The sequence below is a fragment of the Rattus norvegicus genome, chromosome 9 (assembly GCF_021556685.1).
Source record: "Rattus norvegicus strain SHRSP/BbbUtx chromosome 9, alternate assembly SHRSP_T2T, whole genome shotgun sequence".
Lineage (NCBI taxonomy): Eukaryota > Metazoa > Chordata > Mammalia > Rodentia > Muridae > Rattus > Rattus norvegicus.
In genome coordinates this window covers 37,104,773-37,248,951 of record NC_141542.1, presented here as the reverse complement: position 1 = coordinate 37,248,951, position 144,179 = coordinate 37,104,773, and positions in this window count along the sequence as shown.

Genomic DNA, 144,179 nt, shown 5'->3' with positions numbered 1-144,179 from the left:
CCAGCTACAGTTACTCTTAGTTGGGGTGTCTTCATATGTATATGTTTTTGGACTTAAGAGAAATAAGGTCAATGTTCCTTATAAAGGAATTTGAGACTCTAAACTCACTGGCAAATATTCCAGCTACCCAATTCTGAAAAGAAACATGCAAAGAAATATAGTCTCCAAGTGTTTAAGACAAATTAAGAATCTGTGTTCACATTACCAAAAACACAGAAAGCTTCTAACCTCCATCCTTCATGAGCCTGTCCCTTTTATGGTTGTTCACGGACAATTTAGATCTGGAAGTTTTAACCATTTAACTTCCTGAGAAAGGAAATTAAAATGACAAATGCAAATGTGTCCCCAACTCTCACGTATGGAAGTAGTTATTTCTGGTTAATTATTACCAAGAACTGTGCAAGACCAAGAATGAGATTAAACATTAGCCTGTGAGATATTTAACAGTGGGGTTCTACAATAAAAACAGAATATTATCCTTTCTATGTTCTTTCCTAAGTGCTCCCAAACTACACATGTGAATGAAGCTAATGCCTAAATAATTAAATGATAATGTCATTATTATTCAATGTAGGAATACACTCGAGAATCCAATTGAATCAGTTTTCCCCCCTTGTGGCACAATAACAATTCATGTTCAACCTTACTTAATATATTCCTTGGTTAAAAGAAAAAAATCCTTCTGTATACTCCTTGGCTCATGGAAAAGAGTACTATGCCTGTTCAACTGAAGGACAGACCTGTGCAAAAGGAAAAATCACAGTAGCCTTGAGAAGTTGGCTAAGAACAGCCCCACTGTAGGTTTGTCCTAAGATGCTCTACCATTCCCAACTCTTAGTAACTGTGTGCCTATCCCTAGAGCCCTTTACCCTCTGAAACTTCTCAGCTCAGGACCATGATGATTATATTTCATTCACCCTTCATTGTGTAATTTCACTCACCCTCCAAAGGATGTGAAATATTCACACCCTTTAAACATTCATCTAGTTTTCACCAACTGTGGGGCTTAGTTCTAGGAGCATTTCTTATGCTGAGTCATTTAACCTTCACAATGCTATGGTAGATGGTTTTATTAGTCCTATGTGACAAACGGGGAAGCTGAGCCATGGAGTGAATAGATAATTCTCATAAAGTGAGCTCAGACAGTCCTGACTATTTGTATCTTACCAGCAGAGCCATGGAAGAGTCTCTCATAGCCACAGTCATTGAGTTATTGGTCATTAGTCTAACTTTGAAGAATTGTTTGGTTGTGAAAATTCCTTGTCTTCTACCTCTCATCTCCTCTCTTCCTTTCTTTCCTTCCTTCCTTCCTTCCTTCCTTCCTTCCGACATTCTCTCCTATATATTTTTCAGACTAATCATCTTATATCTGGCTACAAAAATGCTAGAATCACAAATGTGCACCATCATAACCAACTGGTTGTACACTTTATAAATGTAATTTTCAACACCAAAACTCAAGATAAAGGATAAATTTTTTTCAAAAATTCATAAAAAATTTACTTTAAAAGGGACTCTACCACTCTGAGAAGGGATTGAAGGTAGAAGATATGGGCCTAGAAAGAGGTATGTTCACACCTCTGTCCAAGAACAGCTATGCCTCTCTAGTCTATAATCCCATTGCTGAAATTAAAGAGGCGATTAAGCCACACTTTTCAATACTCTTCCATTCCTTTCACTATATTGTTTTGATATCATGTTCCCATCTATAATTCTTTAAGGCAAATCCTTGAACTAATTAACAGCCAGCCTCTGACACTTATCCTTTATGTTGCTTCCAACAGGGCTAATAGTAGAAATCAGCATAGTTCACAGCTATAAGACATGATGTTAAAATAAAAAGGGGGCAGAAGAGATGGCTCAGCCATTAAGAGCACCATACTGTTTTATTCTCCAAGACCTGGTTTCAATCCCCAGAACCCATGTATTGGGCTTACAACCCTCTGTGAAGCCAGTTTCAAGAGTCTAAGAGTCCTTTCTGGACATTGAAGATGAAGATGAACACACGTGGTACACAGTCACAGCTATACAAAAAAATCTGTACATACAAAATAAAATAATTACAGCGCCAAATAATCTGCTGAATACTAGGCAATGTTTTCTTCCATCTGTTAAAAATAAACATATGCCCATTAATCAAATGAATAAGATGTTTATCAGCCAGACCCAACTAAGTACAACTACTCTGTATTCACTCTGAACAAATGACCACACCCAAACAAAGCATGAATACAAATTGTTAATCAGAAGATAGCAGTTCCAAACCTTCAGAGAGGCAGACATGCCTGGGAAACCAGAACAGTCTACACTCGGCCCATATCTCTGACTCCAGAGGAAAACACCAAACACCATCTGGAACCCTGGTGTACTGAAGCTCTCGGAAAGGGCGGCGCAGTTCTTCCTGGTTACTGCTGCTGCGGAGAGCTCATAAGCAACACCCCACGAGCAAACTTGAGCCTCGGGACCGCAGGAAAGACCAACTTTTCTGCTGCAAGCGACCTGCCTGGTGAACTCAGGACACACAGAGGCAAAATTCCTCTAGGACCGGACACTTCCGGTTTTTAGCAGGAGTCCCAATCTCGCGCTCCCTGCCGCCAGCTCACTGCTCCCAGACCCCGTGGGAGAGAGACCTCACCACCCAGACAGGTGGGCACTCCTGAGACTGCAGAGCGGAGGAGACCACCAACACTGCCCACACCTGCCCACATCCCTGGCCCAGGAGGAAATTGTATACGGCCTCCGGGTTCCCTTGGATAAGGGCACAGGAGCAGGAAATCCTCTGCGTCTGAGACACTGCTGGAACCTGAAGAGACCAACCAGATAAACAGTTCTCTGCACCCAAATCCCGTGGGAGGGAGAGGCAGACATGACTGGGAAACCAGAAGAGTCTACACTCGGCCCACATCTTTGACTCCAGAGGAAAACACCAAACGCCATCTGGAACCCTAGTGCACAGAGGCTCCGGAAAGGGTGGCACAGATCTTCCTGGTTGCTGCCACCACGGAGAGCTCATAAGCAACACCACACGAGCAAACTTGAGCCTCGGCACCATGGGTAAGACCAACTTTTCTGCTGTAAGCAACCTGCCTGGTGAACTCAAGACACAGGCCCACAGGAACAGATGAAGACCTGTAGATAGGAAAAACTACACGCCCAAAAGCAGAACACTCTGTCCCCATAACTGGCTGAAAGAAAACAGGAAAAAAGGTCTACAGCACTCCTGACACACAGGCTTATAGGACAGTCTAGCAACTGTCAGAAATGGCAGAACAAAGTAACACTAGAGATAATCTGATGGTGAGAGGCAAGCGCAGGAACCCAAGCAACAGAAATCAAGACTACATGGCATCATCGGAGCCCAATTCTCCCACCAAAGCAAACACGGAATATCCAAACACACCAGAAAAGCAAGATCTAGTTTCAAAATCATATTTGATCATGATGCTAGAGGATTTAAGAAAGACATGAAGAACTTCTTTAGAGAAACACAGGAAAACATTAATAAACAAGTAGAAGCCTACAGAGAGGAATCGCAAAAATCCCTGAAAGAATTACAGGAAAAAAAAATAAACAAGTAGAAGCCTATAGAGAGGAATTACAAAAACCCTGAAAGAATTCCAAGAAAACACAATCAAACAATTGAAGGATTTAAAAATGGAAATAGAAGCAATCAAGAAAGAACACATGGAAAAAACACTGGATATAGAAAACCAAAGGAAGAGACAAGGAGCCGTAGATACAAGCATCACAAAGAGAATACAAGAGATAGAAGAGAGAATGTCAGGAGCAGAAGATTCCATAGAAATCATCGACTCAACATTCAAAGATAATGTAAAGCGGAAAAAGCTACTGGTCCAAAATATACAGGAAATCCAGGACTCAATGAGAAGATCAAACCTAAGGATAAGAGGTATAGAAGAGAGTGAAGACTCCCAGCTCAAAGGACCAGTAAATATCTTCAACAAAATCATAGAAGAAAACTTCCCTAATCTAAAGAAAGAGATACCCATAGGCATACAAGAAGCCTACAGAACTCAAAAAGGATTGGACCAGAAAAGAAACACCTCCCGACACATAATAGTCAAAACACCAAATGCACAAAATAAAGAAAGAATATTAAAAGCAGTAAGGGAAAAAGGTCAAGTAACATATAAAGGCAGAACTATCAGAATCACACCAGACTTTTCGCCAGAGACTATGAAAGCCAGAAGATACTGGACAGATGTCATACAGACCCTAAGAGAACACGAATGCCAGCCCAGGTTACTGTATCCTGCAAAACTCTCAATTAACATAGATGGAGAAACCAGGATATTCCATGACAAAACCAAATTTACACAATATCTTTCTACAAATCCAGCACTACAAAGAATAATGAATGGTAAAGCCCAAAATAAGGAGGCAAGCTACACCCTAGAAAAAGCAAGAAACTAATAGTCTTGGCAACAAAACAAAGAGAAGAAAAGCACACAAACATAACCTCACATCCAAATATGAATATAACAGGAAGCAATAATCGCTATTCCTTAATATCTCTCAACATCAATGGCCTCAACTCCCCAATAAAAAGACATAGATTAACAAACTGGGACCTGCAACAAGGACCCTGCATTCTGCTGCCTACAGGAAACACATCTAAGAGACAAAGACAGACACTACCTCAGAGTGAAAGGCTGGAAATCAACTTTCCAAGCAAATGGTCGGAAGAAACAAGCTGGAATAGCCATTCTAATATCAAATAAAATCAATTTTCAACTAAAAGTCATCAAAAAAGATAAGGAAGGACACTTCATATTCATCAAAAGAAAAATCCACCAAGATGAACTCTCAATCCTAAATATCTATGCCCCAAATACAAGGGCACCTACATACGTAAAAGAAACCTTACTAAAGCTCAAAACACACATTGCACCTCACACAATAATAGTAGGAGATTTCAACACCCCACTCTCATCAATGGACAGATCATGGAAACAGAAATTAAACAGAGACGTAAACAGACTAAGAGAAGTCATGAACCAAATGGACTTAACAGATATTTATAGAACATTCTATCCTAAAGCAAAAGGATATACATTCTTCTCAGCTCCTCATGGTACTTTCTCCAAAATTGACCATATAATTGGTCAAAAAATGGGCCTCAACAGGTACAGAAAGATAGAAATAATCCCATGCGTGCTATCAGACCACCACGGCCTAAAGCTGGTCTTCAATAACAATAAGGGAAGAACGCGCACATATACGTGGAAGTTGAACAATGCTCTCTCTACTCAACGATAACCTGGTTAAGGAAGAAATAACGAAAGAAATTAAAGACTTCCTAGAATTTAATGAAAATGAAGGTACAACCTACCCAAACTTATGGGACACAATGAAAGCTGTGCTAAGAGGAAAACTCATAGCTCTGAGTGCCTGGAGAAAGAAACAGGAGAGAGCATATGTCAGCAGCTTAACAGCACACCTAAAAGCTCTAGAACAAAAAGAGGCAAATATACCCAGGAGGAGTAGAAGACACGAAATAATCAAACTCAGAGCTGAAATCAGCCAAGTAGAAACAAAAAGGACCATAGAAAGAATCAACAGAACCAAAAGTTGGTTCTTTAAGAAAATCAACAAGATAGATAAACCCTTAGCCAGACTAACCAGAAGACACAGAGTGTGTTTCCAAATTAACAAAATCAGAAATGAAAAGGGAGATATAACTACAGATTCAAGGAAATTCAAAAAATCATCAGATCTTACTATAAAAGCCTATATTCAAAAAATTTGAAAATCTGCAGGAAATGGACAATTTCCTAGACAGATACCAGGTACCGAAGTTAAATCAGGAACAGATAAACCAGTTAAACAACCCCATAACTCCTAAGGAAATAGAAGCAGTCATGAAAGGTCTCCCAACCAAAAAGAGCCCAGGTCCAGATGGGTTTCGTGCAGAATTCTATCAGACCTTCATAGAAGACCTCATACCAATATTATCCAAACTATTCCACAAAATTGAAACAGATGGATCACTACCGAATTCCTTCTATGAAGCCACAATTGCTCTTATACCTAAACCACACAAAGACCCAACAAAGAAAGAGAACTTCAGACCAATTTCCCTTATGAATATCAACGCAAAAATACTCAATAAAATTCTGGCAAACCGAATCCAAGAGCACATCAAAACAATCATCTACCAAGATCAAGTAGGCTTGATCCCAGGCATGCAGGGATGGTTTAATATACGGAAAACCATCAATGTGATCCATTATATAAACAAACTGAAAGAACAAAAACACGTGATCATTTCATTAGACGCTGAGAAAGCATTTGACAAAATTCAACATCCCTTCATGATAAAAGTCCTGGAAAGAATAGGAATTCAAGGCCCATACCTAAACATAGTAAAAGCCATATACAGCAAACCAGTTGTTAACATTAAACTAAATGGACAGAAACTTGAAGCAATCCCACTAAAATCAGGGACTAAACAAGGCTGCCCACTCTCTCCCTACTTACTCAATATAGTTCTTGAAGTTCTAGCCAGAGCAATCAGACAACAAAAGGAGATCAAGTGGATTCACATTGGTAAAGAGGAAGTCAAAATATCACTATTTGCAGATGATATGATAGTATATTTAAGTGATCCCAAAAGTTCCACCAGAGAACTACTAAACCTGATAAACAACTTCAGCAAAGTGGCTGGGTATAAAATTAACTCAAATAAATCAGTAGCCTTCCTCTACACAAAAGAGAAACAAGCCGAGAAAGAAATTAGGGAAACGACACCCTTCATAATAGACCCAAACAATATAAAGTACCTCGGTGTGTCTTTAACCAAGCAAGTAAAAGATCTGTTCAATAAGAACTTCAAGACTCTGAAGAAAGAAATTGAAGAAGTCCTCAGAAGATGGAAAGATCTCCCATGCTCATGGATTGGCAGGATTAATATAGTAAAAATGGCCATTTTACCAAAAGCGATCTACAGATTCAATGCAATCCCCATCAAAATACCAATCCAATTCTTTAAAGACTTAGACAGAACAATTTGCAAATTCATCTGGAATAACAAAAAACCCAGGATAGCTAAAACTATTCTCAACAATAAAAGAACTTCAGTGGGAATCACTATCCCTGAACTCAAGCAGTATTACAGAGCAATAGTGATAAAAACTGCATGGTATTGGTACAGAGACAGAAAGATAGACGAATGGAACAGAATTGAAGACCCAGAAATGAACCCACACACGTATGGGCACCTGATCTTTGACAAAGGAGCCAAAACCATTCAATGGAAAAAAGGTAGCATTTACAGCAAATGGTGCTGGTTCAACTGGAGTTCAACATGTAGAAGAATGCAAATCGATCCATGCTTATCACCCTGTACAAAGCTTAAGTCCATGTGGATCAAGGACCTCCAAATCAAGCCAGATACACTGCAACTAATATAAGAAAAACTAGGGCAGCATCTGGAACACATGGGCACTGGAAAAAATTTCCTGAACAAAACACCAATGGCTTATGCTCTAAGATCAAGAATCGACAAATGGGATCTCATAAAACTGCAAAGCTTTTGTAAGGCAAAGGACACTTTGGTTAGGACATAACGACAACCAACAGATTAGGAAAAGACCTTTACCAATCCTACAACAAATAGAGGGCTTATATCCAAAATATACAAAGAACTCAAGTAGTTAGACCTCAGGGAGACAAATAACCCTATTAAAAATGGGGTTCAGAGCTAAACAAAGAATTCACAGCTGAGGAATGCTGAATGGCTGAGAAACACCTAAAGAAATGTTCAACATCTTTAGTCATAAGGGAAGTGCAAATCAAAACAACCCTGAGATTTCACCTCACACCAGTGAGACTGGCTAAGATCAAAAACTCAGGTGACAGCAGATTTTGGCGAGGATGTGGAGAAAGAGGAACACTCCTCCATTGTTGGTGGGATTGCAGACTGGTAAAACCATTCTGGAAATCAGTCTGGAGGTTCCTCAGAAAATTGGACATTGAACTACCTGAGGATCCAGCTATACCCTTCTTGGACATATACCCAAAAGATGCCAACATATAAAAAAGACACGTGCTCCACTATGTTCATACCAGCCTTATTTATAATAGCCAGAAGCTGGAAAGAACCCAGATGCCCTTCAACAGTGGAATGTATACAGAAAATGCGGTACATCTACACAATGGAATATTACTCAGCTATCAAAAGCAATGACTTTATGAAATTTATAGACAAATGGTTGGAACTGGAAAATATCATCCTGAGTGAGGTAACCCAATCACAGAAAAACACACAAGGTATGCACTCATTGATAAGTGGCTATTCGCCCAAATGCTTGAATTACCCTAGATGCAAAGAACACATGAAACTCAAGATGGATGATCAAAATGTGAATGCTTCACTCCTTCTTTAAAAGGGGAACAAGAATACCCTTGGCAGGGAAGAGAGAGGCAAAGATTAAAACAGAGACAGAAGGAACACCCATTCAGAGCCTGCCCCACATGTGGCCCATACATATACAGCCACCCAATTAGACAAGATGGATGAAGCAAAGAAGTGCAGGCCGACAGGAGCCGGATGGAGACCTCTCCTGAGAGACACAACCATAATACAGCAAATACCGAGGTGAATGCCAGCAGCAAACCACTGAACTGAGAATAGGACCCCCGTTGAAGGAACAAGAGAAAGAACTGGAAGAGCTTGAAGGGGCTCGAGACCTCTTATGAACAACAATGCCAAGCAACCAGAGTTTCCAGGGACTAAGCCACTACCTAAAGACTATAAATGGACTGACCCTGGACTCTGACCTCATAGGTAGCAATGAATAGCCTAGTAAGATCACCAGTGGAAGGGGAAGCCCTTGGTCCTGCTAAGACTGAACCCCCAGTGAACGTGATTGTTGGGGGGAGGGCAGCAATGGGGGGAGGGTGGGTAGGGGAACACCCATCAAGAACGGGATGGGGAGGGATTAGGGGGATGTTTGCCCGGAAACCGGGAAAGGGAATAACATTCGAAATGTAAATAAGAAATACTCAAGTTAATAAAAAAAAATAAAATTAAAAAAAGAGATAGCAGTTCCTAGAATATGTTGGGCAAACTTATAAATGCTATTACATTGGTTCTTCCTTTAAAGAAACAACTATATGTGACCATAAAACAATAATATATTTCCCAATCTTCTTAAAGGCATCAAAGCTTATTATTAAATTAGCACTTAAATCTGAGTAAAGCTATTCATCCAGAGAATTGAGGAGTATGATCTTGGCCTTGAGGCATTGGCTGGACTAGGGTTAAGTTGCTTGGGTCTCTAAAGGGTGGTTGACATGTAGGGTTACTTTAAAGTGAGGACGCAAACTAGAGAGTCTTACCCATAGTCTGTCATAGGCTACTTCCTTGGAGTAATTGGGGTCCCACCTTCTCACTTAAGTTTATGTGATTCTATTGGAGGAGAGCAATCATGACTGACCATAACCTTAGTATCAGTGGACAGTGGGACACTGGAACATAAAATCTCACCTCAAAAAACAAAAAAAAACAAAAGAAAAAGGAAAAAAGAAAAAATAATTTCATATGCCATGAATTAAATTAGTGTAAATTTACAACTCAATAGTACTATTAGCCCAATAACTAACTTTGCATTATGTTGCATAAGTAACTTCATGCACAATATTATAAGTAAATGATGCAAGGAGACAGCATGAGAACATCAGCCAGAGAAAATAAACAGAAACATCAAAACACCAGAATTGCCATAAAGAAACACTGGTTTTAAGAGCGATTTAACTAAGTATTGAAGAAGTTTTTGCACTTAAATATACAAAATATATGTCTTCTGTGCTCTAGCAAGTATTTAAAAAAATACATGTATTTTCTTAAGTGCATATTTGCATATACATATATAAACTCATATTTACATATATTTATGAATATATGCATACAAATACATGGAAAAGAACAAAATGAAATTTACAATACAAAATTAAATTTTACTTTTTCTTAGAACTAAGAGACAATTCGAAAACTAGAACAGTTGTCTAAAACCTAGGGGTAAGGGGATTGAAACTGAAAAAAGAAGACGGGTAAAAGTGGATTTTTAAAATACTCAACAGGTTAACCAGAATCCAGAATGCACTAGCCAGACAAGGAAGCAAAGGCAACCTCTGAAGAAGCAACGGTCAGAATTTTGCAGAAATGACAGGTCAAAATTAACAGATTTAGAAACACGGGGTTCCAGAAGGTACTTCAGTAAAACAAATCACAGGCAGTCAAGTAATAAAGCTGACTGAAAGAGAAACACACAAAAACATTAGCAGCATTCTGTAACAAACAAAAATTAAATGCATAGAGATCACTTTAAAACAAGGGAGAAACCAGTTATTTTTCTGGGAAGGAACAAAGTTGCCAGAAATCATTGGAAGGGCTTCTTTACAATATGCTTGAAGAATAATCAACGAATCATAATCACTAACCACCAAAATACCAGAAGAATGAGACAGACGGACGAAGCCGTTTCATCTCTCTCCTCCCCCAAAATGCAGCGTTCAGTGCTAGCAGGGCTCAGGAAGGACACCAAGTATGTGTATTTAAGGCGAAAGGAGGGTGATTTGTAGATGAAAAGTGATAAAAGAGCAACAGAGGAGGCAGGAACAAGTGAGGACAATTAAATAAATACTAAGTAAATAAAAACAACAGTGGTTTGCAGCTTGACCAACTCAAACACAGAAGTAAAAGACATAAAACTAACAGTCTGAGCCCTGGGAGGCAGAAGAGTAGTTAAACGCCCTTGTGTTGTTAGCATAGAAGGTCAAAGCAATGATTAACTTTTAGCTTTAACAGGTTAAATATCCATGCTGTAATTTCCAGAATGGGCATAGAAAGAGTAGTATAACCTTTAAACCAAGACATACTTAAATTCAATGAAACGTTAAAAAAAAAAAAAAAAACAAGAAAAGAAAAACTAAGTTATCCCACATGAAGGCAAGAATAGAAAAAAATATAAGAAATGAGTAAAATAAAAGATGTAAATTATAGATTTGAACCAAAATATATAAGTAATAAATAGTATTAGATATAAATAAGCTGATATCATAGGACTCAAAATGAAATGTGTGTAATCCAAATGTACATAAAATTCTATGGACAAGACTTGTAAAAACTTGTTCTCTTATATATATATATATATATATATATATATTTTAAAAAATATATAAACATTGAACATCCCTATGACCATTAAGCAAAACAAAAATGATTTCACACACATTGACATCAAACAGTATATAAATTCCAGCTACTGCCCCATAAAGTCACAGTTTAATGACACTTACAAGTAAGAGCTTCTGTAGATTTGGAAAGCAAAAAGGACATGCCCAATAAGACATAGATCAAAGAAGGGTTCCCAGTGTACATTAGAATATATTTTAATGACATAATGATGTTATTACACATCCAACCAAGCAAACTGCGGCTTCAACAATGTGAAAGAGAAAGCTAGAGCAGGCCACGTGGATGTTGTAAAGGAAGAAGGTCTGGCAAATAATGAATTAAAAATATTCTCAAGATACTGCATAAGAAGAGAAAGAGAAGACAAGAGAAAAACACCTAAAGACATAAACATAAAACACATACAACAGAATTCAACACACACTAAAACATCGGTTCTTTCAAGGGTGTAACAAAAGCATAAATATTTGTCAAGATTGAGAAGAAAAAGAAGTCCCTGACAACCAATATCAAGTCCTAGCAGTGAGGTCCAGTAAAAACTGATGCATGTTAGAATGCTAAAAAGAAAAGAAGAAATCTTTAATGGCAAGGATTTTGAAAATGTAGACTCATAGACAAATTCCTTACATATTTATTAGTTTGCGTATATATGTAACATCAATGGTTGAAGAAGAGACCAGGAAGTTAGGAGGAACCTAGTTCTGGAGGCAGACATGGGTGGGGTTGAAGGAAGAGGGAAGTGGGAAATAATGTATTATATTTTAATTAAATAAAATGATTTTAATATAAACTACTTAATAATAGGAGTGAGGATCTAGCTCCCTGAAAGATTTCCTAGTATTTACATGGCTCTGAGTTCAAACCTCAGCATAATCAAAAGAGAAAAATAGTATTAAGGAAAAGATTTTTTAAAAACTGCATATTTAATAGTACTATACTACTTCAACTTCATTTTAAAAAAAATCTAATAAAAGCATTGTGACAATACTCTATCTAGGCCATACTGTTAAGCAGTCACTAATACCTCATAGCCTCTAATTTGGCATTACAGGACAGTCACAGACTGTAACATTTGCAAATTGCTTCCTGCTGAAGCAATATTAATTTTCAGGATAAACCATGACTCCCTGTATTATTTACTAAGACCATCCTCTTGACTCTGATTTATATTCTGGAAGACAATATTGGCAAAACTCTGCCCAGGAATATGTCTTATCTCCCGGAGTTACATAATAGAAATCAGACCATCAAGATTAATGCACCTTTTTCTCTCATCTCCCAGATCTCTCAGTAAGAAATTATCTGCCATCTTTGAACTATTACATAGTACTTTTTCCATCTCTTATTATTTATAATAGGTCTTGGCAACCTGTTTCTATAAAGTGCCAGACCTTTGAACTTTTACACAGTACTTTTCCCAACTCTTATTATGATTTATAATAGGGCTTGTCAACCTGTTTCTGTAAAGTGCCAGATAGGAAATATTTTAAGCCCTTCAGGTCACGTGGTCTCTGTTGCAACTACTCAACTGTGTCGTTTTAGTGCAAATGGCACCCATACGTAATATGCAAACAAATGTGTGGCTGTGCTCCAACAAAACTTTATTTTTAAAAAATGCAGCCAGATAGGATTTGGCCCAGAGCCTTGCCAATTCTGATTTATAGTAATGCTGTGAGCTGTAATTAATTGTCTAATATTAGATTATGCTCTCATTGAAAGTAAGATATATATTTTATTAATTTTAAAATTATATTCAACATTTTGAACACTTTCTTTTCCAGGGCCAATATGAAATATTTTAGATGAATTAATTCACTTAATGCTCACATAAAGTGGGTTTTTTTTACAAGAATTTGTAAGATAAAAGGAAGTGTTACAAATGCAGAAGGAAGATCAGCCAATACCCAATTAAGTGATCAAGTCAGGACTGAATCTCATAGTGTCTAACCATAAAATTCAATCCCTATTGACTGCCCTCTGCTTTCTCTTATGTTCACATATTCCAAAGGAATGACTGGAACAATGAAACAATTTCTGTTTAAATCATCTCTTTAAAAATGAGTACTACTGTCTGGGAGTGGTGGTGCACACCTCTAATCACAGCACGCTGAAGTCAGAAACAGGCAGATGTCTATGAATTCAAGGCTAACCTTTTGGGCTATACAGCAAGTTCAGCCGAGGCTACATAAAGAGACACTGTCTCAAAAGAAACATCATTTGGTTACTTGGTGGGAGAGATGGATAAGCAATGCAAAGCACTCGTTGCTCTTGCAGAGAACTTAGAATTTATGAACAGGCTCCATGTGCTATCTCACAATTGCACCTCCAGTTCCCAGGAATCCAATGTCCTCTTCTGATTGTCATAGGCAATAGTCATGCACATGGTGCATACATACATACATGCAGACAAATACCTACATGTAAAGTAAAAGAAATACATCTAAAAAGAATTTTAAATCTTATATTACTCAAATATAACCTTGATAAAGAAATCTAAAATCTACTTAGACACTGTTCTATAACTGTTCAAATATTTCCCAAGTTGAAATCGATCAAATGGAATCTGGAGTAGCTACTTCACAAAGGAACAGGTCTAGATATGAATTGGAATAATAATTTCGAAGAGTCTGAGGAGGAGACTTTTTTGTCAAATGAATTGGCCTGTTGCAGAGATGAAAATAACTATGGTTATTGACAGGAATCACAGAACTCCATTTCATTCAACCATTAGAAACAACTCTGGGGCAAGAGGGTTAGTCAAAGAAGTGAAGCAAAACAGTAAGCAAGCAGAGTACTCCAGGTCACAAAGAACAAATGGTTCAGGACCAGGGTTCTATTTGCCCAAATACAAAGGAGAGATTAGACTTCTTTAATCAAGAAATTGGAATAGTTTTTATATTAGTGGCCTAAGAATTTAGGAATAGAGAGAGGGGAAACTGTATGTTAAAATGAAGCTAGACAGTGAGGCAGAAGCTGACCAGTAAGCTGGGAAATAGTTAAGTCGTAGAAAGAAAAGCAGGTTGCACTGTAGATGTATCCATTGCAGTTAAGATCCAACACTCTGAATGTTGATGGTTGTTTTCTGAGACAGTCTACTGTGTAAAGTGAACTCTTCTTTTTGAGAAATGAAAAGCACACTTATCCGTGTGTGTAAAGACAAATATTTATAGTGTAGTTAGGGATCATACTGGTTTACTAAGGCACTGGTTGGAGGATCTCCTTAAAGGTCCATAACTTCACTAGCCCTGGGTAAGGACAACTAGGGAATCCTGACAGTGGGAGGAACAGCCTTTCCTAGGGAAGAACACACAAATCCATTATCCAATATTCAATAATTACATCATATATATATACACACACATACCTGTGTATATATGTATGTATGTAACAACTTATGTATATATCATATGGTATATATTATATAGTATATTATGTTATATATTATATTCATAAAAACAAGGAAGGTAGAGGCATTGATTTTTGAGAGGGAGCAAGGAGGAGCTTAATGAGGGTTTGGAGGGATAGAAAGAATGGGAGAAATAATTTAATTACATTAAATTTTCAAAAAAATAATTAAAATTACATTTAGTTCATTTAGATAAAATAAAATAACCCAAACTAGTATGTTTTTAAGCTTGAGCAAAATCAGTCTGCTAGAGTAGCAATAAAGATTTATCAAGTTATTCTGTAACTTGTTCTTTGTAACTTCTTTATTTCGTTTTACAAAAGAGTTTCAATTTTCCCCTTTAATTAAAAACTGGTTCTATTCTCATACCATATACTCTAATTACTTTTTCTCCTCCCTGTCCTCCTTCCAATTCCTCTTTACCTCCCCACTCTTCCAGGTCCATTCCCTTACTACCTTTTATTTAAAAAGAAAAGACTTCTAAGCGATAAGAACAAAACATAAAATATAAGATAAAACAAAAACTACCACATCAAAGTTGGACAGAAAGAAAAAATTTCCTAAGATAAGAACAGGAATCAGAAACCCACTGATTTACACATTCAGGAATCCCATAAAAATGCTATACTAAAACCTATAATATACATTAATTTAACCTGGTGCAGATCCCTGTCAGTCCTGTTCATGTGTCTGCAAGCTCATGTAAAATTGATTTAGAAGGCCCTATTCTCCTGGTGTCCTCTAACCCCTGTGTCTCTTACCCTCTTTCTACCTCCTTTTCCAGTCTTTTCTTCTGTGGGGTTGCCTGAGCTTTGAGGGGTGGGATTTGATGGAGACATCCCATTAGAATTGAATATTCCAAGGACTCTCTCCATATCATGTCTGGCTGTGGGTCTCTGTATCTGTTCCTGTGTGGTGCATGAAAAAGCTTCTTTGATCATGACTGAATTAGTCACTGAGCTATGAATATTGCAGACTCATTCAATATTGGGACTCATTCAATTGATACGTTTTTCTTAGTATTTGGTTTTACCCTAAGTCTCTGGGTTCTCTCATCTCTGATTCTTGGTCACTCAAGCAGTGTCAGGAATAAGCTCCATCTCATGGAGTGGGCCTTAAGTTAAATCAGACAAAGTTTGTACCACTATTGCTCTAGCATATTTTGCAGGCAGAAGAGATTGTAGATCATAAGATTCCAAAAAACATTTGAAAACATGAATATGTCATCACCCTAGCTAGCAAAACAATAAATGGTAAAAAATAAAAATCAAGCTTGATGTGTTACTATTTATTTACTTACTTACAGGAGCAAGGGCAACCTAAAGGTTGTTATACCATTGTAAAAGAGAATTGCTCTCCTGAATTATTGTTAATTGCTTGATTATCTTCAGTGAGAAATCAGGTCTTGTGCTTGGCCTTTCAAGAAGCCTTATGACCCAACTAATGAATCATCTCCTGAGCCAATTTCCCTGAAGAAATGTTAAATGTGCCCAATGTTGTGACCGACTCATATAGCTAAGCATAGATACTCTGATTTTAAGATAGTAATAACCATGCATGCCCAGAGGACAGAGTATTATACACATGTCCGTAATACTATGCAAATGTAGTCATTTTCAATACATGAACAAGGCCTACCTACTTATACCTACTAATCATTCATCATTTTCTGAATATCTTCAATACTGATGCTAATAAAGAGAATACCTTTCCACATATGCATTTTCACAAAGTCTTTGTTTGGGGACCAGTGCATTTTTCTCCCAAGTGCTCTCTTCTTGACAAAATAACAATACAATTGAAGAAGGGAACATCTGAGCTACTGATTCAACTAGGAATTTTGATTTGGAACCCCTGAAATTTTTCTGGAAGTATTTGGACATGGTGAGAAAATCAACTACTGCTTGTGATTTTTTTTTTGTATGATTAAGAAATCTAAGTGAATAGGAACTAAAAAATCATAGTCCCTTGTAGTGTTAGAGAACAATGCATGGTTCAACCTGTGATCCTGGTTGTAAACTCATCTTTCTCTATAAAGCCAAGGAAACTCTAAATGGTAAAGAAAGAGCTGCAGGGTGGGCCTTGGGGGCCAAACAGGATGATATGAATCTAAAGTTTAGGTTAGTCAAGGAGTCAGGCATCAGAATATGAATAACATGAGACTAAAAATTTGTCTATGTGTATGTTTGAAGAGGGTGGAATAAATCCCAGGAAGAGAAATTGTGTACACTACAAAAACTCTTCATAGAACACCAGTTGATGGGCTACATCTTCATTTAGGAAGCAAAATATTACCTAAAAGGAATTGGAATTTCAAATCCCATAAGTAATCTACTGCTTGGAGGTATGTTCTTGTCCTCCCATACTTATATTCTGAGGGAGTCCCATGATGCCAATTAACTCATCATACACAGAAAGCCTATTAATATGACATTCTGGAAAATCAATAAGAACAACAGTTCCAGAGCTCTATTGCCCAGAAGAAGATTATTGACAGCATTGAGGTACAGCTAAGGACTGAGAAAGCCATGAGCTCAATAAGTAACACGTGAATAAGAAAATCATAGAAGAAGAATAGAGCTCCCATACAGTCTTAGAAGATTAGTTGTAAGAAAGTTCTAAGAAAGGAAGACTGGAAGCAGTGGTAGAAGGAAGAAGAAAAAAAAAGAATATGACCTGAGAGAGCTAAAAATATTTCCATTGGCTCCAACCTCATGATCAGCCATAGCTTTGATGCCATTGCCTTTGTCTACATAATCCCTAGTTCACATATGTCAGAGAACAGTTTCTTCTCATTCCCTAGGACTAACTCTTTGGGATATAGTACATAATGCGCTGTGGCAGCCCTCAACTGCAGTCTATTTTCTAACGTACGAATTAGGTTAAGGAATGGACCATATGCTTATACCTTGTCTCTTAAAACCTACTTTTAAAGCGCCTGAGGTGAAAGTTGAAAGCAAGTAAGGCAGAGCTAGAGTCTCTCATGGAATATGGAAATGCGCTCAGCTTGCAACCCAAACCTCCAAGAAGGAAGCCCGACACACAGGATGTTCAGGCTATGTGCACAACCTTGAGTTTTCGTGAGCTGTTTGCAGTGAGGTAGCCAAGAACATTGTGCATACATAGGTGATGTCACCTATCTACTTAAATAGAATTGCTGATTCCAAATATAACTGACAATATTCTGAAGGTTGTATTATTCACAAAATTTCTAATCCATCCATATCTTTGGCCATTTTCAGAAAGAATGGACTTCTTTATTAAATTATTTTTTTTTACATTCCAAATGTTGGCCCCTTTCTGGTCCCCCATACCCTAGTTTTTCACCCCTCCCTCCCTGCCTTTGAGAAAGTGCTCCCCTACCTGCCCACCCACCGCCACCTCACTCACTCCGACCAGCATTCCCCTTCCTTGGGAATCATGTTTCCACAGGATTACACATGTGCCAGGTGTCACAAACCTGCCCACTTAAAAGGGAACAAAATAATTATGGGATGCAGAGGGACAGGGGAAACTGGATGGATATTCTTTGTGTGTGTGTGTGTGTGTGTGTGTGTGTGTGTTCTTTAGTTTTTTTATTTTTATAGGTAAATATAATTTTGTTTACTAAACTATCTTTAATCGTTTTTATAGTCCAGTCATTAGTTATCCCCTTCCTGGTTTGCCCTTTTTTCCTCATCCCATACCCACTCCTGTCTCCAAGAAGATGTCCCCACCCTTGGTCCCCCTCCCACTACACCTCCCCACTCCCTGGGGCCTCAAGTATCTCCAGGTTAGGTGCATCTTTTCTTACTAAGGTCAGACCAGGCAGTCCTCTGCTGTATATTGCTGTATATGTGTCAGAGGTTTCATATCAGCTAGTGTATGCTGCCTGGTTGGTGGCTCAGTGTCTGAGAGATATCAGAGATCCAGGTTAGTTGAGACAGTTGGCTGTCCTATGGTGTCTCAGCCTTCTTCAGCTTCTTCCTGCCTTTCCCTAATTCAACCACAGGTGTCCCCGGCTTCTGCCATTGGTTGGATGTAAATATCTGCATCTGACTCATTCAGCTGCTTGTTGGGCATCTCATAGGGCAGCCATGTCAGGCTCCTGTCTGTAAGCACACCATAGCATCAGTAACAATGTCAGGCCTTGGACCCTCCCCTTGAGTTGGATCCCAATTTTGGCTGGACCTCTTACCTCTCAGTCTTTTCTAAGAAGGGACATTCTTAAAACCTGATTTGTTCCAGTAAAGTGGTGTGATGTTGATGGCTGGAAAATGAGGCAGGGCAAGATAGAAAACTCAATGATCATAAAGCCTCACCACAAAAACGTAAAATAAAAGAAGCAAACTTCACAAATCCACTCTCTACAAGCTGGTCAGAGTCACCTAGGAAAAGAGGCATAGGCTCTATTTGGATAATGCATGTTCAGCTCTCAGAAAATAAACAAAAACCTCAGTAAAGTGAGATGCTGTATTTCATTGTAAACCCAATTAAACTGTTTCCTTGCTAAATGTGATTAGGTGTCCTAACTTACAAAAATCTTCTGTATATTAATTTTACATCCCTCCCCAGTGTTTTGCCTTCTGCCTGTAGGTAAATCCCAAAGCTCTATGGATTGAAGAAATCTAAGTATTTGAATACACTTCACTTACTATTATCTTTATCTCTCAACCTCCTCATAGCTGTGTTCTAAGGAAAGGAAGACTTCAAAACAAATTCATATGTATACAAAGAACCCAATGATTCCAGATTAAAGGAACTGTTCATCATATATAACCTAAAAATACCATGCTACCCTTGAAAAAATGGATTTTAAATAATCATAAGAATAATGTTTCTTTTATTTATCTTTAGTGGGATATGAGCAAGGAGTTGGCAGAGAACAGTTTGTTGTAGGAGGATAAAAGCAGCAGATTTATTATATGATATAGGATTGCTGGTTCTTCCCTCTAGCAAGGCTATTGTATGAGACATATGGCCAACAAACACTAGTGTATACTTCCTAAGACAGGCAATGAAAATCTACAGTGTAAAAACCACCATGGGTTGGAGATTTAGCTCAGTGGTAGAGCGCTTGCCTAGCAAGCGCAAGGCCCTGGGTTCGGTCCCCAGCTCCGGAAAAAAAAAAAAAAAACACCAATTATCAGGACTACATTTTATTATTTAACTTTTGGAATAAGTAAAGCATTGATAACGTTTTAGTTAATTGGAACATTCCAATTAATAGTCTTATGTAGCTGTATAGCCTACAAACTAAAGCTATGACCAGCATAGTAAAACATGCAATAGTGACATTTTTATATTGGGAAAAACCAATGGATATCTAATTGGACTTAAGGCTCACTAAATAGGAAGGATTTATCCTAGCCAACTACCTATATCTACTGAAATCATAGGCACTAGAACAGATCCAACTACAACCCCTTTTCTAAGGCAGTATGGTTCCCAACTGTATGCTAAATATCTATACTTATATTCATATGTTAGCAGAGTACTCAACTCTCAACGAAAGAATTACCTTTATAGCAGATAGACTATCACAGGAGTACACAACTGTTCAAAATGCAGAGAAAGTTTAACAGTGAGGTATGCATTCCCAACTGATAGATCTACAACACCACACATACAGTTAAGGTTCTGGAAAAAATCACAGAAGACGGAGCAGAGTGTAAAATTCTAATTGACCATGATTCAGCTATAACATAGCGTCCTCTATATAAGACAGGGAAATGTACCTGTGGAATTTCAACAATGTGGCTGCTTAAATAAGACATGTACAATGATAATACCAGATGACATCCCAACGTGAATGGGGCAAATCTTCCAATTCCCCACTCATAGATGGGGAGCTACAAGCAATGAATGGCTACTAAGAGAGGTCAAGTCAATCTTCTCTGGGGACAGGCCCCCAGAGAAGTTATTGGTTATCCAATGCCAAGTGGTTAGCCCTAAACACATATACATATAATAATGATAAATGGAGTCAGCAGGTTTTATATGTGTGTGTATCAGTAAGTAAAGAAGTGCTCATAAATTCCAGGAAGAGGGAAAATATAAGAGGAAATGGAAGGGAAGAGGGTGGGATAGTAAATGCTGAAGCAAACAAACACATAATAAGCTGTAGTGTCATAATAAAAGGTGCTGGACATATAGGACCATGCACTAAACAAGAACCAGAAGAGCTTTCTTTCCTGAGTCTAAGCAATGGATTCCAGTCCTAAATTGCAGATAGCAATTTATTTTACATTTTAACTAAGTGAAGGTTCAAAGTCAGAAAGTTTATAAAAACAGCACTAGAGACATCATCACTGGTAAATTTAAATTTAGTTTGTCAACCATACAAAGGACAAAACTTCATTACAACACGAATGTCCAGAAATGAGAATGATACTAATATCCTATGAAGCCCTTTTAAAATTAAAATAGTACAGCACTGAAGACAGGCTCCTTGTTTCTGAAACTCATGAAAAATAGATTATCAAAGGGAAGTCTGAACAATACTGAGATTATAAATATGATAAATAATTTGTAATTATCTGTAAAAACACTTGTAAAAGTGAAATGTTAAAAGAAAATTTACACCAAAATATGGCCTTAGTGAAGTAAGACACTATCTAAATATTACATGTACATTTGACTTTCTAATCCAGTCATTGCAGAGGTTTATTCTTAAAAGGGCCTGATAAATTTTTAAGTTCTGTCGAGCATGAGGTTTCTGGAACAACTATTAAAATCTGATCTTATAGACCTAAGGTAGGCACAAACATTACATAAGATTCAAAAGCTACTTGAGTTCCTATTAAACTGTAGTCACAGTAATAGACCATTGACCAGGTCTGCCCTATGGTCTATGATTTTCTAGCCTCTATTCTAATGTATTTTGATGCAATGAATCAGTATTATTATTCTTCCGGTGTTAAAATAATTGGTATGAGTTGAAATACATTATTGTCCAAGACAACTTGGTTTGCTGACTTCAAAATGCATCAGAGGAAAGAACTTTGAAAAGAATTTTCCAATCTTACCATGTTAATGCTACTTATACCCTTATGCAATTTAATGCCACACTTTACATGTTTCATTGGTGTATAAAAAACCATCAAGTGGAAAAAATCCATTAAATGATTCAAAGTGGAGAACTCAACCATTATAGTTTATCTCCAGAAAGATAATACTAAACCTTATCTATTTACATTTAGCCAGGGACATATAGTTTTATTGCTTACAGAATAAAAACATTGAGTCAAACTAATGATGAAGCTGTTTAAGTTTCCCTTTGGATGGGTTTATAGTCCGCCAATGTGAGGTTCACAGCAATAAGATATAACAACCCACAGGAGAGGAGAAGCAACGCAAAGACAGGTGACAAGTTTCTCTATAAATAAGCCATCAATTGTAATAGGAAGATGGGATTTCACAGGTGACTCTGTAAGTGCATAGTATACATAGACACTGGCTGGTAAGATAATCCCTGGAAGGGTTATCCTTCTGAACAGTTTCCAGATAACCCTGGTTTCCTCTTCTCTTGGTGTACAGACAGCCGAATGTATTTATATTAATCATTTTCATTCCTGCTCTGACAAACTATCAAAAGCAACTTCGGGAAGATATTCACTCTGGCTCAGTTTCAGAGGAACCATCCATCATGTTGGGGATGGCCTGGAGACTGGACGAGCTATGTCTGTCTATCTATGTATGTTGACATGGAGCAAAACAGAAGGCAAAGAGTTACACCAGAACTAGATGATTGTGCCCTCTAAAGGTCTATCTCTGGTGAGTTCCACCAGCCAGGCTTTCCCAAAGCTTCACCGCCTCCACAGTATCACTGGGAAATAAGCCTTCAAAGCGGGTAGGAATATTTGATGTCAAAACCATTGCCACATATTTGCTACTGTTTCTGCACAATGGAATCTTATATAGGCCCATCTCGAAATTGCTATAACCCTTATATCTACCACAAATTTGGTTGTGTGTATATACACTTTGAATGAGAATTTCTCACACCATTTGAAGAAAAATACTTGAACAGGCAGATCATGGATTTCATCATTAAAGTTTTCTATCTGTAAGGCTTTAGTTAGTCATTCATTGCTCAACTATATGCCATCTCCATCCCAGTGTAGGTTGGCTACTGTGAACTAAGTTTTTCTGAAGCCTGTATGTGTAATACTTTGCCAAGAACTAGGTGGATCTGTGTTTAGGGATGTGTGGGGCAATCTCTGGTACCACTATTACATCTATTTGGAAAATTCACAGGAAAGTATTCAGCTCTTATTTTACTGCATACTTGCATTTCAATCCTAAGTTTGTTGACCCTTTCCACTGTGGATTTTTAGCTCTATCCTTGGGGGTCTTTATGCTATCAGTAGCTGAAGCAGAATGGCCAGAGTTTTGCAATTGCGTGTGTTCATTCTCTCCCTGGTAAAGTACTCAGTCAGTTACTTTAATTAAAGTATGCACTTCGTCATCCTCTATTGGGATTTTTCAAATCTGCTTTCTTTTGTGTCTGTACATCTTCACTTGAGCCAGGATGGCTGAAGGATTGGTTATCCTATAGACTTTTCGGTTCAGGGTTTCCCTGTAATCTAGTTTGAGTTCCCTCATGCATATCTTTCTGTCCGCACTCCATCCATGAGTGACTTTTCTATTAACTTTTCTTCTTGCTTCTACAACAAATTATCCCTGACTTAAGTGCCTTCAAAACAGTCTGAGTTTATCCACTTCCCAGCCTAACTGGGAGTCTCAAATCACTTTCCCTGAACTAAAATCACAGTGTCCCCAAACCTACTTCCTCTGGAATAAATTCTGATTGGAAAATCCATATTCATGACTTTTCTAACTTCTTATGCTTCTGGTGTCCTTTGTGCCAGATCCTCTCCTTCTGTCTTCAAATAGGGGTTCGTTCCAACTCCTATGTATCATATCTCCTTATCCTCTTCTGCCTCTCTCTGATAAGTCCATGGTTCATGACAGTTATGAAACACTACAGCAATCAGGATAATCGTCTCATCTCAAGATTCTTAACTTAAAGCTCAGTCCCTTTCAGAATGCAAGGATAGCCTTCAAAATTAGAGAGACTAGAAGCTGGATATCCCTGACTAGAACTCTACACCCCAAGAATTCATGTACCTTCTCATGAAAAATAGCTTCACTCCCATGACAACATGCAAAAATTTTAAATCCACTTCAACTAATACTGTAACTGAATAGAGAACAGGATATCTAGACAGTGCACTTGGGGTAAATTTCTGGCTTCCACCAAAAATAAAAATTCTCCGGTTACTTTTCTTTCCAATTTTTCACAACATTTTCATATGCTGCTTCTATCTCCTCAGTTGGCTACTCTGCCATTGTATCTTCTCATATTGTATCCTTCAGTCATTGTCTTGGTTCTGTGAAGCTTGTTCAGGAGCCCAAGCTACTCTGAAGCATTCTAACTGACGTTGCTGCCTCTAATGATAGTAATCATTCCAGTCAGGATTGTGTCGAAGTGAGACAGGCAACAGTGATGAAATTCTGAATGGAAATGTTATTAATAAGACCAAAATGATAAAACACATTTCAACGTTCTAAGAGAGTCCATCAAAACTAGTCCCACCATCTACAGGCTTGAAAAGGTGAGGAGGTAGGTGTGATAAGTAACTATGTAGTCATTTCATAGTACATACCAAAACATCCTATTTTACTCATTAAACATACGTGTATTATAATGTTGTCAGCCATGGCTCAATAAGGCTGAACATTTTAAAAGTGATAACTAGGAAGAAAGGTTGATGGAAAACTAGATATGGCAAGAGGAGAAAGAATTGGAAATGTATACAAAGACTCCTCCATGTCCAATTTAAAAATCTAGATCCATGGCATGTTCTTAATGGGAACTAGGAATATGATAAAGGATGAAGCACAGGGGATATGGCAAGCATGTTCTTTGTGAGTTTGGAGCTCACATGGCATGTTGAAGAGATAATATCAGTAAGCTCGTGTTTTCTGGGGTGAATCAAATGAGCTCACTAGGACTGCCTACGAAAACACATGAGCATCCAAGAAGCTATAGGATAGACGATGGTGGATAAGCCTGCATCCAGCCATTTGGTCATCATTTTACTCTTTACCAGGTCTCGTTAACAGTAAAATACTTGTTTCAGAGACTTAGTGTCATTCCTAGATCCAAGGGACCAGATCAGGAAAATCAAGTCATCTCGTCACTCAAATCCAGGGTAAAGGGAGATTTGAGGAAATAATGAGGTGTATGTCAATGGCATCCAAGTCTTCAAACACATCAGTATATTTCTGATCCTTCTGTAATTTAGTGACTCAAGATTGTGGATCATCCTCATTTTCCTAATAAAGCTGTCCTTTAATCTTTAAAATAGTAATAAGTACTTGACTGTGTTGTTTTAGTTCTCAAAATGGAGATCTGAGATAAAGATGCTGCTGTGTACCTGTTCATCCTCATCAGAACGTAGGTAAAGTCATTAGCCTAAATGAGCTCAGCTGAGGTCAAATGTAAAGAGGGAAAATACAACCAGAAAGAGTATCTATACCATATGTAGGTAGGATGAGCTCACAAGGTTGACTGGAAGAACTACAGGAATCACAATGATACAACAGAAGGAAAATCTCATGGAGGAAAGTTAAGAAAATCCAATCAATTACAAAGGCCCACTGCCTGTCTCTGTGTGTCAGAGTGGTTCGCCATCCATTAGCCTTCGTGGTATGGTGAAATCAGAAGATCAACTGTAAGGGGATAAAGAGTCTGTAAGTGGTGAGGTAGCAAATACAGTATGTGGTCGGGAGAAAACAACAAAAAAGCCTCAAGATAAAAAGAAAGAGATTCAAGATGAAGAAAAATCTATTTAAAAAAAAACATATTTTGTTACTGGGAGGAATAATTGTAACTGGAGGGCATTTTGAGGTGAGATAGAAACCTAGTGCAGTGGAAACTCCATGGAATCTAGGGTGACCCTAGAAAGACTCCTAGTAATGGGGGACACAGGGCCTGAACCAAGCATTTTCTGTAACCAGACAAGACCTCAGGTGGAGTGATTGAGACACCAAGCCAGCCACAAAACCTTCTGCCCACAGTTTGTTCTCCCTCCAGACTATGTGGAGACGAGAGGATAGCAGAATTATCATTAAAGAGACCAGAATACTTCATCCAGCAACTTTTGGGAGCAGATGCACAATGCTGTAGCCAAATATTAGGCAGAGCTCGGGGAATTCTGCAGCTGAGGGGGAGGAAGAATTCAAGGAACCAAAGGAGTCAGGAACAGACCATGAAAATCAACTGGCTTGGTCACATGGGAACTTGCAGAGGTCAGGGAGTCTTAGGGGTCTGACAGAGGTCGTTGTGTTTTGGCTGAGTAACTTGGTGTTCTTGTAGGACCCCTAACAGTGGGGGTAGGGGCTGTGCCTGACTCTTTTGCCTACTTTGGGACACTTTTCCTCCTGCTGGCTTGCCTTGTCCAGCCTTGATGTGATTATATGTGCATGGTCTTAGTGTAGCTTGTTACACCACGTTTGGTTGATTTCCCTGAGAGCCCTGCTCCTTTCTAAGTGAAGTGAAGCAGTAGTGTGGGTGTGGCTCTGAGGAAGAAGGGAAGTAGAGTAGGTAGGGGAGGAGAGACCAGGAGGAAGGAACAGAGGGGATACTGCAGTTAAGATGTGAAAGAAAGGATATGAGAGAATAATAGAAAACAACCCTCCTTAAAAAGAAAAAAATTTTTTCCTAAGAATAGAAATAGCATCTGTGTACTAGAAAGGGCTCAAAATTGGAGGAAAAAATTTTTGATTGAGAAAGGAAATAAATGGAAAGAGAAATAGAAAATTTAAGAGGATCTATAACATGAGCAAAACTGACTCTGAAAACCAGTGTAAACCTGTCTTTCTAAAAGATGGATAAATGATATTTTAAAGTTAGTTTGAATCTCAAAGAACAGGCAAAATCCTGCCTAAGAACCTGACTGTCAGTATGAAGTTAAGGAAAAGTCATTAAATCCTGAAAAAAAAATGTGAGTAGGTATTCTTCACAATGATTTCAGACACTAAATCTCTGTGTGGAACTAGAACATTTGCTTCCAAAAATAGCCAATGTTAGCATTGCATTAGGAAGCATTAGGATTGCACAGTCATGGGTTTTCCTCTAGCTTATTCTATGATGGAGGATTGAAAGGTTTTCTGGGAATATGGGAAGGGTGAAGATCACAAGGAGAATATTTGGAGTACAGAAATCCTCCAATAGTTTGTTACTTACTGTGATAAATCCCTTCATATACGATCTCCCTGAAGGGATCTCCCAATTCTCCCATATTTTTGAATAGGAAATATCTGTCACCATGCACTTCACTGGTCTGTTAAATGTTAAAGATCAAAATCAAAGTTTAGAGAACTCATTTCCTTAGAAGTAGCTGCTAGAAAAGTGACCAAGAACAAACTGTAGATAGAGATTCTCTTTAAGTGAAAAATGCATGAAGTTTCATCTCAAACATGTTGTGGGAGCAATACAACTGGGATATTAAGTCTATTGGGACATTATAAAAGCAATCTCATTTTCCTGGTATGAATTCCTTCATCTGCTGCACAGGACTCCAAAAAAATGTACCATGGTCAGTTTGCATAGATGAGGGGGAAAAGGAGGAGGGAGAGAAAGGAAGAAAGAGAGACAGAGATACTGAGATACAGAGAGATAAGAGAGACAGAGAGAAATCCAACAAACAGCATACACTAGTTGGGACTATTTTATATTTTGCCATAGAGGATGACTTAAAGAGCCAAGAGACACATTCAGCCTGTGAGGTTACCACCTAGAAAAGGAAGAGATACAAGTTAAAGATAGACATCACCCAAACTACTGGTTTAGCCTAGGGCCAAACCAGTTTGCTGTCTGTCATTGAAGATGAAAGAAAAGTATTCGGGGCAATCCTGATGTGAATTGCAACTGTGGGTGTGACAACCAAAAAGACTCAACTTGCTAAGCTGTATGAGGCACAACAACAGAGATTCGTTCACTAGGGTAAAGCAAAGTTTTCAGCTGCAGAGCCAACTTCATTGAAAAGCCGCCATACTCTCTCTTCTGCACTGATGACTTATAAAACAAGCAAAGTAAAAACTACTGTTTTCACGGCCTGGTGGTGGGGGTGCATGCTTTAATCCCAGCACTCCCAAGCAGAGGCAGGTGGATAATAGATTTCCAGTCCAGCCTGGTCTAAAGAGTGAGTTCTAGGACAGCCAGGGCTACATAGAGAAATCTTTCTCCAAAAGTAAACAAACACCCACTAATTTCATGTTATTTCAGTGTTGGACAAGATACTTTAATCATTGCTAATGTTGAGTAAACAGGTATGCTGCCCTCATTCGCAGAAGGCTTTTTCTTCTCTAAGTGTCCTTGAAAAGCCTTGAAGTGTACAACTCGCTGAGAAGGAACTCCATGGAAGGAACATGCTGGTTTTTTCCCCTAAGGGAACCAAAGCATAGCCTTGAGACCACCCTCCCAAGAGGAAGATGAGAAACATCAGGAACTGCGGAGCATCGAGCGAATCTCCATGGTGCAGTGGTGAGAAGTTATTTAGCACAGGTGTTTAATTATGGAGCATTAGGGAAATGGGTGACGCTCAATGGCCCTCAAAGGCAAATCTCCACCTGTGCTGTGGTCGTCCATTGGCTTGTGCAGCGATCATATTGAGAAAAGTGATTCTGCTCCTGCCCTGCTCAAGGGCCATTCTTGTCTTGGTGTAACCAAGTTCACTGCCAGGAAACCACAGGTTTTCTCCACATGAGCAGGTCCATTTTGCAAGTTTATAATCTGCATCTGGGTTATCTCCCCTGGAATTAGACGCTTCTGAAAGCAAGTGAAAAAAAAATCAGAATAATTCAAGATGTCCTGCAGGGAAACTCTCCAGGTTACCTTCTAAAACTGAATTTGTGAAAAGCAAGGGAAATAAAAAAAATACTGATCAAATGACCAGGAAAGATTATGGTAATTCATTCTGAAACAATAGTCTGTCCTCTACTACTAGCTTGGTAGTTAGGACTGTCATTTATTGAGCTGAAACTACTCCACGCACGTTTAAAGTATTATCTCAAATTAAATCTTATTGGAAAGATACTATTGCAATTACTATCATTGATACTAGAGATGAGGAAGTTTATCAAGGAATTTTACATTGTCTCATACCAAAGTCAAAGTTTAGCTTTTCCTTAGGCTATGTGACTTTCTCAGAAGCCGTGCATAAAATTCTAGAGTGAAAACAGTGTAAGTGAACAGTGAAGTGGGCAATATTTGTTCTCTGAATTTCTAAGCCTGCCATCGGATCATTCTACCTCAGCCTATATTTCTTTTAATTAGGAGTACACTCGTATTTTATTGCATTTGTGCATGTGCATACGTGCTTGCATGTAGCCCATGCATAGATCAGAGAACATTGGGCAACTGGTTCTCTGTACATACCTTATATATCTGGAGACTGGAATTCAAGAGTTAGTTCAATAAGAAGGATATAGAAAATAAGGGACATAGGATGCCCATCCAATAAAATCCACAGAATTTGTGTATGCAATGTTTCACTTGAAGTGATGAGCTGTTAGATACAATGTAAGAATCCAGCACCGAGGGGGTTGGGGATTTAGCTCAGTGGTAGAGCGCTTGCCTAGGAAGCGCAAGGCCCTGGGTTCCGTCCCCAGCTCCGAAAAAAAGAACCAAATAAAAGAAAAAAAAAAAGAATCCAGCACCGAACACTCAAGACTGTCCAGCACAATGTCTGACCCCATACCATGCCTGAGAATAGATTCTTAGATAGCTGACACACGCTGGGAGGAATGAGTCCTCTAGGCAAAGGCTACCACTAGCCCTGTGGAAGCTATTAATTTCATTCTTTGATGAGTAGAAGTTTTGATCTTGGAAGTTCTGAAAACAATAAAGCATGATATAATATTGAGCAGTTAATTTTTCCCAATGACAATGATGCATAATTTCTTTAAAATGGTTAAGACTCCCCAGTTCCAAGATTTTCAAAGTAAGTAAATTCAAACTATTTATTGTCAATTAATTTGATTCCACCCCCCTGAGAATATATTAGCCTAAAGGAGAGTCACCAGCACATGCCATTCAAGATAATCATTCAAAATACCTGATGTTCATTTCACACCACTGTTCATAACAAGATACCTATAAACATCTAGTTTTTTGTGATTCTATGAATCAAACTCAAATTCCCACACGTACTAGGTAAGTACATTATCAATGGTCTACATTCCCAGACCTATTAAAAAATGTTGACCCAACTTAAGTCCACCATAGGTATTTATGGATAATACTTAAAGATCCAAATGTGACCAAACTGAATATTTAATATCTATGGATTACTTATACTTCAGGGTTTTTTTTAAAGTCTTATTACTGTGCAGAATGGCTGCATACCAATACTTCTTAGAGCTCAATATTGTTACGTGTGATAAATGTGCCTTGTAATGGACATGGGAGGCGTGAATGCTTCCTCACGGGTCCTAAAGAAGGCACCTCACCATGCTCTTTTTCTTTAGGGATTTTGGAGAATGTGAGATTCAGTACCGGGGTCAGTGACATGCTGAAACATTTGAATTCTCCCATTTGATGAAGCACCAGTTTTCCTCCCACCACTCCTGCATCTTAAATTCTTTTTCTGTGACTGACAGTTTCATCCATTCCTTCCTGAGGCTACTATTGAAATTCCTTTGTACTTGTAGAAGCAAGTTTGCTGGTTCAAGAATTTTGTTTTAACTCTGCCTTTAAGACTTGTCAGCAGCAAATTAGGATAAGGAATCCTAATTTATGTTTCAAAGGCCTCGATGGGAGTGAGAAGTATTTTTATTTACATTCTCACCACAAAGAGTGTCAAGTCAGGATGATGGACCACAGCACACTACTGTACAATTATTGGAAAATTCCAGAGAGAGCTGTGAAATACGAGAAACAAGGGTAAATGGGGATAGATAATGCTCTCCTAAGTCGTGTGCAGCAGCTGGAAGCCATGTGGAGGGAATCAGGATGGACATTTGACTTTCTCTTCTTGACAGTCATGTACATATTGTGTGTATAAAATATATTGTGAAAATAACACAACTTCTTTGGATATTTCTACTGCTATATAATAATTAACTCAACCCAAATATTAAGTTATGATTTCACAAAGAATGATTTAATATTTTGTTTTGTTGGCACAGATATTCTGCATACAGAAAGTAAGGACTGCAGGCAAGTGCCTAAGTTCCACACAGAATCTGTAATTAATACTTTACTCTATTTCCCTTTTCACATATATGCTCATCCATCCATCTTATTTACAGAAGCATTCAAAAGTAGACTAGAGACTTCTAAATATGTATGGTTTTTAGTTCCACTTATCTCGATGCTATTTTATTCACTAAACACTAACACTTTCAAATATAGCTTTATTCCAAGGATATATTTTTCCAAGCATTTAATCTGATTGAAATGAAGGTATTTCATTTATTAGACCATTTCACTTTCAGGACCTTGGCACATATAAAGGGTGGGTGTAGTAGATAATTTTATGTCAATTTGACACAAGCTAACATCATCAGAGAGAAGGGAACCCCAATTAAGAGAATGCCTCCATATTGTCAGACTGTAAGCAATCCTGTAGGGTATTTTCTTAACTAGTAATTGATGGGGGAGGGCCCAGCCCATTAAAGATGATGCCATTCCTGGGCTGATGGTCCTGGGTTTTGTAAGAAAGGAGACTGAGCAAGCCATGAGGACAAGCCCAGTAAGCAGCACTCCTCCATGGCCTCTGCATCAGCTCCTGCCTCCAGGTTCCAGCCCTATTGAATTCCCGTCCCAACTTCCTTCAAATGCTAACCAGTGATATGGAGATCCTTTCCTCCCCAACTTGCATTTTAGTTACGGTGTTACGTTACAGCCATAGAAAACTCTAACTAAGACAGTAGAGATAAAATGGAATAGGTTTCCTTCTAAGCTCCACTTTGCATAGTGAAGGAAGTATAAGTTAATAACATTGAGGTAAATTCAGTTGCTTTCGTGTTTCTTACTTCAACTTCACCACTCTCCTTGAAGGGTGATATTGTCTCTATCAGTGTCTCTCCTATGATGAAATCACATGCCCCACCATGTATTGTTTGATCCTTGGACAGATCCCCCTTCGATGCTAGGGCTGCCTGAGAAGTAACTGGACCCAGAGGGCTCTTCATTTAAAGAAAAATTTGTCTTGCTCCCTCACCCCACACATAGGATTCTCACACCTCTTCTAATACCCCTGCTTCCTTTTCAAAATCTCAAGCATATCTCTTCCAGCCCAGAGGGTTTGGAGTTCATGTCCTATGCCAGGTAAAACAGGATAGCTAGCAGTCTTCCAAATTCATTGTTTAACCAAGGATCTGGTCCTTGAGAGATCGGAAACTGAGCATCATTTCATACTGTTTCTCTGCACTTCAGATGTGACCTTCATTTCCCTCTAGGCTTAAGCTTAGTTTAAACAGAAGAAAGGTAGTAGGATTTCAGACTTTAAAATAAGTAAATTAAAATAAAGCTTCACACTCCATAGTCTGTCTGTTGCCAGTTTTTCCTCTGTGTGTCACTCTCTTTTCAACACTAGAGATTCTCAACTAGGGATGGATTTGCCCCATAAGAGTATACCCAAATGTAAACATTTTCTCACAATTTCAACTAGTGGGTGTTGCTGACATCTACTACATAGGTAAGTCAGATACTGATCAGGCTATGATGCGCAAAAGAACCCTTGCCACACATAAGGCATCACAAGTGTGAAGGTTTAAATAAAATTAAACTGTTGCTTCTAAAACAGTGTTTTAGGAAATCTGAGCGTCTATAGAGAGAGCCACTTCCAGAGCCTTCCCTCTTCACAGGGGCAAAACCCATGTCATACATAAGTCAGAGTGCTAAGATTTCACTGAGGAGGACACAGGAATGAGTATGCAATTATACATTTTAAAATTCAGAAGATGATCTTTTCTGCATTATTTCCATAAATTTTCACAGACTACAATATTTTAAATGTCAAGATTAAGATTCTGTTTGGCTAGTCGATGACAGTTAAGACTTTGATTTTTACAACTATGGGTGATTAGTTCACAAAAGGAAAAATCTTTCCCAATTAAAACACAGAAAGAAATCTTAATTTTAGAACAAAGAAATAAATTTAATTTAAATATTTTATTCACTAGTCTACTTTTACTTTTGAAGTTTTATATACGTTTTCTCCCACGGTCCACTAAAAACTTGATTATAGATGACCTCATATGGACAGACAGACTGATGGGTATCAATGCTACAGAACCCTTCATCTCCTAGCAGTCAGGAAAACTAGCGCAACCTCTGTGGTGGTTCCCCATCCCCGTCACAGTACTTTCTTCTCAGTCCAATGACCCTTCAAAGATTCCCCACCAAAACCATAACAGAAGAGGCCAACATTGGCTAAGACTTCTTTAGTAAGCCTGGGCAATTAGTCTTGACTGTGCGGCCTTGTTCAATTACACATTAATTTCACACCCAGATTCTATTTACAGGGTAATGAAATCCTAAGAAATCAAAGTAACCACCTCAATCATAATAATGAGCTGCTGGATTTCTAAATGAGGGGGCGTACTTAAAACTGCATCTGAGTGTGTTAATGACTATGAAGAGAAGAAGTGATTCATTTGCCGTGCCTCCATATGAGGCTACTATCCTGAATCCTGACTCAGTGGACAGCATTAGTTCTCCATGCTGACAGCTGGCTCCTTCCTTCATGAGTGCTGCTGCTGCTGCTGCTGCAGCTGCAGCTGCGACCTCTGCCGATACCACCACCGCCATGGCTTTCACTTCAAATGCTGCAGTCAGCAACAGTTTCCACATCTACCTTGATGAGCATTAACTGTCCCCACCATAGAGTTTCTCACAGGAAAGGGACTAGAAGATTCAGAGAGCAATGGTCTTAGCTCTTGAAAAGCAATACTGAGATTGAATTGGAGGCGGGTAGTAGTAATTGATGAGGAAAGAATGAATAGTCAGTGTGAATGTGAGGCAGATTAGATTACAAGAGGCAATAATTCTTCTCTCCACACCCAGTGGCAAGAACCACCATAATCCAGTGCAGAACTCTAGTCAAGACTAAGAAACTCAGATGGGTAGATATTGTGTTGGGCTGACCTTCCATATACCTTCAGAGTCTGCATCCCAGACAATCATGCCTATGAAAAGTTGGATCATCAATTCCACAGAGCAAGATTGTTACCTGATAGGAGAGAGGGGAGACTCTGGTCATGAAACTCTGGGAGAAAGTTGTCTCTACTCACAAATCCTCGTCTTGAAGGACTCAATCCTTTAATTTGTTTCAATTACTGAGAGTAATGGTTCTCTCCCCACCTGAAAAGACTGAACCAAACAATATTCTACAGACTGAAGAATCTCAGAATCCCAAAGATAAGATACCGACATAAAATTTGAAAATTGCAATGTTCCCTATACTATGTCATTGCTTTTTATTCAACCTTTTGGGTCTTTACATTTTTTTGAAGAAACTCTGCATCATCTAGCACTGCCAGGGGTCTTTACATTTTAAATTATTATTCATAATTTTATATTTAATAGATAAGTTACTATTATAAGTTCTATCACACGAAAATGTCACTTATTCTTGTTTGTTCCCTTACAACACCTGTGAAAATCATCAAATGTTTTCTACATTTCTAAGTATATATGTTTCTATTACCTCCCCTAACTCCTAGCCAATCATCCTTTTGCTTCTTTTATTTTTATTTCTCTATTTCTCTATGAAATATTGCTGCTTTTGCCCTAATGTAAACCAACAAACTACATGTTTTTCAATCTATACCCTAACACTTCTGTCTCTGAACCCCATTATAGACACAAGTGATGTGAATAACTATATCCTACTACAAGTCTATGTTAGAAGTGCTGGTCAATCCTTAGTGGGAACTACAGCTGTATGTTGAGTCCATGGCAGGCAGCTCCAATAGGCCAGCCATTGCTGGACTTCTAGAACCATGATTTTACTGGGTAGCTGGAACTAGAGAGTCCAAAGCTAGCAGAGAGCTGCTGGGAGAGATACTAATCTGACATAAATTAGCGTTAGCGCCAAAACCCCATTGGAGCCAGAACTAGTGAACACCAGGGTACGCACAGGAACCAACTCCACTGCTGTTTTATTTTTACCACAACATATAACCATCTCTCTTCTATAAAATGCAGCAGAAAATATAATTGTGAGTAAAGACAATCCTCCAGAAAGAGTTACATGAGACAATAAATCAAAATAATAGGAAGAAGAGAAAATAAAAACTGGCAGATACGTCCATCACCAGATGTGGATAAAACACATCAAAATAACACAAAGCACATTTTATAAAAGCACATCATATTACATCCATCTCCTCATTACTACTCAATAATGGAAATGAAAGAAACAAGGTAAAATGCCTGAGAAATAACTAGTAGTTTTTCTAAAGAAGATCAGTGATTATAGAGAGAACAATAAGAAACAGACAAAAAAAATCTTGGGGTCACTTCAAGTCCTACACAAAAAAGTTATCAAACTAAATGAAGGAATAACGTGGTAATGAAATTTCTGCAAGGATATTGAAACACAACACACACACACACACACACACACACACACACTGTATGTATGTATGTATGTATGTATGTATGTATGTATAACAAAAACAAACCAAACAAACAAATGAAAAACACCAGAAAGCATCCTCAACACTTAAGACCAAGGAGACAGAACAAAGTCGAGAGAATAAGATACCCAAGCACAGAAAAAGAAAAGAATTAACAGGAGCAAAACTTCTCAGAATTTTGGGACACATTCAAGAGATCAAGTCTAAGACTCCATGAGGTAGCAGAATTGGAGATAAAGTCAAGTGGCATACACAGTTTATTTGGAAACTATGCTAGAAAATTGTACAAACCTAAGAAAGAAATCAACGCCAACGTGCAAGAGTTAACTTCTTAACAGATATGATCAGAGAACAGCTTCTCCATGGCATAGCACAACTGAGATGCTGTACTGACTAGTATTCTGTGGAGTTCACATATAGTAGAGTCATTTGGGAAAAGGGAATCTCAGTTGTGAAAATGACCCCACTAACTTATCCTGTTGGCAAGCCTATGGGGCATTCTCTTGATTAATTATTGATTAATTATTGGAAGGTCCAGCCCATTGTGGGTGCATCACCCCTGGGAAAGTGGTCCTGTGTTTTGCCAAAACAAACAAACAAACAAACAAACAAACAAACAGGCTGAGCGAGCCATGGGAATAAACCTGCAAGAAGTGTTCCTCCACTGTGTTTGCTTTGGTTCCTGACTTTGAGAGCCTGCTCTAAATTCCCTTCATGATAGATAACTGTAAGCAAAAATAAACCCTTTCCTCCCCAAGATACTTTTGGTCATGGTGTTTTAGTACAGCAAAAGAAACCCAATGTGAAGCAGATGTCAAAATAATGAGAAAGGACACAATTCTAATAGCTACAAGGGGGAAATATCAATTCAAATATAATGGCAAAGACATCAGACTCTTATCAGATCTTTTCTCAGGTATCTGAGAAAAGCAAGAAAAGCATCAGCCAATATATTTCAAACCAGGAAAGTAAATAACTGACACCTATACCCAAGGCAGTTCAAAAAGGAGAGTTTATAACAATAAGAGCTCACATTGAAAAATCAGAAAGAATGTAGATAAAAAGCTAATGATATGCTTCGAGACAAAAAATGTGAAGAAACAACAGACAAATGGAGGAGACAACAAGAACTAATAGAGATTTGGACAGACAAGCAATATGTGCAATCAAACAACAAATGTTTCTTTGAAAAGATTAATAAGATTGAACAATCTTTAGTCAAACTAACAAAATGAAGACACAAAATAATGAAATTAGAGATAAAAGGGGAGTTGTTACAACATACTCCAATACAATCCAGAGGATCATTAAGGAATGCTTTGAAAAATTCCAAAAACCCTGAAAAATAAAGGACATGGATACATTTCTAAACTCATATTAGCTAAGAAAATCAAATCCAGATGACATAAGCAATTTAAACAGATACATAAAAATTAATGTGATTGAAACAATCATTAAAAAGATCCCCACAAAGAAAAGCTGAAGACTGGATGGATTCACAACCAAATCTCCTGAACCTTTGAGGAAGATCAAGCTTCAGTTCTCCTCCAACTGCTCCACAAATCCAAGGGGCAAGAATGCTACCAAACTCATTCTAGAAGACGAATGATCTCAGACAAAAACTATACAATGCATGGCAAAGAAGGAAACAGCAGAACAATTTTTCTGATAAGCATTAGGTGTGAAAGCTCATAACAAAATACTGCAAATTGAGTTCAGGCATACACTGGAAAGATCACACATTATGAGTAAGTTGAGGTCATTCCAAGTATGGATGGCTGGAAAACACAGACTAATTAATATGACGTGCCACATAAGTAGGTATAAAAGTGACTCCTCAAGAAACTGACACTCAGGATTTCAGGTTTGCCTTATCCTCTCTAAACACTACTCTTTCTCTATGTTCACTCTATTTTCTATTGAAAAATGTATACTCTTTTTTAAAAATATTCTGATCATGGCTTCCCTTCACTCAACATTTCCCAGATCCTCCCTGCTTCCCTACCAACCTAAATCTACACTCCTTCTCTTCTCTTCCCCTCTCTTCCCCTCTCTTCTCTTCCCCTCTCTTCCCCTCTCTTCTTTTCTCTTCCCTTCCCTTCCCTTCCCTTCTCTTCCTCTTCCTCTTCTCTTCTCTTCTCTGCTCTGCTCTTCTCTCCCTCTCATTATAATACAAACAAGTATCTAAAAAATACTAATAACATAAGATTAAATAAAAATGCAACAAAACAAGCAAAATACAAAGAACCAAAAGACAAAAAGAGGAAAAGGGTACAAGAAACACATAGACATGCAGAGACACAAGGTTGCACACACAGAGATCCCATAAAAAACACAAAGCCAGAAACCATACTTTAAACTCAAAACAATGACAAAAGAAACAAAGAAAAGGAACAAAAACAAACAAACAAAAATGGTATGAGATAAAGAACGTTCAAAAATGGCATTGAATTTGCTTCATATTGGTCATCTAATATTGAGCATAGGAACTGGCCTGAAGGCCATAATTTCTCTTAACTCACATGCTTAAGCCTATATTAATCTATCTTTACTAGATGATATATAGGTAGATGATAGACAGGCAGGCAGGCAGTCGGGCAGAATCCATGAGATCATTTTGTTAGCTTCAGAAAAAATACTTGACAAAGTTCTATAATCCTCCATAAGTCCTAAAGAAATTAGTGAGACATGCAAATGATACACAATATTGAAAGCTAAATAAAGGAAACCTGAGGAAACATTATACATAAATGGGAAAAAAACAAAAGCAATTCCTTAAGGATGGGGAATGAGACAAGGTTGGTTCAGTCCACTTTTATTCAATGTAGTACTTCAAGTCTTAGGTGGAACAATGACGCCAAAGATAGATATTATAAAAGGAATTCAAATAGGAAAAGAAGAAACCAAATTATCCCTACTTGTAGACAGTATGATTATATGTTTGAAAAGCCCTACAGACACAACCGGAAAACTTTTAGATCTGATTAATTCTTTACATAAAATCACAGATATAAATCAACACAGAAAAATCAGTTATCATTACTAAGTATCCATGACAAATTTCTTGAGGGGAAAAAATATAAAAACTATCCCATTCACTACAATTTTAACCACTGCAATGAAAAAATTTAAATGCCGAGAAATAAATCAGTGAAGCAGCTAGATGGTAGGACAACCTTTCGTGCTTCCGTACTGGCAGAACTGATATGTAAAACACATTACACCACCAAAACTAACCTACAAACTAAATGAAATTTCCATCAGAATTTCAAGTGTCATTCTCCAGAGATCCAGTGGAAAAAATCATAAGACTAATATAAAAACGCAAAGGATCACATAGATAGCCAAAGCAATTCTAAGCAGAAAGAGCTCTACTGGAAGTATCAAACACTTGACCTCAAATTATACTACAAAGACATAGTAACAAAGACAATAGAACACTGGCATGCACAAAACCAAGAACAAACAAATAAGCAAAACATGTAGACAAGTGCACCAAAAGAGAGGATCGAGACAAATTTATACATCTAGGGTCACATAGTATTTGACAAAGATGTCTACTTTACATGGTGGTATCCAAACCATATATTCACCTATAGGAGAAGAGAACTAGATCTATATCTCTTGACCTGTACAAAACCCAACTCAAAGTAGATCAGAAACATAATTTAAAACCTAAAATGCGGTTACTGCCGCTGCAGAGAGCCCCTGGGCAGCACCCCACGAGCGAACCTGAGCCTCGGGAACACAGGTAAGACCAAATTTTCTGCTGCAAGAAAGCTGCCTGGTGAGCTTGGGACACACGGAAGCAGAATTTCTCTAGGACCGGGCACGTTCTGTGTTTACCGGAAGTCCCACACCCGCGGATCCCGGCCCGCAGCAGCTCTCTGCTCCCAGACCCGGTGAGAGAGAGACCCAACCGCCTGGTCAGGTGGGCACTCCTGAGGCTGCAGAGCGGAAGAGACCACCAACACTGCTCACCCCTGCCCACATCCCTGGCCCAAGAGGAAACTGTATAAGGCCTCTGGGCTCCCGTGGGGGAGGGCCCAGGAGCGGCAGGACCCCTGCCAGAGACACCACCAGACCCTGAACGAAACAGACCGGATAAACAGTTCTCTGCACCCAAATCCCGTGGGAGGGAGAGCTAAACCTTCAGAGAGGCAGACAAGCCTGGGAAACCAGAAGAGACTGCTCCCTGCACACACATCTCGGACGCCAGAGGAAAAAGCCAAAGACCATCAGGAACCCTGGTGCACTGAAGCTCCCGGAAGGGGCGGCACAGGTCTTCCTGGTTGCTGCCGCTGCAGAGAGCCCGTGGGCAGCACCCCACGAGCAAACCTGAGCCTCGGGACCACAGGTAAGACCAAATTTTCTGCTGCAAGAAAGCTACCTGGTGAACTCAAGACACAGGCCCACAGGAACAGCTGAAGACCTGTAGAGAGGAAAAACTACACGCCCGAAAGCAGAACACTCTGTCCCCATAACTGACTGAAAGAGAGGAAAACAGGTCTACAGCACTCCTGACACACAGGCTTATAGGACAGTCTAGCCACTGTCAGAAATAGCAGAACAAAGTAACACTAGAGATAATCTGATGGCGAGAGGTAAGCACAGGAACCCAAGCAACAGAAACCAAGACTACATGCCATCATCGGAGCCCAATTCTCCCACCAAAACAAACATGGAATATCCAAACACACCAGAAAAGCAAGATCTAGTTTCAAAATCATATTTGATCATGATGCTGGAGGACTTCAAGAAAGACATGAACACACTTAGGGAAGCACAGGAAAACATTAATAAACAAGTAAAAGCCTACAGAGAGGAATCGCAAAAATCCCTGAAAGAATTCCAGGAAAACACAATCAAACAGTTGAAGGAATTAAAAATGGAAATAGAAGCAATCAAGAAAGAACACATGGAAACAACCCTGGATATAGAAAACCAAAAGAAGAGACAAGGAGCTGTGGATACAAGCTTCACCAACAGAATACAAGAGATGGAAGAGAGAATCTCAGGAGCAGAAGATTCCATAGAAATCATTGACTCAACTGTCAAAGATAATGTAAAGCGGAAAAAGCTACTGGTCCAAAACATACAGGAAATCCAGGACTCAATGAGAAGATCAAACCTAAGGATAATAGGTATAGAAGAGAGTGAAGACTCCCAGCTCAAAGGACCAGTAAATATCTTCAACAAAATCATAGAAGAAAACTTCCCTAACCTAAAAAAAGAGATACCCATAGACATACAAGAAGCCTACAGAACTCCAAATAGATTGGACCAGAAAAGAAACACCTCCCGTCACATGATTGTCAAAACACCAAACGCAAAAAATAAAGAAAGAATATTAAAAGCAGTAAGGGAAAAAGGTCAAGTAACATATAAAGGCAGACCTATCAGAATCACACCAAACTTCTCGCCAGAAACTATGAAGGCCAGAAGATCCTGGACTGATGTTATACAGACCCTAAGAGAACACAAATGCCAGCCCAGGTTACTGTATCCAGCAAAACTCTCAATTAACATTGATGGAGAAACCAAGATATTCCATGACAAAACCAAATTTACACAATAACTTTCTACAAATCCAGCACTACAAAGGATAATAAATGATAAAGCCCAACATAAGGAGGCAAGCTATACCCTAGAAGAAGCAAGAAACTAATCGTCTTGGCAACAAAACAAAGAGAATGAAAGCACACAAACATAACCTCACATCCAAATATGAATATAACGGGAAGCAATAATCACTATTCCTTAATATCTCTCAATATCAATGGCCTCAACTCCCATAAAAAGACATAGATTAACAAACTGGATACGCAACGATGACCCTCCATTCTGCTGCCTACAGGAAACACACCTCAGAGACAAAGACAGACACTAACTCAGAGTGAAAGGCTGGAAAACAACTTTCCAAGCAAATGGTCAGAAGAAGCAAGCTGGAGTAGCCATTCTAATATCAAATAAAATCAATTTCCAACTAAAATTCATCAAAAAAGATAAGGAAGGACACTTCATATTCATCAAAGGAAAAGTCAACCAAGATGAACTCTCAATCCTAAATATCTATGCCCCAAATACAAGGGCACCTACATACGTAAAAGAAACCTTACTAAAGCTCAAAACACACATTGTACCTCACACAATAATAGTGGGAGATTTCAACACCCCACTCTCATCAATGGACAGATCATGGAAACAGAAATTAAACAGTGATGTAGACAGACTAAGAGAAGTCATGAGCCAAATGGACTTAACGGATATTTATAGAACATTCTATCCTAAAGCAAAAGGATATACCTTCTTCTCAGCTCCTCATGGTACTTTCTCCAAATTTGACCATATAATTGGTCAAAAAACGGGCCTCAACAGGTACAGAAAGATAGAAATAATCCCATGCGTGCTATCGGACCACCACGGCCTAAAACTGGTCGTCAATAACAATAAGGGAAGAATGCCCACATATACGTGGAAATTGAACAATGCTCTACTCAATGATAACCTGGTCAAGGAAGAAATAAAGAAAGAAATTAAAAACTTTTTAGAATTTAATGAAAATGAAGATACAACATACTCAAACTTATGGGACACAATGAAAGCTGTGCTAAGAGGAAAACTCATAGCGCTGAGTGCCTACAGAAAGAAACAGGAAAGAGCATATGTCAGCAGCTTGACAGCACACCTAAAAGCTCTAGAACAAAAAGAAGCAAATACACCCAGGAGGAGTAGAAGGCAGGAAATAATCAAACTCAGAGCTGAAATCAACCAAGTAGAAACAAAAAGGACCATAGAAAGAATCAACAGAACCAAAAGTTGGTTCTTTGAGAAAATCAACAAGATAGATAAACCCTTAGCCAGACTAACAAGAGGACACAGAGAGTGCGTCCAAATTAACAAAATCAGAAATGAAAAGGGAGACATAACTACAGATTCGGAGGAAATTCAAAAAATCATCAGATCTTACTATAAAAACCTATATTCAACAAAATTTGAAAATCTTCAGGAAATGGACAATTTCCTAGACAGATACCAGGTATCGAAGTTAAATCAGGAACAGATAAACCAGTTAAACAACCCCATAACTCCTAAGGAAATAGAAGCAGTCATTAAAGGTCTCCCAACCAAAAAGAGCCCAGGTCCAGACGGGTTTAGTGCAGAATTCTATCAAACCTTCATAGAAGACCTCATACCAATATTATCCAAACTATTCCACAAAATTGAAACAGATGGAGCCCTACCGAATTCCTTCTACGAAGCCACAATTACTCTTATACCTAAACCACACAAAGACACAACAAAGAAAGAGAACTTCAGACCAATTTCCCTTATGAATATCGACGCAAAAAATACTCAATAAAATTCTGGCAAACCGAATTCAAGAGCACATCAAAACAATCATCCACCATGATCAAGTAGGCTTCATCCCAGGCATGCAGGGATGGTTTAATATACGGAAAACCATCAACGTGATCCATTATATAAACAAACTGAAAGAACAGAACCACATGATCATTTCATTAGATGCTGAGAAAGCATTTGACAAAATTCAACACCCCTTCATGATAAAAGTCCTGGAAAGAATAGGAATTCAAGGCCCATACCTAAACATAGTAAAAGCCATATACAGCAAACCAGTTGCTAACATTAAACTAAATGGAGAGAAACTTGAAGCAATCCCACTAAAATCAGGGACTAGACAAGGCTGCCCACTCTCTCCCTACTTATTCAATATAGTTCTTGAAGTTCTAGCCAGAGCAATCAGACAACAAAAGGAGATCAAGGGGATACAGATCGGAAAAGAAGAGGTCAAAATATCACTATTTGCAGATGACATGATAGTATATTTAAGTGATCCCAAAAGTTCCACCAGAGAACTACTAAAGCTGAGAAACAACTTCAGCAAAGTGGCTGGGTATAAAATTAACTCAAATAAATCAGTTGCCTTCCTCTATACAAAAGAGAAACAAGCCGAGAACGAAATTAGGGAAACGACACCCTTCATAATAGACCCAAATAATATAAAGTACCTCGGTGTGACTTTAACCAAGCAAGTAAAAGATCTGTACAATAAGAACTTCAAGACACTGAGGAAAGAAATTGAAGAAGACCTCAGAAGATGGAAAGATCTCCCATGCTCATGGATTGGCAGGATTAATATAGTAAAAATGGCCATTTTACCAAAAGCAATCTACAGATTCAATGCAATCCCCATCAAAATACCAATCCAATTCTTCAAAGAGTTAGACAGAACAATTTGCAAATTCTTCTGGAATAACAAAAAACCCAGGATAGCTAAAGCTATCCTCAACAATAAAAGGACTTCAGGGGGAATCACTATCCCTGAACTCAAGCAGTATTACAGAGCAATAGTGATAAAAACTGCATGGTATTGGTACAGAGACAGACAGATAGACCAATGGAATAGAATTGAAGACCCAGAAATGAACCCACACACCTATGGTCACTTGATTTTTGACAAAGGAGCCAAAACCATCCCATGGAAAAAAGATAGCATTTTCAGCAAATGGTGCTGGTTCAACTGGAGGGCAACATGTAGAAGAATGCAGATCGATCCATGCTTATCACCCTGTACAAAGCTTAAGTCCAAGTGGATCAAGGACCTCCACATCAAACCAGACACACTCAAACTAATAGAAGAAAAACTAGGGAAGCATCTGGAACACATGGGCACTGGAAAAAATTTCCTGAACAAAACACCAATGGCTTATGCTCTAAAATCAAGAATCGACAAATGGGATCTCATAAAACTGCAAAGCTTCTGTAAGGCAAAGGACACTGTGGTTAGGACAAAATGGCAACCAACAGATTGGGAAAAGATCTTTACCAATCCTACAACAGATAGAGGCCTTATATCCAAAATATACAAAGAACTCAAGAAGTTAGACCGCAGGGAAACAAATAACCCTATTAAAAAATGGGGTTCAGAGCTAAACAAAGAATTCACAGCTGAGGAATGCCGAATGGCTGAGAAACACCTAAAGAAATGTTCAACATCTTTAGTCATAAGGGAAATGCAAATCAAAACAACCCTGAGATTTCACCTCACACCAGTGCGATTGGCTAAGATCAAAAACTCAGGTGACAGCAGATGCTGGCGAGGATGTGGAGAAAGAGGAACACTCCTCCATTGTTGGTGGGATTGCAGACTGGTAAAACCATTCTGGAAATCAGTCTGGAGGTTCCTCAGAAAATTGGACATTGAACTGCCTGAGGATCCAGCTATACCTCTCTTGGGCATATACCCAAAAGATGCCTCAACATATAAAAGAGACACGTGCTCCACTATGTTCATCGCAGCCTTATTTATAATAGCCAGAAAATGGAAAGAACCCATATGCCCTTCAACAGAGGAATGGATACAGAAAATGTGGTACATCTACACAATGGAATATTACTCAGCTATCAAAAACAACGAGTTTATGAAATTCGTAGGCAAATGGTTGGAACTGGAAAATATCATCCTGAGTGAGCTAACCCAATCACAGAAAGACATACATGGTATGCACTCATTGATAAGTGGCTATTAGCCCAAATGCTTGAATTACCCTAGATCCCTAGAACAAACGAAACTCAAGACGGATGATCAAAATGTGAATGCTTCACTCCTTCTTTAAATGAGGAAAAAGAATACCCTTGGCAGGGAAGGGAGAGGCAAAGATTAAAACAGAGACTGAAGGAACACCCATTCAGAGCCTGCACCACATGTGGCCCATACATATACAGCCACCCAATTAGACAAGATGGATGAAGCAAAGAAGTGCAGACCGACAGGAGCCGGATGTAGATCGCTCCTGAGAGACACAGCCAGAATACAGCAAATACAGAGGCGAATGCCAGCAGCAAACCACTGAACTGAGAATAGGTCCCCCGTTGAAGGAATCAGAGAAAGAACTGGAAGAGCTTGAAGGGGCTGGAGACCCCAAAAGTACAACAATGTCAAGCAACCAGAGCTTCCAGGGACTAAGCCACTACCTAAAGACTATACATGGACTGACCCTGGACTCTGACCCCATAGGTAGCAATGAATATCCTAGTAAGAGCACCAGTGGAAGGGGAAGCCCTGGGTCCTGCTAAGACTGAACCCCCAGTGAACTAGTCTATGGGGGGAGGGTGGCAATGGGGGGAGGGTTGGGAGGGGAACACCCATAAGGAAGGGGAGGGGGGAGGGGGATGTTTGCCCGGAAACTGGGAAAGGGAATAACACTCGAAATGTATATAAGAAATACTCAAGTTAATAAAAAAAATAAAAAAAATGAAAAAAAAAACCTAAAATGCTAAAATTGCTAGACAAACACAAAATACTTCAAGACATAGGCATATGTAAGAGTTTTCTAAATAGTACTTTCATAGCATAGAAAATAGACCCAAGCCTTGGCAAATGATATTGCATTTAATTAAGAAATTAATTTTTTGCTAGCAGAATGAACAGACAAGCTTCATTTTAGGGGGAAATTTTCACCAGTTATATTTAACATGAGGATTTAATATCTATACTATATTAAGAAGTATTAAAGATAAACAATAAAGACCAAAACCGCCAATTAACAATTTGCCTAATAAACTGAACACATATGTGAAAAAGAAACACAAGTACTCAAAAACATTTTCATAAATATTCAGTATCCCTATGTATCCAGAAAATGTTAATTTAAGATTCTATCTTAATCAGAATAACAACTGTAAAACGAAAATAAGTGACAATAAATGTTAGTGAAGATTTGGGAAAGGGGAGTCATCCTTACAACTGGTGCAACTATTGTAGAAATCTGTGTGGTGATTTAATTTTTATATATGTATGTATGGTGGATATGAGTCTAGATATAGGTCATGAAATTAGAAAGGGATTCACAGAAAGACAAGAGTATGCTGAGGATGGGAATGCAATAGAATACATGGACATGAAAACAGAAAGGTAGACACATACAAGTGAGAGAGAGAGAAGACTGGGAAGACAAATGGGGGAGAACAATCAGCAAAATTAGCACAACATTTGATGAAAAAACTTATTGCTTTATGTGTTAAATAAAAGACAAACAAGAATATAGCCACATTAAGTACAAAATAATTAATGGTTAAAAAACATGCAAACTATACACATAAAGGAATAAAGTAATTTTGTAAAAGAATGCCAGGGTGCGGAGGCCGGGAGGGACTGGATGGGTGGGTGGGTGAGTATCAACATGGAGGCAGGGGGTGGGGGGATGGCATGGGGGGGTTTCCAGAGGGGAAACCAAGTGGGAAAGGGGATAACATTTGAAGTATAAATAAAGAAAATATACAATAAAAGAAAAGAAAAAAAACAAAAAAGAAATAAATAGTTGCTTATCCGTAGTCCTTCTTACTTTAATCAACAGTCAAAGTTTCTTGGAACTAATAGGACAATTACAGTTCTTTGGGTCTAGACCTAGTAACCTAATGCATATGACTGGGTATTGGGAGTCACATGTGGCCCATACATATACAGCCACCCAATTAGACAAGATGGATGAAGCAAAGAAGTGCAGGCTGACAGGAACCGGATGTAGATCTCTCCTGAGAGACACAGCCAGAATACAGCAAATACAGAGGCGAATGCCAGCAGCAAACCACTGAACTGAGAATAGGACCCCCGTTGAAGGAATCAGAGAAAGAACTGGAAGAGCTTGAAGGGGCTCGAGACCCCTTATGAACAACAATGTCAAGCAACCAGAGCTTCCAGGGACTAAGCCAATACCTAAAGACTATACATGGACTGACCCTGGACTCTGACCCCATAGGTAGCAATGAATAGCCTAGTAAGAGCACCAGTGGAAGGGGAAGCCCTTGGTCCTGCTAAGACTGAATCCCCAGTGAACGGGATTGTTGGGGGGAGGGTGGCAATGGGGGGAGGGTGGGGAGGGGAACACCCATAAAGAAGGGGAGGGGGGATTAGGGGGATGTTGGCCTGGAAACCGGGAAAGGGAATAACATTCGAAATGTAAATAAGAAATACTCAAGTTAATAAAAAAAAAAAGGGCTAGGGACATAGCTCAGTGGTAGGTCAGAGTAGCCTAGCTTAAGACAGGAAATGGAGCAGGGGGATTGTTTTCTTTAATGATATGACATCTGGTACATCGACCACATTTCAGAGCAAGCCTCGTTCCTGGGGATACATAGGAGTAGGCCAATACAAACTGGAGTTAGTGGGAGTTAGTGGAGTTAGTGTCCTCTAAATGACAGAGTGGGTGTGGAGGAAGAGTGTGAGAAAGAAGCACAAACACATAAAGTTGGATGGGGAGGAAGGTTGTGCAAGATCTCTATAAGATTTGGGGAAGGAAGATGAATGAGATCAAAATACATTTTATGAAATTCCCAAAGATTAATAAAAATATTTACTTTTTCAAAGGATCAGTTTAAAAAGTACCAATATAGGAAGTACTTGATATTGAATCTGAATTTGTGGCTGTTATCAACTTCTTCGACAAGGTGCCATTTGCTTATGAACCATTTACTTTACAACACTTTTTCATCGTGGAAGATTTAATAAGTTTGTGTGTTTTAGGGGTTGTAAGAAATGGCAAATTTTCTCACCTAAAGAAATATCATTTTTGGATATCTAGCCAATTTCACTCCTTTCCAAATCTCAATCACTTTCTCGGGTTCTCACTCTGTAATACACACCATGAAAAGAAATGGATCAATGAACACGTCTGAGAAGAGACAAATTAAATCATAAAACCAACACAATTTTTCTCTATGGACTTCAGTGATGTCACGATATTTTATAATACTAAAATAACTTACATCACCATTAGCTAGTATTAATGAATCACTTTCAAACAGATGGTTATGTAGGCTAAAAAAATTAGCACAAACTAAAGACAAGCTTTTAATTTTTAAAATTTGGAGCTTAAGAGAAATTCAATGTACTCATGTATAACTCATCCAGATGTTATCAGGTAATGGAACTCACGGATGATTCACACATCTGTAGGCTTCCAATTATATTTTAGCCTTTGATGTTCTCAGTATTACTTCATTTCATCTTACTTTGCTTTGCAGATATAAAATAATAGAGAAAAGGTGGCCAAGGTTGGAAGGGAAGCAAAGGGGAACAAAACCACAACTAAAACCACTGAATTTATATTTTCGGTCAGGGATTGTGCTTAACTGTAGTTATTTACACACAAGGGCTTCTTACACTCATCCCCTGTGGTCAGAGCATGATGTGTGGAGAAACTAGAGGCCCACAGAAGCTCCAAAACATGTCCCTTTAAAAGCACTAGCTCTCACTAAGTCTACCTGGACAGTCCCTACTCAGCCACTGCTATCCTAAGGAGAAAATGCACTGGGCTTTCTTCAGCAAGATGGCTGTTCCTTTCCACCTATTTCTTCCTGAAACAGGAATGAGTAACACAAAGAAAGTTTTTTTTAATTTTTCTTATTGCAAAATATTTATTATTTATTTGCCTTTTACCAAATAAAGGAGAGCCCCCTCCTCTTTAGAAATGCTTATGTGTAATAGACTATAAATATTAATTGGTTGCTAAAGTGCTAGAAAACAATCCTGTTGGTCAATTTCCCAGAATGGCTGCAGCACAACTGATAATGCCACATTACTGGGGACTTGTAATTCTTAGGGTTGCATCTCTTTGCTCTGAGAACCCTGTTTTCCAGGGGCATTCTGAGTTCCAGAACTTTATCTGTCACAGTTTACATACAACTTACATATTGTAATAAATTTAATTCAAATAATGCAGCAGTCTGTCTTGAAAGACTCGAGTAACCTTGGGGCCATCTTTTGCAGGTGGCGATTGTCTGTTTTTGACATTCTAGCTAGACACTGGTGTCTTCTATTATTTTCTAGAAAGAAACTTAGAAAACATTAGTCCAACCCCCTCATTTTATTCATAAGAATATTAAGACACAAAAAGATGGTTTGAATTTTCATACTCGTGTGATGAACTAGTAGAACTGAGGCAAAAACTCAAGTCTTCTGAACTCTAGACTCATACTATTTCCAGTATTATGATCCCACATATTTGGAATCAAAACAGTTACTGAGGTAGACAGATCTTTCCAACTAATAGTTCTAATTATAGGTAGGAGAGTCACAAAATTTTCTACTTATTCCCATGCCTATTCTTTAATTAAACAAGTGATAAAAGATGTGACTGATGTAATGAACATCAAAAAGGGAGAAATAAGGAAATAAACATGATGAGGTTATACGTTGGCTTGAAATCAATTCACTGGTCTTCATTATAGTTATACTTGGAGATTTTCCAAATGGGCTTGACTCCACATTATAATTCACACAGTAGTAGCTTCACAGGCTTTATGCATTAAAAATCGTGGACATAAAATTCCATCAAGAGTAGTTACTTCCTTATATGTATATAACATGGTCGTAGGCAATATGGTCTTTCCAAAACATCAGCCCTGATGCCAAAACCCACATGATTTATTGTAAAAAGATCAGGTGCTTTCTGAGAATAGGAATCATTCCTGCATCATTTATTCATTCATTACAGTAATGTTTGAACTTCTACACGATGTAATCACTGTGTTATGACTAACATCAGCTAAGAGAAGCAGAGGTGAGAAGGGGGGTAAGTATATTCATGATACAGTTTACATTTAAAAAAGATCTCCCCAAAACGTAGTGGTTGAACACAACAAAGCAGTATGTGATAAGTTATTTCACTGCCAGAAAATTGGGTCAATTCAAGCTAGATTAAGAAATATATAAAAGTTCAGGCTTATTAGGGAGCTGCTCTCAGATAGGCGTGTTCACTGGCCCGAAGGAAGGGAGATAGTGAAGAGGGAAGAGAAAGAGAGAAAGACTGCGCCCAGATAGAAGGAAAGGGCACAGACTTCCCACCCACCCCTTCCCACCTCCCTGCCCTGAAATTCCCCTAGACTGGGGGTGGAGGAGGTTGCATTAGCAGGACCAAGGACTTCTCCCCACATTGGTGCCCAACAAGGCCATCCTCTGCTCCATATGCAGCTGGAGCCATGGGTCTGTCCATGTGTACACTTTGGATGGTGGTTTAGGGGGTGGTCCAAGGGTATAGGGGGAGAAAAGGAGAAGAAACAAAACTGTTTGGATTATATAGCAAAGAGCCTCTGGGGGAAGGGCAGCCCAGAACCAGGGCTAGAAAGTTCAAGGTTAGGGGGAGGGGAGTCCAGAAAGGGACTGAAGGATGCTGGGAGAACTTGTAAGCCAGGTCTGCTTTTGGTATGTGAAATATGTACTTCAGCTGCTTGCTCCAGATTTTTTTTTATTAACTTGAGTATTTCTTATTTACATTTCGAATGTTATTCCCTTTCCCAGTTTCCGGGCAAACATCCCCCTATTCCCACCCCCTCCCCTTCTTTATGGGTGTTCCCCTCCCCACCCTCCCCCCATTGCCACCCTCCCCCCAACAATCACGTTCACTGGGGATTCAGTCTTAGCAGGACCAAGGGCTTCCCCTTCCACTGGTGATCTTACTAGGATATTCATTGCTACCTATGAGGTCAGAGTCCAGGGTCAGTCCATGTATAGTCTTTAGGTAGTGGCTTAGTCCCTGGAAGCTCTAGTTGCTTGGCATTGTTGTTCATAAGGGGTCTCGAGCCCCTTCAAGCTCTTCCAGTTCTTTCTCTGATTCCTTCAACGGGGATCCTATTCTCAGTTCAGTGGTTTCCTGCTGGCGTTCGCCTCTGTATTTGCTGTATTCTGACTGTGTCTCTCAGGAGAGATCTACATCCGGCTCCTGTCGGTCTGCACTTCTTTGCTTCATCCATCTTGTCTATATGGGTGGCTGTATATGTATGGGCCACATGTGGGGCAGGCTCTGAATGGGTGTTCCTTCTGTCTCTGTTTTAATCTTTGCCTCTCTATTCCCTGCCAAGGGTATTCTTGTTCCCCTTTTAAAGAAGGAGTGAAGCATTCCCATTTTGATCATCCATCTTGAGTTTCATGTGTCCTATGCATCTAGGGTAATTCAAGCATTTGGGCGAATAGCCACTTATCAATGAGTGCATACCATGTGTGTTTTTCTGTGATTGGGTTACCTCACTCAGGATGGTATTTTCCAGTTCCAACCATTTGCCTACGAATTTCATAAAGTCATTGTTTTTGATAGCTGAGTAATATTCCGTTGTGTAGATGTACCACATTTTCTGTATCCATTCCTCTGTTGAAGGGCATCTGGGTTCTTTCCAGCTTCTGGCTATTATAAATAAGGCTGCGATGAACATAGTGGTTGCTCCAGATTTTAAATCCAACAGAATTACTTCAATATTTCTGTTATGTGGACACTGAGGCAGGACCCACTGGGCTATCCCTAGCTCAAAGGTCTCTAGCGTACTGAATCTGTACCGTCAGCCAGAGTTTCTATTTTATCTGAAAATTCAACTTCCTAGTCAGAGGAATGCTCTGCAGCTGAGCATATTCGCAGGCTTATCTGCAACCACAAGCCAACCTACCAGCATAGTGGGATTCTCAAGCCTGCCTTGGATAAGACTACTGAGAAAACACACAATATAAATACCATGGTCCTTTTTTCCCCTCTCTTTTGTATTTATTTACATTTCAAATGTTATCCCTTTTTTCAGTCTCCTGTCCATAAATAACCTATCCCATTCCCCCCTTCTTTTATGAGGGTGTTCCCCCACCCATTCACCCACCCCTTCCTGCCTCCCTGCCATGACTTTCCCTTACACTAGGTGGGGAGGGACTGTCCAGCCTTGGCAGGACCAAGGGCTTCTCCTCCCATTGGTAACCAACAAGAACATCCTCTGCTACACATGCAGTTGGAGCCATGGGTCTGTCCATGTGTACTCTTTGGATGAGGGTTTAGTTCCTGGGAGCTCTGGTTGGTTGGTACTGTTGTTACTATGGGGTTGCAACCCCTTCAGCTCCTTCAATCGTTTCTCAAACTCCTCCATTGGGGATAAATGGTTGGGTGCGAGCATTCGCCTCTGTGCTTGTCATGCTCTGGCAGAGTCTCTCAGGAGACAGCTCTGTATGGTTCCTGTCAGCATGCACTTCTTGGCATTAGCATACTGTCTGGGTTTGGTGGCTGTATATGGGATCCATCCCCATGTGGAGCAGTCTCTGAATGGTCTTTCCTTCATCTCTGCACCAAACTTTGTCTCTTGTCTCCATATCTCCTCCTGTGAGTATTTTTGTTCCCCCTTCTAAGAAGGACTGAAGAATCCACACTTTGCTGGTCTTTCTGCCTGAGCTTCATGTGGTCTGTGGATTGTATCTTGGGTAATCCAAGCTTTTGGGCTAATATCCACATCAGTAAGTGCATACCATGTGTGCTTTTTTGTGATTGGTTTACCTCACTCAGGTAAACCATGGTCCTAGTTCTATCCATGGTCCTTTTATAACCTACTCTAAGAAGTCCCATCTGACCTGATTCACTCGCATCATCAAAAGCAGCTCAGTAAGTGTGAGTGACATTCAGAAGTAGTCTGACTATCTTCCACCACGGACTTCGACTTTCTTATGTCAGTTTCTTTGTTATGCTTTAACAACTACTGAGCAATGGCATATTCTGAAAAGACATTTGGAGGATAATCAGGGATAAATCTTAATATGTACACAGGCTAAACTGAGAAGGATGAAGGATATCTATCTGTATTTAATTCAGATGAAGTGGAACCACCCGCGGTTGCAGCCCTAAAGACCATAATACCTGTAGACCACAGATTTTCTCATAATATTTACAGATTACTCATTCTTTCATAATGCCTGCAGATCATTCATTCTTCCATAATACCTACAGAACATTGAGTCCCCTATTGTCTCACAGATGCTGAAAAGGAACTGTAATTTTTTGTTTTTTTGTTTTTTGTTTTTTGTTTTGTTTTTCCAGCCAACCAACATAGATTTAAGGGGATTCTAGGGCATGGGACTTAAAACACAAACACAAGGACGATCTTAACCTACAGCAAATTGTCATTCTAATCCCCTCAAATAAGGCATTACTGCTTTCACAAAAAGAAATGGCTCTTCTGGTTGATTTACATTTCCAATGAGCATCCCCAAATAGACTCTATTTAACTATTCCAATATACCTGTGCTTGCTGTAGGGAGCTTATACTTCCAAGGGCAAACAGGAGACAAGCTCAGATCTTTCCCTTTTCAGACTCATTACCTGGGTATCTTACTTAGGGTTTTATTCCTATGAAGAGACACCATGACCCACCTCTTATAAAGAAAACCTTTTAATTGGGGCTAGCTTACAGTTTGAAAGATTCAGTCCAGTATTATCATGGTAGAAAGCATGGCAGCCTGCAGTCAGAGATGATGCTGAAGGAGCAAGAGTTCTACATTTTGACTGAAAGGCAATCAGGAGAGATTGTCCTCGACAGGCAGCCAGGAGAAAGGTCTTTTCCATACAGGTCAGAACTTGAGCACTAGAATCCATGAAAGCCTGCCTACACAAGGCCAAACTTCTTCTGACAAGGACACATCTTCTAATAGTGCCACTTTCCCTGGACCAAGCATATTGAAACCACCACACACTGATGGGCCTGGGTTAATAACTTCACAGAGAAGGGGTGGGGCTCAGATAAGTTTCTTTTTCTTTTTAACATGACTTCCTCAATAGTAGAGCAGAGAATGTACTCTGTTTTGTAATGTATGAATTTCAACTTGAGAGAACTTGAGGGAAATAGGATTTGCCATGCAACTAATCATAATTGAAACTAGGATTTTACCAGATCCTTTAGGAACAGTTTGCAAAGCGCCAACCCTGAATCATATACAGCAGGACACATCCTAGGAAATAGCTGAATACGAAGGCAGAAATATAAAGAAAAACATGAATATGTACTATTTATTATGGTCTTTTATTTATAGCAGTCTATTATTAAGAGTGTATTTATTTTAGAAAATCTAAACATTAATGTGATCATTTCTCTTTGGATAAGGGTATTGGAAGAAGTCTTATTTGAATTTGAAGAAACAGAGTGCTTGAGTTAAAATTTTGAAATTATAAAAATTGTGAGTTAAGTGTTAAAATTCTATTTTAATCAAAGTAAGCAGTGTGCTTAAGGATATGTAATGCTAGAAATCAAATGGCAGTAACAGGCTATAGGATTCCTCCCCTAAAATCATGGACGGTGGCCTAGCAAGCTGACTCAGGCGTTAAATTGCTTACTGCCAGGCTTGTTCACCTGAGTTTGTTCCCCCAGAAACCACTAGGTGAAAGGTGTTGATTGAATCCTGTGAGCTGTCTTCTGACCTCCACAAAGGCACAGCTGCGAGTGCAGGCATATGAATTTAATTGGAGACCGACTGAATAGGAAATAGGTGCGGGATAAAATTCCATGGCTGCTTCTATAGTGAAGAATGGTTGTAAGCACAAGAAGTGACAAGAGGGCAGAAGAAGAAAAGTATACACAATAGAGTTGGGAAAGTGAGAAAAAAATAAGTCTTAAAAATGACTCTGTTCGAGGAATGGATACAGAAAATGTGGTACATCTACACAATGGAATATTACTCAGCTATCAAAAACAACGAGTTTATGAAATTCGTAGGCAAATGGTTGGAACTGGAAAATATCATCCTGAGTGAGCTAACCCAATCACAGAAAGACATACATGGTATGCACTCATTGATAAGTGGCTATTAGCCCAAATGCTTGAATTACCCTAGATCCCTAGAACAAACGAAACTCAAGACGGATGATCAAAATGTGAATGCTTCACTCCTTCTTTAAATGAGGAAAAAGAATACCCTTGGCAGGGAAGGGAGAGGCAAAGATTAAAACAGAGACTGAAGGAACACCCATTCAGAGCCTGCCCCACATGTGGCCCATACATATACAGCCACCCAATTAGACAAGATGGATGAAGCAAAGAAGTGCAGACCGACAGGAGCCGGATGTAGATCGCTCCTGAGAGACACAGCCAGAATACAGCAAATACAGAGGCGAATGCCAGCAGCAAACCACTGAACTGAGAATAGGTCCCCTATTGAAGGAATCAGAGAAAGAACTGGAAGAGCTTGAAGGGGCTCGAGACCCCTTATGAACAACAATGCCAAGCAACCAGAGCTTCCAGGGACTAAGCCCCTACCCAAAGACTATACATGGACTGACCCTGGACTCTGACCCCATAGGTAGCAATGAATATCCTAGTAAGATCATCAGTGGAAGGGGAAGCCCTGGGTCCTGCTAAGACTGAACCCCCAGTGAACTAGTCTATGGGGGGAGGGCGGCAATGGGGGGAGGGTTGGGAGGGGAACACCCATAAGGAAGGGGAGGGGGGAGGGGGATGTTTGCCCGGAAACCGGGAAAGGGAATAACACTCGAAATGTATATAAGAAATACTCAAGTTAATAAAAAAAAAAAAGAAAAAAAAATGACTCTGTTCAAGAAAGTTTTCATTTAATAGGATGCTCAGCTAGGGGCACTGAACAAACACTTAAAAATGTCAACCTGGATTCAAGAATGAGATAACATGGGCAGCAGATATGCCCGGGGTGCCTAGAAATGATAACTCACCCATGCAAGTTGAAACTCAAACAAGACTGAGAAAACGAGGGTAGAGCTGAACATTTAGAAAGGCTACTACTTTTGAGAAATAGAGGAGAACCTATCAGAAGAAGGTCAGTACTATGACTTCAAAGAGAGGGTGCAGACTGCATAGTTGGGTTGGGAGTGGTTGAAGAGTTACACTGGTCACGAGAGTGTCACAATTCATGACAGGTGACTTTCCCAGAGAAGTCAACAAAAGCGACCTAAGTCTTGTGTGTGAAGACAGTTTGACTTAGCTTGAGGGTTGATAAAATGTACTTTTTTTAAACTTTCTAAGATCATGGTGGAGTTTCTTCGAATTTATTATCTACACTAAAAGTAGCTTATGAACAGGATCAATGGTGTATCTAGATTCCTTAGTAGTCAATTATCGGTATATTTGTTGTCTTACTCAGCCATCTATCCACCCACGCTAACAAACATATTGCCAAAATAGTATGAATATGAACTAGGAGTAATTTAATCTCTACCTTGAGAAAAATTTTAAACTGTTAATCTCAGTCCCACAGCACATAAAGATGCCACAGATGTGTTTACTACACCAAAATCATAGTGAACAAAAAAAAAAGCTCAAAGGACAAGTTGAAATGTTCTCTTGCTTAGGGTTGGCCAACAGTGCCAACCAAGACAAAAAGCACTGACTCTTCTGTAGTATAATGATGAGAGAAAAGTTCTTACCTTCATTATGTGACAAAGAATCATTGACAAACTCGAATAAGGAACGCATATAGAACTCGATTTTGAAAAAAGTTATAGGAAAAATAGATAAAAACTAAGCTTTCAAAACCTGAGAGAGCAAATAAATAATCTTTGTTCATTTTTATCAAAAATGCTGCTTAATTTTTACCTATATACTGTCTACATGCAAAATATATAAGTATACAATATATTATATCATGTTACAATTTATTATTCTTTAATGTGGAATTATGTTGTAAATTTATTATATGATAAAATATAATGAATATATACTGTATAATGAATATAATGAATAAATACTTCATATTTATATATACAAAGTTTATTTTAGAGGTTTTGACTTATTGGAGGTAACTAACAGGATCTTTTTACCTGGGTTCTTCACAGGAAGCTCAGTTAAATACATAAGGATCAAGTAACTGAAGCTTCAAAACCATACGACTTAGTCACTTTGCTAAAGCATAAGCTATAGATAGATTCTATATTTAGTTATTCTGTGAGCAGAACCATGACAAGATTGCTAATATGCTTACTCACTAAGTGAAGCCAAGACTTTCAACAAAGCTGAATTGTTTGAGGCTGGGGTGATCTCCACACAAAGGAACTCTATTACACGGCAGAATCTGGGGACCACAGTAGATGTGCTTTGTTAAATAGTCACATCCACATGAGCAGATGCCAGAAATGCAAGTAGAAGAGACTGTGAACCCATCAGGAGCCACTTATAAACAAAGGAGTTGGAAGACAATCTTAACATCCTCAACTCAGATTAGTTAGATAAGATGTTTATAGGTCTAGAAAACAGAAAGGAGCCCCTGGTGAAGAGAGCAGATCACCCAGGAGTGCAGACATCCCGAGACCTCAGGACAGACCGACACCTCTGCATACCTCGGCCCACAACCTGGGTCCAAGGGGAAACTGCACAGTGCCTCTGGACAGAGAAATATAGGAACAGACAGCCACCAGTACCTGTGGTTCTGGTCTGCACCCAGGACCGAACTGATCTGGCCAAACAGGTCCCTGCACCCAAATCCCATAGGGGAGAGAGCTGGAACCTCAGAAGTGTTGATACTCCTGAGAAGACAGAGGAGAATACCCTCTGCCCACAGTTCAGACCCAAGAGGGATTCGCATAGTGCCAAATGTGCCCTCTGGGTGCAAGGACCTACACGAGCACTCAGCGGCAGGTCCTTTTGATACCTGCCTGCGCCTAGAGCTGGAACACAGTCTCTAGAAGCACTGCCATAGCTGAGAGCAGAACACCTGTTCTCAGGAAAGGCTGGCAGAGAACAGGAAAACAGTTCTACAGGAGTGCTGACACAGAGTTCTACAGCAGGGCCAAGTCACTCACAGAAACAGCAAGGAAACAAACACAAGAGACAACCCAATGGCTAGAGGCAAGCACAGGAACCTAATCAAGAGAAGCCAAGACTACTTGGCAGCATCAGAGCCTAGTTCTCCCACCAAAGAAAATACTGGATATCCAACACATCAGAAAAGCGAGATTTAGATTTGAAATTACATTTTTTGGTAATCATGGAGGACTTTAAAAAAGACATAAAGAACTCCCTTTAAGAAATGCAGGAAAACACAAGTAAACAAGTAGAAGCCTTAGAGAGGACACACAAAAATCACTGAAAGAATTATAGGAAAACAGGAACAAACAGGTGAAGAAATTGAAAATGGAAATAAAAACAATAAAGAAAACACAAAGAGAGACAACCCTGGATATAGAAAACCAAAGAAAGAGACAAGGAGCTGTAGACACAAGCATCACCAACAGAATACAAGAGATAGAAGAGAGAATCTCAGGGGCAGAAGATACTATAGAAAACATCGACACAACTGTCAAAGATAATGTAAAACAGAAAAAGCTCCTAGCCCAAAACAAACAGGAAATCCAGGATGCAATGAGAAGATCAAACCTAAGGATGGTAGGTATAGAAGAAAGTGAAGATTCCCAACTTAAGGGGTCAGTAAATATATTCAACAAAATTATAGAAGAAAACTTCCCTAACCTAAAGAAAGAGATGCCCATAAACACAGAAGAAGCCTACAGAACTCCAAATAGATTGGACCAGAAGAGAAATTCCTCCCATCACATAATAGTTAAAACAGCAAAAGCACAAAACAAAGAAAGAATATTAAAAGCAGTAAGGGAAAAAGGTCAAGTGACATATAAAGGCAGACCTATTAGAATTGCACCAGACTTCTCACCAGAGACTGTAAAAGCCAGAAGATTCTGGACACATGTCATACAGACCCTAAGAGAACACAAATGCCAGCCTGAGTTACTGTATCAAACAAAACTTTGAAATAACATAGATTGAGAGACCAAGATATTCCATGACAAAACCAAATTTACACAATATCTTTCTATAAAACCAGTCCTACAAAGTATAACAGATGGAAAACTCCAACACAAGGAGAGAAACTACAATGTACAGAGAGCAAGAATATAATTTCTTTACAATGAAATCAAAAGAGAAACAAACAAACATAATTCCACCTCTAACAATGAAAATAGCAGGAAGCGACAATCACTATTCCTTAATATCTCTCAACATCAACAGACTCAATTCCCCAATAAAAATACATAGACTAACAGACTGGATATGTAAAGAGGACCCAGCATTTTGCTGTATGCAGGAAACACACCTCAGAGACAAAGACAGACACTACCTCAGAGTAAATGGCTGGGAAACAATTTTCCAAGCAAATGACCCGAAGAAACAAGCTGGAGTTGCCATTCTAATATCAAATAAAATTGACTTTCAACCAAGAGTCAATAAAAAAGATAAGGAAGGACAGTTCATGTTCATCAAAGGAAAAATCCACCAAGATGAACTCTCAATCCTAAATATTTATGCTCCAAATACAAGGGCACCTACATACATAAAAGAAACCTTACTAAAGCTCAAAGCATACATTGCACCTCACACAATAATAGTAGATTTCAACACCCCACTCTCATCAATGGACAGGTCATGGAAACAGAAATTAAACAGAGATGTAGAGATACAAACAGAAGTTATGAACTAATTGGATTTAACAGATATTTATAGAACAAAAGTTATACCTTCTTCTCAGCACCTCAGGGAACCTTCTCCAAAATTGACCATATAATCGGTCACAAAACAGGCCTAAACAGATACAGGAAGGTAGAAATAATCCCACGCATCCTATCAGATCACCACGCCTTAAGACTGGTCTTCATTAACAACAATAATGACAGAAAGCCCAAATATACATGGAAGTTGAACAATGCACTACTCAATGACAACTTAGTCAAGGAAGAAATAAAGACAGTAATTAAAGACTTCTTAGAATTTAATGAAAATGAAGATACAACATTCCCAAATTTATGGGACACAATGAAAGCAGTACTAAGAGAAAATCTCATAGCTCTGAGTGCTTGCAAAGAGAAACAGGAGAGAGCATATATAATATGAAATTGACAGCACACCTTAAAGCTCTAGAACTAAAAGAAATAAATAAACCCGAGAGGAGTAGAAGGCAGGAAATAATCAAACTTAGAGTTGAAATCAACCAAGTTGAGATGAAAAGGACCATACAAAGAATAAACAAAAGCAGGAGCTGGTTCTTTGAGAAAGTCAACAAGATAGATACACTCTCAGCCAGACTAACAGAGGTCAGAGAGACCTCTTAATTATCCAAATTAAGAAAATCAGAAATGAAAAGGGAGACATAACAACAGAATCTGATGAAATTTAAAAAATCATCAGATACTACTACAAAAGCCTATATTCAACAAAACTGGAAAATCTGGAGGAAATGGACAATTTTCTAGACAGATGCAAGGTATCAAAGTTAAATCAGGAACAAATAAATCATCTAAACAATCGCATAACTCCTAAAGAAGTAGAAGCAGTTATTAAAAGTCTCCCAACTAAAAAGAGCCCAGGTCCAGATGGATTCAGTGCAGAATTCTATCAGGCCTTCATAGAAGACATCATAACAATACTGGCCAAACTATTCCACAAAATTGAAACGGACGGAGCACTAACAAATTCCTTCTATGAAGCCACAATTACTTTTATACCAAACCACACAAAGACCCAACAAGGAAAGAGAACTTCAGACCAATTTCCCTTATGAATATTGACACAAAAATACTCAATAAAATTCTTGTAAACCAAATCCAAGAACACAGAAAAATGACCATCCATCATAACCAGGCAGGCTTCATCCCAGGGATGCAGGGATGGTTTAATATACGAAAATGCATCAATGTAATCCAGTACATAAACAAACTCAAAGATAAGAAACACATGGTCATTTCATTGGATGCTGAGAAAGCATTTGACTAAATTCAACACCCCTTCATAATAAAAGTCCTGGAAAGATCAGGAATTCGGGGCCCATATGTAAATATAGTAAAAGCAATATACAGCAAACCAGAAGTTAACATCAAACTAAAAGGAGAGAAACTTGTAGCAATCCCCCTAAAATCAGGGAATAGACAAGGCTGCCCACTCTCTCCCTACTTACTCAATATAGTACTCAAATTCCTAGCCAGAACAATCAGACAGCGAATGGAGGTCAAAGTGATACAAATTGGAAGGGAAGAAATCAAAATATCACTATTTGCAGACGATATGATAGTGTACTTAAGCGACCCAAAAAGTTCCACAAGAGAACTACTTGAACTGATAAACAACTTCAGCAAAGTGGCTGGGTAAAAAATTAACTCAAACAAATCAGTAGCCTTCCTCTACTCAAAAGAAAAACAGGCTGAGAAAGAAATTAAGGAAATGACACCCTTCACAATAGTCCCAAATAACATAAATTATCTTGGTGTCACTTTAACCAAGCAAATGAAAGATCTGTATGACAAGAACTTCAAATCTCTGAAGAAAGAAATTGAGGAAGATCTCAGAAGATGGAAAGATCTTCTATGCTCATGGATTGGCAGGATTAATATAGTAAAGATGGCCATTTTGCCAAAAGCTATCTACAGATTCAATGCAATCCCCCATCAAAATTCCTACTCAATTCTTTATACAGATAGAAAGAGCAATTTGCAAATTCATTTGGAATAACAAAAACACAGGATAGTGAAAATTATACTCAACAATAAAAGAACTTCTGGGGGAATCACCATCTCTGACTTCAAGCAGTACTACAGAGCAATAGTCATAAAAACTGTATGGTATTGGTACAGAGACAGGCAGGTAGATCAGTGGAACAGACTTGAAGACCAAGAAATGAACTCACACAACTATAGCCATTTGATCTTCTACAAAGGAGCTAGAACCATCCAATGGAAGAAAGATAGCATTTTCAACAAATGCTGCTGGTTGAACTGGAGGTCAGCATGTAGAAGAATGCAGACCAATTCATTCTTATCACCATAAACAAAGTCCAAGTGGATCAAGGACCTACACATCAAACCAGATACACTCAAACTAATAGAAGAAAAAGTGGGGAAGAGTCTCAAATACATGGGCACTGGAGAAAATTTCCTGAATAAAACACCAATGACTTATTCTCTAAGGTCACGAATCGTCTAATGGGACCTCCTAAAACTGCAAAGCTTTTGTAAATCAAAAGACACTGTCATTAGGACAAAATGGCAACCAACAGATTGGGAAAAATCTTTACCAATCCTACATCTGATAGAGGGCTAATATCCAAAATATACAAAGAACTCAAGAAGTTAGACTCCACAGAGCCAAATCATCCTATTAAAAATGGGGTACAAAGCTAAACAAAACATTCTCAGCTGAGGGTTATCGAACGGCCAAAAAGCACCTAAAGAAAAGTTCAACATCCTTAGTCATCAGGGAAATGCAAATCAAAACAACCCTGAGATTCTTTCTACCTCATTCAGTCAGAACGGCTAAGATCAAAAGCTCAGGTGACAGCAGATGCTGGCAAGGATGTGGAGAAAGAGGAACACTCCTCCATTTTTGGTGGGGTTGCAGACTGGTACAATCATTCTGGAAATCAGTCTGAAGGATCCTCAGAAAATTGGACATTATACTACCTGAGGACCCAGCTATACCTCTCTTGGGCACATACCCAAAAGATGCCCCAATATATAACAAAGACACATGCTCCACTATTTTCATAGCAGCCTTATTTATAATAGCCAGAAGCTGGAAAGATTCCAGATGCCCTTCAACAGAGGAATGGATTCAAAAAATGTGGTACATCTACACAATGGAGTACTACTCAGCTATCAAAAACAATGTCTTCATGAAATTCATAGGCAAGTGGAATGAACTAGAAAATATCATCCTGAGCAAGGTAACCCAATCACAGAAAAACACACTTGGTATGCACTCATTGGTAAGTGGATATTAGCCTAAAAGCTCAAATTACCCAAGATGCAATCTACAGACCACAGGAAGCTCAAGAAGAAGGATGATCAAAATGTAGATGCTCCCACTCCTTTTTTTTTTATTCATAGGAGGGGATATGGAAGCAAAGTGTAGAGCGACTCAAGGAATGGTCATTCAGAGCCTGCCCCACATGCGGCCCATATATATACAGCCACCAAGACTAGATGAGATTGATGAAGTTAAAAAAAAATGCATGCTGAAAGGGACTGGATATAGATATCTCCTGAGAGACACATCCAAAGCGTGTCCAATACAGATGTCAATGCTAGCAGCAAACCATCAAACTGAGAATAGGACCCCCTTAGGGGGTCCTAGAGAAAGTATTGAAAGAGTTGAAAGAGCTTGCAACCCCATAAAAACAACAATGCCAACCAACCAGAGCTTCCAGGGACTTAACCACTACCAAAGGACTATACATGGACTGACGCAGGGCTCCAACTGCATATGTAGCAGAAAATAACCTTGTTGGGGCACCAGTGGAAGGGAAAGCCCTTGGTCTTGCCAAGGTTGGACTCCCAGCGCAGGGGAATATGGGGGAGGGCAATAAGGGGGATGTACAGGGGGAATACCTGTATGGGGGAGGGGGAAGGGAGGGAATTGGGGCTTATGGACATATCCCGGTTATGGCTTCCTAACCGGGAAAGGGAATAACCTTTGAAATGTAAGTAAAGAAATATATAATAAATTTTTTTTTCTTTTTTTTTTTATTAACTTGAGTATTTCTTATATACATTTCGAGTGTTATTCCCTTTCCCGGTTTCCGGGCAAATATCCCCCTCCCCCCTCCCCTTCCTTATGGGTGTTCCCCTCCCAACCCTCCCCCCATTGCCGCCCTCCCCCATAGACTAGTTCACTGGGGGTTCAGTCTTAGCAGGACCCAGGGCTACCCCTTCCACTGGTGCTCTTACTAGGATATTCATTGCTACCTATGAGGTCAGAGTCCAGGGTCAGTCCATGTATAGTCTTTAGGTAGTGGCTCAGTCCCTGGAAGCTCTGGTTGCTTGGCATTGTTGTACTTTTGGGGTCTCGAGCCCCTTCAAGCTCTTCCAGTTCTTTCTCTGATTCCTTCAACGGGGATCCTATTCTCAGTTCAGTGGTTTCCTGCTGGCGTTCGCCTCTGTATTTGCTGTATTCTGGCTGTGTCTCTCAGGAGCGATCTACATCCGGCTCCTGTCGGTCTGCACTTCTTTGCTTCATCCATCTTGTCTAATTGGGTGGCTGTATATGTATGGGCCACATGTGGGGCAGGCTCTGAATGGGTGTTCCTTCAGTCTCTGTTTTAATCTTTGCCTCTCCCTTCCCTGCCAAGGGTATTCTTTTTCCTCATTTAAAGAAGGAATGAAGCATTCACATTTTGATCATCCGTCTTGAGTTTCGTTTGTTCTAGGGATCTAGGGTAATTCAAGCATTTGGGCTAATAGCCACTTATCAATGAGTGCATACCATGTATGTCTTTCTGTGATTGGGTTAGCTCACTCAGGATGATATTTTCCAGTTCCAACCATTTGCCTACGAATTTCATAAACTCGTTGTTTTTGATAGCTGAGTAATATTCCATTGTGTAGATGTACCACATTTTCTGTATCCATTCCTCTGTTGAAGGGCATCTGGGTTCTTTCCATTTTCTGGCTATTATAAATAAGGCTGTGATGAACATAGTGGAGCACGTGTCTCTTTTATATGTTGAGGCATCTTTTGGGTATATGCCCAAGAGAGGTATAGCTGGATCCTCAGGCAGTTCAATGTCCAATTTTCTGAGGAACCTCCAGACTGATTTCCAGAATGGTTTTACCAGTCTGCAATCCCACCAACAATGGAGGAGTGTTCCTCTTTCTCCGCATCCTCGCCAGCATCTGCTGTCACCTGAGTTTTTGATCTTAGCCATTCTCACTGGTGTGAGGTGAAATCTCAGGGTTGTTTTGATTTGCATTTCCCTTATGACTAAAGATGTTGAACATTTCTTTAGGTGTTTCTCAGCCATTCGGCATTCCTCAGCTGTGAATTCTTTGTTTAGCTCTGAACCCCATTTTTTAATAGGGTTATTTGTTTCCCTGCGGTCTAACTTCTTGAGTTCTTTGTATATTTTGGATATAAGGCCTCTATCTGTTGTAGGATTGGTAAAGATCTTTTCCCAATCTGTTGGTTGCCGTTTTGTCCTAACCACAGTGTCCTTTGCCTTACAGAAGCTTTGCAGTTTTATGAGATCCCATTTGTCGATTCTTGATCTTAGAGCATAAGCCATTGGTGTTTTGTTCAGGAAATTTTTTCCAGTGCCCATGTGTTCCAGATGCTTCCCTAGTTTTTCTTCTATTAGTTTGAGTGTGTCTGGTTTGATGTGGAGGTCCTTGATCCACTTGGACTTAAGCTTTGTACAGGGTGATAAGCATGGATCGATCTGCATTCTTCTACATGTTGACCTCCAGTTGAACCAGCACCATTTGCTGAAAATGCTATCTTTTTTCCATGGGATGGTTTTGGCTCCTTTGTCAAAAATCAGGTGACCATAGGTGTGTGGGTTCATTTCTGGGTCTTCAATTCTATTCCATTGGTCTATCTGTCTGTCTCTGTACCAATACCATGCAGTTTTTATCACTATTGCTCTGTAATACTGCTTGAGTTCAGGGATAGTGATTCCCCCTGAAGTCCTTTTATTGTTGAGGATAGTTTTAGCTATCCTGGGTTTTTTGTTATTCCAGATGAATTTGCAAATTGTTCTGTCTAACTCTTTGAAGAATTGGATTGGTATTTTGATGGGGATTGCATTGAATCTGTAGATTGCTTTTGGTAAAATGGCCATTTTTACTATATTAATCCTGCCAATCCATGAGCATGGGAGATCTTTCCATCTTCTGAGGTCTTCTTCAATTTCTTTCCTCAGTGTCTTGAAGTTCTTATTGTACAGATCTTTTACTTGCTTGGTTAAAGTCACACCGAGGTACTTTATATTATTTGGGTCTATTATGAAGGGTGTCGTTTCCCTAATTTCTTTCTTGGCTTGTTTCTCTTTTGTATAGAGGAAGGCAACTGATTTATTTGAGTTAATTTTATACCCAGCCACTTTGCTGAAATTGTTTATCAGCTTTAGTAGTTCTCTGGTGGAGCTTTTGGGATCACTTAAATATACTATCATGTCATCTGCAAATAGTGATATTTTGACCTCTTCTTTTCCGATCTGTATCCCTTTGATCTCCTTTTGTTGTCTGATTGCTCTGGCTAGAACTTCAAGAACTATATTGAATAAGTAGGGAGAGAGTGGGCAGCCTTGTCTAGTCCCTGATTTTAGTGGGATTGCTTCAAGTTTCTCTCCATTTAGTTTAATGTTAGCAACTGGTTTGCTGTATATGGCTTTTACTATGTTTAGGTATGGGCCTTGAATTCCTATTCTTTCCAGGACTTTTATCATGAAGGGGTGTTGAATTTTGTCAAATGCTTTCTCAGCATCTAATGAAATGATCATGTGGTTCTGTTATTTCAGTTTGTTTATATAATGGATCACGTTGATGGTTTTCCGTATATTAAACCATCCCTGCATGCCTGGGATGAAGCCTACTTGATCATGGTGGATGATTGTTTTGATGTGCTCTTGAATTCGGTTTGCCAGAATTTTATTGAGTATTTTTGCGTCGGTATTCATAAGGGAAATTGGTCTGAAGTTCTCTTTCTTTGTTGTGTCTTTGTGTGGTTTAGGTATAAGAGTAATTGTGGCTTCGTAGAAGGAATTCGGTAGGGCTCCATCTGTTTCAATTTTGTGGAATAGTTTGGATAATATTGGTATGAGGTCTTCTATGAAGGTTTGATAGAATTCTGCACTAAACCCGTCTGGACCTGGGCTCTTTTTGGTTGGGAGACCTTTAATGACTGCTTCTATTTCCTTAGGAGTTATGGGGTTGTTTAACTGGTTTATCTGTTCCTGATTTAACTTCGGTACCTGGTATCTGTCTAGGAAATTGTCCATTTCCTGAAGATTTTCAAATTTTGTTGAATATAGGTTTTTATAGTAAGATCTGATGATTTTTTGAATTTCCTCTGAATCTGTAGTTATGTCTCCCTTTTCATTTCTGATTTTGTTAATTTGGACACACTCTCTGTGTCCTCTCGTTAGTCTGGCTAAGGGTTTATCTATCTTGTTGATTTTCTCAAAGAACCAACTTTTGGTTCTGTTGATTCTTTCTATGGTCCTTTTTGTTTCTACTTGGTTGATTTCAGCTCTGAGTTTGATTATTTCCTGCCTTCTACTCCTCCTGGGTGTATTTGCTTCTTTTTGTTCTAGAGCTTTTAGGTGTGCTGTCAAGCTGCTGACATATGCTCTTTCCTGTTTCTTTCTGCAGGCACTCAGCGCTATGAGTTTTATCTACTATAATATAGAAAGTATGCACCCTCAGCATCCATTGGGTATCAAGTAATTGGTGGGTATTACCATCATGGCTAATGAACAATTATGTCTCCATATTGCCCTGCCATATACTTTCCAACAAATCAACTAGTACATGAATTCAACTATGCAGTAACTACTGTAGTTGCAGTTTGCCAGTGACTTTGTTCCTTTTCCATTTCTCTCAAGGGTGACTTTGGAACAAAGCAGATATAAACAAAAATACATTGCACCTAGGAAGGTCTTCTATATTAAATAATAATCCGTCTTCTTACTCTCAGCATGCTGCTGGAGACCAAAAAACAACAACAACAAAAAAAACCTCACAATGTCTTCATCCCCTTTAAACCGGAAGATGCATGATCCACAGATAGAGATAAATTTAACTTTGTGGGGTTCAGATAAAAATGAAGGGATTAGGGTTTGGGATTTAGCTCAGCGGTAGAGCACTTGCCTAGCAAGCACAAGGCCCTGGGTTCGGTCCCCAGCTCCGAAAAAAAAAAACAAAAACAAAAACAAAAATCAAGGGATTATGTATGTCCAACAGTGAGACCCAGAAATATATCATAGTTAAGATGGCAAAGAAGTAATGTGTACATAGATTTATTGTATTTATTTTGCACAACAAAGCAAATGCCAACCTTATTAAATAGAAGGGCCCAGATTTTTCTTTCTTCTTATCCTTAAAAATAATGCAAAATAGGCACAACCTGAATTGTCATATTTTCTGATTCTCTCTGATTTGATGGGACATTGAGGAACATTTTAGGATTATTTCCACTTATGTATGACACAGTGCAAAATGGAACTTACTGGAGCCATAGGGATCTGAGAAGTTGACCTTTCAACTCAGCACAGCTATGGCAGCAATTCACCCCTAAGCACTCTTTATTTATTTTGTATTCTTTTGTGCTCTTCATGCACGTCTGCCTCATGATGCTTTTCCTTTTGTTTGTACTTTGCTCAGGTATAAAGACTATTCTTTATTGTAAGTATTATTGTAAGGCATTCTTTACTGTACTTTACAGCCACATCTCACAAACTGCCCATCTTACCCCTAGATCTTTTTTTTCATTCTCTCTTCCTTATCCCCTCTATGTTTTACGTCTTAATTGTAACTCTCCATAGCATTTGCATGCTTTAAAAATCTCTGGGCCTTAATAGAATCTCAACTTTTCTTCCAGCTACTTTACTGTCTTCATTTTTTTTCTCTCTTAATTCTCATCCTTACTCACTCTAAGTGGCCCTATAACTAATCTTATTAGCCAAAATTTTAAGTCTGCTCAATAATGACCTTGGTTGTTTATCCACCAATAGTTACTGAAAGCAAAGGGATCACAGTTGTTAATTGGCTTGTATAGCATGTACGTAGAAGTAATATCAAGTAGTGGTTGCCCCCCCAGTTAATATACTACTCAAGAAATAATATAGACATCATATGCTAGGCACCCTAAGCTCCTGAACTGAAAAATTGTTTTCTGAATTATGTATTCGAGGCTACCCTATCCAAGTTCCTCTTGAACATTGCAAATATTTGAAATGAAATAATATTACAGATAAAAACAAATAACCCAATCAACAAAATGATAACGAATGTTTAAATTCAATGCTGTAATACCAAAAAACCCACAAAAATACCAAGCCATACATTAGTAAAATTAAAGATGAGAGACAAGTCAAATCAAATTTAGTCTTAGCTGAAAGCATATATTCTAATAACTTGGAAAATGTAAATGAAACAGATGAGTTTCAAGATTTATATGACCTATTACATTTAAACAAAGATGAGATGAACAATTTAAACATGTTTCTATCAAGCATTGAGACTGAAGCAGACTTAAACCTCTCCCCAATTAAAATGACCAGGGCCAGGTGGATTCACTGGTAAATTTACACAGACCCTGAAGAAAATCTAACACTAATGCTTGGAAAATTATTATATTAATTATCTAAAGAAAGAGCATTATATTAATGTATAAGTGATTCTATTATTATGATGAAACACTATGACTAAAAATCAAGTTGGGAGGAACAGGGATTTTGGGGAGTTTTTTGTTTGTTTGTTTTTGGGGTTTTTTGCGGGGTTCTTTATTTTTTTGTTTGGTTTACATTTCACAGTGCTGTTATACTGTTCATTACTGAAGGAAGTCAGGATAGGAACTCAAACGGGGTAGCATCTTGGAGACAGGAGTTGTTGCAGAAGCAATGGAGGTATGCTGCTGCTTACAGGCTCACTTCACACTGCTTGCTCAGCCTGCTTTCTTATAGAACCCAAGACTGCCAGCCCATTAATCACTGATTGAGAAAAGGCTTTGCATCTGGATCTCAGGGAGGCACTTTCCTCAACTGAGGCTCCTTTTTCTCTGATAGCTCCAGCTTGTGTCAAGTTGATAATGCAAAATGAGGCAGTGCAATTCTCAAAGTTGTTATGAAGCTATCTGATAAATATGCAACAATAACAAAAAAGCAAGAAAAATTACAAACCAATAACCCTGATGAACATTATCATATTCTTCATGAAACACTTGCCAGATGTTCTAGGTTGCTATAATAAGACACTAAGCAAAAACAACATGGAGAGAAAAGGTGTAAGGTTTTTTTGATACTTTTTGTTTATTTGTTTGGCCTACAGAATAAAGTCCATCACTGAAGAAAACCAAGGCAGAAACCCAAGACTGTAGATTAACAAAGAAACCAGAGAAGAACACTGCCTACTGGCTTGTTCCCCCTTCTTATAGAACCCAGGCCGACCCCGCCCCAGATATGTTGTTTCCCACAGTAGGCTGAGTGTTCCCACATGGATCACTAGTTGGAAACAATGCCCTACAGACCTGCATACAGAATAGTCTGATCAAGCTTAATTTCTCAGTTCTGGCTCTCTCTTCCCAAGAAACTATGTCAGGTTGACAAAAAAATCAGAATTTCAACGAAAATAAAGAACACATGAAAAAGATCATTTATTTGTTTTTGCTCCAGAATGCAGGAGTGGTTCAGCATATATAAATCAATAAATGTTATAACTTATATAAATGTTCTCAAGGAGAGAAGTCTCTTGATCATTTTTAACAAAATATAACATATTTTCCCTTAAAAGGGCTGAAGAAACTTGGAATAAAAGGAACATATGTCGACATAACAGAGGCTATATGTTACAAGCCTATAGCTATCATTGTGTTGAATGGAGAAACTAACCAAAGCATTTACACTGAAATCAAGAGCAAGGCAAGAGTGGTCATTCTTCTCTATTCTTATTCAATGTAGTTCTAGAAGGTTTACCAAGACTAATAAGATAGGAGAAGCAAATACAAGAGATATAAAGAGGAAAGGAAGAACATATTTCTACTTCCAGATGATTTAATTTGATACATAAGAGGCTTCAAAGGCTCCACCAGAAAACCTTTAAAATTGGTAAACACTTCCAGCAAAGGAATAAGATACAAAATTAACACAAAAATCCATGGTCTTTGTATAAACCCATGGCAAGCTGCTGAGAAAGAAATTGGAGAAAGAAACCTATTGATAATAACTTCAAGATAGTACCTTGAAATAACCATATCCAAGGTTATAAGAATTTGCAATGGTGAAAATCATACACTTCTATTAGTTTCAGTGTATCTGGTTTTATGTGGAGGTCTTTGATGCACTTGGACTTGACCTTTGTACAAGAAGATAAGAATGGGTCGATTTGCATTCTTGTACATGCTGACCTCCGGTTGAACCAGCATCATTTGTTGAAAATGCTATCTTTTTCCACTGGATAGTTTTAGCTCCTTTGTAAAAGATCAAGTGACCATAGGTGTGTGGGTTCATTTCTGAGTCTTCAAATCTATTCCACTGATCTACCTGCCTGACTCTGTACCAATACCATGCATTTCTTTTTTTATCACGATTACTGTTATACAGATTGAGGTCAGGGATGGTGATTCCCCGAGAAGTTTTATTATTGTTGCGAATAGTTTTTACTATTCTGGGTTTTCTGCTGTTCCAAATGAATTTGCAAATTGCTCTTTCTAACTCTATGAAGAATTGAGTTGGAATTTTGATTGCTTTTGGCAAGATGGCCACTTTTACTATATTAATCCTGCCAATCCATGAGCATGGGAGATAAGTCCCATTTTCTGAGATCTTCTTCGATTTCTTTCTTCAGAGACTTGAAGTTCTTCTCATAGAGATCTTTCACTTGCTTGGTTGGAGTCACACCAAAGTATTTTATGTTATTCGTGACTTTTGTGAAGGGTGTTGTTTCCCTAATTTCTTTGTCAGCCTGTTTATTCTTTGAGAAGAGAAAGGCTACTGATTTGTTTGAGTTAACTTTATATCCAGCCACTTTGCTGGAGTTGTTTATTGGGTTTAGGAATTCTCTGGTGGATTTTGGGATTGATTAAGTATACTATCATATCATCTGCAACTAGGAATATGTTGATTTTTTTTCCTTTCGAATTTGTAACCCTTTGACCTCTTATTGTTGTCTAATTGCTCTGGCTAGGACTTCAAGTATTATACTGAATAAGTAGGGGATAGTGGGCAGCCTTGTCTAGTCCCTGATTTTAGTGGGATTGCTTTAAGTTCCTGGACATTTAATTTGATGTAGGCTATTGGTTTGCTGTATATTGCTTTTCCTATGTTTAGGTATGGGCCTTGAATTCCTGATCTTTCCAAGACTTTTATCATGAAGGGGTGTTTAATTTTGTCAAATGCTTTCTCAGTATCTAATGAAATGATCATGTGGTTTTTATCTTTGAGTTTTTTATATAGATTATATTGATGGATTTCTGTATATTGAACCATTCTTGCATCCCCAGGATGAAGTCTACTTGATCATGTTGAATGATCATTTTGATGTGTTCTTAGATTCAGTTTGCAACAATTTTGCTGAGTATTTTTGCATCAATATTTATCATGGAAAATGGTCTGAAGTTCTTTTTCTCTGTAGGTTTTTTGTGTGGTTTAGGAATAAGTGTAATTGTCGATTCAACGAATAAATGGGGCAGTGTTCCTTCTGTTTCTATTTTGTGGAATAGTTTGAAGACTATTGGTATTAGGTCTTCTTTGATGGTGGGATAGAATTCTACACTAAACCCATCTGGTTCTGGACTTTTTTGTTTGGGATACTTTTAATGACTGCTTCTTGAACAGAACACCAATGGCTTAAGCTCTAGGATCAAGAATCTACAAATGAGACTTCATAGAATTGTGAATGTTCCGTAAGGCAAAGGACACTGTCAATAGGACAAAATGGCATCCCAGATATTGGGAAAAGACCTTTACCAATCCTTCACCCAATAGAGGGCTAATACCTAATATATAAAAAGAACTGAAGAAGTTAGACTTCACAGAACCAAATAATCCTAGTGAAAATGGGGAACAGAGCTAAACAAAGAATTCTCAAGTGAGGAAAATCAAATGATCGATAAACACCTAAAGAAGGGTTCAACATCCATAGTCATAAGGGAAATGCAAATCAAAATAACCCTGAGATTTTACCTCACACTAGTCAAAATGACTTAGATCAAAAACTCAGGTGACAACAGATGCTGGCAAGGATATGGAGAAAGAGAAGCACTCCTCCTTTGCTGGTGGGATTGCAAACTGGTAAAACCACTCTGGAAATCAGTCTGGAGATTTTTCAGAAAATTAGTCATAGTACTACCCGAGGACCCAGCTATACCACTCCTTGGCACACACCCAAAAGATGCTCTAATATATAACAAGGACACATGCACCAATGTGTTCATAGCAGCCTTATTTATAATAGCCGGAAGCTGGAAAGAACCCAGGCGTCCTTCCACAGAGGAGTGAATACAGAAAATGTGGAGTACTACTCACCTATTAAAAACAATGACTACGTGAATTTCTTTAGCAAATAGATGGGACTAGAAAATATCATCCTAGTGACTTAACTCAGTAACAAAACAACACACATAGTATGCACTCACTGATAAGTGGATATTAGCCCAAAACTTAGGAATACCCAAGAAACAACTCACAGACTGTATGAAGTTCAAGAAGAAGGAAGACCAAAATGTGGATGTTTCAGTCCTTCTTAGAAAGGAGAACAAAATACTTATGGGTGGAAATACAAGGACAAAGAGTGGAGCATGGACTGAAGAAAAGGTCATCCAGAGAGTGCCCCACCTGGGGATCCATCCGATATGCAGCCACCAAATCCAATCACTATTGCTGATGCCAAGAAGTGCTTGCTGACAGGAGCCTAATATGGATGTCTCCTGAGAGGCTTTGCCAGAGCCTGATACAGATCAGGATTCTTGCAGCTAACCATCGGACTGAGCATGGGGACCCTAACGGAGGAGTTAGAGAAAGGACTGAAGGAGCTGAAGAGGTTTGCAATGCCGTAGGAATAACAATAGTATCAACCAACCAGAACCCCCAGAGTTCCCAGAGACTAAGCCACCAACCAATGACTACCCATGGAAGGACCCATGGCTCCAGCCACGTATATATCAGGGGATGGCATTGTCTAGTATCAATAGGAAGAGAAGCCCTAGGTCCTGTAAAGACTCATTTCACCAATTTAGGGGAATACCAGGGTATTCAGGTGGGAGTGGGTGGGTGGGTGGGAGCAGGAGTATCTTTATAAAAGCAGGAAGAGGGGGGATGGGAGGGAGGAAACTCATATTCATGAGTCAACAGGGTTAATATTATAAAAATGGCCTCCCTTACCAAAAGCAACCTAGGTTTGAAATCCTGATCATAATTCCAGTGACAATCTTCACAGAAATAGGAAAAAAATCTTAAAATACATGTAGAAATATGTAACTCCCCAGATAGACAAAGCAATTCTGAATAAGAAGAATACTGCTAGATTTGTAGAATAAATGATTTAAGTTATGATACAGAGCCATAGTAATAAAAAATCATGGAAGTCCTACAGAAACAGACACATAAATCAGTGAGATAGAATGTTAGCATGAATCTTCAACAAATACTTCTGGGGAAACTGGACACCTACATGGAAAAAAATAAAACTAGATCCTTGTCCCTCATCTTGCACAAAATTCAACTCCAAATCAATGGATAAACTCAATAAAAGACTTGAACCTCTCAAACTGCTGAAGAAAAAGTAGGGAATATACTTTTCAACATGTAGGCATAAGTAAGAGCTTTATGAGTAGGAAAACCATTTCTATTTGCAGAGTTGTTTTGCAGAATAGTTAAATAGGTTGCATTCAACATATGAGAAATATTCATCACTACAGTCTTAGAGAATTTAATTCTCCATCTCTTCTCTCTTTGCTGTGTGTAAGAATAATCATTTCTATACTCTGTTGATTCTATTCTGATCGTTGGCCAAAATTTTCTTGCCAATTCAAGACTTCTTGGCATAGGCTTCCTCATCTGAAGAAAAGATTCTGAGAATTAGAAATGGATTCCGAGTAAATTTAGAAAAACACTTTTGAGTTCAGGAGTGACACAGACACTGGATCAGGAAGCCACATATCATCAGGAGGCATACAGATAGCTTAGATACAGTAATGTTACAATTAATGAAAACCCCCTCCCTTCATTCCCATTTCCTATCTTTTCTTTGTATATAATTGTGGGGAGCCCTTTGAATTAATCAGTAATACTTTATTTTTTGCTATATTAAAAAGACACTAGCTGCATTTTCTAATGATCAATCTACCTGCCATTGTCAGAGAACAATCAGAGAAGGAGAGGAAAGGATTTATAGTAATGAACCAAGGCGCACAAAATATGTATTTCCCTTTCTCCAGTTTCCCTTCCCTTTAAAATAAATATAAGTAACAACAAATGTGGTGTCTTAAGCCAGGTTAAAGATGTGTTTCAATAGCATTCAGTCTGGTCCCATCACTGTGCACCCATCCCCAGAATTATTTCATCTTACAAAGTTCCATCTCTGTATATATTAAACAATAATTCCAATTCATTTACCTTTTTTTAATGGCCAACATGTGTCAGGCAGTCAATACTTTTAGCACATGCCATCTACTTATCATGTAAAATATCTGGAGGGAAGTTGAAATGTAGGTATGCCCCTAAGGAGTTAACATGTTAAGACAGAGAAGTTGACAAAGGCACGTTATCACAAGGAATCTCTCAGAGTAGACACCTGACACTTAGGCAGATATTACATTTAGGTAAGCTTCAAAGGGGAATAGCTGATATTTTTATTTCAAATTGCTCACTAGACATAAAAACTCTACAGCTCAAATTCATGAGAATTATTGGTCAAGCAATGAGTTCTTTCAAATACAAGGAATGGTGCCATTTCAATTGTACTTCTTAGAATAGTATCCTTGATGTAAACAGTGATTTGTCTCATGAATTGTCTATGATAATTTAAGATCAAATGAATCAGATATTTCCAGTTTCTAAAATTTTCAAAACATGCTGCCTGTTATAATTTGGATCTCGAATACATACATTTGCATGTGTTTGATTATCGGCCTGTGGGGTTGTGCTTTGGGGAAATGGTTGAAATCTTGGGAGGTGGCATGTGATGGGAAGTGCCCAGCTCACTAAGGCTCACTCTGAAAGAAGATTGGGAAGAATTCTTTCTCCCTTGTACTTTTTGCTTCTAGCTATTGAAGTCAGTGATTTTTTTCCCAGCACAGGCTTATCCTATGATATGCTCATTAAAATAATGGGCTTAGTTGGTCCTGAATGAGAGACTACAAAAACAGTGAGCCCAAATAAAACTCTCTTTCTAGAAGCTACTTACCTTAAATATGTTTGCTACGTACTAAAACAATGCTGGCTAACACACATCCTATCCCTGCTGGCTACTATGATCACAGAGGATTCCTGTGTTCCCAGTCCTATGCATATGCCACAAACCATTCTATTTTCTATTTCTTTCCTATCACATGTCAAACAACATTTCAATTAGTCAAAGTCCAGCCAATAGTTTACAATGCAGTTTGCCCTTTTCAATAATTTGTGCCCATCTCAGAAAATGCCTCATCACTCAAATTTCTTTACATATTTTCATTTCAAGAGCTTACCTCGCAAATCCAAAGTCTAACGTTTGTTTTTTTTAATAAATGGGAACATGGTTTGTGTTTTTATTTGTTTGTTTGCTTGCTTGCTTGCTTGCTTGCTTGCTTGCTTGCTTGCTTTAAGGTCACCTTCTTGTTCCATGGCACCAATCCAAAATATATGGACAGATAGATTCCAAGTCAGGTCTCTGGGTTTTCTTTGGTTGTGGTCATTTATTTCATCTGCATGGATCTTCCTGCAAGCAATTTGCCAGCATGATGATTGAGAAGTGCACTTTGCACTGCTTTGCTTTAAAATGGTAATATGGAGAAAGAGAGATAATTCTTTTGCAAAATATATTCTTCAAACTTTATGTTTGCTTTCCAGTGATATGAACCATAAAATCATGCTTGCTATCCCAAACTGCTTTTATGGAAATCTTGGTTTGGAATACCAAAAAATGAATCTTTGATAACCTCCTTTGGAGTCCAAACATTAGGGCTATAGCTATCATGCGTGTATAAAACTATCTAGAATTTGGGACGATAGCACCAATGGAAAAGCATATTTCTTCAGCTCAGTTTTCTCATGGAAAATGACATACTTGCTGATTTAAATGACTGTTCAGGCTTCATGAAATTCTTCAAAAAATGATCCTTTTAAAAGAATATTGTTCAGCACCACTGTTTCTACAGAAGTTCCAAATCTGTATGGAAATAGAAAACACTGCCCACATTGCAAACCCAGTGATTTACAAACTTGCTTTTCCTTGGCTTCATCAAAAGCTTTGCAACTGACCACTTTAGACCATTTAATAACGTTTATTTTAAGTCTTCACCCTCTGGCCTAAAATAACATTATAATTGTGCGTGTCTGAGTCCCCAACACTATTAACAAGAGCATGTGTCATTAAAACAGGATTAACTTGAAACTCTTAACTTGAAGAAACAGTAGCACTACCAAAGAGCAAAGAGAAAGATCATCTGGGACTGGATCTTCTCCCCATTGCTCCCTCTCTGCTTCCCCTGGTCCAGCTTTCAGAAACTCTGTTTATTGCTGTTAAACCAGGCTTTGTCCAAGACAAACAAACATAAGTGTATAAGGTGAACATGGAGGATGCAACACAGAAGGAGACAAGGATGTAGCTCAGGGAAAGAGTGCTTGCCTGCTACACAAAAGGGGCCTGGATTCGATCCTGCCACCAAAAATAAATAAGTGAGTAAACAAGATTTTTAAATAGAGATAGCATAAAATAATATTCAATCCAATATCTTGTATTATAGATGAAAAATGACAACTAAAATGTTTAGTTATAGATGGGTGCTGTCAAAACCGAACCCTAGTTTGTCAATTAACTGTCTATTGTTTTTTCCTAGAAGTGGTTTAACATGAGTAAGCCATTTTCCTACATCTCCAGAGGTGGGAAGTTTTCTAAAATACAGTGGGAACTAGATAATCTGTGCCTCACCAGATGCAGGGTATGAACTGTATTTCTGCCTATAAAAAACAACTTGAGCTATCTTTTACTCGTCTATTATCTGCACAACATTAATGCTCCCTCAACAGGCAGATATATCAAAGGAATGCATAGATCTCATTCTTTCAAATTCAATAATACATTAATTGAAAGCTTAATGAATGGGCTGGAGAGATGGCTCAGTGGTTAAGAGCACCGACTGCTCTTCCAGAGGTCCTGAGTTCAATTCCCAGCAACCACATGGTGGCTCACAACCATCCGTAATGGGATCTGATGTCCCCTTCTGGTGTGTCTGAAGACAGCTACAGTGTACTCATATACAAAATAAATAAATAAATCTTTAAAAAAAAAAGAAAGCTTAATGAATTTCTGTAATAACTCACTATAATTCTTCAACGATCTTTAAATCAGAGATGAAGCAAAATCCCTTACTGTACACAAAAAGAAAATGAAGCAATTTTAAAAAATGATGGATCTTTAGTAAGATTTGCAGATAAAATAAACAGTTTTTTTTAATGTATGTAGTTGGGGGAGCTCTCACAGGGATACTTAAAGACATCACACTTAAAGAAAAGCTTGAAGCAATATAGCCATAAAAATTAAGAGTTCTTTTACCTTAGTGCAGACCAGAATCCATGTTTCAAAATGCTTTGTTTATGGCCAATGATGTCAGAATGATCTAAATGTTACAATCAGTTTTTCTAATAGCAGAGTCATAATATTCAAGGAGTCATCAAAAGACTCAATTTCTATTCCTTTACCTGTTTATCTGTGCTGCAAACAGGACTGCTCAATTAAAGAACAGCACTGCCAATGAGAGCAAGACAGTAAGTGGTAACAAAAAGAATGGAATGAAGACTTTATTATTATGTTTCATATTCCCTGAATTAACCTTTAGCATTTGCTAAAGGTGTTTAGCATTTGTTTAGGTTCTAGGCACAAGCATGCTATATGACTGACAAATCATTTCTCTGGGTCACACATAAACTTCTAATTACAGTGCCACTTCATTTTAGTGTTTGTGCATTCCAGTCATTGTGTAAAGCACTTAACACGCATCAGCTCTAATCCTAACAAGCCGACATAATGGTTAATCATTATTCATTACTGGGGTGCAGTTAAGGGATTGTAGGATTGAGGGGAGAGCCTAAGCAGGTACCAAAGGACTCATGACTGTTCCCCCACTTGCAGAATTAGAATCTGAACTTCCTCATGTCTGAACCAAGCATTGTTCATCGTTTCCTTCTCAGATCCTTTAGCAGACACAGCCTTGAGGAACTGACCCACACATGCATAGATGTATTTCAATGATAATGTTAGTCCCCAAGGAGGCCACAGACGGAGTGTGTAACCCCCTCAGGAACACAGTGATTTTTGACACATTGTGCCTCCAGCAATCTTTTGTCAGTGGCTGATTTTTTTTATCAAGAACTTCCATTTTAAGTGACACCTAAATCCACCAGTGAATACACATGTAACAAATGTGTCCTATGTGAAAGGGACTACTTGCAGGTAATACTGCCAGTCGAAATAAAGTGTGCATATGGTCCATATCCATTTTTTACTCATCTGAAATTCAAATCAAATAGACCATCCCGGTTCCTTATTTCCTTTGTTTTTGCTAAATCTGGCAGCACTTCAAGCTAATCCATGTTGTTTTCAGTTATCTCCCCTTGTTGTCGAAATGACCTATAAAGGCATGGAAAGGAAGCTAGCCATTCAACAAATAAGTAGGAGACTGCACTATGCCTTTCAATAAAGACATCCAAATTCCCCTCAGAAATAAACTCAACTGTAGTCCTGTCTGCCCAGAAACCCATGCAGTCTAGATAATCTGTGAGAAGTGAGTCGCTTTGGTGTGGTGATTCGTTCTTCCCTTTACTCACTCATTGTAGAGTCAAAGACTCAGCAAGAAGAATTGGCATGCTCAGAAAGAGTCACAAAGGAGAATGTGTTGAGAGAGCCACATACAACAAAAGAGTAAGGAGCCCAGAGAGAATGTGCAAAGTCTCCAAGGCAAACCACTTTGGGAAACTGGCCATTCCCATCATCTTGCCTGTGATGAGGGAAGCCATTAATGGACTCCAAGGAAGGTTTTGTTTTAGCAAAAGCCAAAAGACCCCAAAGATGGTGTCTCAGTTAGAGTTTCCATTACTGTGAAGAGATACTATGGTCAAGGCAACTCTTACAAAAAAACAACATTGAATTAGTGTTGGCTGACAGGTTCAGAGGTTCTGTCCGTTATCATCAAGGCAGGAGCATGACCGCATCCAGGTAGGCATGGTGCCGGAGGAGCTGAGAGTTCTATATCTCCATCCCAAAAAAGCCAGAGGCAGACTTTCTTCCAGCTGGCTAGGAGGAGGGTCTCAAGGCCCTCCCCTACTGTGTCACACCAACAAGGCCTTCCTCTAACAAGGCCACACCTAATAGTACCACTCCCTGGACCAAACATATTCAAACCACCACAAAAGGTAAAGAAAGCATCCAAGATCACACAATTCTGTAATATAATAGAAACAAGGGAAATAGAACCTTTCCTCTTCCAAGTACCTGAGCAAACTTCAGCAAACTTCAAGCTAAAACAAAGCTTACTTTGCTATAGAATTCTGCTTCTATTTCCAAATGCACAGCCAGAAAGTGAATTGAGGACTGGATATGAAGGGGACAAAGAAACATACTTATGCATGTACTTTTTTCTCACATGGCACTTTTTGTTCTGTTAGCATTATATATGTGGGTACACAAATGGACTCCATTCTAGCATCTTTCTTTCTTTAAAGTTCTCGATCAAATCCTCCATCAGAGCAAATCAGGCAGAAATAAAGTCTACCAAGTTTTAATGATCAGTATCAAAAGAAAACAATATGAAAGAAGGTGGAATGGGTTTCTTCCTTTCCCTGGACAAGGTATATTTTCTTGATAGAAACCCCATATGCTAAAACAATGGAATAAACAGGGCATGTGGAAAAGCAAGCTCAGTCCTCCATGTAGGATAGAAAACATTCATACTCCATGACCCCTTCCCTGGAAACCTATTTTTTAGTATAGTAGAGCAGAGTATAGTATAGTATCATATCGTATAGAATAGCATAGCATAGATGAGTATAATATAGTACAGTAAAGTACAGTATAGTATAATTTTATGTGTGTGTTTGTGTATGTGAGTCTGTGTGTGTACATGTATATATAATATGCTAATATCTGCAAACACCTGCATGTCATGATTTAAGTATGGAGGCCAGAAGACACTTGATTCTTGCCTTCCACCATAGACTCTAGTCAGAGAATTCAGGTTTTGATCTGCTGAGCCATCTCCCCAGCAGCCAACTCTTACTTTTCTTAGCTTGTGACCTTGTGTAACATAGATCACTCTTTCCTCAAACTTATTCTACAGTGTCTTCTGACCCATCTACAGGGTTGGTGCCCTACAGATGAGGAAAAAACATTGACCAAATGACAGAGTATGAATACTGGAAGGACGAAACGGTTTTAAACCACGAGAGGCTCCTTAAATGCTAAATACATGCAAAGATCTGTTACACATCAGACAAGTTGCAGATGCGCAGATCAACTTCCCCTGGAAAGAGCATCATTTGTCTTGTACAGCAGAACTCCAGGGACAGCATGATGTAGTATTTGTTAATTAGCGCTTGTCCAAGTCTTCCTAACTAAATTGTATCAAATAAGCTTCTCAACATAAAGGCTGACCAAGTCTTCTGCAGGAACATAATCAGACTGCTGATATGGTAACAGTAAGCACCATTTTCTAAAGGAATTAAATAAATTTACTTTTGTCAAATATATGCCATCTGTTATGACGATATGTCTGTAATTGAAAATAAAAGGCAAGCCTTTGGATACAATAATTTCCATTTTTTCTTGTATCTCATGCATATTATTCAACTCATTTTAACAGTTAGAATTCAGTTAAGATTCAGTACTGATATCTGTTGTGAATGGTTAGTTGATTCATGGCTGTTTTGCTCCCATCCTTTCTAGGATAATTTTATGATACAGTGTCACTCCTCTCTTTGTGATTTGAATCTTAATCATGAGTAGGAATGTTAGTTTAATATAGTTTAGTTCTTATATCTTGTATTTTTTTCCTACAGGTATGTCACAGCTCTCCTGAAGTTTAATATCTGAAAAATGGCCATAAACATGAACTGAAATAAACAACAACAAAACCATTCTCAAATTCTCTACAATTACATTTAATTTGAAAGTAGTCCCCTTGCTGTTGGAGACCCCACATAGGGAGGTCACAAAATCTGGAAATGTTGAGCTGGCACTGTCAGAGGCTTCACTGTTGCTGGTCAGCTTTCATAGTGCAAGAAAGTGATATGCACACTACTTTAGGAGACAAGTAACCCTCAGTTGTGTCTAGCTGTAAGTGCTAGTCGCTAAAATAAGGACTCACATGGGAAAACATCCCCACTTGTCTCAAACACCGTGGACATAATTTCTGATTTAGATTTAAGTCCCTCTCTACAAAATAAAATCCATACCTGTCACCATGGGGCAAGCCTTTATTACTAGACAGGTCATAGACCCTATGGGAGAATATACCACTATCATTATAGCACATGGACATATAGCACTAAACGGGATCCTGATGGAGTATTTGTATACACATAAATTAATTCATCTTCTGGTCTTCATCAGAGAAGCTACTATTTGCAGTAGATGGTGCTTATCACAGAGAGTCGCAGCAAGCTGAGGTCCAAAGAATAAGATATTGTGGAGTATTCAGTTCTAAGCGAAACATCTCTACTGCACCCTTACTCGAAAGGTTCATGGATTATTGTAAATAAGAGGATAGAAGAACAGTAAGAGACAGAGGTCTTAAGAGAACACAAGCAAGCAATGTATAAGCATTGCAGGACATACATGTAAACTGACAGTAGTTGTAGCAGCACGCCCAACAAGGTTCAAACAAAGGGCAACTTCAGACCAGATCAAATTCCCACATGAAGAAGGGCAGTATACATACAGTCCAACCCTTATCTAGAGGAAGTATTACTCATTGATAGATACTGGGAAAGAGAGTCAATTTTAAGAGTCTTGCCATTAGTAGGTCAACCACACTCCAAAAGAAGGTCACACCCTCAACAATGTAGGAGCAGCACAAATTGGATCCAATGCTTAAAAAGTAAATAAATGGTGTAAAAACAATGGATGGGACAGAATAGAAGATGAACCTGGGAAAGACTGGAAGAAAGGTCAAAAATTAGAATAAAGAATTCTCAACGGCGTAATTTTTTTAATACCCAGGAAAGGAGTCTTCGAAGGAAGCTATGACAAGTACCTTTGTAGTTTTCCAGCAAAAAAGCTGCTGTTCCTATGTTAATCACACAGTATAGTCATCACCAGAAGCTGAGACTTCTGGACTCAGACCCACCCTTACTATTCCTCAGCCACAGATGCTCCGCACCAGCTCCGGATTTCTTACTATAGTGCTCATCACGACAATCCCCAGGGCTACTGCCATGCTGCTATTCATGCTTTTGGGGAGTTCTAGCTCTTCTGGGCTATGTTTGAAACAGAGGGTGTCACCAGTGAGGATGGGCCTCCTTTCAAAGGCTCTCCACTGTGGTGGTTTTATCATCAGAGTCCTCTTTGGCGAAAAACCCAACTCTACATATTGTGAGGAATTACCGGAAATTACTGTGGCAAAGGACTAACTTGTCTACTACAGGCAACCAGAACATGAAGCCTGACAAAATCCAGCTGAATGGGTTTGGAAGAGCTCCCGTCCAATGGAGCTTGAGATCACTTCTTTCCTGCCCAATAGTTTGACTGCAGTCTTCTGACAGATCACCCAGCAAAGCTCCTACTGTATGTCTATGAGGTTGCTTTCCAACCCTTAAATCACTGAGTAGTTTTCCTAAACTTGTTTGGTTTTTTTTTTTTTCAGATAAGGTTTCTTTGTGTAGCCCTGGCTGTCCTGAAACTAGCTGTGTAAACTAGGCTGGCCTTGAACGAGCATGTGGTGTGTACTACCACTTACCAGCTTAAGCCTTTTGAGAACTAAGATACATTTGGGTAATGAAAGTGTGATTTTGTTTAACAGGAATGTAAATAATAAATGTGATTTCACAATGAGGAAATAGAGTTAAGGTCATGGTGAACACTGAAAGGTATGCTATAGGCACTATATAGTTCTTGAGTGGATAATAACTATTCAAGTTATTTTTCAAATAACTTATAAGTAATTTTTGCAATTCCCAATTAACCGACTGACGCTGGTAGTAAAAGCCAGAATATTTTTTTAATCATAAAACTAGGTATAATTTTTAAAAGTAAAATAAAATAAGCAAAGTCTATTAAATGAAAACATCTCAGTACCCATGAATAAAAAATTCAGTTTTATATGCATGTCACCCTGCGTAATACTAGTTTTATATAATTAATTGTTTTATAGTATATCTGAAAGAGAGTTCTGTCAAGTTTTTTTTTTAAACTGGGGAACTTCTCATTGCTGTTTCTGCTGAAATATGTCTAATTTTCTAGTGCAGCCATATGGAAACTGTAGTCTCTTCACTTTCCAGCTCTTAACCCTAATGATTCATCTCTACTACCCTTGTCGGTGTAACACCAAAGCCCCTTTGTCTAAGCGTTTCCATCACTTCCAGTCAGCACTAACATCTGTACAACGCCTCACCAGTGGATCGCTGAAGTCTCTTCTTGTGACAGTCAACAATGGTACCCATGAAGGCAGGGACACTTCTTGACTTCACTTCTCACATTTCACTGACATCGTAGCTCATGCTCAAGGTAGATAGAATGTTTGCGTGAGAAAGAGTAGATTCGAAAGTATAGATTACATTTATGAGAACACTAACACACAGGAAACCAGCAGCAAACTGAAGCATTATGGAAGTTCTGGCAGGTAAGAAGCCAGTTCTCAGAAGGGAAAATTAAGCAATGAGAAATGCAAAATAGCGCAGCTTAGGAGGAAGAACCCCAGCATAAGTTAGGAAACTTCTGCATGGCACATGCTGTGATGTTTGCTCTTTCGTGCACGCAGCTAATATTTACTGAGGGCTCTGGGCCTGATGCTCTGTGCCTGGACACTAGTGAAATAAAACCGCCATCCTGTCTTTGAACTTTACAATCTAAAGTTATGTCTCTGATCTCCATAAAAGGTCCCAGAGTGATATTATGTCTTTATCTTTCAAATGAAAAAAACTGAGGCACCATTAAATTATTTAATGTAGTAAAATTGGTGTTGGTATAAAAGAAATAGTATGTGTATTAAAGCCTGGGTTAGACTGAATCTAAGGTTATGGTCCTTTTTCTCCATCTTACTAGAATGAACATTAAGTATTGACCGCTAAAATCGGTGTCCATATATGAATGAGTTAAGACTACGTGGGGTAGTATAAGCAGAAACGCCACTCCTTCATAAAACTCTGACATCAAGAATGATTCTAAACATATGGATTAAGGAACCTTCCCACCCCTAGTTTCAGAAAATAATCAAGAGGTAAAACTGTATTTTATTCTTACTTTTTGGAATAAAGAATTTTAGCCCTGGAGTGAGATAAATTGTGTTTGATTTCTAGTTTTATAGTCGGGATGTGTCTTACCATCTCCAGGTCTCAACTACCTCATCGGCAAAGGGGAGATAACCATGGAACCTGTTGCCTGGAGTTATGAGGATCGAATGATTCGAAGCATATACAGTGGCACTCCTGCCCATCCTCCGAACATTAGCTCAGTAGAACGCTCACAAACTAAGGAGACAGCAAATACATGGCTATCCAGAGCGTTCACCCAGATGGAAAGGACAAGGTTACAACACAGAACTCTGGACATCATGTAATAGGATACAATACTAAAGGTCTGTGCTCATTGCTTCTGGATAGATGACAAAAGATTAATCAACAACATCATGATTCCTTGATTTGGGGAAGAAACATTTCAGTTGCTACTTTAATATAATGAGCAGTTTCGGTAAATGTACTTTAGAAGCAAGTTTCTAAGGGTTTATGTACTTATTTTCATATATATATATATATATATATATATATATATGTCTTTTGCCCATGTATGTATGTATGTATGTATGTATGTATGTATGTATGTATGAATGTATGTATGTATGTGCACCACCTGTGTAACTAGTACCTGGGAAGGTTAAATGAGGGTGTTAGGTTCCCTGGATCTGGAGTCATGAATGGTTGTTAGCAACCATGAGGGTGCTGGGAATTGAACTGAGCTTCTCTGCAAGGGCAACAAGTGCTCTTAACCACTTAGTCCTGTCTCGTGCCCCACTGGAAGCAATCTGCATAGTAGGACTAACTTTAGTGATTTAAAAAAAAAACTCACGTTTATTCCTTGTAGTATTTTCCAAAAGAATATTTCAAAGTAGCCCTTTCCTGTATTCTGCTCCAAATCATAAAGATAGTGAGAATTATTGCCCAGGTCCCTGAACTGATAAACTATCAGCTGGAGGAGCAGGAAATCTGTACCTGAGTGAAGGAAGGTTCAGAAGCAGAATCCTGTCTTGCCTGCGCTGCCTTCAGTGTGTTTTATCCTGTAATGTAAAACATGCATGAAAAAAAGGAGATGCCGTTATGTAATCTTTAAGCCATGTTCCAATGTGTATTGTTGTTTTCCTGATATAAAAAGATGATAAAGAAATGTTGCTATATAAAGTTACCTACAATTCCAGATATTTCACCCAATGGTACAAAACGAGATTGCTATCTTGCTGTGAACCCTTTCTTGGTGTTGTGGACCTGAAAAGAGAAGGCGAATGTGGTGCATGAAAACAAAGCAGGCGTTCTTACGATTAAAAGGAAAATGTGCACATTACTCCTCAGGTAATGAAGGGATCAATAGCAACATTTAATCTACATCGAGTGCATTGTTTCAACTAATTATAATATCTGAACTTTAAGATACGCGCTCATTAAGAAAAATGTTTACCTTCGGAATTTTTAAATTGATTTAGTTTTAGTTTTGAATCTGGGTCCCACTGTGCTTCCCAGACTGGCTTGCCACCCATTCTCTCCAGGAACTGGGCCTGCAGGCATGTGCCAGCACTTATAGCTTATTGTTGGGAACAATTGAAAATGTGCATGTTAAAGAACATGGACAGTTACATTTAACACATGGAAAGCATTATATAAAGTCCCATGTTCTGTGCTGGTAAAGCAATACCATATTTGGAATGCTTTCTTCCTGTTGGAGATATGATGTCAACTTTGCAAAAGACGTAAGCGCAAACATTACGATCAAATCTGAAATATTCCTCCACACTGAGCACTTGAATACTATGCACCAAGGAGCAGACTATTTGGAGAGGAGGTAGAAGCTGCAAGCAACAGGGGCCTAGCTGAAAGGCCATATGTGACCCTGGGTACCTTTGTCTCTCACCTCTTTCTGCCCACCATGGATATCAGTCACTCCACATACCCTTCCTCCATGTTGAACTGAAACCTTCACCCTTCACTATTGCCTAAGCCAGGCATCTTGTCGAGCAGCAGGAAAAGTTAAAGTGACCAATAAAACAAGTATTAAAGATTATCAACTCCTTCAGCCCAATAAACCTTTCCTGGGAATGTATGTACCAGATAACTTTCAATACAACCAAAATTCTTCAGAGACACCATAGTGTAATATGTGTAAGAGTTATAAATTTTAAGTACTGATAATAATATTAGATTATTTGGGAAATTTTAGGGTGAAACGTGGTGGTATTATACCACATAACCCTTGGAAATAGTCAAAATCTCTGAATATGTGAAAAATGTTTATTAAGTAAAAAAAATATTCAGACAGTCAAGGGATAGGCATCGTTAACTGCCATTCTAAAATATACATCTGTAAGTCATATTCAAACATAACAAAAACTTTCATTACTCCCGCGGATCCCGGCCCGCAGCAGCTCTCTGCTCCCAGACCCTGTGAGAGAGAGACCCAACCGCCTGGTCAGGTGGGCACTCCTGAGGCTGCAGAGCGGAAGAGACCACCAACACTGCTCACCCCTGCCCACATCCCTGGCCCAAGAGGAAACTGTATAAGGCCTCTGGGCTCCCGTGGGGGAGGGCCCAGGAGCAGCAGGACACCTGCCTGAGACACCATAGGAACCTGAAAGAAACAGACCAGATAAACAGTTCTCTGCACCCAAATCCCGTGGGAGGGAGAGCTAAACCTTCAGAGAGGCAGACAAGCCTGGGAAACCAGAAGAGACTGCTCCCTGCACACACATCTCGGACGCCAGAGGAAAAAGCCAAAGACCATCTGGAACCCTGGTGCACTGAAGCTCCCGGAAGGGGCGGCACAGGTCTTCCTGGTTGCTGCCTCTGCAGAGAGCCCCTGGGCAGCACCCCACGAGCGAACTTGAGCCTCGGGACCACAGGTAAGACCAAATTATCTGCTGCAAGAAAGCTGCCTGGTGAACTCAAGACACAGGCCCACAGGAACAGCTGAAGACCTGTAGAGAGGAAAAACTACACGCCCAAAAGCAGAACACACTGTCCCCATAACTGACTGAAAGAGAGGAAAACAGGTCTACAGCACTCCTGACACACAGGCTTATAGGACAGTCTAGCCACTGTCAGAAATAGCAGAACAAAGTAACACTAGAGATAATCTGATGGCGAGAGGCAAGCGCAGGAACCCAAGCAACAGAAACCAAGACTACATGCCATCATCGGAGCCCAATTCTCCCACCAAAACAAACATGGAATATCCAAACACACCAGAAAAGCAAGATCTAGTTTCAAAATCATATTTGATCATGATGCTGGAGGACTTCAAGAAAGACATGAACACACTTAGGGAAACAGAGGAAAACATTAATAAACAAGAAGAAGCCTACAGAGAGGAATCGCAAAAATCCCTGAAAGAATTCCAGGAAAACACAATCAAACAGTTGAAGGAATTAAAAATGGAAATAGAAGCAATCAAGAAAGAACACATGGAAACAACCCTGGATATAGAAAACCAAAAGAAGAGACAAGGAGCTGTAGATACAAGCTTCACCAACAGAATACAAGAGATGGAAGAGAGAATCTCAGGAGCAGAAGATTCCATAGAAATCATTGACTCAACTGTCAAAGATAATGTAAAGCAGAAAAAGCTACTGGTCCAAAACATACAGGAAATCCAGGACTCAATGAGAAGATCAAACCTAAGGATAATAGGTATAGAAGAGAGTGAAGACTCCCAGCTCAAAGGACCAGTAAATATCTTCAACAAAATCATAGAAGAAAACTTCCCTAACCTAAAAAAAGAGATACCCATAGACATACAAGAAGCCTACAGAACTCCAAATAGATTGGACCAGAAAAGAAACACCTCCTGTCACATAATTGTCAAAACACCAAACGCACAAAATAAAGAAAGAATATTAAAAGCAGTAAGGGGAAAAGGTCAAGTAACATATAAAGGGAGACCTATCAGAATCACACCAGACTTCTCGCCAGAAACTATGAAGGCCAGAAGATCCTGGACTGATGTCATACAGACCCTAAGAGAACACATGCCACTCCAGGTTACTGTATCCAGCAAAACTCTCAATTAACATTGATGGAGAAAACAAGATATTCCATGACAAAACCAAATTTACACAATATCTTTCTACAAATCCAGCACTACAAAGGATAATAAATGGTAAAGCCCAACATAAGGAGGCAAGCTATACCCTAGAAGAAGCAAGAAACTAATCGTCTTGGCAACAAAACAAAGAGAATGAAAGCACACAAACATAACCTCACATCCAAATATGAATATAAAGGGAAACAATAATCACTATTCCTTAATATCTCTCAATATCAATGGCCTCAACTCCCCAATAAAAAGACATAGATTAACAAACTGGATACGCAACGAGGACCCTGCATTCTGCTCCCTACAGGAAACACACCTCAGAGACAAAGACAGACACTACCTCAGAGTGAAAGGCTGGAAAACAACTTTCCAAGCAAATGGTCAGAAGAAGCAAGCTGGAGTAGCCATTCTAATATCAAATAAAATCAATTTCCAACTAAAAGTCATCAAAAAAGATAAGGAAGGACAGTTCATATTCATCAAAGGAAAAATCCACCAAGATTAACTCTCAATCCTAAATATCTATGCCCCAAATACAAGGGCACCTACATACGTAAAAGAAACCTTACTAAAGCTCAAAACACACATTGCACCATACACAATAATAGTGGGAGATTTCAACACCCCACTCTCATCAATGGACAGATCATGGAAACAGAAATTAAACAGTGATGTCGACAGACTAACAGAAGTCATGAGCCAAATGGACTTAACGGATATTTATAGAACATTCTATCCTAAAGCAAAAGGATATACCTTCTTCTCAGCTCCTCATGGTACTTTCTCCAAATTTGACCATATAATTGGTCAAAAAACGGGCCTCAACAGGTACAGAAAGATAGAAATAATCCCATGCGTGCTATCGGACCACCACGGCCTAAAACTGGTCTTCAATAACAATAAGGGAAGAATGCCCACATATACGTGGAAATTGAACAATGCTCTACTCAATGATAACCTGGTCAAGGAAGAAATAAAGAAAGAAATTAAAAACTTTTTAGAATTTAATGAAAATGAAGGTACAACCGACCCAAACTTATGGGACACAATGAAAGCTGTGCTAAGAGGAAAACTCATAGCACTGAGTGCCTGCAGAAAGAAACAGGAAAGAGCATATGTCAGCAGCTTGACAGCACACCTAAAAGCTCTAGAACAAAAAGAAGCAAATACACCCAGGAGGAGTAGAAGGCAGGAAATAATCAAACTCAGAGCTGAAATCAACCAAGTAGAAACAAAAAGGACCATAGAAAGAATCAACAGAACCAAAAGTTGGTTCTTTGAGAAAATCAACAAGATAGATAAACCCTTAGCCAGACTAACGAGAGGACACAGAGAGTGCGTCCAAATTAACAAAATCAGAAATGAAAAGGGAGACATAACTACAGATTCAGAGGAAATTCAAAAAATCATCAGATCTTACTATAAAAACCTATATTCAACAAAACTTGAAAATCTTCAGGAAATGGACAATTTCCTAGACAGATACCAGGTATCGAAGTTAAATCAGGAACAGATAAACCAGTTAAACAACCCCATAACTCCTAAGGAAATAGAAGCAGTCATTAAAGGTCTCCCAACCAAAAAGAGCCCAGGTCCAGACGGGTTTAGTGCAGAATTCTATCAAACCTTCATAGAAGACCTCATACCAATATTATCCAAACTATTCCACAAAATTGAAACAGATGGAGCCCTACCGAATTCCTTCTACGAAGCCACAATTACTCTTATACCTAAACCACACAAAGACACAACAAAGAAAGAGAACTTCAGACCAATTTCCCTTATGAATATCGACACAAAAATACTCAATAAAATTCTGGCAAACCGAATTCAAGAGCACATCAAAACAATCATCCACCATGATCAAGTAGGCTTCATCCCAGGCATGCAGGGATGGTTTAATATACGGAAAACCATCAACGTGATCCATTATATAAACAAACTGAAAGAACAGAACCACATGATCATTTCATTAGATGCTGAGAAAGCATTTGACAAAATTCACCACCCCTTCATGATAAAAGTCCTGGAAAGAATAGGAATTCAAGGCCCATACCTAAACATAGTAAAAGCCATATACAGCAAACCAGTTGCTAACATTAAACTAAATGGAGAGAAACTTGAAGCAATCCCACTAAAATCAGGGACTAGACAAGGCTGCCCACTCTCTCCCTACTTATTCAATATAGTTCTTGAAGTTCCAGCCAGAGCAATCAGACAACAAAAGGAGATCAAAGGGATACAGATCGGAAAAGAAGAGGTCAAAATATCACTATTTGCAGATGACATGATAGTATATTTAAGTGATCCCAAAAGTTCCACCAGAGAACTACTAAAGCTGATAAACAACTTCAGCAAAGTGGCTGGGTATAAAATTAACTCAAATAAATCAGTTGCCTTCCTCTATACAAAAGAGAAACAAGCCGAGAAAGAAATTAGGGAAACGACACCCTTCATAATAGACCCAAATAATATAAAGTACCTCGGTGTGACTTTAACCAAGCAAGTAAAAGATCTGTACAATAAGAACTTCAAGACACTGAGGAAAGAAATTGAAGAAGACCTCAGAAGATGGAAAGATCTCCCATGCTCATGGATTGGCAGGATTAATATAGTAAAAATGGCCATTTTACCAAAAGCAATCTACAGATTCAATGCAATCCCCATCAAAATACCAATCCAATTCTTCAAAGAGTTAGACAGAACAATTTGCAAATTCATCTGGAATAACAAAAAACCCAGGATAGCTAAAGCTATCCTCAACAATAAAAGGACTTCAGGGGGAATCACTATCCCTGAACTCAAGCAGTATTACAGAGCAATAGTGATAAAAACTGCATGGTATTGGTACAGAGACAGACAGATAGACCAATGGAATAGAATTGAAGACCCTGAAATGAACCCACACACCTATGGGCACTTGATTTTTGACAAAGGAGCCAAAACCATCCAATGGAAAAAAGATAGCATTTTCAGCAAATGGTGCTGGTTCAACTGGAGGGCAACATGTAGAAGAATGCAGATCGATCCATGCTCATCACCCTGTACAAAGCTTAAGTCCAAGTGGATCAAGGACCTCCACATCAAACCAGACACACTCAAACTAATAGAAGAAAAACTAGGGAAGCATCTGGAACACATGGGCACTGGAAAAAATTTCCTGAACAAAACACCAATGGCTTATGCTCTAAGATCAAGAATCGACAAATGGGATCTCATAAAACTGCAAAGCTTCTGTAAGGCAAAGGACACTGTGGTTAGGACAAAACGGCAACCAACAGATTGGGAAAAGATCTTTACCAATCCTACAACAGATAGAGGCTTTATATCCAAAATATACAAAGAACACAATAAGTTAGACCGCAGGGAAACAAATAACCCTATTAAAAAATGGGGTTCAGAGCTAAACAAAGAATTCACAGCTGAGGAATGCCGAATGGCTGAGAAACACCTAAAGAAATGTTCAACATCTTTAGTCATAAGGGAAATGCAAATCAAAACAACCCTGAGATTTCACCTCACACCAGTGAGAATGGCTAAGATCAAAAACTCAGGTGACAGCAGATGCTGGCGAGGATGTGGAGAAAGAGGAACACTCCTCCATTGTTGGTAGGATTGCAGACTGGTAAAACCATTCTGGAAATCAGTCTGGAGGTTCCTCAGAAAATTGGACATTGAACTGCCTGAGGACCCAGCCATACCTCTCTTGGGCATATACCCAAAAGATGCCTCAACATATAAAAGAGACACGTGCTCCACTATGTTCATCACAGCCTTATTTATAATAGCCAGAAACTGGAAAGAACCCAGATGCCTTTCAACAGAGGAATGGATACAGAAAATGTGATACATCTACACAATGGAATATTACTCAGCTATCAAAAACAACGAGTTTATGAAATTCGTAGGCAAATGGTTGGAACTGGAAAATATCATCCTGAGTGAGCTAACCCAATCACAGAAAGACATACATGGTATGCACTCATTGATAAGTGGCTATTAGCCCAAATGCTTGAATTACCCTAGATCCCTAGAACAAACGAAACTCAAGACGGATGATCAAAATGTGAATGCTTCATTCCTTCTTTAAATGAGGAAAAAGAATACCCTTGGCAGGGAAGGGAGAGGCAAAGATTAAAACAGAGACTGAAGGAACACCCATTCAGAGCCTGCCCCACATTTGGCCCATACATATACAGCCACCCTATTAGACAAGATGGATGAAGCAAAGAAGTGCAGACCGACAGGAGCCGGATGTAGATCGCTCCTGAGAGACACAGCCAGAATACAGCAAATACAGAGGCGAATGCCAGCAGCAAACCACTGAACTGAGAATAGGTCCCCTATTGAAGGAATCAGAGAAAGAACTGGAAGAGCTTGAAGGGGCTCGAGACCCCAAAAGTACAACAATGCCAAGCAACCAGAGCTTCCAGGGACTAAGCCACTACCTAAAGACTATACATGGACTGACCCTGGACTCTGACCCCATAGGTAGCAATGAATATCCTAGTAAGAGCACCAGTGGAATGGGAAGCCCTGGGTCCTGCTAAGACTGAACCCCCAGTGAACTAGTCTATGGGGGGAGGGCGGCAATGGGGGGAGGGTTGGGAGGGGAACACCCATAAGGAAGGGGAGGGGGAGGGGGATGTTTGCCCGGAAACCGGGAAAGGAATAACACTCGAAATGTATATAAGAAATACTCAAGTTAATAAAAAAAATAAAAAAAAAACTTTCATTACTATAAAGTCATAGATGCTTTTCATTATCTCATTAAACAAGCTTCAGTTTGCTTATTTTTTAACGAGCAATCATATTGAAACCAAAGGGGTGACTTTAAGGTTGGCTCTTAGCTACCACCTAGAGTAACTGTGTGAAGGTCCTTCAGTCATCTATTAATTTTTTGCATAGGCAGTATATTTATTCAATTTCTCACACTTTAGGCATTGGACAAGTTAGATATCCCGACATCTCTATGATGTGGGTCACTGATATAACTGTGCTAATCTAGGTCCTTTGGGAAGCTGCTTCCAAAGTTAAATTGAATAGGAAAGGGTTTTATGAATACAAATGCCTGCATGGAAGGGACTAGAAGGAAATGGGGAAATTCACATAAGTGAACAGATCACTAAAACAAAGCAAAGTGGCCCTGACTGTCTGAAAGAGATCTTGATTATGTCATTGTCTCAGAAAGGTGAGACAAAACCCTGGGAAATCCTTTGACAAGGTGATTGATAAAGAAGTCCAAGAGTGTTCTGGGTACTTGACAGGGCAACCACGGTTGCCAATTGTCTACCACTAATTAAGATCCACCATACCATTCAGATCCTGCCCCACATGTGGCCCATACATATACAGCCACCAAACTAGATAGGATGGATGAAGCAAAGAGGTGCAGGCTGACAGGAACTGGATGTAGATCTCTCCTGAGAGACACAGTCAGAATATGGTAAATACATAGGCGAATGCCAGCAGCAAACCACTGAACTGAGAACGGGACCCTCGTTGAAGGAATCAGAGAAAGGACTGAAAGAGTTCGAAGGGGCTTGAGACAGCATATGAACAACAATGCCAACAAACCAGAGCTTCCAGGGACTAAGCCACTACCTAAAGACTATACATGGACTGACCCTGGACTCTGACCTCATAGGTAGCAATGAATAGCCTAGTAAGGGCACTTGTGGAAGGGGAAGCCCTGGGTCCTGCCAAGACTGAACCCCCAGTGAATGGGATTCTTGTGGGGAGGGTGGTAATGGGGGGAGGATGGGGAGGGGAACACCCATATAGAAGGGGAGGGGGAGGGGTTAGGGGATGTTGCCTGGAAACCCGGAAAGGGAATAATATTTGAAATGTAAATAAGAAATACCCAAGTTAATAAAGATGAAAAAAAAGATCCACCATTCCGTTTGTTTGCTTAAAATCTACTCTGCCTGACACTGTAGTCGCCACTCCTGCTTTCTCATCTTTGCTATCTGTATGCAATAAACTCTTTCCTTTGGGTTTCACTTACTTGTATACTTCTCCATAATCATTTGGTATTTTTTTTTCGTTTCTTAGTGAATGTGTGAAGTACATTTCATTCCTACCTGTATCCAATTGCACTTCGTTCTTATCCGGTCCTCCATGCTCTCCTTCATCACTGTTCTCCGTTTGCTTTGCATCATAAATAGGTCACCTTCCTGTTTTCATGACCTATGTATTTGAATATTGTCTTTTCTTGTCTCTTCTTTTGTGGAGAGGTTCTCTTTGCCATTGTCTTCATTTACTCTCACTTCATATATATGTATATATACATACATATGAATTTGAATTTAGATTATACATATAAGGGAAACATATTTATCCTTTAAAATCTGGCCTAATTTGCTTAACACAATAAATCCCCCTTCTGTATATTTTCCTGAAAATACCTTTATTTCATTCTCCTTTAAAACCGAATAAAATTCCATCTTGTATGATACCACATTTTCTTGATCCATTCATCGATTGATGAATATCTAAGCTAGTTTCTTATCTTGGCCACAATATGTATGCCACATATATGCATATCTTCATATGATTTTTTCCTGATCTGCCACTTTAATCAGCCACTGCTGTGTAACAGTTGGTTAGCAGATGCTAAGAGCCTATGCTAGGTTACCTAACATGTCATGTCTGCTTAGACCATTATTACTCGTGGGCTTGTAACTCTGTATAAATTAGTGAGCTATAATAGAATCACACATCCAGTCTCCGAGGTCTCTAAACACTGGACACTGTAGATGTGTAGTCCAATATCCAGCTTCTGGACCTAGACTCAATTTGTTTAATGACTTCGGAAAAGGAACGTTTTTAAATTCTTTCTTAGCATTTATAGAAAACTCAGAGGAATTGTCTCCACTTGAAATAATAATTCCCACTCTTCGTTTTATTAGTCGGATAATACATCTAAACTGCTTGGAACTAAAATTAGCATGTTTTGGCAATCAACATACATTACTTGCCTTACCCCCTCTACCCACTCCACACACACACACATACATCCATGGGTGCCACATAAAAGTATGATAACTCTCACTTATTCCAGCATAAATTCAGCTACATTGGAGTCTTTTTGTTCTAGCCTGGATCTTGAATGCCCACCACCAAGGGGTTGTTTATTAAAGTCCTAATCCCCAGAGAGGTGCAACTGAAAGTTCACAACAACTTTAAGGGGTAAGTCCTATTGGGGAAACACAACTGGAGACATGTTTTCACAGGGAGTCGTGAAAGTGCATTTCTTGCTTTCTTCCTGGCCGGTGCAGTGAGCAGATTTGCTCTGCTATGTGCTCTTACAGGGATAGGCCGTTCTTCCCAGAGGACAAAGCAGTGGTGCCAAGGAATCAAGCAAAACAAAAGCCAAAGCAAAAACACCTTTTTCTCAGCTTGTTCCCTCATCATGATGGAAAGCTAAATAACTTCTCCCCTGTAGGCATGGATCTTGAAAACACATTTTGAGTGGCTGGCTCATGTTTTACCTGGCCCAAGCTTCCTGTTTCATCAAGCTGATATCTTAAACTTGTAAACATAGGGCCCTTTGCCTCAATAGCACATACACTGCACCAGGGTCTTCCCCTGCTCCTCTCCTCTCTGCTTTTCTATTCACAGTAGGCTGTCTCACAGACCCAACTCGTACTCCCCTGAGACTGTACAGTACTTTTTCATATGTGATTTGCAATAAAAGTATATGCTTGTTTAGCACCATCCACCATACCTCATCCTCTCTGGTACCTAGTAAGATACCTGTTTTGTCTTTGGCAGACTTGGGGTTAATTTTAATTATTAACAAGTCATCTTATACACAAAGATGGACCCAGTCTGCATTCCGTGGAGCTTCATGCTCTGATGAATTTATAAAGATAACAGATGCCAATGATTTTGGTCCAAAGACATGCTCATGGCGAGGACAATCAGAATTTATTGTTGAGACTACTGTAGAAATTGAACTGTCATTATAAATTTAGGAAAAGGCATGAGGGAACAATTACGAACATGAGGATAAATAAGGATACTGTTACAAGAGTCCCGTGGAACACAAACATACATACATACATATATATATATATATATATATATATATATATATATATATATATATATATATAGCGTTCATACCAGAAAACCATCAATCTACTCTAACTATCTTGTGCTAAGGCTTTATTCAAGATCCCAGTAAAAATCAGTCTTAACCTTTAAGCATATTAAAATATGTCAGCACTCATACCCAAGCTCCTAGGTCACAGCCAGATCGCAAATACAACACCTTGTGAAATTCTTGCAATAATTTAAGTCCAATAGGAGCAAAGTAGTTCTATACACTTAGAATGTGCTACCCAACATAAACTATACGCATGAATAGCAGAAAATAACTAATGTAGCAGGATAAAAAGTTCAGTGGCAAGATAGCTACCAGTCAGTAAATATTTGTTGAAATGGATTAATGGGATGGGACACGGCACAGTATGGCACAACGCTTTGCCTCAGGTATATATTCCAAGAGTCCTAAAACAGCGAGAGGACGTAGACCACGAGACACTTGATATGCCTTATGTAACTTGTGAGAAGGTGGCTCTGAAAGGGAGAAACGGGGGCTCATCTGTAAAGCAGGGAGCCACGACTGCTTTGGAGAGGTCAGGGATGGACCATGGAGGTCTTGTTAAAGAGGATAATGCCACTGGGGAAAAGATCCTGTCAGAAGGGATGGAAACTGCAGTCGGGCAAACTCTGCAGACTCTAGTGAAGAGAATATTACAGTCTCTGATGAAAACCACCATAAGCTATTCTAAAAACATGTTATGTAGACACAAATCGACACACTATAAAATCCACATCCCACATATCCCGGGGAATCTGTCTTTGTCTAAGCAGCAAGCCTTTCTCTTTCTCTGCCTTACTCATTTTTCTGCAGAATCGGTATCCCTTGCCTTAAAATATCCGGACCAGAGGAGTTCCCACTATTGAAGACTCCTACAGGCCAACTCTCTCTTATCAAACTGTCTCATCTAGCAAAGTGGAGAGGAAGCCGTAAACGCAGGAGTTGTTTTACCAGGAAGGGCACTCAGGAGTGAAGCAGAGTAAAGACCTTCCTTTGGCCGCTCTGTTTCACTTTCCACGGGGAGAAAGAACTATTTTCTTCATCGCTTATCCCAGCTGACACGTACAAGCACTTTGGGCCCTAAATGAATGTGAACATTGTCGAAAGGAATTGGGCTAACGGGAGGCATCTGCAGCTCCATTTCCATCGCATTTGGTCGGGGCCACGTTGGCGATGTGGCAGGGAGGCTGGTGGGCAGACACCCCCGCAGATGGGTCCTCGCATACTGTATGCATCACGACTAACCATAAAAACAGTCAGAATAAATCAGCCGTGCCGCAGAGAGGCTCCTTGGAGCCTTCACATTCAATTTCCATCTGGCTGACATTTGCAGGTTGTAGACAGTGGCTCAATGAAGCAGAGGTTCAAAATTCCACCACAAGTCCCCAACCTGCAGCGACTCACTTGCTGGCTGAGCCACAGGATTGAAAGCTTTTGCTTATCTTAGGGAGCTTGTGGTAAATGGGACTTTATTTGCAGACGCGTAAACGTTTCATTTTTGAAGAATGTGTCTATCCGTGACTGCCTTCTGACCTTTTGAACGGTCAGTAGAAGGGGCCTGAAATCTTCAAGAAAAGAAAACCCCACTCAGTCAGGAATTTCCCTACAAGCACCACTTTAAAAAATGAGCTAATCCACCTTGACAATGTGTTGTCATTGCACAGTTGCAAAGGAAGAAAAAAAGAATTACACATAAATACAACTTTAAAAATTAGAGGTCTTCGCAGTTTATCAGCTTAAGTTTGCTTCAAAGGACTGTGGGAAAAGCGGTAGTTTGTTACAGGTGACAGGTAGGAATTCGCCACTCCTCCACTCCACTCAGGCACAGGGCTGACGGTAACATGAGCCTTCCAACTTGTTTCAAACTGAAGTATTATGAAAAGGTAAATTATGTTTTGTATTCATGACTGAAAGCATTTTACTTTAAAGCCGGCACGGCTGACGCTGTCAAGGTAGAGATTCGAGTTTTATGTACAATGCCTGCAGCCCAGCCGATCTGAGCGAAGCAACATGACAGCTTGTAATAAGTAATTTTTATACAGTTACATTTATCACTCAAGTAGGCTTGGCAATATTAAACACAGACCTTAAAGTACTAGCGAGGATGAAGACAGCGGCTGCAGGCCACGGAGAGACATTTCCCCATTTCCTCTTCCCTGCACTAGTGTGGGTGCAGAATTAGATTTTTTTTTCCGTTGCATTTTCCTGTTAATAGGACACTTTTTAAAATATGCATCCAAATGCTTTCCTACTGTTAATATGTCACTAAGAGGTTAAGAATGGAATGACCCCATTTGGCCCAAAGGATGTTATTTCAGGCTTTAATGAATTAGATATTGCAACCATTTTCAGGTGAAAATCAATTGCCTCAATTAACAAATTTCCACCAATCCAAATATTTACAAAATGAAAGGCCCGCAGTCTGCAATTTTTGCTACATTATACCTTTGTTTCCCCTAAAGCTCTACCCTCTGCGTCCTTCATTAGCATCTCATTTTTGCTGAAGCCAGGAGGCCAGCTACATCTCTGTAATGGCGAGAGGCTCGCCTGACTTCTGAAGTTAATAACTTGGATATTCTTTCTCCGATATTATTTTTTACCAAGCGAAGTTTTACTTTCATCATGTATTCAAATATATTTAAATTGGAGAGGTATTGAAATTAATCGTATTCTTCTACCCAGGAGAGCTGAACAAAGAAAGCCCCATCTAAAAGGTATATATACTATTCAAGGGCTTGAGAGGAACCTCACCGATCTGATATTCCTGGTATCTTTATGAGATGGGTGCTATTGTAAAATGCCTGTATGTGTTGACAAGTAACTTAAGGCACAACGGCTTAAGAAATTATTGGAAGGTTATACATGTAGGATCAGTGTACGAACTCGGATTGTCTAACTACTGAACTTGACTCTTAGCCAAGATACTAAAAGCAAAGTTTTGCTTTTCAAAGCAAACTTCGGGGAGAAAGAGATTCACATAAAAAAAGGTGATTATTCCTCTCCAACGAATGGATCATGGGAACCTCATAAGGAGAAACTATTCTCACGCAGGTTTGCGCATACCCAATAGGAAACATCAGATGATTCCGTGCACACTTAAATGGGCTTCCCAAGTCTTTGAGAAGGTAGCGTGTTATCTATGTGTTAGCTACCTATAAACAAGATAAGTAGAAAAGGCAGGCAAACGGGTTTCCATCTAAACTCTAGATGGAAGAAATTGAATTAAGTTAGTATATTGTCACTTGGCTCACAGAGACAGAAAGTCATTTATTTAGCCAATGCACTCCGTACTCATATCATTTTCCCAGGCAGGTTCCCAATCTCTTGTACCACAAATATACTATGTGCTCATTATGTGCCAGGCATATGCGAATCCTGTGAAACATGCTGATCAAAATTAAGTGTTATTATTTTTTTTAATGTATTGGCCCAGTATGTTTCAGCCACTGTGCTAGAAAAAGTGGATATGGCTCAGTTTTGGCACTTGTCACCAAGCCTGATGACCCAAGTTCAGCCTATGAGATCTACATGAATTAAAGACTGCTATAGCTATAGTCTGACCTCCATATTGGCATCACGTACACACACACACACACACACACACACACACACACACACGAATAAAAAATAAGCAAAACAATTAAAAGAAATATTTTCTACAAGTGACAGACAGACAGGCAGGCAGGCAACACTATCTTTCACTTTGATGGGAGGATATGCACCAAATAAAGAAAGTTATATGTAGAGCTTGAGGACAATTATCACATCCTCTAACTAGAAAGCAATCAATCACGCAAGCCAGCAATCTCATCATAGGAATAAATATCTATTCAATTAGATCATTCAAGCTTGAAAATGGGAGCTACTACAGGCTGCATGTTTGCATCCCTCTAAAATTCAAATGTTGTCATGCCCCTCAGTGATGGCAGGAAGGTGTATGAACAAGAGTGTTGACCTTATGAGAGAGACTGCATAGCACTTGCTTGCCATGGTCGCCTTTTGAGAACTCAAAGTGGCTTCACTCTATATCTCATCTACCAGTGTTCATCTTGGGTTTCCCAGTATTCAGAACAATGAGACATATTTATGTTTATTTAAATTCCATCTCATCTATCATATTCTATTACATCCCCGCCAAGACTATGTATACATTAGTTTTAATTCTTAGCAGCCCCAGATATAAATATTAGAGCCAACGCTATAGAGTATATCTGTTATTGTTAGGCTACTAATTACATGCACCATCTACATGGAAAGAAACCCAAGCATAGACTTCATATTTTTAAATAAAGCTAAAATATAACTAAAGCCACTATTCCTTAAGGAGGAAAACCAAGTCAAGAGAGTCCTGACTCTGTTCTTCTTCTACCCCAACCAGAAAGCAACTCTGGAAAGGAAGTTAATATGGAGACCCATCTGTTATCCTGACATTTTGGTGAGGATAAGGACAAAATTCATCCAAAAAACTCTATTATTAACATTGTCATACAGCTTGGTCTCATTTGAACAGTTAATATAATCCAGTGTCTCTGTAGCTATGGTTCTCATACAAGAATAATTTCAAACTCCAGTGAATTTGCAGCAATGTGAACTAACAGATTTGGTTTTTAAATTGTGGCTGGTCCTACTCTGACCTCCTAGACATTTGTAGAACAGTTGCTAAGCATCCTGCATGTATAAGAAAATCTTGACATAAAAAAAATTCTGGTTCAAAATATTGATAGTGTCATGGATGAGAAACTTCTCTGTAGATGGGCTAGATCTGGAAAGAATTTGGATTCTTCCCACCTCCAAATGCAACACATAGACAAGTCCTAGGGAATCACTCTGGACTTCAGCTTAAATAGTATCAAGTGGCATCTTGTGGACCTCCGGGGAGTGATGCTGGAAGGTGGTCAGAGAGCAGGAAATGGCTTCTAATTAGTACTGTCCTCACAGGATACAACTGCGGAAGACAATTTCCTGTCCCCTTATTGGATGGGAAGATTAATCTGTTACCAAATTCCAGATGAGAGAGATTTTCAAAAGTTTCAAATAGCAGGAGCATAGCCGTAGAGAAGGTAATTACGTGCAATTTGTACAGTGTTCGACAATCAAAATGTAAATATGACAAGTTTATTGCAGTAAAAGCACATGGCGTGTTTACCTTAAAGAGCATCAGACTATAGAAATTCTAATGGTTGCTGACAGCTAACAAGAGTTATCTTTTTGGATTAGAATTTTTTTTCAGACCTGTGGGGTGTAAAGGTAAAAATAACAAAAGATAATTTGACTTTGTAGGGGACTATTATCTATGGTGTTTCTTTTCCCCTGATAAGGAATAATATAGGTATGGTGCTTTAAAAAGACGGATACTTGATAATTACAATGTTGTAGGAAGGTTTATCTGCACAGAAACAATTAACTTGTTTTTTTTTTTTTTTGCCTTGATGGTGTTCCAAACCCTTCTAAAACATGATTAGCTCCTCAGTAAACATCCTCTCCTCATAGAATAAGGTGTCTTATTGCAGCATCCAATTTTGTATCTTCATCTCTAGTCTCAAAGGTTATCAAGAACTTATATTTAAAAAAAAGTTTGCCAATTCCCACCAAAGAACGAAATCCTAGCTTCTGCCATTGGTTATCTGTGAAGTTCATCACCCAGTTTAACAGAGAATAGGCATTCAACAAATAAAACTTTTGGTCCTCCCTTTCCTTTCTCCAATATTTACAGATGTTCCTTTTTCTCTCCTTTATTGCTTTATTTCCAGAGCCCGAGTGAAGAAACTATGGGACTCATTTAATGGGATGGCCACAATCAATATGTTTTGATTCAACATCAACCTCCTGACTAGGTACCAGATAATTACGCTTTTGCAACAAGCGTATATAATAGAAAATTCGGGGAGCCATAAAGACCTAGCTTTGTTGCTGACTCTGAAAGCTTAATGTCTACCTGCCCCAATGTCTAACCAGCACACATAGGCCAATTCCACCTACTCCTAACATGATCAGCTCCCTTTCCACTCTTCTTTATTAGCATCTTTACTGTAGACCCTCTGTACGGAAGGCAAACAAGCTCCCTGGTAGCTGACAGGCAATGTCTAGGAATGAAAACAGCATGCAGAAGATTCTTGGAATGAATGGTATTCCAGTCCCGTAGCTGTTTCCGTAACAATGGTTGGTCTGGCTGCTACCTGAACTGTAAATCTCCAGCTGACATCATAGCTGTAGTGAAATGTTATAACTGTGGGCTGCCCAAATCACACCCCCCAATCTAACTGTACTCTAGTTACTACACGATCCTCCTTCATTTTAGCCAAAGACATTAGAAAAAGATTTGGGATAGTTTATGTTGCTTTGGATACTGGAGTGGATGATAGATTTGTGGTCATATTAAACATTATATATACATGATTGTCAATTATAGGACATATAATATCATTTGTTCCAAAGAGTTTGAAGGAGGAAACTTAAAACTCATTATTGCCTGCTCCCAATCATTGCGGATTTAGAGAATGAGTCACCTAGCATAATTCCTCAGGAAAAATGGGAATAATTTGCAGAGTTAGAGTCATTTTCCCTTCTCAAAAAGCCAGCACTTATAAATATAAAGTCAGATGGGCAGTGGTGGTGGTACATACCTTTAGTCCCAGCATTCATGCGGCACAGACAGGCAGGTCTCTGGGTTCAAGGCCAACCTGTCCTACAGTGAGAATTCCAGGAGCTACACAGGGAAATCCTGTCCCAAAGACAAAACAAAATAGAAAAGGAAAGAAAAGGAGAGAGAGAGAGAGAGAGAGAGAGAGAGAGGGAGAGAGAGAGAGAGAGAGAGAGAGAGAGAGAGAGAGAGAGAGGGAGAGAACACCAAAATCTTGGATCCATTGGTACATCCCATGTAAAGAACAATCTACACAGAAATTTCTTTTGTACCCACGTACCTATAGCAACCCTTGTTCATGAACAAGGTGGAATCTGTATAAGGTTATTTGTTTGAAGAATTGTGAAACAATACAGAAACCCACCAACCAAAAGCTGGTGAAGTAGACTACAGTATTCTATACAGTGAAACAAAATACCTCATGGCAAAATAAAATAAAATAAAATAAAGACATGAAAAAAAGGCAAAAGTACATATGGAATGAATGCCAGTTATCCAGGATGTGTTGTTAGGAGAAAAATAAGATACCTATGAAGGTAAGTTTAGAGATGCTACACCTTCACCATGGTAGCTCAAGATCACATACTGGAAAGAAAGGTTAAGGGGAATTTGGGGAAGTCTGCCCAGAGAAAGTAGATCCCTATTGTCTTAAGTTTTTATATCATTCAGTGCTAACTTTCAACTCCTGAGTCAACTACATTTCTATCATTTACCCCAAGCCTTCCCTTACATCCCTCAACATCATTCTGGCCCTGAAGAAGAAAATAGGGGTAATTATGAGATGGACACTAAGTTCTTAAGACAATGTAAAGAAACATTTAAGAACATATTCTTTTCAAACCAAGCAGGCACCAGGCACTGTTTTAGTCCTAAGGCTAAAACAGTAGTCAGAAACAGCCAACGTAACTGCACCTACCAATTGCAATTTAGTTACTTCAATGAAATAATCAAATTAGCTTAGTTATGGTGAAATCTAATTGGTATTGTGACAGCTAAGCCTTAAGCATCTTCTTCAGTCAGTCATAGAAACCAGGACTCAGTATTCCCAGTGCTTAAATCCCTAAAGCCCTAATTGTTTGCTGTAAACCATAATAGAATGTGGGCCAGTGATAAATTAAGTCTTATTCCTGGTTCAGCACCAACTACAAACCTAACTAGGTAAACTTCTTGGCATTAGTCTTTCTAATTTAAAATAATAATAATAATAACATGTTGTTAAGACATTAAGGATGCAGTCATTATGATAATTAAGAAAATAGTGAAGCACCTGATTCTTCCGCCTACTGTAAAGAACAGCTCTATGTCATGCCTGGGATTCACCACCCTGTAGATCCCTTATAAATTCAGACACATAATTTCTGCCTTAAAAATGGATGAAAAAGTCAGGTCCAATAGTAAGTACATGTGCTAGGAAAGAAATCAATGTTGGTTAATGCTTTCAGATCTTGATTGAAAACTGCCTGGGGAAGAACATTTTTAAATAATTATGCTTGCATTCTGTTCACATTAATTCGCTCAATTTTTGGCCTCAAGTTTTTTGCTATTTTGTTCTTGTTAAATTCTATCTTGCGAGTGTCTAGTATGTATAGAATGCTGTTATCACTATCCGGTTTTGTTTTTGTTTTTTGCAATGAAGACTTTTGAAAATTTCCTATTTCTTGGAAATAAAAAAGAAATAGATATAACTGAAGAGTAGTTGACAGCCTAAGTGCCATTCCAGTAGACACGGGAGATTGAGCGAACTGCAGCTGACAGTTGAAAACAGAAACAGACAACATAATGAAAGCACAGATAGATGTGGGCCAACAGCCGTTAGGCGGAGCTCGGCCAACTCTGCAGTTGATACTTTGTAAAGAACCGAATCTTACTACACGCCCATGAAGGTTTCATTGCAAATCGTTTGTTTAACTTCATGCGCGAATTATGAAAACACACCAATTTCCAAACTATCGAGACCTATTCTGGACCCAAGTTGTTTAAAGTGACTGGAGCTCAGGAACATCTCTTTTCAATTAGCTCTGAAGCCTCTTTCAACAGCCTTTCATAAATAGGCCAACATTAATGGCATGCTCGGCCTCAGTGCTGCTTCTAATGGAAATGCACAATGGGCCTTGCGCCATGCCTGCAGGGGCAAACATCTTCCACTTCAGACAGATACAATGAGAAGTTTCGCCAGCTATTCTAGGGCTCACACTTTTGGGTCTCAGGTTTAGCTCATTGCTAATCAATGCCTGTGTTTTTTTTTTTAATTACATCGTGCAATCAGTAATGATTTGTCAATCGCTGAACCTGGGCGATCTTCTAAACCGTCACTAATGTAAACAACTGAAAAGACAAGGTAACCTTAGCTGCCAGGCCTCTACCCTGGAATAGACGTTTCCCTGATAAAAAGGAATTGCTGAGTTGGAAAAAGGGGAATGAAAGATCTTATATATAAGATGCAGCAAACCTTAGGGTGGGTCCTTTCATTGTCCTGAACGCTGGACTAAAATCATGCTCACCAGGATGTCTATTCAGTGCTGATAATTTTCTTGTCACCTCTCAATGAATGTCCTGGTTTATACTAAACACTCAATGGATATTGATTAATACACTAAGAGCAAGTTTTAACTTTTAGACTATAGATAAATACCTCCCTCTGGTAGATAAAAGAAATTCTGAAGTTGATTTTTGTATGTCGCTGAACACAGATAAGATGCTGAGGCTATACAGCGGACAGGCTATGATTTTGCATTTGAGACAGAAAATCTTATTCTTCCATCAATGATGCCTATAATAGTAAAACCAATAATGATAAAGATATACTTATAAATTTCACAGTGGTGAATCATTAAGAACAAACCAGTCAAAGTAGACTGAGTCATGTGTTTTGTTTTGTTGGTGGTGGTGGTGGTGGTGGTGATGTTTGTGTGTGTGTGTGTGTGTGTGTGTGTGTGTGTGTGTGTGTGTGTCTGTCTGTCTGTCTGTCTGTCTGTGTTGTAGTAGGCCAAACAGTAAATGTCTTAAGCTTCAAGGGCATATCAGGTCTATGTGTCAGCCATAAGATCCAAGGTTATAAATGCATGAGTATTATGGGGAGAGATAAAAAGCAAAGGAACTTGTAAATGGTGAGTGCCACCTTGTTCTTGTATAACTTGGCTTACAGAAATGTAGTCAATGGACCCCAGTTTGTTCAGAATTAGAACCCTAGTGTAAGAAATTGCAAACCATTTAAGACCAGCACATTCTGAGCTACAGTGGTATATGTCTATTAGTGTATGTAGTCAGAGAGAATTCTAAGTATTGGCAATATAACAATGGTAGAAAACAAACTTAAAAGCAATCTAGAAATTAAAATGCTGGGTTAATCTGGTGACTATTGAATTGCAATACTATCTTGCTTAGCTGGAAAGAAAAGGTGCTCTATTTATAAATTAATGGACTGAGAGACACAATACTGGTAAGCTTCTTCTGAGGTAAACTTAATCAGTAGAGATACAATTTCTCTTCTGAGATAAATTGTGAGTTATTCCACTTGTAAAATAGAATCAAGCGTAGCCTTAAAATCCCTTTGAAGAGCGAGATTCTGTATTGTCTTAAATACATCACTTTGGGAAGCACTGCAGGCATTGTCATTAGAGCTAGAAAGATAGTTTATGAGCTCTACTACACTACAAGACTCAACCGAGAGTTCCAAGTATGAAACAGAAGAGGTACAGCGTTGAAAAGGAAGAAGCCAAAGTACCATTCTGCAACTGCACAGTAGTAATCAATGCAAAGATAACTCAGAGTAGAAACATGGATTCAGAGTCAGAATACTCGTATAAGTTGCTTTCCTTCACCCAAGGAGCTCTACTTTAGTGTGCTGAAAATCAATGAGACAACCTTACCCAGCCTGGGTTAGGTCTTACACTGCCGTAACACGGCAACAACAATGATAGCAATAATACTATTAAGGGGATGAGGGCTTCAATACCTAGGTCAAAAGTTCTCAGTCTGAAACCTCAATCTTTCTCAAATTGAAACATCTAGAAATAAAAGTAATAATGTACAAACTCCAAGTAAAGAAAACCGGGCCAGAAAAGATGTATCACACTTAGTAAGAATTTTTACAAGAAAAATAATTAAGAGGGATTTTTTGAATCACAAATTACATAATAAAAGTACAAAACCCTTAATGTTTTGATAAGAACATTAAAATTAACAAAAAATTAGCTCTTCGTGGTAGTACACAGCTATAATTCTCGCATTCAGAAGCTGAGGTAGGTGGATTGTTCTGAGTTCCAAGGCGCTGGGCTAGATAGGTGTAGTAAGGCAAACAAATATACATGGTTAGAAAGGTAAAATAAAATATAATAAATAAATTATAATATAATATATTAATTATTATTTAATTATTATAATTATTATAAATATAATATAAAATTAAATAACCATTGAACCTCCAAAAACAAACATTGTAGACATAAAAATATTTTGTTTAGTTTTCTTTGTGTTGAGAATTTCCCATATGTATATAATAAAATATAATATGTATACCCCCATTTTCTCCTTCAAACTCTCCCTAACACAAAGCAACTAATTTCTAAATACAGCTTAACAATAAAAAAAAAAGTAGTTCTACAACAGTATTTCGAATCAATAAAGTTCTTCCTTTGAATGACAGTCACTAAGTCAGTTAACCTTTTGGAGGAAAAGCTAGATCTTTATATGCCAAGATAAATTTAGAATTGACTAAAGCAGTGCATGTAAAATGGGTTTCACAGATACTCTGTGGGCTAAATGGTCTGAGAGGAGATGATTCCGCAGTAGCAACAAGCACACCCTGCAGTCAGGGTTGCTAACTCCACCCTAAAGAATCCCTAAAAGAGGGATTCTTGGAGAAGGGCCTGATTGGAAGGCCAGGAGGGGATACACAAATGAAGCCAGAGTCCCTGGTACTGTCAGAAAGTAAAGAAAGGCTTAAGTAACAAAGGATTGGCAACCGTCACAGGAACATAGAAGCCAACCAAAACAGTACTTACTGCCCAAACCGGAACAATTGGAGCAACAGAATAAATAGTGCTCTACTGGATTATAACCCAAAGCAGGAAAATATCCGCCAATCTCTAAAGGTGTAAACAAACACTTAAAAAGGATAAATAAATGAAGAAGAAAGGACAAAGCTCCTGAAGAGAAGCAGCCCAAATGATTTCAGTAAGCTATTTCCCCTCCCAGGAAAGTGGATTTAATTGCTCATGACTTAACTGTAAGCTGTACCTGGTGACTTCCTTCCTTTTTTATTTTTTTCTTACCTTCTCACATACATTATATCCCAACTGCAGTTTCCACTCACACCTCTCCTCCAAGCCTTTCCAAAACCGACATACACACACACACACACACACACACACACACACACACACACACACACACAGACCTCCCTCCCTTATCTCCCAGATCCATCCCTACTGTTTTCCTTCTGGAAGGGCAGTCTTCCCAGGTCTATTAAACAAACATGGCATATCAAGTTACAATAAGACTAGGTACAAACCAACACTAGACTAGATGATGCAACCCAGTAGGAGGAAACGGGTCCCCAAAACAGGCAAAAGAGTCAGAAACAGACCCTACTATCACTGTTAAGTGTCCCCCCAAAATACCAAGCTACACAATCATAACGTACATACAGAAGACCAAGGTCAGACACATACAGGCTCCCTGATTGTCAGTACAGCCTCTATGCGCCCCTATGAGCCTGGTTAATTGATTGTGTTGGCAATTTTCTTATGGTGTCCTTGACCCTTATGGCTCCTACAATCCCTGCCTTCTGTCTTCTGTTGAACTCTCAGATTCTCCAAGCTCCACACAATGTTTGGCTGTGGTCTACCATCAGTTGCTGTATGAACCCTCTCTGATAATGAATATGCTAGGCTCCTGTCTACAAGAATAGCAGAGTATCATTAGAAATCATTTCATTCACTTTTTTTTTTTGCCAGTCATGTTTGGTTCTATCCTAGGTTTCTAGGCTATAGAGCCTCTGGTTCCTGGCCTTACAGGCAGAGGTGGTTTCCTTCTCACACCATGGGACTCAATTGGATAAGTCATTGGGTGACCATTCCAACAAGTTCCTCGCTACCTTTACCCCAGCACACCTTTTAGGTAGGACAATGTAGAACCAAGGTTTTATGTCTGGGTTGGTATCTCAATCCCTCCACTGGAAACCTTGTCTGGTTACCAAAGGTGGCTGGTTCAGGGTTATTACTAGATGTTTTCACCAGAGTCACCTTCATAGAGTCCTCAGAGATTCCATTCCACTAGGTTTTTACCTTACCTCCGAAGTATCCCCAATTCCAGTCATCTCTCCCAGTACTCTCTCCCTCCATCCCTAACGCACCTGTTCTCTCATGTTCCTATCCGCATCCACCCCCAGTTTGCCCTCAACAACTATGCTATTTCCCTGTCCCAGGTGCATCCTTTAAGATTTTCTTGTTGTGTATATTGTAGCATGCTTGTCCTTTACAGTTAATATCCTCTTATACGTGAGACTACACTATGTTTGTCTTTCTGGGTCTAAATTGTCTCACACAGGATGATTTTCTTTTAGTTCCATCCATTTTCCTGCAAATGTCATGGTGTTACCTTTTCAATAACTGAGTAATACTCCATTGTATAAATGTACCACATTTTCTTTATTCATTCTGCACTTGAAGAACATCTAAGTTGTTCCCAGTTTCTGGCTATTACAAATAAAGCTGCTATGAAGATAATTGAGCAACTGTCATTCTGGTAAGGTGAAGCATCCTTTGGGTATAAGCCCAAGAGTGCTATAGCTGGGGATTGATTTAAGTCGGTTCCTAATTTTCTGTCAACCACCATATTGATTTCCACAGTGGTGGAAATGGAGGAGTGTTCACCTTACTTCACCAGCGAGAGCTATCCCATGTGTCCTTGATCGCAGCCATTCTCACTGTTAAGGTGGAATCTCAAGAATTATTTTGCTTTGCATTTCCCTAATAGATGTTGAACACTAAGGATGCTGAACATTTCTTTAAGTGTTTCTTTGCCATTTGAGATTCTTTTCTTGTCAATTCTCTGCTTACATCTGTATCCCATTTTTAATTGGATGATTTGGTTTGTTGATGCCTAGTTTCTTGGGTTCTTTATATATTTTCGATATTAACCCTCTGTCAAATGTGGAGTTAGTGAAAATCTTTCTGGGGAAAGATGGGCTTGCTATTTTGTTCTATTAGCAGTGTCCTTTGCCTTACAGAAGCTTTTCAGATTCATGAGGTCCTGTTTATTGATTGTAGATCTTAGTGTCTGTGCTACTGAAGTTCGATTCAGGAATTTACCTCCTGTAACACTGTGTTCAAGGTTATAACTTGCTTTCTCTTCTATCAGATTCAGTGTATCTGGTTTTATGATGAAGTCTTTGATGCACTTGGATTTTATTTTTCTGCAGGGTGATAGATAATGGATCTATTTGCAGTCTTCTATATATCAAAAAGACCACCACTATTTGTTACAAATCCTTTCTTTTTGCCATAGTACAGTTTTGGCTTTATCAAAAATAAGGTGTCCATAGGTATGTGGTCTTTGATTCAGTTCTATTGATCAACCTGTCTGTTTTCATGCCAGTACTATGCAGTTTTTATTACTATTTCTCTGAAGTGCAGGTTGAAGTCAGGTATGATGATACCTCCAGAAGTTCTTTTATTGTCTAGTATTGTTTTAGTTATCCTGAGTTTTTGTTGTTTTTCCATATGAAGTTGAATATTGTTCTTTCAAGGTACACAAAGAATTGTGTTGGAAATTTGGTGAGGATTCCATTAAAACTGTAGCCAACTGATGGCTTTTGGTAAAATGTCCATTTTTACTAAATTTGTCTTACTGAGTACGGGAGTCCATTCGTGAGTCTGGGCGATTTTTCCAGACTTGAAGTTCTTGTCATGTAAGTCTTTCAGTTGCTTGCTTAGAGTTACTGAAGATGTTTTACATTATGTTAGACTATTGTGAAAGGTGTTTTCCTGATTTTATTATCATCCTGTTTGACATTTCTATTTTAGAGGACTACTAATTGGGGGGGGGGGGTGAAAAAACTTCAGTTTCCATGAATTTGTAGGTTTTCTATTGTTTTTGTTGATGTTGATGCCCAGCTTTTTAAATTCATGGGGATCTGATAGGATACAAGAGTTAATTTTATTATACCTGTTTAGACTTGATTTGTGACAAAACATGTGGGCAATTTTGGAGAAAGTTGTTTGAGATGTTGATAAGATGGTGCATTCTTTTGTGTTTTGATGAAAAGCTCTGTAGATAAGTCCATTTAATTCACAATGACTGTTAACTCTTTATTTTTGTTTGGTTTTGTCTGGGTGACAAGTCCATTGGTGAGAGTGGTACATTGAGATCGCCACCTATTAATGTATTAGGTTTGGTGTGATTAAAGCTTTAGCCATATTGCTTTGACAAATATCCCTTGTATTTTGAGGACATAAATTGAGAAGTCATCATGGTGGATTTTTCCTTTGATGAGTATAAAGAGTCTTTATCTTTTGAATAATTTTCATTAGAATTCTGTTTTGGTAGATATTAGAATAGCTATATCAGCTTGCTCCATGGGTTCATTTGATCAAGAAATCTTTTTCCAACACTCTACTATGAGGTAAATCTTTACTACGATGTCTATCATTGATGTTGAGATATGTTTTAAGTATGCAGCAGAATGATGGATGCTGTTTTTACATCCATTCTGTTAGCATTTGTCTTTTCATTGGAGAGGAGACAATTGACATTAAAATATATTAATGATCAAAGATTCTTAATTGCTGTTATTTTGTTGGTGGTGTTTTTGCTGGTAGTGGTATTGGCGGTGGTAGTGGTGATGCTGGTGTGTGTGTGTGTGTGTATGTGTGTGTGTGTGTGTGTGTGTATGTGTGTGTGTGTGTTGTGTGTGTTGTGTGTATGTGGGTGTATGTGTGTGTATGTGTGTGTATGTGTGTGTGTGTGTTTTCCTTCTTTTGCTTTTGCTGGTGTCAGACTATTTATCTCCCATGTTTTCATTGGTGTAGTTAATTAACCTCCTTGCATTGGAGTTTTCTTTCAGTACACTCTACAGCATTGGATTTGTAAGTAGATAATGGTTAAATTTTACTTTGTCACGAAATATTGTGTTTTCTCCATCTGTGGCGATTGAAGGTTTTGCTGAACTGTCATCTGTGGTCTCTTAGAGTTCAATTTATCAAGAAAAGGAAAGTATGGTAAACAGGAGAAACAAGGACCACATGAAACTATATCACACATACAAGAGTTACTAAGATGTGGGGGTTGGGGATTTAGCTCAGTGGTAGAGCGTTTGCCTAGCAAGCACAGGGCCCTGGGTTCGGTCCCCAGCCCCCGGGGGAAAAAAAAAAGAGTTACTAAGATGTATGACCAAGTGTAATGAGGTGTTCTGAATAGGATCCAGGAACAGACAGTATTTATTAGGTGAAAATGTGGAAAAATCAAATAAATAATATTCATGTTAGTGAGAACATATCAAAGTGCTGGAGAGATAACTCAGTGGTTAAGAACACTTACTGTTCTTTGAGCAGACCCATTAGATTTCTTCCCTCACTTGGACACTCACAACTGTCTATTACTCCACTTACAGGGACTCTGATGCTCTTTTCTAACTTCTGTTGGCAGGAGGCACACACAGTACATACACATATATGTGTAATGAAAACATTCATATACATGCAATTAAAAATCAATGAATAATTTTTACAAGTAAGAACCATCAATGCTGGCTCATTAGTTATGACAAATGTCTCATACTAATATAAAATATCAAAAACAGTAATATTAGTATGCAGATTATTAGATACTTTTATAATATATTTTTCAATTGTTCTATACAACTATTCTACAGTTTTAAATATGTTAATAGTTACTGGATCACTGAGTAGAGGTACCTGAGAGACACATCCAGAGCATGTCCAATACAGAGGTCAATGCTAGCAGCAAACCACTAAACTGAGACCAGGACCCCCTTAGGAGGAATTAGAGGAAGTATTGAAAGAGTTGAAGGAGCTTGCAACCCCATAAAAACAACAATGCCAACCAATCAGAGCTTCCAGAGACTAAACCACTACTGAAAGACTATACATGGACTGACCCAGGGCTCCAACTGCATATGTAGCAGAGAATAACCATGTTGGGGCACCAGGTGAAGGGGAAGCCCTTGGTCCTGCCAAGGTTGGACCCCCAGTGCAGGAGAATATAGGGGGGGAATAATGGGGATGTATAGGGGGAATACCCGTATGGGGGAGGGGGAAGGGAGGGAATGGGGACTTATGGACAGGAAGCTGGGAAGAGGAATAACATTTGAAAAGTAAGTAAAGAAATATATCTGGGCTGGAGAGATGGCTCAGCGGTTAAGAGCACTGACTGCTCTTCCAGAGGTGTTGAGTTCAAATCCCAGCAACCACATAGTGGCTCACAACCACTTGTAATGGGAATCTGATGTCCTCTTCTGGTATGTCAGAAGACAGCGACAATGTACTCACATACATTAATAAATAAATTAATAAATAAATCTAAAAAAAGAAATATATCTAATAATTTTTTTAAAAAGTGACTCATTAGATGAGGAACATGGATTCCTAGATTTTTAGGACTGTTCCTGCCTTAGAAAAGTGCAATAGCTAACTATTACTTGTTTGGTTACAAAACAATGCCAAGATCAGTGACAAACGTAACTACTTATTATCCAATAACTGGTCTACAGTTTGTTGCAATGGCTATTTTTATGTGCAGAATGTAGGAATGCTGGGAAAACTTTGCTCCGCCGTGGGTCCTCCTCAGTCTTTCAAATAGAGCAGGATCCTGGATGCCCATTAGTACTGATGTTTAGAAGCTACTAAAAGAATGTACAAAAACAAATGCCCTCTACAACTCTGATTCATTTACACACTTAGGTTGGTGGAAGCATACTTCATGAGAAAGTTAACATGATTGGCCAAAGATCATCCTTTCTCTGAGGTGTAAGTAAATGAGTACTTCGTGAAAAATATTCTAATCCACAGCAATGACAATTATCCCAAAGAGGTCACAAATGGCTCACAGATGCTATTTTCTTTCTTTTCTTTTCTTTTTTTCAGAGCTGGGGACCGAACCCAGGGCCTTGCACTTGCTAGGCAAGCACTCTACCACTGAGCTAAATCCCCAACCCCCAGATGCTATTTTCTATGTGGGTATAATTGATTAGCATTCACCTTTTAAATAATGGGAAACATATTGAAGGCCATCCATAATGCAGGCAGGGTGAGTCAGAGTAGGAGACCCACTCCTCTTCCTCCAGGACAACTTACTGAAATGCAGTAAGCAATTTTCTATGAGCCCTTGAACTATCCGTAATGTAATAGCCTGGAAATCTCTAACTGTTCTATGTTAATCTTCATGTCCTACAACTCACAAAACATTCGGAAGGCACTAGAGAGGTTAAGCAAAGTGGGAATGTTTATATGTGCATATATGTGTGTATATGTGTATGTATATGTTGCCTGAGTTGCAGAAGAGACAAGGTGTCCCCATAGGCTTAAAATATTTACTACATCCTTTTCAGAAAACCTACTGAAATTGCTATTAGAAATAGAAGCTTTACTCAGGTATTTTAAGAGGCATTCAGGGTATTTTTTTAAGGTGACTAAATACATTTTAATGATTATATCAGTTTTTTTATTACCCTGAAATGGCTACTCTTAATCATTCAATGGAAAGTAATATAATATATATGCTAACCAAATATTTGTGGCAACATTTAAATGGGTCGATTAATTTCTATTACCGTCTATCAACTATGTAAAATAATGATTCTCATTTTGATTATCACACCTTCATACAAGCATGCATGAACACAGAACCTACTAAGTTTGACTTCTCAAAGTGAACCCTGAGAATCTCTTTTAGTCCCAGGAGGTCATTCACGTGCTGGTTTTGGGAGCTACTGCTACTAAATACAGGTTTTTTTTCCTTCAACAACTACTGCTTGGGGCAATTTGATTTCTGTTAGGTACACTGGGGTAGACAGGACAGGCGAGGCCCCTTCAAGTTCCAGAACAAAGCATCCTGCAATCCTTGACATGGCAGAGGCTAAGGAATTGAAAACACAATCGCTTCTCGGCCTTTTGGCTAAGATCAAGTGTAGGAATTGAAAACACAGAGGGTTAGATGAGATTAAGGCACATAGACCCCCTTTCTCTGCATAGACATGGATCATTGCAAACTGCACCTCTGCAGTGGGAGGAAATGGACGATCTACTTATCATGCACAAGGGTTAATGTCTGCCCTGCTTACCTTTCTGCTGAAGAACTGCTTCCACTCCGGACAAGGCAGGTGGCAGCTTGTCCGGGCTGTCAATCAGCATGAGGTTCAACGGGCCCATAGACTGACTGAAATGAATACTCCAGTTCTGAATTCTGAAGCCCGTTCTCAAATTTATGTATCTGCTCTTGTTTCTTCTAGTCCAATACTGAAACTAGGCCTAGGGAGCTCTCCATCACTGACAAGCTCTTGTTCTAAATCTAAGAACTGCTTATCAGTCATCTCCTTCTACTATTTTGTTCTTTTCTTGTTATTGCTCTGTCATTTGGGTAGGGGAAATTACAACATGGGATTAAACGTGATTAAATGCTAGCTGGTGGTGGTGGCAGGGATGGTGGTGGTAGCAATGATTGTGGTGATGGTGGCAGTAGTGGTGGTGGCTATATAGGAAGATACTGGACATTGGCCTCTGGCATTCACACACACACACACACACACACACACACACACACACACACACACACCTTCATTTCAAACCTCTGTTTTCTCTGGCACTATAGTCTCATTTGCTAACATTCAGACTTTCACCCTCTGCCAAATTGACACTCTGTAGGGTTCATAATAAGGCCTTTTCCTCCCCACCAGCTTCCCACATGACTCCCGATTTTTGACTCTTTCTCACAGTTTCAGAATCTCGTTTTCCATCCCTTGTTTGGCTCTTCAACAACACAGAAAACCATGAGCAACAAGGGTTTCTAGAGACAGAGCATGGCTGACTGTAGTGTTTATTGGTTTGTGTTTACTGTGTGTGTCTCCTTCATATACTTAATCACATATTTCTCTGTTTCCTCCATGTGAGGTAAGTAAAACAGAAGTTTGGACTTCAAGACCTGTATAAGAATGACATGGGTTTTCAGAGAGGTTCTCAGGCGCAGCAATATTACTGCCTCTCTTGGCAACGTCAGCAGAAGGGTCTCATTTTAATGACTGAGTGAGCAGGGAACAGGGATGCCACCAAGCCCTGTAGAATGCACAGCACACACCCTGAAAATCTACAGCACTTACGTGGCCCCAAATGCAAACATACTGTTCTTGGGAAATGCTGGTTTATACACATTAATAGCATTGTGAAGGGAGTTGGCACTTAGTAAGCTCTTGTGTACATTAGTCATCATTGTTTTCATTTATTAGCAAATGTTCACAATACTAAATAATGAGTTTCCCTGTGACGTTTCCTACACTTTTATCATGTACTTTGATCGAATTTGTCCCACTATCATTGCTTGTCCCATCCTCCCGTGTCTTACAAATTCTGCCCAGACAAGCCCTTTTCTTTTTCCTGTCCTTTTCAGTATCTAGATGATATCTGTAGATCTGGATGACACATGAAATAAAACCTTCACTACTTGTTCTTCCTTCCAATGTTTAATACCTCTTTCTAGGATCTTTCTCAGTCTCTAGTGTAACTATCCACCCATTTATTTCCTCAGGTCATGGACCTGAAAATCATTCTGAATCCTTTCCTCTCTATCCTATCTTGCTTTCCAGTTGCTGAGAAAACAATGAGCAAAAGTAATGCCAGAAAACACAACAGTTATTTAGACTTCTGGTTATAGTATAACATAGAGGTAAGCTGAGGCAAAAACTCAAAGAAACCCAGAGAGAGGAACTAGAACAGATGCCACTGAGGACCGCTGCTTGCTGGCCTTCTCTCTATCATGGTTGCTGTCAGAAAACAAGGGACATATCAAAATACCCACTTTAATGTGGGTGCTAGAGATCTAAACTAGGGTCTTCATGCATATGCATCCATGGCATGGAAACAATTCTTTAATCACTCATGCATAGTACTTTACGAAGGGCAAAATTCTGAACAAGTAGAAATCTGTGGACTTGAAGAGTACTATGTTATCAAAATTCTAATTCAAAAATGACCTCATCTTATGATATATAAAGGAGAAACCATTTCAATCAATATGGCTTGTTGAAGTAATGTCCTTACTTACTTGTAAAGGGACACTAGCCTTGCTGTACCCTCCCACGTGTCTTGGCAATGTACAATATGGGGCAAAGGCTCCATATAAAGGGGCATAGGAAAATTCATTTCAACACAAGACATCAGCACTGCAGTCCTCTTGGTCTCTCTCCCCATCAAAACAACATCTCTTTTGCTATGGCTGCAAGAAAATTGCAGTTGAGGTGGGACTATCCTAAATCCATGCACCTGGAAGAGCCATTATTTGAAAACCAAAGGACTGGGACCCAATGCCTCATCTTACTTCATAATCCTGGAAATATTTAAACACAAAATTCCAAAAATGGAATGGAAAGGGCAAACTAAAGATATCCTTACAGGAGTTCAGAAAGGCCATAAAGGAAAAGGATCAGTGACTGCTCACTTCAGTTTACTTAAAGCCCTTCATGCAGAATCCATCTGGGTACTTCTGGATAAATTTGCTCCAGGAAACAGGGAGCTAAGAGTCACTCACAAGAGCTCCAACCTTGTATCTTAGAACTATGCTAATTACACTTCCTTTAGTCATTTCCATCATTCATGCAAGAATTATTTTGTTTAGTTGAGATGATGACTAGTCTCTGCTGATTGGTTACTCACCCTATTTTGCATAACTATTATTCAGCCAAGGAAACAAGGAAGAGCTTGGGGCCAGGCAAGGTGTTGTCCATGCATCTGCTGGCTTGTTCACTCCGTGACTCCCCAGTAAAAGATATCTGGTAACCACACAGAGACAGATCCTACAAGAAGCTTGAGAACACATAAGCAAACTCTCTCATCTTGGAAAACTGCCTTGAGTTTTGCCCCCTCTCGCTCTTCTTTCCCCACCTGCAGGTTTTTTTGTTCTTCGGCTGTGACCCCGCAAATAAAGAAGCTGAGACTCACACAAAAGCACCTGTGGTGACTGGATGAACTGCTAATTATGAAATTTGGATACACCATCTGGGCTAACATTTGGCTGAGGACAGCTGAAACTCTCAGCGCTTCTGAGAAAATCTATGAATTTTTTTCCTATTAATTATTATATGACTTTCCTCAAGCTGGCCTTCCCTGTCACTTCTCCCTGCTTATTCAAACGCTATCACTTCTCCAAGGTTCCGCCAAGTCCCTCCTTCCCCAGTGTGCTTGGTCTGACCTCCCAGTCAACCTTGTGAATCCCATTTGCTATTATAGCCAGTGCCCAAATGTCTAGTGATTTCACAGGTACAAACTCTAACTCCTGCTTGTAGCAGCCATGAAGTACCGTGTACTATCCCTTTCTTGAACAGCACCTGAATGTGTATTACATTATATCGCACCCATTTCAGGACACTACTACATTGAGTCATTAATCTGTGAAAGGAAAGAACCAAGCATTACCCTGTACCAGCATCTGAGAATCGGTTTGCCTCTATGAGACTACTATGTACGAAGGATGAAACAATATAAAATGTATACCAAGAACCACAAAGTTTTTCAACAAATCTTTTAGTGTGGTGACCAGAGACCCTCTAACAGAACCTTACAGAAGACTATCTTTCTGGATAAATGGAAGATGAAATCATTGGAGGGCAGAGTACTTTCCAAACATAAGCATCTAGTGGAGGGTAGATAAGGTCTTTTTTTCTTTCTTATGTCTCTAACTAACTGCGCAAGAGCAGTTTTGTTACTGTACTCAAGGCTATTCTTCCCGATTGCTAGTGTTCTTCCTTGACCAGTTAATCACAGATGCACATGCAGGCATAACCACAGGGAGGTTATCAGTTCCTTTGGGGTGCCCTCTCCTGATTGGGGTTTTTCCCAGAATCTATAACCAAAACATTTCCCCACGACCTCAGGGCATCCTTTCAACAATTACTCGAGATGGATTGGCTTGTGTACTTGTCCCTACCAAGGCGTAATTGCTCCTTTGGTCTTTGATTTTTCTCGGGCATCATTATGCAATTACCATTACACCTCTAGCCTGAAGAACTGGCCACACCACCAGACTCCTTAGAAGTGTTGCCAAGTCCGCTGCTGGTGTTAGTGCCTAGGCTGAGGCAGGCAGGGTAACATGGCCCTCTCCTAGGGACTAGAATTGCTCTTTTTCTTTCTAAGCTTGAGGTCAAAATCTTTGCTACATTTAAATCAGTGCCAGTTACCCCTCCAGCCAGAATGTTATCACATTTTCAGAACATGTTATTTTTCTCAGAGTTCCGTGTATCAGAGGCAGGAAAGCAGGATAAATGCTACCTGTATGGGTGTCCACTGAGGGCATGGGCCTGGCTAACATTTGATGGGGTGACAATTCAACATCTTGTACTAAGTATGTTCCCCCACACTTTCTGAAATTAAAAAAAAACGTATTTTTAATATACAAAAATGTATTAATGGGACAATGTGATGTTTTAGCATATCATAGAATAGGTAAACTGGACTAAAGGCATCTATGACCTTAAATACTATTTCTTTATAGCCCAACCTTTAATAAAAACAATACTATCAAATTCCTTTCTTCTAGCTTTGTTTTTTCTACTGCTGAGAATTAAGTCAGAGCCTGCAGGACAGTAAATTACCCACACTAGCCTTGAACTCACTCTGTAGCTCTCAAGCTTGAACTGGAAATCTTTCCGGCTCAATGTCTCAAATGCTTGGAAGGATAGAATGACAGCCACAAGGCCAGGGTTTTTCTACCCTTTTAAAATATGTAGCACTTTTTATTTCAAAACATCTTACTTTTTGAATACTTACTGATGTCAAATTCTTTGAAGTACTGAAGAATAAATTGAATATCAACTTTGACCAAAGAGTTCTGACTGTTTGACTTTGAATCTTTTAATCAAGTCTGACAGAAAAAATCAATAAGAGAGACTGGGGGAGGTTTCACGAAAGAGACAACAGTAGCAAGTAGGGTTCACAACACAAGTGTGTCCTGTGACTCATTCTTTAAGCCAATACTGGCTTTTTAAGAAAATTTCAAATGCCCACCTCTTTATGACACATATTTACCTATGTTAAGGGTTCTATCGAAGGCAAAAGCCCCGACCACTGCCCTTAAGAGAGTTACCATTTCCCAACATTCTATTTACCATAACACTTCCGGTTAGAGCCACCCAGAACAGTGAATTTGTCTTCCCTCCTTCTAGATCTCTAAATGAGATTTCAACTGTATCATCTCCTAAGGGGCCTTGATTTGTGATAAAAGTTACCACACACGTTATGCAAATCTGACGTCTCCTCAGCCTCACTTCATCTATCAATTTGAATATTTTTGTTTAAGAGAAGAGACTGAGATAAATGCTTCCAAAGCCCCTTTGTTCTCTAATGTTGACTCTATCAGTGAACTACAGAAGTTGGCAAACTCTTCATAAAATCTCAAATTGTGTTGGGTTGTGCAATCTCATTAGAACATATAACCTCTGGAAATGATGTCTTTCTACAGTTGCCATAAAGACGGTCTCAGGCCTGGAAGCAAATCAGTGGCCAGTGACTGATACTTCTGATCATTTGCACTTCTGTCTTACTTTCTGAAACATCATCAGATGTATTGTCATAGAAAGCTGGGTTTGAGTTCTGCATAACCATCTAGAAGCTCAGTGACATGGGCAAATTACTTCAGCTCACTGAAAGTCAATTTTCCTAACTACTACATAGTATAATATTTAAAGTTGTTTTACTGTCACTTTCTTTATAATGAAACATAAAGTGAAAAAAATATTGAAGCACACCCACAACTTCCACATCAAAACACATCCAGCAAATGCCAATTCTGTTTTCAATCTTAATTTATCTAAACTTCTCTCTCCAAATGTGAAACCCCTAAAACTATTTTTGACAAATCAAATTTAGATATTTCCATTTTCTCACAGTAAGATACAAACTAGTAATCTAACAGAAAATAATATCAACCCACAGATGAAACACTCAATTGAATCATTGGTCATACATGATAACAGGGATCTGGTTTCACATTTTTCTATCTTATAAGATCAAATTAGGTAATCCGAATTCCAAACATACTCTGTTTACAACCATATAAATATATTACAAAGTTTTCACCTTTAATTCTTTTTCCATCTTTATTAAATTGGGTATTTCTTATTTACATTTCAATTGTTATTCCCTTTCACGGTTTCCAGGCCAACATCCCCCTAACTCCTCCCCCTCCCCTCTACATGGGTGTTCCCTTCCCCATTACTGTCATACCCCCAACAATCCCGTTCACTGGGGGTTCAGTCTTGGCAGGACCAAGGGCTTCCCCTTCCACTGATGCCCTTACCAGGCTATTCATTGCTACCTATGAGGTCAGAGTCCAGGGTCAGTCCATGTATATCTTTGGGTAGTGGCTTAGTCCCTGGAAGCTCTGGTTGCTTGGCATTGTTGTACATATGGGGTCTCGAGCCCCTTCAAGCTCTTCCAGTTCTTTCTCTGATTCCTTCAACGGGGGTCCCGTTCTCAGTTCAGTGGTTTGCTGCTGGCATTCGCCTCTGTATTTGCTGTATTCTGGCTGTGTCTCTCAGGAGCGATCTACATCCGGTTCCTGTCGGCCTGCACTTCTTTGCTTCATCCATCTTATCTACTTTGGTGGCTGTATATATATGGGTCACATCTTCACCTTTAATTTTAATTAAAAAAAAAAACTTACCGTAAGTGTTTCTAAGATACAGTCTACCTCAAACTGAGACCTAAAAGATAAATATTGCCTAATGTTTTCAGGAAGATATCCAAAAGCACCTCTCCCCTCCTTCCCCACAGGCACTTCCTTTTCTCATTATCTTTCTCACAGGGAAATTGGAATGCACAGGTCAGTGAGTCAAATATGGCTTCAGCTATAAAGAAACAACAGAGAGAAATCTCTGCATGGACATAGTTGAATTGTATTGACCTAAGAGACCGAGGTATTCTGGGAACTAGGGTTATAGACCCTCAAATCCAAAGGGGGTAAACTTTGGGGAAAGTTTATTGTTGCTCTTTTGCTACAGAGTTAGAAGCATACATAAACCAATCTCAGGAATATAAGCATTCTCCAGCTTTTGAAAGTGAAATTTCCTGCCCTGGTGCATAGGCTGGTGAGAGGGTAATGTTATCTTACAGCCTTTCTTGAGTTTCATACGTCTCAAACCTGTCTATGCATGCCCACGTCTCTTTTATCAATGCGAATCCCTTACTCATATCAAAACCTCATTCCTTAGCACTTCAAAGGTAGATCATAGTAGAGGATTTAGATATCTTAGGCAATTTAAATAATATAACAAATTCTATTAATCAAATTTGGACCTTTAAAATTGTGAGACAAACTTAAAGAACAACAACAAACCAAAGAAAAAACAATAAAACTAAATAACTGGTAAGTTATTCTGAGAAAACAGTTTCTTTCCCATTGGGATCTTTCCCTAGTGATCTAGGTCCAAGTTCAGGTCACACACCTACATGACCTCATAGCCAAAATACTTCAAAGAAAGAAATTAAAAGAAATGGAGTTTATAGTTAACTGAATGCTGGTTTCAAATGTTTGCATGGCCATCTTCAATGACTACAGAATAAAATCAAATTTTGAAAGAATTTCTTTTTCCTGAGACACTATGGATTCACAAAAAAAAGTAAGAAAAGAATTAAATGCCTGTAATCCTCTAGATAAAAAAATTTAGTTGTTTCTACTAGTAAAATTATGTAGAAAGACTGATTGCCCCATAAGCCCCAACTTTGTCCTTAAGAGGCAACTCTCCAATTTTACATTACATAATAATCCAAGAATCCTCTCCTGAGATTTAAGAAATAGGAAAATAGGTCTGAAAGGAAAAATATAGAGTCTCAAACTTAGAAACATGTGTATATGGATTGTAGTGGTTTGAATGAGAACAGTCCCCACAGGCTCTATTATTTGAATACTTAGTCTCCAGTTGGTAACACTCTGTTTGGGGAGATGTAGGAGATGTGGCCTTACTGGAAGAAATGCTACTCCATAGGTAAGATTTGAGAGTTTAAGGCCTCGAGCTGCTTCCAATTCAATCTCTCTGCCTTTTGCATGTTTTTGAAGAAACCATAAGCCAAAATAAACTTTTCTATAAGTTGCCTTGGTCATGGTATTTTATCATAATAGAGAAGTAACCAAGATGTGCATAGCGGAATGCATGTGTGTGTGTTCTCCAATTGCTAGGATGAAATGTTGGCTATTACAACTGTCATCTTCTCAGTTCTAAGGAAGTGTCTGCCAATATTGCCAATATTCAGAAATATTCCTGAGGTCTTATTTATTTATACCTGTACAGCTCTGATTTATTACTATTCTTACAAATACAGAATGAACAAGATATGATTACTTTTACCCTTACAGATATTTACATTGTTGTAGATAAAAGCAACAGTCTTTAATTCCTTTATTTGTTTGTTTTGGGGAAGTAGAACATGTAAGTTTCATTCCCCTCCATTCATTAACAAGACATAAATGATGACCAAAAAAAATTTGTAAGTGAAACTAGTCATGAAGACAAGTGAATATTTTGTTTTTTTAAAAAATTGCTTCCACATATATCTTATAGATGAATGCTATTTGAAAATTTTATAGAAAAAAATAGACATTTCATAGTCTAGAAGGCATGTAGAGAGAAGCTTTTCAATGCTTTAGAGAAAGTTTTTACACTTCTTTTAAATTTCTTCAAAGCATTAATCAAATATTGTAAGAAAATAAAGACATCGTTTATACAAAAGTGCACAGAAAGTTTACCTCCTGCATACCTTTTTTGAGGAAGTAATTTGAAGATACACTCCAACAAAGTGTGAAATCCAAGAAAGAGCCTGAAGCTATTAACAATCTCTGGGAAAGACTCAAAGTCTAATAAAAATAAATCAGAGGTTGACAGCAGTGTAGACATCCCGTAAAGCAAAGCTTCTGAATTACAACAGCGACTTTTTCCAGCAGAATAAAGGAACTGATCACATTCAATAGATGCACAAGATGCTGCAAAATGCTAACATAGAAGGGTGCTTTTCATATCCAGTAACTAAAAGTTTAAGGAAAAGAAGAGCCACTCAAAAAAAAAAAAAATGATGCTGACAGCTGATGTGTGGCATGGCTAATGTACTGGAAATACTGTAGGTGTCCCAAATAGGACCCCGATGCCGGGCTAGAGAAACATTCAGTAGTTAAGAAAACAGCCTGTTCTCTCAGAGGCTAGAGGTTCCTAGCACCCCCATAGGGCAACTGATGGCCACCTGTAACTCAGGCTTCTAGGATATAAAGCACTCCAGGTTTCCTTGTGCACTTGCTCTCTTGTGCACATACCCACACATAAGTACAAACACATGCTTACACTACACACACATGCATACACATTTACTTGTGCACACACAGACACACATACAGAGGCATAATTTCAAAATAATAATAGTAAATAACTTTTGGGACCCTGATTCATCAAGAAACACAAGAAAACAAGAGATAGGACAGTCTTTTAGCGTCTATAGTGAGCAATATTTACAAAAGCCAATGGTATAAATTTAACTCTGAGGATGAGTACAGCTATTCATTGCCTAGAATTAATCTTCGAAGCAACTTCATCCATCTCCAGACTTTCCCCCAAATTCTTTCTCTTATTTAGACCTTAAATAACAAGCAAAAAGCAGCAGGTATGTGATGGTGTCACTGTTGGAATACAGCTATAAATAGTGATTTGGATATAAGTGCTTCTTTTTTAGGTGTCACTATGAATTATCCTAGTCTCCAAAGACAAATACCACATGCTGTCTCTCATCTGTGGAACAGTAGTTTTATATATATATATATATATATATATATATATATATCATATGGTTTTATATATGTGTGTATATATACATACATACATACATACATACACACACACATACACACATACATATGGTATATGGTAGCAAATGTTGGCAGAAGCCATGATACAGGAAAAAAGAGAGGGGGTGACAGAACCTATAAAATGTGATAAGAGAAAGGGTAATTGTTAGGTCTCTTCTACACTAGCCTTGTTAGTGGCATAAAATAATGTAGGAAAAGTTACTTAAGGAACAGTTTACTCTAGGTTTCAGGGTAAAATTTATAGTGAATTTTGTCTCGGAAATTTGAAATTAGCTTTCATTTTGCTAGCAAAGTTCAAAATACTTAGCCATACTCATTCAACAGAACATTACTAATCTTAGCAATGTATTAAGAAATTGTAGGATAGGCGAATGCCAGCAGCAAACCAGTGAACTGAGAACGGGACCCCCGTTGAAGGATTCAGAGAAAGGACTGAAAGAGCTTGAAGGGGCTTGAGACCCCATATGAACAACAGTGCCAAGCAACCAGAGCTTCCAGGGACTAAGCCACTACCCAAAGACTATATACATGGACTGACCCTGGGCTCCAACTGCATGGGTAACAATGAATAGCCTAGTAAGAGCACCAGTGGAAGGGGAAGCCCTGGGTCCTGCCAAGACTGAACCCCAGTGAACGGGATTGTTGGAGGGAGGGCGGTAATGGGGGAAGGATGGGGAGGGGAACACCCATATTGAAGGGGAGGGGGAGAGGCTAGGGGGCTGTTGGCCTGGAAACCAGGAAAGGGAATAACGATTGAAATGTAAATAAGAAACACCCAATTTAATAAAGATGGAGAAAAGAAAAAAAAAAGAAAGAAATTGTAGGAAGTTCAGAGAGGCCATCAGTGAGTAGAACTAGCAGTCTCCTGAGGTCATTGGAGAATGCCGTGATTCCGCACTAACCTCCTACCTTACAAATGAGGATGCTGTTTGTCAACCCATACTCAGAGGACATCACCTACAAAGGTGAGCACATGGGAATTTAAGACTGGAGAGAAGGCAGGAGAGCAGTAGCAAAGTGGGTGTTCACATCAGCTAACTCATGTTAACCCTGGTTCTGCCCCTTAGTGTGTGGCTTAAGCAGTTACACAAGAATTCTGAGCCTCACCTTCTCCTTCTACAATGGGAAATGATAATATTCAAAGCTCAAATGATAACTCAAGTTTTCTAACATGGGAAGTCCGCTCCTAAGCTAGTGGATTTCCTTCTTCGCAATCGTCTTATGCATCATTCTTTTTTTTTTTTTTTTGAGGGTGCAGCAAACTTTACTGATGATATTGAAGAGAGAAGGGAGGGCTCCCCAGGCCCCTCCTGTTATTATGGGGTCTGGGATGGAATTGTGGGGGAGATGCTCAGTGTTGGGGGCTGAGTTGGGATGGGGACTCCTCAGCAACTGAGGGCCACTCTCTTGCTCAGTATCCTTGCTGGGCTGGGTGGTCCAGGGTTTCTTACTCCTTGGAGGCCATGTAAGCCATGAGGTCCACCACCCTGTTGCTGTAGCCGTATTCATTGTCATACCAGGAAATGAGCTTTACAAAGTTGTCATTGAGAGCAGTGCCAGCCCCAGCATCAAAGGTGGAAGAGTGGGAGTTGCTGTTGAAGTCACAGGAGACAACCTGGTCCTCAGTGTAGCCCAGGATGCCCTTTAGTGGGCCCTTGGATGCCTGCTTCACCACCTTCTTGATGTCATCAGACTTGGCAGGTTTTTCCAGGAGGCTTATGAATCATTCTTAAGCCAATAAGCCCTCCTGACAGGCCAACTACACTGATTGCATAAGCAAGTCTAACACAGCCACTTCCTTTTTCATTTAATTAGGTATCTCACATTCCCCTCCTAATTAGGGTTTTACTGCTGTGAAGACACCATGATCAAGGCAACTTGTATAAAGAACAATATTTAACTGGGGGTTGGCTTACAGGTTCTGAGATTCAATCCATTATCATCATGGAAGGAAGTGTGGCAGCATGCAGATAGGCATGGCACCAGAAGAGCTGAGAGTTCTACTTTCTTTTCTGAGGGCAGCCAGGAGAAGACTGCCTTCAGGGCAGCTAGGAGAAGGGTCTCAAAGCCCACCCCTAAAGTAACACACTTCCTCCAACAAGATCTCACATACTTCAACAAGGCCACACCTCCTAATAGTGCCACTCCCTGGGCCAAGCATATTCACCACCACACCACCTCAGTTAACGTAATCTAGGCAGTGCCTCACAAGCATGTCCAGAGGCTCATCTCCTAGGTGTCCCCAGATATTAAATCTGATCATTAAAATTAACCATCACATCTGGGATGCAGTGGGGGAAGGGCAAGAGGAGAGAAGAAGAATGGGCTAGGGAATAGCATGCATACAGCATGTGAATGGTTTTGCTTTCACTGTTTCCTCAGTACACTATGAACATAGTATTTTCATTGTATTTAACATTGTAAGAGAGTCATAGAAAGAGAATGACCAAGTGTGGTTAAGTCAGGGCCCTAGACAAAGCTTAGGGTGGTTAGGCACCTACTAAGTGCCATGCACAGCTGTGAGGTGCCCTGTAGCTGATCTACTGGAGAGTGAAATTGTGTGGGAGCCCTCGGGCTAGTCAGCTCTGTCGCTCCATCAAGGAACTCTTTCTTTTTTTAAATTTTTTTCTTTATTAACTTGAGTATTTCTTACTTACATTTCAGTTGTTATTCCCTTTCCCGGTTTCTGGGCCAACATCCCCCTAAACCCCTCCCCCTCCCCTTCTATATGGGTGTTCCCCTACTCATCCTCCCCCCATTACCACCCTCCCCCCAAAAATCACGTTCACTGGGGGTTCAGTATTAGCAGGACCCAGGGCTTCCCCTTCCACTGGTGCTCTTACTAGGATATTCATTGCTACCTATGAGGTTGGAGCCCAGGGTCAGTCCATGTATAGTCTTTGGGTAGTGGCTTAGTCCCTGGAAGCTCTGGTTGCTTGGCATTGTTGTTCATATGGGGTCTCGAGCCCCTTCAAGCTCTTCCAGTTCTTTCTCTGATTCCTTCAATGGGAGTCCCGTTCTCAGTTCAGTGGTTTGCTGCTGGTATTCGCCTATGTATTTGCTGTATTCTGACTGTGTCTCTCAGGAGAGATCGACATCCGGCTCCTGTCGGTCTGCACTTCTTTGCTTCATCCATCTTATCTAATTGGGTGACTGTACATGTATGGGCCACATGTGGGGCAAGCTCTGAATGGGTGTTCCTTCTGCCTCTGTTTTAATCTTTGCCTCTCTATTCCCTGCCAAGGGTATTCTTGTTCCCCTTTTAAAGAAGGAGTGAAGCATTCCCATTTTGGTCATCCCTCTTGAGTTTCAGGTGTTCTGTGCATCTGGGGCAATTCAAGCATTTGGGCTAATAGCCACTTATCAATGAGTGCATACCATGTGGGTTTTTCTGTGATTGGGTTACCTCACTCAGGATGATATTTTCCAGTTCCATCCATTTGCCTATGGATTTCATAAAGTCCTTGTTTTTGATAGCTGAGTAGTATTCCATTGTGTAGATGTACCACATTTTCTGTATCCATTCCTCTGTTGAAAGACATCTGGGTTCTTTCCAGTTTCTGGCTACTATTATAAATAAGGCTGCTATGAACATAGTGGATCATGTGTCTTTGTTATATGTTGGGGCATCTTTTGGGTATATGCCCAAGAGAGGTATAGCTGGGTCCTCAGGTAGTTCAATGTCCAATTCTCTGAGGAACCTCCAGACTGATTTCCAGAATGGTTTTACCAGTCTGCAATCCCACCAACAATGGAGGAGTGTTCCTCTTTCTCCACATCCTCACCAGCATTTGCTGTCACCTGAGTTTTTTATCTTAGCCATTCTCACTGGTGTGAGGTGAAATCTCAGGGTTGTTTTGATTTGCATTTCCCTTATGACTAAAGATGTTGAACATTTCTTTAGGTGTTTCTCAGCCATTCGGCATTCCTCAGCTGTGAATTCTTTGTTTAGCTCTGAACTCCATTTTTTAATAGGGCTATTTGTCTCCCTGCGGTCTAACTTCTTGAGTTCTTTGTATATTTTGGATATAAGCCCTCTATCTGTTGTAGGATAGGTAAAGATTTTTTCCCAATCTGTTGGTTGTCGTTTTGTCCTAACCACAGTGTCCTTTGCCTTACAGAAGCTTTGCAGTTTTATGAGATCCCATTTGTCGGTTCTTGATCTTAGAGCATAAGCCACTGGTGTTTTGTTCAGGAAATTTTCTTCAGTGCCCATGTGTTTGAGATGCTTCCCCACTTTTTCTTCTATTAGTTTGAGTGTATCTGGTTTGATGTGGAGGTCCTTGACCCACTTGGACTTAAGCTTTGTACAGGGTGATAAAAATGGATCAATCTGCATTCTTCTACATGTTGACCTCCAGTTGAACCAGCACCATTTGCTGAAAATGCTATCTTTTTTCCATTGGATGGTTTTGGCTCCTTTGTCAAATATCAAGTGACCATATGTGTATGGGTTAACTTCTGGGTCTTCAATTCTATTCTATTCTATTCAGTTCTATTCTATGGGTCTATCTGTCTGTCTCTGTACCAATACCATGCAGTTTTTATCACTATTGCTCTTTAGTACTGCTTGAGTTCAGGGACTTCCCCCCAGAAGTCCTTTTATTGTTGAGGATAGTTTTTGCTATCCTGGGTTTTTTGTTATTCCAGATGAATTTGCAAATTGTTCTGTCTATCTCTTTGAAGAATTGGATTGGTATTTTGATGGGGATTGCATTGAATCTGTAGATCGCTTTTGGTAAAATGGCCATTTTTACTATATTAATCCTGCCAACCCATGAGCATGGGAGATCTTTCCATCTTCTGAGATCTTCTTCAATTTCTTTCTTCAGAGGCTTGAAGTTCTTATCATGCAGAACTTTTAATTACTTGGTTAAAGTCACACCAAGGTATTTTATGTTATTTGGGACTATTATGAAGGGTGTCGTTTCCATAATTTCTTTCTCGGCTTGTTTCTCTTTTGTGTAAAGGAAGGCTACTGATTTATTTGAGTTAATTTTATACCCAGCCACTTTGCTGAAGTTGTTTATCAGCTTTAGTAGTTCTCTGGTGGAACTTTCATCAAGGAACTCTTAACTCTCTCCACTGTCCTCTGCAGCTAATTTTCTCAGAAGCCCAACTTCAATGTCCATGAAGGTCTGAAACCATTGGCCTTTTCAGATACTGACTGCACTGTGGACTTAGAAATTACAATTGTAATATGTTTCTTACAAAGGGTTTTCATCTGCCTATCTTGTTATGATAAAGGTGAAATGATTATGCCCTAGTATAATTACATGTTTTGATAAACTTCTGAATATGTTCTCTTTACTGAAGGTGCCTTGAAAAATCATCTTTTGACCCCTCTTTTCCTTTAAATGTCATGGCCAAGAATTATTTCCTGGTGGCTTATCAGGCAAGCTCAGATCACCGGTCCATTTAATGCCGCTTCACTTCACTTTTTGTGCCAGGGACAAGGTTCAGTAAGAGCACACCATGGCAGCCCCTCCCTGTCCAGTTGGCTGATCACTCTTTCATGGCCAGACAGCAGGGGACGGGGTTAGGGGGGGGCATAACACACTCTTCCACTAACAAGGAAGGGATCTTAATCCAAAAAGAACAAATAGGCCTCAGCCATTAAACTCATGAAGCTGAAACTCTAAATTGAAAAGGCCATATTTGTTTGTAGTAGTCCAAAAGATCTGAGGATCAGTCCACCTAAAGTACTAAAGAGGACAATAATAACGGGGCCAATTTTCCATCATCTTGCAGTAATTTTTCCTCACAAAGCCTCTGCATTGTCTCTTATAGTTCTCCATGTTCCCTTAGCCCAGGATTCTAATTCGGGCCACCGGCCTTTCTTGGGCTATGTACCTCACTGACCACAACCTGGGTCAGCCCACTTCAGGTCCCACTGTAGCCTTTGCACTTCAAACCACTTCTGTTCCCTTGGGATATGACTCTCTTACCTACAAAAAGACCAAAGATAGGAATGAAGTTTGTACATATGCATTATAGTCTGTGTGAAGGTCTCCAGAAGTATGCACCTGACACACATATCCCTTGGATACCTGGTTTTCTGTGCCTTGCCCCTGAACTAAGTGACTGTCTTGTGCAGAGATAGTTTTCAGCTCACCAACTCTGACTTTCCACTCTCCTGAAGTAGGTATGTGTGTGTAAACACACACACACACACACACATGTATAAATATATATATATATATATATAACTTTTTATATATGATATGTATCAGATATAAAATTTTAAATTATATAAAATTTAAAAATAAATGTGGCCTGAAATGGAGGCTGCTTTTGTGCTTTCAGTTTATCTGAGCCAAGAAACACTCAGATAAAAGTCATACATAGCCTGGTCAGCTCTCTCATCTTTCTCTTACAGATGAGTTTAGATCAGCAGTTTGTTTTTTCCTGTCTAGTATGTCTTCCAGAAGCTCCGACTGCTATGTGTCTGGAACTGTAGCTTCTGATCTTACCCATGATAAGATCTCAAGTTGCTTCTCAGTCACATTTGTAAGACAAAAAAAAATCAAGAGAAAAACAAAAGCCTGTTTGAGAATAAGGCCATCAGCCTGGACTCAAAGGAGACATCAGTGCATACTTATAGACACCAAGCAAAGCTAGACATGGTTTTCTTCATACCAAAACCATTTAGACAATACAGCTTCAAAACCTATATGTCATGATAAACAGCACAAGGCAAGGTATGAATACCTACACTTTGCACTACCACTGAGCTACACCCACAGGAAAAAACCTGCAATGACTAAGTCTGTGGACTTCTGATACAGAAACAAAATAAAGATATCATGGTGAATGGAAATTGAATAGAAGCATATCAAGAATTGCTTAAAATAGGCATTTGTGGTGATAGAGAGCTAAGGTTTATTCATAAAGCAGTGCTTGGAAAGTTGAACCACATTTGGCATTTATATTTAATTAAATGAAAATGCCTATCTCTCTCCTTATTTCATGTTCAACTTCACTGGTTCATAAAATATGATAACATATTATAAAATTAACTACAAAATCATTGGCTTCCCTCCGCCTCCATATTACACACAGCCCACATATATGAAGAATGATGAGAGAAATAGATTTTGCCTAATTTTTTTTCACTATTGTTTCCCTAGAACCTATAATAGTATGTCATAAAGTCATATTTTCAAAACAGAATAGAAGAGAAGGGAAATGCACTAAGTCTGTAGCTACCTCAGTAATAGGCCACTCGACTATGCATGAAGTCCTGGGTTCAGTCCTCAGTACTGCAAAATCACAAGCAACAATCACAAACTCCCGACCATGTAGCCTGCTTATCTCAGGGAACATTGCCTGGAGTTGGGAAGGTGGCTCGGTGAATGATGTGTTCGCCTGGTAAGCATGGGGACTTGAATTCAAATCCTCAAAAAGCTCTCAGTGCCCTGTGTAGGGTCATACATCTGTAATCACAGTGATCCCACAGAAAGATGGGAGGGAGGCCAAAGTAGAAGAAGCCCCTCAAGCTAATCTGCCATGTGCACCATAAAGAGTAGACAAAAGACAAAAGACCCTGTCTCAATACAAGATCGGAGGTGAGGCCTGATAGCTAAGGATCTCCTCTAATTTTGATATACATACCGAAGCAAGACACACCATCACTCATACAGATGCATTCAACACCACACAGGTAGCTGGTTTGTTTGTTTTTTTTATTTTTAAAATGAAATATTATCTGATAGCCATTTCATTGTTTTTCCTTCAGCATAGCTCAAATTATTTCATACTTGCCTCTCTAGTTCCCTGGCAAGATCATACTATAGAAGGTGGACCAATGTATTTCCATAACTGTCAACAGTCATATAGGGTAAGAACCATACAGTATAATCTGTACTCCCATGGTGGAACAGGACAAAAAGACATATATGAGGATATAGAAGGTACTGCTGATATATCCCAGCTGATGTAGCAGCCATAGAGAAATCACAGTGTGAACAAGAAGGGCGTGGCCTTTTGTAGTAATGAAACCCACCACTTTATATGCTAACTCAAAATGGTAAGTAAGTAATTAGAAACCCTGTCAGGTATAACATCATTGAAAATGGAGAGCAGTATGTTAAAAGAAATAAACTAGTCTCACAAAGGTAATTGTTTATTTAATGCATACACAGATGCATTTTTCCATTCATTTTCATGTGTATGTGTACATGTTTCAGTCATGCACTCCACAGGGAGAGACCAGATCTTGGGTTCAGACTCCATCTTAAAGAACCTGACCTAAGGATGAACTCAAGTTAACTAACAAGCTAGCACCTAGCACCAGTTTTCAGGTCAGTCCCCCCAAAAACATGTGCCTCCCGGTTACAAGCCTGCCCTTGCCACTTCACTTCTTAAAAACCACCAATCAGAAGGAAAGCAGAAGTTATGTTTATGGGTTTGGCTCCCATCATCAGCCAATTATGTTAAAGGGCAACATAATAGTACCCAATCATATGTGTGCCAGTCTAGAAACCCCCTCATTTGTTTACTATTTCCTATAAAACCTTGTCCCACTGAGAGGTCAGGGCTTCACCTTCCAGTTCTGATGCATCAGAGGTGGCCCACGCTTGAGCTTGTAATAAAGAGACCCTAGATTGATTGCATCAGAATTGGCTCCTGGATGGTCTTTTGGGACTTGCAAATGATGAAAAGGCACAAAACAGCACTTGTGGACATCTGGCAGGAGTTAGTTCTCTCCTTCAGTGTAAGGATTCCTGACCAAAGTCAGATCCTCACACCGAGCAGCAAGCACCTGTACTCACTAAGATATTTCCCCAGCCCCAGAAACTCAAAATTTTACAAGTCATCCAAATAGGACAGAGAATGTTAGAGAAGAGGAAGGGGACAAGAAATAGGAGTAGGGATTGAATATGATCAATGTACACAATATAAATACATGGTATCACAGTGAAATCCATTATTTTGTACCATTAATACAAACTGGTTTTTAAAAAGAAAGGCATGACACCTATCTCTAACAATTTAAAAAGGTCATTATCTTTTCATCTCTGCAGATTCACGTAAGTAAAATTGAGGTATGGAGTGTAAAGGTAACTTTTATTCAACTGATGTAATTATCTTATCAGAGGATTACTGCTGAATTAACCCACCTTTTCTAGATCTTTCTGGTTTCTGGCTGACTGGTCAGACTCACCTGGTCTGGCTCAAACACTTCGCCAAGCTGACTGACTCAATCTGGCTTCTCTCAGCTTCTCCCTGAATTGATCTCTGTGGCCTCAAATTAACTCTGACTATTCATTCTAATATTGTGACTCCTTCTTATCCTCTGGCTTCAAGTGCCTCTGCTGACCTGCACTGAACTGCATGAACTCAGAAATAAACTCAACTCCACAGTCACTTAACTGACTCCCAACTCAACTGAACGGCACTAGCAACTGCCCTGCCCTCCCTCAATTAGACAATACTTTCAAACATGGCTGCTTCCTCCTACAAACTAATTTTACCTTCTTTGGGATCAATTTTATTCTAGCCACAGAGATTAAAGGGGGTTTCATTTCAGCCAGATCATACAGGCTTAGAAAGTCTTTGGATGGGATCTCTTGCCAACGCAAGCTTGTTGCTGGTTAAAATTTCTCTACAATGAAATAGAAAGTTTTCAGTTTCATTCTAGTGATGAATGATGACAAATAATTTAAGAAAATATACTCAATAGATTTCCCACTGCAAGTTTTGATACATCAATATCTCTCCTGAAACAAATTATTAGGTCACTTGGTTTTTTAGACAAGAGCTGCTAAGGAGACGGTTCAGTGGGCAAAGTTTTTGCTGTGCAAGTATGAGTGCCTGAGTTCAATCTCATTGCCTACACAAAAGCCCAGAACAGTAATGCAAGCCTCTAAACCCAGTGATGGAGTGGCAAAGACAGGAGAAAGCCTGGAGCTTGGTGGCTAACTGGTTAAGCTGACTCAGCAAGTTCAAGGTTCTGTGAGACCTTTTCTCAAAAATAAATAAATAAATAAATAAATAAATAAATAAATGGAGCACAATTGAGAAATATCCCTTATGTTTGGCATCCATATGCACATAAACATGCCTGTACATACATGAGCATACATACATATGTACTCAGGCACATACAAAGTCTCTGAGTTTGAAAACAACATAAAATGAATCCCCGATTTGTCTGTCATGTTCGTATTTAAATGTGGTATTCTGTGAAATAATTACAATAGAACATTAGAAGTAAGAAAAAAATGTTTGTGCTCCCCATGAGAGAACCTAATATGCTCTCTCTTTCTCTCTCTCTCAATATTTGTTTGTTTGTTTGTTTAATGTATGTGAGTACAGTGTCACTCTCTTCAGTCATGCCAGAAGAGGGCATCAGATTCCACTACAGATGGTTGTGAACCATTATGTGGCTGCTGAGAATTGAGCTCAGAACCTCTGGAAGAGCAGTCAGTGCTCTTAACCCTTGGGCCATCTCTCCAGTGTCTATCATGGTATTGAACTCCCCCCAGTGCTCATATCTTTAGCTCACAGATATGTGCATCTCTCAGCCATCACGACAGAGGTTTGGGGTTTTGTTTGTTTGTATTTTTGTATTGTTTTCTTTTGATCTGTTTTTTTCAATATATGAAGATTAGCACAGAGACACACAATTGACCAACATGCAGTGAAGAAGACCATTTAGGGCTCACCTCTAATCCAGAAATCTATATCACAGACCTCTTCTCAAGACTCAGAGATGACGAGAAAAATAAGTAGAAATATGAGACAGAGGGAGTAGATGACTGTATGGCAACAGGATTTGCCAGACATGAGATCATACTTCCGTACTCATACTCATAGCAGCTATGACTACAAGCACGGGACAAAGTCACCAAGATCCCAGCACTGGTAGCAGACAGTTCATGAAGTCCCCAAGCTTTACAGTTATTGGCAATTGATGCTTGCTTAAGGAGAGAAAGTCAGTTTTCGTAGGTGGCTATCCATGTTCCAATAGGTGGTCCTGTACCCACTCACATGCAGGCACAGAGTAAGTGGACTTAATGAGTTTATAAAAAGTGTACATGAAGGTAGGAGTGAAAATGACAATGGTAGAGGATAGAGGCGGGACTAGGAGACAGGAAGTGGGGGAATGGATTCATCAAAACAAATATCTTAATTCTGATGAAAAACAAGAAGGAAGAAATAAAACATCACTTATAGATAAAATAATTATCTCTGTAAAAAAAAATTCTGCTCTGCTCCCAGACCCCATGGGAGAGAGACCTCACCACCTGGTCAGGTGGGGACTCCTGAGGCTGCAGAGCGGAAGATACCACCAAGACAGCCCACCCCTGCCCACATCCGTGGCCCAAGAGGAAACTGTATAAGGCCTCTGGGCTCCCGTGGGGGAGGGCCCAGGAGCGGCAGGACCCCTGCCTGAGACACCGCCGGAACCTGAAGGAAACAGACCGGATAAACAGTTCTCTGCACCCAAATCCCGTGTGGGGGAGAGCTAAACCTTCAGAGAGGCAGACAAGCCTGGGAAACAAGAAGAGACTGCTCTCTGCACACACATCTCGGACGCCAGAGGAAAAAGCCAAAGACCATCTGGAACCCTGGTGCACTGAACCTCCCAGAAGGGGCGGCGCAGATCTTCCTGGTTGCTGCCGCCGCAGAGAGGCCGTGGGCAGCAACCCATGAGCGAACTTGAGCCTCGGGACCACAGGTAAGACCAACTTTTCTGCTGCAAGAAAGCTGCCTGGTGAGCTCGGGACACACGGAGGCAGAATTCCTCTAGGACCAAGCACGTCCTGTGTTTACCGGAAGTCCCACACCCGCAAATCCCGGCCTGCAGCAGCTCTCTGCTCCCAGACCCCGTGGGAGAGAGACCTCACCGCCTGGTCAGGTGGGCACTCCTGAGGCTGCAAAGTGGAAGAGACCACCAACACTGCCCACCCCTGCCCACATCCCTGACCCAAGAGGAAACTGTATAAGGCCTCTGGGCTCCCGTGGGGGAGGGCGCACAGAGCTCGTGGGCAGCACCCCTCGAGCAAACTTGAGCCTCAGGACCACAGGTAAGACCAACTTTTCTGCTGCAAGAGACCTGCCTGGTGAACTCAAGACACAGGCCCACAGGTACAGCTGAAGACCTGTAGAGAGGAAAAACTACACGCCCGAAAGCAGAACACTCTGTCCCCATAACTGACTGAAAGAGAGGAAAACAGGTCTACAGCACTCCTGACACACAGGCTTATAGGACAGTCTAGCCACTGTCAGAAATAGCAGAACAAAGTAACACTAGAGATAATCTGATGGCGAGAGGCAAGCACAGGAACCCAAACAACAGAAACCAAGACTACATGACATCATCGGAGCCCAATTCTCCCACCAAAACAAACATGGAATATCCAAACACACCAGAAAAGCAAGATCTAGTTTCAAAATAATATTTGATCATGATGCTGGAGGACTTCAAGAAAGACGTGAAGAACTCCCTTAGAGAAACACAGGAAAATATTAATAAACAAGTAGAAGCCTACAGAAAGGAATAGCAAAAATCCCTGAAAGAATTCCAGGAAAACATAAACAAACAAGTAGAAGCCCATAGAGAGGAGACACAAAAATCCCTGAAAGAATTCCAGGAAAACACAATCAAACAGTTGAAGGAATTAAAAATGGAAATAGAAGCAATCAAGAAAGAACACATGGAAACAACCCTGGATATAGAAAACCAAAAGAAGAGACAAGGAGCTGTAGATACAAGCTTCACCAACAGAATACAGGAGATGGAAGAGAGAATCTCAGGAGCAGAAGATTCCATAGAAATCATTGACTCAACTGTCAAAGATAATGTAAAGCAGAAAAAGCTACTGGTCCAAAACATACAGGAAATCCAGGACTCAATGAGAAGATCAAACCTAAGGATAATAGGTATAGAAGAGAGTGAAGACTCCCAGCTCAAAGGACCAGTAAATATCTTCAACAAAATCATAGAAGAAAACTTCCCTAACCTAAAAAAAGAGATACCCATAGGCATACAAGAAGCCTACAGAACTCCAAATAGATTGGACCAGAAAAGAAACACCTCCTGTCACATAATTGTCAAAACACCAAACGCACAAAATAAAGAAAGAATATTAAAAGCAGTAAGGGAAAAAGGTCAAGTAACATATAAAGGCAGACCTATCAGAATCACACCAGACTTCTCACCAGAAACTATGAGGGCCAGAAGATCCTGGACTGATGTCATACAGACCCTAAGAGAACACAAATGCCAACCCAGGTTACTGTATCCTGCAAAACTCTCAATTAACATAGATGGAGAAACCAAGATATTCCATGACAAAACCAAATTTACACAATATCTTTCTACAAATCCAGCACTACAAAGGATAATAAATGGTAAAGCCCAACATAAGGAGACAACCTATACCGTAGAAGAAGCAAGAAACTAAACGTCTTGGCAACAAAACAAAGAGAATGAAAGCACACAAACATAACCTCACATCCAAATATGAATATAACAGGAAGCAATAATCACTATTCCTTAATATCTCTCAACATCAATGGCCTCAATTCCCCAATAAAAAGAAATAGATTAACAAACTGGATACACAACGAGGACCCTGCATTCTGCTGCCTACAGGAAACACATCTAAGAGACAAAGACAGACACTACCTCAGAGTGAAAGGCTGGAAAACAACTTTCCAAGCAAATGGTCAGAAGAAGCAAGCTGGAGTAGCCATTCTAATATCAAATAAAATCAATTTTCAACCAAAAGTCATCAAAAAAGATAAGGAAGGACACTTCATATTCATCAAAGAATAAATCCACCAAGGCGAACTCTCAATCCTAAATATCTATGCCCCAAATTCAAGGGCAACTACATACGTAAAAGAAACCTTACTAAAGCTCAAAACACACATTGCACCTCACACAATAATAGTGGGAGATTTCAACACCCCACTCTCATCAATGGACAGATCATGGAAACAGAAATTAAACAGAGACTTAGACAGACTAAGAGAAGTCATGAGCCAAATGGACTTAACGGATATTTATAGAACATTCTATCCTAAAGCAAAAGGATATACCTTCTTCTCAGCTCCTCATGGTACTTTCTCCAAAATTGACCATATAATTGGTCAAAAAACGGGCCTCACCAGGTACAGAAAGATAGAAATAATCCCATGCGTGCTATGGGACCACCATGGCCTAAAACTGGTCTTCAATAACAATAAGGGAAGAATGCCCACATACACGTGGAAATTGAACAATGCTCTACTCAGTGATAAGCTGGTCAAGGAAGAAATAAAGAAAGAAATTAAAAACTTTTTAGAATTTAATGAAAATGAAGGTACAACATACCCAAACTTATGGGACACAATGAAAGCTGTGCTAAGAGGAAAACTCATAGCGCTGAGTGCCTGCAGAAAGAAACAGGAAAGAGCATATGTCAGCAGCTTGACAGCACACCTAAAAGCTCTAGAACAAAAAGAAGCAAATACACCCAGGAGGAGTAGAAGGCAGGAAATAATCAAACTCAGAGCTGAAATCAACCAAGTAGAAACAAAAAGGACCATAGAAAGAATCAACAGAACCAAAAGTTGGTTCTTTGAGAAAATCAACAAGATAGATAAACCCTTAGCCAGACTAACGAGAGGACACAGAGAGTGTGTCCAAATTAACAAAATCAGAAATGGAGACATAACTACAGATTCAGAGGAAATTCAAAAAAATCATCAGATCTTACTATAAAAACCTATATTCAACAAAACTTGAAAATGTGCAGGAAATGGACAATTTCCTAGACAGATACCAGGTACCGAAGTTAAATCAGGAACAGATAAACCAGTTAAACAACCCCATAACTCCTAAGGAAATAGAAGCAGTCATTAAAGGTCTCCCAACCAAAAAGAGCCCAGGTCCAGACGGGTTTAGTGCAGAATTCTATCAAACCTTCATAGAAGACCTCATACCAATATTATCTAAACTATTCCACAAAATTGAAACAGATGGAGCCCTACCGAATACCTTCTACGAAGCCACAATTACTCTTATACCTAAACCACACAAAGACCCAACAAAGAAAAGAGAACTTCAGACCAATTTCCCTTATGAATATCGACGCAAAAATACTCAATAAAATTCTGGCAAACCGAATCCAAGAGCACATCAAAACAATCATCCAACATGATCAAGTAGGCTTCATCCCAGGCATGCAGGGATGGTTTAATATACAGAAAACCATCAACGTGATCCATTATATAAACAAACTGAAAGAAGAAATCCACATGATCATTTCATTAGATGCTGAGAAAGCATTTGACAAAATTCACCACCCCTTCATGATAAAAGTCCTGGAAAGAATAGGAATTCAAGGCCCATACCTAAACATAGTAAAAGCCATATACAGCAAACCAGTTGCTAACATTAAACTAAATGGAGAGAAACTTGAAGCAATCCCACTAAAATCAGGGACTAGACAAGGCTGCCCACTCTCTCCCTACTTATTCAATATAGTTCTTGAAGTTCTAGCCAGAGCAATCAGGCAACAAAAGGAGATCAAGGGGATACAGATCAGAAAAGAAGAGGTTAAAATATCACTATTTGCAGGTGATATGATAGTATATTTAAGTGATCACAGAAGTTCCACCAGAGAACTACTAAAGCTGATAAACAACTTCAGCAAAGTGGCTGGGTATAAAATTAACTCAAATAAATCAGTTGCCTTCCTCTATACAAAAGAGAAACAAGCCGAGAAAGAAATTAGGGAAACGACACCCTTCATAATAGACCCAAATAATATAAAGTACCTCGGTGTGACTTTAGCCAAGCAAGTAAAAGATCTGTACAATAAGAACTTCAAGACACTGAGGAAAGAAATTGAAGAAGACCTCAGAAGATGGAAAGATCTCCCATGCTCATGGATTGGCAGGATTAATATAGTAAAAATGGCCATTTTACCAAAAGCAATCTACAGATTCAATGCAATCCCCATCAAAATACCAATCCAATTCTTCAAAGAGTTAGACAGAACAATTTGCAAATTCATCTGGAATAACAAAAAACCCAGGATAGCTAAAGCTATCCTCAACAATAAAAGGACTTCAGGGGGAATCACTATCCCTGAACTCAAGCAATATTACAGAGCAATAGTGATAAAAACTGCATGGTATTGGTACAGAGACAGACAGATAGACCAATGGAATAGAATTGAAGACCCAGAAATGAACCCACACACCTATGGTCACTTGATTTTTGACAAAGGAGCCAAAACCATCCAATGGAAAAAAGATAGCATTTTCAGCAAATGGTGCTGGTTCAACTGGAGGGCAACATGTAGAAGAATGCAGATCGATCCATGCTTATCACCCTGTACAAAGCTTAAGTCCAAGTGGATCAAGGACCTCCACATCAAACCAGACACACTCAAACTAATAGAAGAAAAACTAGGGAAGCATCTGGAACACATGGGCACTGGAAAAAATTTCCTGAACAAAACACCAATGGCTTACGCTCTAAGATCAAGAATCGACAAATGGGATCTCATAAAACTGCAAAGCTTCTGTAAGTCAAAGGACACTGTGGTTAGGACAAAACGGCAACCAACAGATTGGGAAAAGATCTTTACCAATCCTACAACAGATAGAGGCCTTATATCCAAAATATACAAAGAACTCAAGAAGTTAGACCACAGGGAAAAAAATAACCCTATTAAAAAATGGAGTTCAGAGCTAAACAAAGAATTCACAGCTGAGGAATGCCGAATGGCTGAGAAACACCTAAAGAAATGTTCAACATCTTTAGTCATAAGGGAAATGCAAATCAAAACAATCCTGAGATTTCACCTCACACCAGTGAGAATGGCTAAGATCAAAAACTCAGGTGACAGCAGATGCTGGCGAGGATGTGGAGAAAGAGGAACACTCCTCCATTGTTGGTGGGATTGCAGACTGGTAAAACCATTCTGGAAATCAGTCTGGAGGTCCCTCAGTAAATTGGACATTGAACTGCCTGAGGATCCAGCTATACCTCTCTTGGGCATATACCCAAAAGATGCCTCAACATATAAAAGAGACACGTGCTCCACTATGTTCATCGCCGCCTTATTTATAATAGCAAGAAACTGGAAAGAACCCAGATGCCCTTCAACAGAGGAATGGATACAAAAAATGTGGTACATCTACACAATGGAATATTACTCAGCTATCAAAAACAACGAGTTTATGAAATTCGTAGGCAAATGGTTGGAACTGGAAAATATCATCCTGAGTGAGCTAACCCAATCACAGAAAGACATACATGGTATGCACTCATTGATAAGTGGCTATTAGCCCAAATGCTTGAATTACCCTAGATCCCTAGAACAAACAAAACTCAAGACGGATGATCAAAATGTGAATGCTTCACTCCTTCTTTAAATGAGGAAAAAGAATACCCTTGGCAGGGAAGGGAGAGGCAAAGATTAAAACAGAGACTGAAGGAACACCCATTCAGATCCTGCCCCACATGTGGCCCGTACATATACAGCCACCCAATTAGACAAGATGGATGAAGCAAAGAAGTGCAGGCCGACAGGAGCCGGATGTAGATCGCTCCTGAGAGACACAGCCAGAATACAGCAAATACAGAGGGAAATGCCAGGAGTAAACCACTGAACTGAGAATAGGACCCCCGTTGAAGGAATCAGAGAAAGAACTGGAAGAGCTTGAAGGGGCTCGAGACCCCATATGTCCAACAATGCCAAGCAACCAGAGCTTCCAGGGACTAAGCCACTACCTAAAGACTATACATGGACTGACCCTGGACTCTGACCTCATAGGTAGCAATGAATATCCTAGTAAGAGCTCCAGTCGAAGGGGAAGCCCTGGGTCCTGCTAAGACTGAACCCCCAGTGAACTGGACTGTGGCGGGGAGGGCGGCAATGGGGGGAGGGTTGGGAGGGGAACACCCATAAGTAAGGGGAGGGGGGAGGGTAATGTTTGCCCGGATACCGGGAAAGGGAATAACACTCGAAATGTATATAAGAAATACTCAAGTTAATAAAAAAAAAAATTCCAAAGGAAAAGTGGATATACATGTATGTTTGCATGTGCATGTATATATATGTGTGTGTATATATATGTATATATATAATATGTATATATGTATGTGATGTATATAT